The sequence below is a fragment of the Melozone crissalis genome, unplaced genomic scaffold (genome assembly GCF_028551555.1).
Source record: "Melozone crissalis strain CALT ecotype California unplaced genomic scaffold, PUWL_Pcris_2 ptg000029l_1, whole genome shotgun sequence".
Classification (NCBI taxonomy): Eukaryota; Metazoa; Chordata; class Aves; order Passeriformes; family Passerellidae; genus Melozone; species Melozone crissalis.
Genome location: NW_026535807.1, coordinates 21,470,088 through 21,614,266, shown reverse-complemented (window position 1 = coordinate 21,614,266; position 144,179 = coordinate 21,470,088). Strand labels below are relative to the sequence as shown.

General features: G+C 47.8%; 2 protein-coding genes across 2 annotated transcripts; one reads left to right on the top strand and one right to left on the bottom strand.

Moving 5' to 3' along the window:
• The first annotated feature begins 26,866 nt into the window (after nucleotides 1-26,866).
• On the top strand, nucleotides 26,867-27,520 carry LOC128939637 (histone H1-like). Its single transcript, XM_054280732.1, has one exon. It carries the CDS (start codon nucleotides 26,867-26,869, stop codon nucleotides 27,518-27,520), a length of 654 nt encoding a protein of 217 aa, XP_054136707.1.
• An 11,086-nt stretch (nucleotides 27,521-38,606) lies between these two features.
• On the bottom strand, nucleotides 38,607-132,750 carry FBLN2 (fibulin 2). Its single transcript, XM_054280914.1, has 18 exons — nucleotides 132,637-132,750; nucleotides 107,559-109,013; nucleotides 73,166-73,277; nucleotides 70,511-70,640; nucleotides 65,716-65,902; nucleotides 64,763-64,969; nucleotides 62,719-62,835; nucleotides 60,186-60,287; nucleotides 58,711-58,851; nucleotides 53,328-53,462; nucleotides 52,138-52,275; nucleotides 51,715-51,858; nucleotides 47,587-47,715; nucleotides 46,069-46,194; nucleotides 44,964-45,080; nucleotides 43,868-43,996; nucleotides 41,582-41,705; nucleotides 38,607-39,517 (listed from the first exon to the last, which is right to left on the bottom strand). The coding sequence occupies exons 2-18, from the start codon at nucleotides 108,886-108,888 to the stop codon at nucleotides 39,160-39,162; spliced, it is 3,726 nt and encodes a 1,241-aa protein (XP_054136889.1). The 5' UTR covers nucleotides 108,889-109,013; nucleotides 132,637-132,750; the 3' UTR covers nucleotides 38,607-39,159.
• Between the last annotated feature and the right edge of the window lie 11,429 nt (nucleotides 132,751-144,179).

Here is a 144,179-nt window from a genome sequence, read left to right as displayed (position 1 = left end):
ATCACAGGGATGCAGAAAAGGGGAAGGAAAAAAGGGAATTAATAATTATATTACTAAAATTAAATATAACCATCTGTAAAATTATTCCCTTCACTTACCATAAATGGACATGAGAGGGAGATTGGAGGCATCTTGAATAAGTTTTAATAATTGATAATAATAATCATTATTGGGTTTTTTTATGGCAAACTTCCAAAAAGCTGTGCTGATCTTTAATACTAGTTCCTTCAGACAATTAGAACACTGAATTTTTGAACATAATTTAAAAAAACTAGAATCTGTGCAGTTTTCACAAAACATAAGCATTCTGCAAGTGCCAGGTCCTGCACTGATTACTTCTCCTAGCTCATTAGTGAATCTCCTCACCCATTCAATCAGAAATGTCTCTGGTCCATTTCCCATCACTTGGGATTACGAAAAACAGCTTGGCACTCAGTCAGACTGGGACAGCTCTACTGATAAAGGCAGCAGGGGAAGCAAATAATTTGTCAAATCTCATGAGTGCTAAACATGGAGAGCCCTGGGAATCAATCCCTGGAAGGGCTCAGGGAGGGAAGGGCAGGGCCTCCAGCAGATCTGGGTTAGGGCAGCTCCCAGCAGATCTGGAAGGGCAGATCCCAGCAGATCTGGGTTAGGGCAGCTCCCAGAGCTCCCCAGCAGATCTGGGGCAGGGCAGATCCCAGAGCCCCCCAGCAATTCTGCTGCCACACAGGGATCCTGCCAGATCCTGGCTCACACTGGGGCAAGAGGTGTATTGAGAAAAGACTCCATGAGCTGCACCTTTGTTAGGTGAGCGTGGCCCCATCCCTTCTTCGTGCCACAGAGACAAGTGCCTGTCACCTGGTGGGTGAAGGAGAATCCAACAGGTTCTTCTCAGCAGTGAATCTCAGGGAATTTGAATTTCATGGCAAAGTACTTATGAAGAGCCTAGGAAGTAGCCAGGGTGCCACCTTTAGCTGAATTTATCTGGTTCCATGTCACCTTTAGACATGACTGTTGTTTTGTGCCATCTGTAGTTTTGAAAACAAAAGCTCCAACCATGCATGCAATCCGTTTGCCAAATTAGGGTTCAAAACTCCACATTTTGGCTGATGGCACTCATCAAAAAGTACATTTCATTTTTGCGGGAAAATATTTGTACCTGTTAGTAAAAAGTCAGGCCCACCTGAGCTTGTCCACCCGTGTGCTGACAGGGCTGCCCACAGTGTTTGCCTTCACACTGGGCTGATCTCCTGGGTTGACTATATGATGCTTTTATCCCCAGTTGTCTGTTCTGTTAATGCTGAATAATAAGTTTTGCACCTTTAAGCCTTGTTCCAGGGAGTGAAGGGGGCAGAGAAGAATCAGCAGTTTGTTTTCAGACACTGCACTCACTCCTCCACATTCCTGCTCCTGACTGTGCTGTCTGCGGATGGACAGACAGCGGGACAGAGCTCTCCTTTGCTTTTAGTTAGTTTAGCTAGCTGAGGCAAAGAAGTTCCCTGGACTGTGATTTTTTTCTTTTTTTCCCTTTTCTTTGGACCTGTTTAAACCTGCTCTGGCCTGAACACCCAGGGCAGCACCAGCAGCTGCACCTGAGGCCCACCAGGCCGGGCCTGGCCTGCAACATTTCCAGCACTGAGGGACTGATCAGAGACTGAGTGAGCTGAGCTGCAACCCAGGGAGGGATTTTCTCAGTTTGTCACCTCTTTTGGAGCTGCAAGGGGTTTTATTGTTTAATATTGTTTAGGTTTTATTGTCTAATAAACAGTCTTTTTCACTTTTCTCCCAGAGCGGTTGGGGAGAGGGGCCGATTGAATCTGCTTTCCCAGAGGAGCCCCTTTGGGGATTCTCTCCCAAATTTGCACTGAACCAGGACAGCTGGTCAATTCAAACACACCCAAAGCCTGTGCCTGTCCCTCCCTCATCTTCCTGCAAGGACACTGCGGGAGCTGAGCTCTTTGCAGAACACTCAGCACTGTCACAACATTGCCAAGGCAGGAGTTACCCCCAAGAGCTGAGTTTAATGTTTCCCAGAATACCCATTGCAATGTTATGACCATTGTAGCCACATTTCTTTTCATCTAAAACTATGCAGGGAAGAAATGTGAACAAGAAATTTCATGTGCTTTTGCCTCCCCTCAATGTCTCAGGGCTGACATTTGCTATCAGAAAGAAAGGTAAATTCTTGAGTGTGATGATGGCCTACAGAGAAAAACAGCCTCTGTTTAGCTCAACCCCATGGTATCTCTGATATGGATTTTACGCTTCCCAGGCCAGTGCAGATCCTGTGCTCAGGGCAGGGCCTCTGTCTGGCTGAATATTTAAGATGCTCCTGTCTCCTCTTGGTGACCAGTTCACCTTTATCCACAGACTCATTTCTCAGCTGCTCCAGATACTTTGCCTCCCTGCCCTCGAGCTACTCCCTTGTCCCTCCTGTTTCTTTTCATCTGGGGCTGGCTCCTGAGTTTTAGGGAGCAGCAGCCAGCCCTAAGGCAGCCCCTGGGCAGGCAGAGGCCACCCTGCATTCCCAGCAGAGCACAGGGGTTCACATCCCCAGATAGCTCTGCAGGACAGAGGTGGGGCCGGGTGTGTTCCTGTTCCTCTGGCACTGCTTGTGGAGCTGCTTATGGGAATGAGCTGCCCAAACCAGACACTGCTTATCCACCAGAGGCAGGACCCACACAGCCTTGCAGCACTGGGAACAAGCCAAAACACTCCAGCCCTCTCACCTGTGTTTGTGGAGTCTCCTTCAGCAGTAACTGCTCCTCCTGCACTGTGCAGTGCACACTGCAAACATTCACTGCAGCAGAGAGCAGCTGCCTGTACAGAACCATGGCCCTGCTGCAGATGTTGCAATTGCTGCACAAAGCACAGCTCCTGTGCCCCAAACCCTTTGTTGGAGCAGTGTGCAATATCAGAACTTACTGCCTTTCCCATGACAAAGAATCTCCTCTGCCAGCATCCTCAGCTCACAACCACACAATTCATTCTCATTCCTGCACCAGGGCAAGAACTCCAGAGTTAATAACACACTAGGGAACATGTTTTAGGGAAATTCTTCCTTTCTGGGATGCTAAGTCAGGTATTCTGAGAGGGGAGAAAACCTGAATGCCTTTTTCTCTAAAAGAAAGCACATGAAATTAGAAGAATCAGAAGAATAATTAGAAGAATCACAGACAGACAGTTTTGTTCTTTTAAAGTGAGCACTGGGGATGTGAATTACAGCAATTCTTTAGGGACCTTGCTTCTTTGGAGCTGGCTGGATGTGAGCTTCTGTCTGGAGGGTATTTAAGTGTATTAGTATGGCATGATGACTGAGTACACCCAAGACAGCTGATCTTCAGGGTGTTTGGAGAACAGAAAAAGAGCTCTCTGCCGTTTCTTAGACATATTGTGAAAATTAAATGCCCAATCAGGTGTGAAATTGTTTTTTACAATCCCCTATGAGAACAAGAGACTGCAGAGGAGTCTCTCTGAGGAATAACTTAGCTGGGTGTAGAACAGCAGCTGTGCTTTATTTCTGAGCAGACAGGGCCCACAGCACCACGGGGGATGGGAGATCCCAAAAGTATTGAGGAAATTTTCACCCCGACAAAGGAGACTCCATCTGATCAGAAGGCTAATTAATGACTTTATTATACTATGTTATTCTATGTTATATAACACTATGTTACAGTACATCTAAACTCAGTCTGCCAAGCACTCAGCTCTGCTCACACTGCCCAGAATCTCGTGACTGTCCTCACACACACACACACACACACCTGGCCCTGACAGGCCAAGGAAACAAAACACCATCACTGTGGGTAAACAATCTCCATGTTGCATTCTGCTTTGGCACAACACAGGCACAGCAAATGAGATAAAAAATATTTTTCTTTTCTCTGAGGTTCAGAGAATGTGAATCTCTGAAATATTCTTGGGAAGAATCGTGCCTTGCTTTTCTCTGTGAAGAGAAATGTGCCGACACCAAAAGGATGCAGAAGTGCAGAAAGTTAGATCCTGCAGTGAGAACTAAAACCCTGAGCTGGGGTCACAGATTCCTCTTCTGGTACCGGAGCTTAAAAACTCCCTGCCCAAACTCAGCCAGCAACTGATTGAAACAACATGTACACTACAGAATGGCATCAAGACACATACTTGAAAAAATGGCTCTTTTTGAAGCCAGATTATAACACAGGATCCCAAGCAGAGACTCTGTAAAGAAAAATTACAGCCATTTACCCCATGTCAGTAGCATTATTAGCTATGTTATATTTAGCTAACAGAGAGAAACGTCACAGGGCGTGAGCAGAGTTCTGCAGGAACATCCTTTGGCAGCTGAATCTCGGAGAGACATTGACTGTGGCCTTGGGAGGAGAAGCTGAGGGGAGATTAGCATTTTCCTGAGGCTGGGAGGCACCCAGGGCCTGCCTGGCTGCTACAGAGGCTGTCCAGAGGCTGGGGCTGTTAACAGATGCCAGGGGTATCGCTCACATTCACCAGCTGAGGATGGGCCAGGGCCACGGCTGGTGTCTCCTCAGAACCAGAATCTCCTCTTTGCTCTGCCCTTGCCCCAGCCCCTGTGCCCTGTGTCCAGGGTGGGAGGGCACACTCAAAGCTGCTCCTTGCCTTGAGCTGGGGCACTGCAGGCTGGGCCAGCCCTCAGGGATTGTCACCATCACCTGTGGAGAGGGGATATGGGAGACAGAAACAAATGGCAGTGGGTGCAGCAGTCCCAATTTCACAACTGAAAGGTGCAATGCTTTCCTATTCTGTTGGAATCAAAGAGAAGCCATTCTTGGGGGTGGGAAGGAACTAGTTCTGGGCTTCTCCTTCTTACTTTTTTTTTTTTAATAAGGAATTTAAAGGTGTTCCTTATGCTTTCAAATATTTGGTTATTTCTGGCTGAGCATTATCACAGTAACTGCATTTTTGTCTCACAGAGGGAGGTGCTGTGTTCACACCTGCAGGCACTGTGTCCCTCCCAGAGCCTTGGTGTGACCTGAGGGACCCTGGGGACACTCAGAGCTCCTGAGGGACAGCAGGTGAGCCGGCTGTGCAGTCAGGAGAGGGCACAGCCCAGCCCCAGCTCCTGCCACAGCCCTTCATGGGACAGGGCTGGGTCCCTCCCTGGCCCCTGCGAGTGACTGCAGTGACACCAGCGTGCATGGGCACACACCCTGAGCGAGGGCAACAGAGCTGCTGCTGCTGCTGGAATGAAGAGAAGCAGCCTGGGTCAGAGTCCCACTTCTGCAAGAAAACTCCCTTCCTGCCCTCTGCCACCAACTGAGGGCTGTGCTGCCATCCCAGCTCCTGAGAGCCACTCATAGGGCACAGACAGCCCAGGGCCTTCTAAGGGAATGTTTTAGCAGAAGGAAATGTGTGCCTTGGGCTTTGGCAAAAGGAGAAACTGCTCTCAGCTGAGATCTGCCCCTGCACACAGAGGGGATCTGCCCTGGCTGCCAGGTCCAATGTTGCACTGCAGAGCCCTCTGAGGAACCAGCTCCTGTGTCCCCAGCAGGTCTCTGAGCCTGGAAATGGCTCGGGGTTAAGTGAAGGGTTGGGCAATATCCCAGTAACAACACCCAGCTTCCCCAGCAGCAGCTGCCTCCATTGTTTCCAGTGGCATTTTCCACTCTCTGCCCAAGTGTTTACACTCTGGTACCCCCGGGCTCCTCAGGATGGCCCAGCCATAGGGAAGGCTCCCCAGGAAGCCCCAGAGCTGCAGGGTGACACAAGACAATGGCTCTGGAGCCAAGATATAAGGGCCTGCCTGCAATTAAGATAATTCCTAAGCAAATAAACACATCCAGTCTGGAGGGCTTGGGCTGTGCCTGCCTGGGAGGAGCTGATGAGGCAAGGAACCTCAAAGAAAGGTTTGGGGAACCTCAAAGAAAGGTTTGGGGTGCAGCTGGTGCAGATGGACAGATGGAAGAGGCTCCTTTGGCTCCCTGGGTTCATGAACACTTTATTCCCTGGCAGAAATGTACATCCCAGTGCCACCCCTGCCATGGCAGGGACACCTCCCACTGTCCCAGGCTGCTCCCAGCCCTGTCCAGCCTGGCCTTGGGCACCGCCAGGGATCCAGGGGCAGCCACAGCTGCTCTGGGCACCCTGTGCCAGGGCCTGCCCATCCTGCCAGAGAATTTCATCCTAATATCCAACCTAAACCTACCTCCTGTCCGTTTGAAGTTGTTCCACCTCATCCTGTCACTTTGGCCCCTGGAAAAAGTGTCTGTCCTTTCCTGCAGACTCCCTTCAGGTACTGGGAGATCACAATTGGGTCACCCCAAAGACTTGTCCTCTCCAGGCATCCACTCAGCCAGAAGAATCCTCCAGGAGCTTCTGACTCCTCATTAACCAGCTCTGAATGTGGAGCACACACACAGTTATCACAGCTGGGTGCAGGGTGTGTGGAGGCAGGGCTGAATTGTCAGTAACTGGAAGGCTCTGAAGCACTTTAACACTGCCATAGGACCCCAAACCCCACTGTCATTGCTGCTCTGGGCTGCTCTAAGTCGTTTTAAGCTACAGGATTGACTGCTCTGTTCTCATCTCTCAGCCTCACACAAAGGCTTTGGAAACTCTGACAGTCTGTTTTCATTTTACCTCTTGGGCACTGAATCTTTTCCCTGCATGAGGAGTTGTCTTTGCTGCTCTTACTGCATGATGGATTTTGTAAACTGTTTAAAGCCTTCTTGAGCTTTTCTAGGTGACAGCACAGCCACCGGAGGTTGATTCCCCCCCAGAATGAGTGGCTTTAATTCTCTAACTGAGCATCACCTTGGGAAACATGACAAAAGCAAAGTGACCTGGATGGTGCACATCCCTCACCTTCCCTTTTTCACAGACAGCTGGATAGACACACTCACTCTGTCCTCCAGGCTCCAAGCTCTGCCTTTCTCCTGCACACACAAATTCAATGATGGTGTTATATACCACCGGATATGTATGGTATCTATATGATAGGGTAGCTATGGTTTCTACATATCTCATATATATATTTGATTCCATATTTCTCTAGAATTTTGTTCCTTGCGTACTCAGCTTGCATTTATCCATTGAGATAACCATTTCCCTTATGTAATAGGTCCTGGAACTTTCACTGTGGTCCAAGACAAGAGGACAATAACATTTTCACAAAGTTGGATTTTCCAACTGCAGGAGTGAGCTGCTGGGAACAGGTGAGCCAGAGCTCCCCTCTGGTTTTCCACACACAGCAAGGCACTGGTGGCCAGTCCAACATGACACAGCTCAGCACTGACCCATCTGAGTTACTGCTTTTCCCCTCATGGCTTCTTGCCAGAGTTGCTGAACCCTCTGATTACAAAAAGGGCAAGAAATGGGTGTTCTTTGGGTGGACCCCACAATGCTGGAAGTGGTTCTTTATCTTGGCCCATACAACTGAAATTATTGCCCTGCTGGGCATACTGAGGATAAAAAGGTTTGAAGCAGGTCCAGTTCTGCTTCCCCTAAGGCCCAGAGCAGAAAGGGCTGAGGAGCCTTTGGGCTGTGCTCATTGCTCAGTGCAGCCAGGCTGGGCAATGCCCCTGGGCGAGGGGAGGAGGGCAGGGAGGCCCTGCCGGGGGGGCACTGGCACAGGACAGAGCCCAGCCCCTCTGCAGGGTAGTTTGCTGCTCCCAAGCCTGAGATAGCAATAAATCAGCACCAGCAGGAGCCTGTTTGGTTTTGGTTTTGGTTTTGGTTTTGGTTTTGTTTGTTTTGTTTGCAGCCTGGAAGAGCTCTGATTGTGAGCTCACTTGCATGGAGCTGGGCCAGTCACTCTTGCACAAATGCTGTAGGACTGGGGTGCATCCACAGCATGTGGGGCTCAGCCTGGCTCTGAGGGACTCTGCAGCCTCTGCCATGCCCAGATGTAATCTGGCCTGTCCTGGAGTGCTGCTCACAGGTCACATCTTGTGCGTAACACGAGGTGACAGCTCAAAGGAAGCAGGACATATCACTTATCCCAAATCAGCGGATTTGGGTTTTAAAGTTTATACTGAAAGTTTCCTTTAGAAATATCTCCTTTTTCCCCTCACTATTTTCATTTGTTAGTGAAAAATTTATGTGCTAGGGTCAGCAGTGTACTTGGCACATGCCTGTCCCAAGGAAAAGGATGAAGCAATTACACACGTGGCCTCTCAGCATGGAAAATACCAGATTACAGCCCAATTCTGACAAGACCTCTGTGGCCATGTGGTCATGTTCCTTTGAGTATTCCACCTCTATGGCAGACTCGTTTATGCTGAATTTACACTGCCTAGAGTCAGCACTAAAGCACTTGGAACACGGCTAAGATTGAGGAGCACTCCAGGGGCACCAAACGCCTCAGTGTAAGGCAGGGTGTTGTGGCAGCCCTGGGGACACCCCACACTGAGGGGGAACGTGTCCCCTCCACTGAGGAGGGGGACACTGCCCTGCAAAGAGGGGACACCCTGCACTGAGGGGGCACCCAACACTCCACACTGAGGGGGCACACAGTGCCCTCCACTGCAGGGGACACCCCAGGTTTAAGGGGGCACTCCATGCTGAGGAGGGGACCCTGCCCCACGCTGAGGGGGACACAGTGCCCCGCACTGCAGGCCCACTCATGCAGGGAAGGGGACCCAGCATCGCCCCCTCCACACCCGACAAACACCCGATATTCTCTGTGCCTTCCCTTTAAAAACCCACAGGGGGTGGCGGTGGGGGCGGCAGAGGGGTCCCGCGGCCATCCCCGTGCGGGAATTCCTGGGAAATCCCAGAATTGGGGAATTGCCGGGAGATGCGGGACGGCTGCAATAACCCGAGCGGCCACGAGGTGCCGCTGTTGACGCAAAAAAGACGCGTCCGGCCCCGATTTCCCATTGCCCGGGATTTCCTGTCCCTCAGCCCCGATTCCCCATTTCCCAGGAATTTCCTGTCCCTCAGCCCCGATTTCCCATTGCCCGGGATTTCCTGTCCCTCAGCCCCGATTCCCCATTTCCCAGGAATTTCCTGTCCCTCAGCCCCGATTTCCCATTGCCCGGGATTTCCTGTCCCTCAGCCCCGATTCCCCATTTCCCAGGAATTTCCTGTCCCTCAGCCCCGATTTCCCATTGCCCGGGAATTTCCTGTCCCTCAGCCCCGATTTCCCCTTTCCCAGGAATTTCCTGTCCTGCAGCCTCCATTTCCCATGAATTTCCTATCCCTTGGCCCCGATTTCCCTGTTTCCCATGAATTTCCTGTCCCTCAGCCCCGATTTCACCTTTTCCCCAGGAATTTTCCTGCTCCACACACAAAGCATTTATTCCATTTGTTTAAATGAGGTTAAGCAGGTTTTCCCCCATGGATGTACTTTACATCAGGAATGCTGATGAAATTCTTTTTGATTTCTTCTTTTCTGGAGTACAGCTAAGGAAGGGGATGTGCAGAAATAGGCCCACAGAAAGATGCCAAGAATAAATGACACATCTATGCCCTGAAAAGCAAAGGAGAATCAGAGGGAAAAGGAGGAGGAAAAGAGCTTCAGGGCAAAAATAAAGATAGATACTGCTAAGCAGAGGAGGCAGGGGAAGGAGTGAAAGCAAAGTAATACATCGTAACAAATCCTGGGATGTTTTGAGGTTGGAAACAAGGATAAGGTGGCACTTGATGTACCTCATGACAGTAAATTGACTCAAGTCATAAAGGCAGAGATTTTTTGAGTGGTTACAGCAATGTTCACCTAATAAGAACTAAAAGCAAAATATCCCTAGTAATTGCAGAAAATACATTAAAATTCATGCTGCAGAAAGGGAGCAAAGACCTTTTCTATATTTGTTTGCACCAATAATTTACATAAGTAGAGCTATGCTGATATAAAACTTTTAAAGAGAGCACTGGCCTTGCATTTGGCAGCTTTTTTTAAGTTAGATTTTTATGGCTTGGCTAATTGTTCTCCTTCCTTTAGTCCCTAAAGAATCCTGATTGGCTTCAAGTTAATTTGCTGAAAGCCAGAAATCTAGTAAAAATGTAATTTTACCCTTGCTAACAGCTGGAGAAGCAAAATCAATTTCAGCAGCTTGCTGAGTAATGAAATTAGAGGGCTCCGAGCTGACAGGAGCCTCCCTGCCCGAGTTGAAGGGCAGTGCCATGGCTCTGCTCTGACCCTGCTGCAAACACCCTGCGCACAGCCCTCAGCAGAACCCCAGCCTGGCCTCCTGAGCTCACAGGATGCCTCTGGGAAAGGCAGATCACAGAAAGCTGCTCTGAGTCAGATCCTGAGCTAACACACAGGGAAGGTGCTCTGAGCTCTGATCCCTGTCCCTGCACATCAGCCCTGCACAGCTCACGCCTCTCCAGGAGCTGGCAGTGGGAAAGGTCCACAGCAGAGTTTGTTGCGCTCCCCAGTGCTCCCCTGGGAAGCTGCCAGAGCTGAGCTGGCTGTTTTACAGCTAAATTCTGCGTTTCATTATCACCCAAATGACTGTAGAAGGTGTTGGACAAGCTGCACCATCGTTACTCAGAGTTCAGTTCTGCTCTTCCCAGAGGAGGAGATCTGAAGGGATGCTGCAAGCGAGCTGACTCGAGTGGAACAGCCCTCCCAGTCCCCTTCCAGCTGTTCCTGAGCCTGCCCAGGCTGCTGGCCTCTCACCCTGCACAAAGCCCATGAGGAAAAGGGGCTGAACTCATTCCCAGCAGCCAGCACAGGCTGAGCTTGGGGTTTGCCTGCAGCAAGGCGAGGTTTGCATCAGGCAGAGGTGAGAATGACAGAGCTGCCTCCCTCACTGCTCAGGTTTTAAAACACACCCAGGTTCCTGATGTTCTTGCTACCAGAGACACATAACTCCTCTGAGAATGGGCAAGGTGGAGATTTAAAACTGAAATCTCCATTTTGCAAAGCTGTGAGCTGAGCCAAGGGCCTGGAGAGTGAACAAATGTCCTTGGGCTGTCATTGCTGCTGCTGCACTGCTTATCTGACACCCCCACCTCAATGCAGAGGATCCTGAAGCCCTCGGAGGGGTGAGCTGAATAAACTCTCAGCTGTGTGTGGTGGGCAGATGGGTGGCAGACCGGGAGAGACCTGCAGGGCTGAAGAGGCAATGGGAAAAGGTGCACAGGACACAGCTCTGCCAGTGCTCCTCTGGGACCGTGTTCACAGGGATCCAAGGATGAGGGAAGAGATGAGGATCTGACTCCATGTTTCAGTAGGCTTGATTTATTATTTTGTGATATATATTACTTTAAAACTATACTAAAGGAATACAAGAAAGATTTAATCAGAAGGCTGGCTAAGAATAGAATAGAAAGGAATGATAACAAAGGCAGCTGTCTCGGACAGAGTCTGGGCCAGCTCGCTGTGATTGGCCATTAATTAGAAACAACCACATGAGCCCAATCCCAGATGCACCTGTTGCATTCCACAGCAGCAGATAACCATTGTTTACATTTTGTTCCTGAGGCTTCTCAGCTTCTCAGGAGGAAAAATCCTAAGGAAAAGATTTTTCATAAAAGATGTCTGTGACATTCCTCCTCTGCTGGGTGCTTCTGGTCACTGGGAAAGGCAGGAGGATGCAGAAGATTGTGGCCATAATGAAACCCCCAGAGTTCCTCTCCTGCTGCCCAGCTCCTCCTGCTCTCTTGGCACAAGCTGCAGGACTGTCCAGGGCACACAGTGCCAGAACAAGGGGGAATGGTTTTAAAATAAAACATGACAGGTTCAGATTAAATAGTAGGGAGAAATTCCTCCCTGTGAGGGTGGGCAGGCCCTGGCACAGGGTGCCCAGAGCAGCTGTGGCTGCCCCTGGATCCCTGGCGGTGCCCAAGGCCAGGCTGGACACTGGGGCTGGGAGCAGCCTGGGACAGTGGGAGGTGTCCCTGCCATGGCAGGGGTGGCACTGGAGGGGCTTTGAGGTCCCTTCCCACCCAAACCAGTCTGGGACTCTGTGATTCCCCTTCAGGATCACCACAGCTCAGGCAGATGACAAAACACATCACTCTGCCATCAGTAACAGCATTGCCAGTGCAGGGCTTGGGTTTCTTTTATTCCCTCTGGACATGATCTATCACAAACTTGGTAGTATTGTTTTTACAGATGATTTATTTTGCACTTATGAAAACTGACTGCAGCCTCTTGAGAAATAAGGAGGGAGAAACTGATGCTTTGCAAAAAAAACTTTTAAATGAAGTGATTTAAAGGCAGAAAGGAAGACAAGAAGACGATTCTTTGGGCAATCACAGGAACAATAAAATCAATTAGAGCAAAAGGTTCAAGGGCTGGCTTAGGGATTAGAAAATCTGATATTGGAAAGTGGCTGATGAACTTATTTATTCTTTTGCAAGCAGGTTCTGAGTTTGAAGCAGACTGCTTTATATGGCAGTTGATCTGTTTATCACCAACACAGAGGAACCTCCTTTCACATCACCAATTAGTGATGATGGCAAAGTGTGAACCAGGGAAAGGTCCTTCAGGGGGAGGAGATTTGTGGGTTGGACTCTCTGAACCGATGGCAGCAGCAGCTGATGTGTGTGGGATGGAAGTGCTCATTAAAATCCATGATGTTCATTTGCAGTATGCAGCTGGCAGGGGTTCCCTGGCACCCAGCTCTGCCAGCAGGTGGATCTGCTGGGTGAGAGCTGCAGCAGCAGGATAAGCCAGGTGTTCTCCCATGCAGCTGAAAGACAGGTGAGCAATGTCTCTACAGGGAGAAAACAAACCCCTGAAATCAATGTATGCAGCCGTGTACAGCACCTTTTCCTCAGTATTTAATCAAAAGCAGAGCTGGGTTAGAAGCAAACTCCTGGCTGGGTGTGCAGACTTCAATTTAAGGTGAGCTGGAAGCCCTCAGAACATTCATTGCATCTCCAGCACGAGTACCCAAAGGAATTTCTAGCAAAAAAATAAAAAACTAATTCTTTTTACATGCTGGCCACACCAGTTCCCTTCTGCTTTTACTCCTCAGACATAAGAAATAGAGACAAAGGCAACACCTAGAGAGAGGGAAATTTCCTTAATTCCATCTCTCTATTTCAATTCCATTCAGGTCCTTACTCAACTGTACATTACCTTCCTCCCACCTGTATTATTTAAACTAATTTCTTTTTCTGAAGAAAAAATAAGAGTGAAACATAATAAAACACAAAATAAGCTACAAAACCCCCTCCATAACAATAAAACAAAGAGAAAAATTTCCACTCACAAAAAAAAACAAACCCCAAAACAAAACAAACAAAAACCCAAAATAAACCCCAATGCGCGCGCACACACACACACACAAAGCCAAAAAAACCAAACAAAACACAACCCATCCTCACCCCCCCAAAAACCTCAAAACAAAATACACCCCCAAAATAAAACCAACCCACAGCTATTACAGCAGTGGTGGGATTTATTGCATAGATGAGCCATTGAGGCCAAGGGTAAAACCAAGAGGAAAGGAGCAGAAGTAACAAATCAAATCACAGAAACTTGGAGGTGTTTGTCATTTTTAAAGGGTATCATGCATTCACATATCTCTGTAAGACAAACCACCATACCTTTTTTTATATAACATTTTCATTCTTTGCAGGCAAGAACATTCTGAGAAAACTTAGGACATTTTCCCAGGCTAATACAAGACACCTCAGCATTTATGTTTTGGGTTTTTTTAGCACTGATGCAGGTATATTTATTTATTTTTAACACTAAAGAATAATTAAGGTAGAAGCTTGACATCCTGGCTCACAGCCTAGAGGTCTTAAATTTTTTAAAAACAAGAAGCCCTTGAGACTGTTATAAGAATGTACAAATAAGAAGTTTACAAGTAAAATGGAAATCTAAGAGGCCATTCTTCAGAAAATTTTCTTCATTTTTTTTCTCTTGGGCAGGGTCTCCATCCTGTGCAGATTCTCTTGGAGGAGTCCTTTCAGCAAAACATCCTGCAGAGAAGTATGAAGTAGCTACTGGCATACAACAAATCCTCCTCCTTTTGATTTACTGTGGAGGTGGGACTGTGTAGGATTTACATGCCTTGTAAACTCTGGATTTACAGGGAACAGGGTTGTAAATGGGCACTGTGTTTTGGTGAACATTTACTTTTTATATTCATTGTGATTCAAGCATGATTTAATATGCATATTTGCGAAGTTTCCAAGAGGAAGCTGGATTAATTTTGCTCCATTTATTATTCTCTGCATCACTCACTCCAGCAGCCTAGCGTTTGCCAAATTTTAATCTGCCTGGGATTTTTAGAAATAAGTGTTGAATAAATAAGTAACTCGCTGATCAGATGGGTTGGCCAGCATCCCAGGGCACAGCCAACCTGCCTCAAGGAGAGCAGGGAGTGCTGAGCTGTGCTCTGCACTGCTCAGGATGAAGAAAACCAAACTCCCCTCAGTCACATCTTTCAGCAAGGAGATTATTTAGGTGGCTCCAGTTTAATATAAATTCCTCCTGATCTGTGCAGAAAAAGCATGGATCTAAACCCATCCTTGCTCTTTGCAATGCGTGTTCAGTTTGACTTTTCTTTTGTTCAGGGATGTGTGTCTGCAGTTAACCCACCCCAATCCAAACCTCTGGGAGGTCACTGTGATGCCTCAGGTTTTGGCTTTTCTATTTTCACATTCTGTGCTGCTTTAGTGTGTGGGTCTGGGGTTTGTATCAGGGGGTGGCGAGCTCTCTTCACAGAGCAGGGAGACAAAACAATTCCTGCTCCAGCTGGGCACCAAGGACAAATGATCCAAATCTCAGCCCAAGAGCACAAACACCATGGGCTGGAGAGAGAAAAACAAGGATGGGACTGCATGGGCTAAAGCTGGAATGGGAAAGTGAACTGCAAGGTGCAAATGGAGCAGAGCTGATCAAAGGGAGAGACCCTGTCACCAGTTGTACATTTTGGGACCATTTTGGTTCATCTTGGGTGCAGCCCTGGCTGGGCTCTTGTGCTGCCCAAGGTGGATCCATTGAGGCCTTTGAATAAATCCCTGCTTTATTCTGTAGCTCCGTACATCCCTGTTCTAGGGCAGCCTGCACAAGGCACCAGCTGAGCCCTCTGGAGCACCCCACTGCACCTGGGGGACAGCAGCAGCTCTGGGCCACGGCACAAGGGAGACATGGAGCTGGGTGAATCCAGGAGAGGTCACTGAGCCTATCCCAGAGCTGGATCCCTCTGCTCTGAGCCAGGCTGGCAGAGCTGGGGGTGCTCACCTGGACAGGAGCAGCTCCAGGGAGAGCCCAGAGCCCTTTGCAGGGCCTGAAGGGGCTCCAGGAGAGCTGGAGAGGGACTGGGGACAAGGGATGGAGGGACAGGACACAGGGAATGGCTCCCAGTGCCAGAGGGCAGGGATGGATGGGAGATTGGGAATTGGGAATTCCTGTCTGGGAAGGTGGGGAGGGGCTGGGATGGAATTCCCGAGGTGGGAATTTTGCAAAGCCCCCGGTAAAGCGCCCAGCTGAGGCTCCGTGCCTGCAGCAGCGGAGCAGAGCTGTGCACTAGGGGGTGGTCACGGACCAGCAGAGAGCAGAGCTCAGCCTGGGCAGCCTGAGCTCCGGAGGAAGGAACAGAAATGAAAAGCATTTAAAGCAACAGCGCCCGGCTGGTCCTGCAGAGCGGATCTCAGCCGTCACTGGGGAGCGCATCCTGCCCAGGGCTCTGCAAGCACCACACTCACACCCCTCTGTGCAGGAGGGACACACAGGAGCTCAGCCAGCAGGGTCTGCAGGCACAGCCTGTGGCCACTGTCTGCAGGAGGGGCAGAAATCTGCTCAGAGCATCTTGGAGCCCCCCTCTGACCATCACAGCAGCGCTGAGGGTGGGGGCTGAGGGGGGAAGGCAGGGCCCCCCAGGGCCTCTGTGTCTGTGCCTGCTGGACACGATGGTGGAAGAGCTGCTGGCACCCAAACAAGGTTGTTCAGAGTGGAAACGCCCCCAGCCAACCTTACACAAACTGCAGGTTAACCTTTTCCTAGAGACTCTACTTTAGGAGGCAACAGACTCAGATTTTCACAGCCTCCTTCAGGGTTTTGTTCAGAGTGGAGAACTGTGCTGCTTTGTCAGGTAGAAAATTATTTTTCCACCATTAGTTTTTTCTCACTGCAACTGGGGTTTTTTAAGACTTATATTCTTCAAAGCAAACAATTCTAGGCCACACATATGAGCAAGCCCTGAAAAGAGCCCTGTGTTGCTTTCCTGTTCCTAGAAGCAGTGTGTTTTTAAAACAATGCATCTCCCTAACTCCTTTGGGCAGTCAGTCCAAGATGAGAAAGGTGAGGGTAGGGGTGGGAGCAGTGCAGTGAGGCTGCAGCATGGAGGTAAATGACAAAAGCAATCTGTTTGGCTTGATTTAAACTTCAGTCCTCACATTAGAGGCTGCAATAGAGCTGAAGTTCAGGAGCTGATCAGCTCTGCTGAAGGACAGCCCGAGCCCTGTCTGACACTCCAGCAGGGCTCCAGCAGCAGAGTGGTGCTGCAGCTGTGCCACTCATCCCATCCTGGGTCCTTGGGAAATTCCAGTGACAGACACAGGAACAGCACCAGACTGAGAGATTCACCCACAATGCTGTATTTCAGCTTCTCTTCTCTTCTCTTCTCTTCTCTTCTCTTCTCTTCTCTTCTCTTCTCTTCTCTTCTCTTCTCTTCTCTTCTCTTCTCTTCTCTTCTCTCCCCTCTCCCCTCTCCCCTCTCCCCTCTCCCCTCTCCCCTCTCCTCTCCGCCCTGCCCTGCCCTGCCCTGCCCTGCCCTCTGAAGGCAGCTGAGGGGGCAGCAGACCACAGACCCCAGGGTGTCTCAGAGCTCCACAGGCCTTTCCAGCACTGAGAGTTTTCCCCACTCCTAGTGCGGGAATTGTGAGGCAGAGCTGGAGAAGCAGCAGGAGCAGTGATGGGAGTAATGGGTAGTGCAGAGCTAACTGAGGTGCTGAGGGACTGTGACACTGCCTGACACGGATTGATTAAGAGGCTGAAGCTCTGACTGTGGCACTTGGCTGTGGAGAATAAAAGGAACTTTCACTTCTCCCTCGCACACATCCATCACGGGCAGACAGGCGCTGGCTGCTCCGCGATGACTGCGGCGCCTTTTGTGAGAGGGAGGCACGAGATGGAAATTCAGCTCCTTCTGTGATCTGAAAAGCATTTCAATTCATCAGCTTTTCTGAAAGGATCTTCAAAGAAGAAATAACACTCTTTGGTAGCACAGCTGGGTTTCAGCGTGTTCAGCATCGCAGCTATCAAAGGCTCTCCTGGCCTGCCTGAGAACCTGGCTGGGGTTTTGGACACAATGGCTGGGGGTTGTTCGCAGGAGGATGCAGTGGTGCCCAGGGCAGGGCAGCCACCAGCACCCAACAAAATGCAGCATCTGGAACGTGTCTGCCAAGTCAAGAATATTCCAAAGCCCTGCCTTGAATAGAGAACGGGTATGGATGCTAGGAAGGGCATCTCTATGGTTCCAGCTTGTGCATTACAGGGTGCTCTCCCATTTCTGCACTGACCTGTGTGTACAGCTCCAAGTATTTGGCTTTGGGATTGACCCTGATGGCAGTTGTGTGATCCAGGACCTGAGAAAGGCCCGTGATCACAGAATGCCAGACTGGTTTGGACTGGAAGTGTCTTTAAACCTCCTCCTGTTCCACCCCTGCCCTGGGCAGGGATGCCTTCCACCAGCCCAGGGGGCTCCAAGCCCTGTCCAACCTGGCCTTGGACACTTCTTAAAAAAGATTAAAGCATCTTAAAAAAGATTAAAGTCAGCTCCCTTTGCTTTTGTCTTCTGCCTTCAGCCTTAGGGCACCCTCATGGCAGCAGCTCTTCCTGGGACACTCCTGTGGCCATGGGCTGTTGTGGGAAGATACCTGAAAATTCCATCAAGATGCCCAGTCCCAACACTGAATCAATAGGAACAGGTCCATCCAAGGTGCTAGAAAATAAGGATTATCTTTAGGAATAATGTCAAACCCACAAATCTCTGAAGAGGTAATTGTCCTTAGGAAGACAATATTACAAAGTCATTCAAACTGCAATTTGAAAGTGTCGCTAAATAGAGACGGCAAGTGTGAAAGCACAAAGACCAACTCAGCTCCACATTTAAAGCAGCAAATTATCAGATGAACCATTTACTGCCTGGACTGGCTCATGTGCAAGTGATTTGCTGAACCATTCCTCTCAGTGCTCTTGGCTTTGCCATGTAGGAGCCCTGTTACAGTTTCCAGCACTGATCTCTCTTGTTCAGATCATAAAGCGACTTGGGGTTTTGTAAATTAGTTTCACATTTCCCTCAGCTGCATTTAGCTCCAGTTTACTTTGATCTCTCTTGCTCAATCCCAACTTTGGCCTACCTTCAAAAAAAAAAAAAGAGAAGAATTTACATTATGGTCCAATTAAGGCCCATTCAAACATTTGCCATTTTGAGAAGTTTATTTGCCTTTCCAGAAATAACAAAATCTTCAACACAAATTTCAGGAGGATCTCATCCATCCAGGATTCTTCCAAACTCCATCAGCCTCCTCAGAGTGCTGCCACAGCATCCCAGTAGGATGATGGCTACAGAAGAAAGCTAATTAAGACTACAATCACTGCAATGGCACTTGCTGGGTTCCCTGCTTCATCCTCCTCAGCTCTGCTTTCTCCTCCACTTCGTGTCCCTTGTCCTGAGGTGTGCCCAGCTCTGTCCCAAGGGTTCAGCCACTGTCACCGCTGCTCTCAGCGCTCTAAAATGCCCTGGCTGCACCAGGGAGCACAGAATCTGCTCTGCAAGTGGAGATGGAAGCTCCCCAAAGTTAATCATTGCTTCATTCAGACCTTTGTAAGCCTCAGATAAAACACTGTACAAATGTCGACATCGACTATCAACATTTGAACAATTCTTTGCCAGGGTTTTTTTTGTACTATGACCCACCCGAACATGTGCCAGCAGCTTTGATTATTCCCCAGACACATAAGGGGCTCTAGTTCTCTGACAAGATGAGCATAACTTTTTTATATTCTTGAGCAAAACAGACTTCAAAAGCAAAATTAAGAGCCACCATTTGCTGTGTCCAAGTTAAAATGCAATAAATTTAACTTCCAAGTTAAAATGCAATAAACCCTCAGTGCCTGTCTGTCTGTACTCAGGGAAACACCGAGGGCTGTGAGCCTGGCCACAGCTAATCCATTCAGAAAGTTGCACAGCTCTCTGCAGAAAGCTTTTCTGGAGTAGTCAGTCAGTGCAGGCAGCTCGGATGCTTTCCTCTTCAAAGCACACCAGCCTGTCATGTAGGCTGGCTTTGTGCACAAGGAGAGTATTTTTAGCAATGCACTGAATGGTTTGACATTGAGAGAACTGAGGGACATTGTCGTGCTGCGAAAACTTGGATTGGTAATTCTTGTACTGAGGACTTCCTGGGCCCAGAGAACAGCCTGGAAACATTCACAGACACTATAATTATTCCCATTTCTACATCATGCACTCAAAAGAAACTCCTGTTCTCTCATATCATTGTCCAGTCTTCCCAGGGACTGCTGAAATTTTCTTGTGGAGACATCCCTCCTCCCATTTCAGACTCAGGATTTAGGTAGACACAAGGTCAAGGACATTGGGATGGATGCTAAGGAGTCTGCCCTGGGACTGGTGCTTTGGTAGACACAAAACACAAATAGAAGCAAATTTATTTGCAAATGTAACCCAGTTTCCCAGGGAATGCAGAGCCAGGACAGCAGCTGCATCCTTATGGCCCTTACAGTCTCAGGATGATTTCATGATTAAAGGGGGTTTGCACAGAAAATCCCTCCCTTGGTCATTCCTATTGCAGGAAACAAACCTGTGCTGCCGTAGCATCCAACTTGATCTGATTTGGGCAAGAACCTGCCTGAGATGTGGAGCGCAGGAAGGTGTGGGTGGATGGTACCACTGTCCCTGTGAGTGCCACTTCCTTCCCTGTGCCACCATGTCCCTGTGCCACCACTGTCCCTGTGAGCACCACGTCCCTGTGCCACAGGCCCCCTCACAGCACGGAAAGGACCAAGCAGTGCCCCAGGAAAAAGCTGCAAACTGATGTTAGTACAGACTAGGAAGAGAGACCAGGTAGATACAAACACCTACAACCATAAAACTGTATTTTCACATTCACTACAAAAGTTCTTAGTCCTCACATTGACAGTCTGCCCTTGCCAGTGCTGAATTCTGTACTCAGTTGATTAGGAGACAAGAATTATCTATATCATATAAAACAGATCAGTGCCATTGCTTGCTATTACATGATGAAAACCTGCAGTCCTTAAACTATTCAAAGCACAACATTCTTTATATCTAACTGAAAAGTAGGATAATTAGTCAATATGCACAGCCTTTCATCAACCAGAAGTCTTAAATTATGACTGGTATTAATTGCATATAATTGAAATTATAAATTCCCCAAGATAAATCATTTCTCACTTGTAAATCCTACAAATATTTTTCCCCACAATTATAAATAATTTCTCATTCATAAGCATTTACAGATTAATGCAGAGCTATGGATGTAATTTCTTTGCAAATGAAGCTATGTCAATGTCACTGCTATTCATAAATCTCCACGCTCCATATTTTTTAATGAAGTCTAAGAGGTTATGAATCAAGGCAAATTTTTATTGTTTGGTGTATAAGCCTTAAGAATCAGAAACAGGTTTTATAATCTAATTTCCCCAGAGATTATGTAACAAAAGTGATAAATTTACAGTTAGTACAGCAATGGTTTTGACAGCTATGACTTTTTCCCCAGAAGAAAGTAATTTGAATTTAGATTAAGACACATCACTGTATCTTTCCTTATAAACTGTTGGATTAAGTTTCCTGATCACTCTGTGTGCACATTTGACTGAGTGAACCAAAATGTGGAAATTAAAAATGTAGGAAGGGAGCAGCTTCTGCATTCCATTGACCTTTATATTAGTTAAGCATTTGAATTTTAATAAACGTATGATACATACTTTAATTAAAGTGTAAATCAGAACTCTTGACTCGCTCAGATTTATGAGCCGTGTATCAGCAAAGCTCCATTCAACCTTTCCAGCAGCACTGCTGCTGCATGGCACACCAGAGCTGATAGCAAAAGCACCCACAGGCTAAAGGTGAGAACTTCTAGCCAGTTATCTTTGGGCTCTAATTTAAATTTGAATATGAAGGCAATCAGAGGAAAATATTAGAGAGAGAGAAGAATTCAAGCTGGCTGCTCAAATTAGTCGAGACAGAGGAGTATGAAAGTCTCTTTCTACTTGTACCTAATAATTTTATAGGACAGCCTGTCTGAATCATCCCCCAGACAAACACAGAATCACAGAATCAGCAAGGTCAGAAAGGACATTTGGGATCATTAAATGCAACCATCAGCCCAGCACCACCGCCCTGCCCACCCCTGAACTGTGTCCCCAGGTGCCACATCCACACCTTGGGGACACTTCCAAGGCTGGGGACTCCCCCCCTGTCCTGGCAGCCTGGTCCCATGCCTGCCCATGTTCTCCATGAGGAAATTTGGACAAGCACATCCCTGTAAGGAGTTTACACAGCTCTCAGTGCTGTGAGTGAGTGTACTGGGGAAACAGGGGCTCTGCTGACTTCCCTCCTGCCATGGAAGGGAACTCCTGCTTTCAATACCATTCCAGTTTCCTTTTTTAAAATTCCATTTTCTTCAGTACCATTCCATTTCCCTGTTCAGAAAAAAAGGAACAAAAACTCTAAAAATAACCCACACCCTACTCCTCCTTTCCCAAACCAAAAACCACTCCCTCAGCACAAATTCCTGTGTTGGAGTTGGAGGATGTGATGCTCAGAAACCTGCCCTATGTACATGTTTTATGGAAGTGGAACACAACAAGCACATCTTTCACAAATAATCACTCTGGAGGATGTTAAAAAAATAATAGTTCCTCAGACTGGCTGTTTATTTTTTTTACAGTGAGTTGTATATTTAAGGTAGCTGAAATACATTCATTTACTCAGTCCAGCATGTTCCCTTTCTCTCCTACCTCTTGTCATACTGCACAGCTCCCAAAGATGCTAAAACCAGTCCCTCTGGTGGAAGAACTCTTTTCTGAATTTCCTTTGACTTTCATTAGATCACTCAGAGAAATAAGTGAGTTCTACAACACCAGTTTGGATGGAAGACTTCCAGCACGTTGTTTTCTTGTTTGGATCACACTTCTCAAGGGGGCACTGAGTGTTCCACAGGAGGGATCACCCTGTGACCCTGCTGCTCCCACAGGGGTGCAGGGCCCAGCCCCAGTGTGACAGCCCCAGGAGTGGCTGTGTGGTGTCTGGAAAGCAAGAGAACAACAACAGAAATGAATCCCTGGCTGGAAAATTGCTGGAAGTTTGCTTAGCTCCAAAAGAAACCCTGAAGCTGTGAGGTCTGATGCTGGCTGTACTTTTTTTCCTGTGTGAGCCAGTGGTACCCAGCATCTTTCTGACTCTTTGTGCTGATGAATGCAGTGTAGTGCTGTGAATTTTATCTGGGTTTAGATCAGCTGGTGGTCCTCTTTAAAAAGAGACCTTCATCCTCTGAAGCTGAGGAACACTTCCTGCAAGGATTCATCACGAATGACAAAGGCTTTAACAGTGCTGTTGTCATTCTGGCCTATCTGTAACTCTTAGATGTTGTTTCCCCTGGCCATGATGTTATCTGAGAGGAGCAGGATGGTTTGGCTGCAGGCTGAGCCTCCCAGCCCCTCTGCTCCTGCCTCCTACCCTGGCATGGCTGCAGGGAAAGGGCAAAAGTCCAGAGGGCAGAACCGTGGGAATGAAGGGAACGCAAGGAAATGAGAGGCTACCAGTAACTCTAGAGTTAAATAAATCACAGAATCCCAGAATGGTTTACTTGGAAGGACCCCAAGCCCATCCAGTCCCACCCCCATGGGCAGGGACACCTCCCACTGTCCCAGGGTGCTCCAAGTGTCCAGCCTGGCCTTGGGCACTGCCAGGGATCCAGGGGCAGCCACAGCTGCTCTGGGCACCCTGTGCCAGGGCCTCCCACTCTCAGGGTAGTTCTTCCCACAGGGAAAAATGTCTTCCTCAAATCTAATCTAAATCTACTCTCCTTCAGGTTGAGCCATTCCCTGTGTCCTGTCCCTCCATCCCTTGTCCCCAGTCCCTCTCCAGCTCTCCTGGAGCCCCTTCAGGCCCTGCCAGGGGCTCTGGGCTCTCCCTGGAGCTGCTCCTGTCCAGGTGAGCACCCCCAGCTCTGCCAGCCTGGCTCCAGAGGGGCTCAGCCTGGTGGCTCTGGGGAAAACTGGTGCCCTGCACTGCCCATTGTGTTGGAAAGGTGTTTGATGCCCCTTGTGCATGCTGCAGTTTTTGCCTGCCTGTTTCACAGAGCAGCAGGGGCTCAACACAGTGTTCACCTCACACCTCTTTGGCAGCCAGGCTACATCAGCTACATTGACTCATAACTGGAGGCAGTGGCCATCAGCTTCTCCTCTATTTTGTCTTGGAAAACTCAAAACATTTGCAGAGCCAGAGGGAGGACTAAAACCAAGTGGGGAAGAGGTGCTGTGATGCCCTTCTTGTCCCACTGCACAGCACATGAGGTGGGGATAGCTCTGCAAAGGCAGTGGATGGCAGCAGGCAGGGCCTGGGCTCAGGGCAGGCAGTGCTGGCACTCCCAGGCCTGGCTGAGAGTCTGGCTGGGGCTGCAGGTGTGGGATGGAGTTCCTGTGAAAGCGCTGTGGTAAGAGAACTGCTAATTAATTCAATACCAAAATACTTGCTTAGGTAGAAGGCTGCTTCTGAAACTCATGCAGATTGAAACAGCAAAGCTGCAGCTTCAACACCACTCTGAGGTTTGCAGTCCTCTCCTGAAAGACTCCAAAGATGTGGATCTTAGCAAGGCACTGAGGCAACTGCAAACCAGTTCCCTCCCAGCCATATGAGGTGGGACCCCCATTCAGCCCTTGCAGCAGAGCTCCCACTCCTGTCCTCACAGCAAACTTATCTCTAAAATTGTCCTGAGGCCCATTCCTCTCCTCTGCCTCAGTCAGAGCCCTCCAGATCCCCCCTGCAGGCAGCAGAAATTCGTTTCCCGTCACACATCTGAGGGGTAGAGAGCACATGTGTCACTGCCCCAGGGGAATGTAAAATAAACTGAGGAGCACTGGCATGCCCAAAGCCCTGGAACAGCTGCCATCAGTTTTATAGAGCAGGTTGTGGTTTCCTCTGACAGCCTGACCTTGACTGTCATCTTTGCCCTGAAGACTCCTTCCCTTGGGCAGGTTGGTCCCTCCCCTGCTCCTTCCTTCCCTCTCATCCTGCCCCAGGTCCCTCCCAGCTGTGGCTGCTGTCTGTTCCTTCCCAGTTATCAAATCCAGGTTTTTCCTGGAAGAGCCTGAGAACGCCCTGCTGCACCATCACCCCTCCAAGGGCTCACACAAGGCAGGAATGTGGTGGCTTCCCAAGTGAGCTCTTCTTTCCCTGTGCTGCTGCAGGAGCCCAGGCAGTGTTTTAATGGGTTGTTATTCCTGCCATTTCCAACAGGGAGGGAGGAAACTCCGGGGCAGGGATGGTGCTGTGGGGTCCTGGTGATCCAGGGAAGCTCCTCCGAGCTGCACAGCACAACAGGCCGGGCCCAGAGGTGCCACAGGACCAACTCAAAGCGCTGAAACCCAGGAAACACTGAAGGCTTTCGTCAGTTTTCCACTTTTCTCCCTATTAATGCTTCACCCAAAGATGAGCTCTTCAGAAATTAATGGAAAACTTAAGTTTTCCAGCCAGCACTAAATTCTTCCTGCCAGTTTTTGATTGAGAAAATCCCTAAAGTTGTAATTTCAATCAATCTGTTAGGATACACATTTTTAGTCCTTATTGTTATTACTTCTGCTTATATAGGAGACAAATAATGTAAGATTCAACTCCCTGACACTCAAGTTTTGCAGAAACTCACTCAGGATCATGCCAATGTACAGCTTAAGTTAGGGCTTGAATATTTCTCAGTACTTCTGCAAATAAATCATTAGATCTGTACCCATCATTTACCAGCCCATCTCTGCCTGTCCTAATGAGCAACACATTGCATTTATCACCCCCTCTGTCATCATTTATCATGGTGCAGTCCATTAAAATCCTTGAGCAAACCTCTCCCCTGCACCGAGGAGCTGCAGGATTTGACCCACTTAAATTTAATAAGAGACAGATTCTTTCTGAGGTCTCTCTGATGTTAGGAATTCACATGGGTTTCTTTTTTTAGATTAGGTATTATTGCCTGGCATTTAAGGCTCAGATAATTAAGTAGATTTATATTTATATTGTCTTATTATTTACTCATGTCTGTTACTTAAAACTTAATAACAAACAATGACATTATTACTCAAGTACTTAAGATATCCATAATTGAAATTAGGATCCAGTGCAAATGACTCCTTATTCTGACTTGATGGGTAAATAAACATTCATCAGTAAAAGCAATGAAGACAGCAAATAAAAAATAAACCCTTGCTCTCTTTATCCTGTGTCACATGGCCAGGACATGCAGCATTGCCTTGAAGGTGGGAAGATGCAGACATCAATATCAAGGGTGGGAAAGCAAGTTGGAAAGTCAAATCTGATATAATTTTGGACATGAATATCTTGGGACACAAGCAAGACAACATTTGAAGGAGGAGATAACATCTTTATTGCACATAGGGATAGAATGATAAAAAGAAATAAGCATTCAGGCTCAAAATGCTTTTTCAGTTTGCATGCTGTAAAGCTTGTCTGCTCTTCCAAGTATATCATTATGTCTCAGGAACGATATTATCTCTCCCTGCAGACTCGATGGTGCTTAAAATGTCAGCTCTTCTTGAAGAGGTCTGCTCTGCACCTTCCATCTGTTCCCAAGGATGAAAGTGCTGTCCATCTCTGCTTCCCACCTCTCCCACAGCAACGTGGGAAAAGGCTGAGGAGGGTTTCCAAATAAAATATGTCTTTTAGATTAATATTAACCTCATTTCCATACCTCAAACTGTTGGCAGAGACCACAGAGCATGGGTATTATGTGCCTGCCATGTGAAATACTATTTATAGGTGCCAGCTCTCTGAGTAGGCACAAGAAAAAGTTACCAGTTGTTTCAGTGCAATATGTGTACAGTAAAATTAGTCTGTAATCCTTAAGAAAAATCTTTTACTTGGAAGAAAAAAGAGTTAAGGAAAAAAGAGTTGGTGGGTGTAGCAAAATTAGTTTGAGTTCTTTCTAAAAAGAAATAAGAAAAAAATAAAGCAAACAGGAAATACCCTAAACTCATATTGTAGATTCTTAGGTAGCATTTATTTTTATTAGAAGCGTACAGAAAAACAATCAGGCTTTTGTGTTCCTGTAGTGTGGATAAGGGATGGCATAATCCCCATTTTTAAGAGGGAAGGATGTTGCTATAGGACACGAAATAAAATGACATGGACACGCAGCTCTCCAAGGTAAAAAAGAGGGAAGTCAAGGTAAAAAAGAGGGAAGTTTAATTTCTGACTCCACCATTTATAGATTTCCAAAAGTGACAGTGGATTGGAGGATGACAGTGCCACCTCTCCAATGACACTGAACAAACCAACAGTCCATCAAATTTCTCCTCCTCCATAAAAGAATGCAAAACAATAAGTTATTTACATAAAGTGTGTGAGAAAGTTCGTTACAAGAATGGAAACATCAGAAGGCTTAGAAAAACTTAAAAAACCAAGGCGACAGAAGAAAGGTAGAGTTTAGCTGATTTGCCCAGTCACAACACATCCCCACCAGCTCATGGAATTAAGCCTTGCTCCTTTCCCAAGGAGGTGCCCATCCCACTGTCCTTTGGACAAAGCAGGGCCAGGCAGGGCCAAAGCCAAACCAGCCCTGCCAGGGAATTTCCAACACGTTTTTCCTGCGGGCAGAAGGGAGGGAGGGCTGGAGGCCTTTTGGGCAGCTGTGACAGCGCAGAGCTGCACTGTACACGTCATAGAAGGAGGAAGGTTTGGCCACAGGAGGCAGTGCCTGAGGAGAGCAGGGGCAGCAGCTGCAGTGTTGTGTCCCTGGGTCACGGATGAAGGCCAGCACCATGCTGGACACGGCGCTCACTGCCCCCCGCGCCAGGGCCGCCCCCAGGAAGCCGAAGATGGCGGCGAGCAGCTCCAAGGCCCGCAAGGCCGCAGGGCCCAGCATCACCAAGCTGTTCACCAGGGCTGTGTCTGCCCCCAAGGAGCGCAAGGAGCTCTCCCTGGCCACGCTCAGGAAGGCACTGCCTGCTGGTGGCCGTGATGAGGAGAAGAACAAGAGCCACATCAAGCTGGGGCCCAAGAGCCTCACCAGCAATGGTGCCCGGGTGCAGACCAAGGGCATCGGAGCCTCTGGCTCTTTCAAGCTGAACAAGAAGCCGGGTGAGACAAAAGAAAAGGCAACAAAGAAAAAGACAGCTGCCAAGCGCAAGAAGCCAGCAGCCAAGAAGCCCACCGGCCCTGCCAAGAAGCCCAAGAAAGTGGTGATAGTCAAGAAGAGAACCAAGAAGGCAAAGAAGCCAGCAGCCACAGGAGCCAAGAAAGCAGCCAAGAGTCTCAAGGGAGGCACACAGGCAGGCCACGCCAAGGAGGCAGCGAAGAGCCCAGCTAAGGCGAAGGTGGTGAAGGCCAAAGCAGCCAAGCCTAAGGCAGTCAAACCCAAAGTGGCCAAGGCAAAGAAGACAGTGCCAAAAAAGAAGTAAGACAACTGAGAGAAATTGAGAGTCTGCTCATTTAAATAAACCCTATCATCTTAAATAATTTTTTGTCATTCCAGTACTCTAGTGATGCCCAGTTACCTAAACTGAAGGTACTGGTATGGGACCTTGTCACTTGGGGCAGGGTGTGTGTGTATTCCCACAGACGCTGGTATCCAATGGTAACAACCCTCTGCACCAGCTGGATGGAAACCCCAGACCTTTGGAATGACAACTCGCCTGTGACTTCACCTGGACCTCAAGAGTCAGACGCTTTAAGAACATTACCAGCAAAAAGAAATGCTCCCTCTGACAGTTTTAAATGTTACCTCTGATAGTTTTTAAGTTGGTTTGTTTGTTTGTAACATTCAAGTTGTAAGTTTTAAGTAATTAGCCTGCAGCATGCCAGCCAGCAACATTGCACCTTTGATAGCTCCTGGACACGATAGTAAAAAATTGATGGGACACACCAAAAGCTAGAAAGATTAGGTTTGTCAGTTTAGTGAAGAATTTATTCTCCTTGTACTGTGTTTGTTGTCCTTTCTGCAAAGGGGCTCCGCAGAGAGATAATAAACACGGCTTTTATATTTAAAAACAGAAAAGGGGGAGCTGTGAGAGCGTACAGCTGGACTGTGTGTGCCATAAGAGGAGGAGGGGTTTGCAGAGCCAGCCCCTGATGAGAATGCAGGCAGGCAGCTGTTGGTCAGTGAGCTGGGGGGTAACCAGTCATAGCCAACCAGGTTTGAACGTGGAGCATTTTGAATAGGGTGTGTGAGAGCTGTGCAAACCAACAAAGTCTCTGCTGCACAAACCATGAGTGCTGTGCTGTCTCTCTGTCTCCCCCATTGCGACAGCCAACAAGGCACCTTTTATCCCCAAACCATTTTGCAGCTTTCTCCCAGGACAAGGTGGCCTTACAGTGAGCACAGGTACAATTTACACCCCCAGAAATCCATTTACACACTGCTCAGGCGGTGCCTGGAGACCTCAGCATCCATGGAAAGGAGGAACAGGGATCAGTTTCCAGTTCTGGGCTGGCCTCTGTGCCAGCATGGCCACCACCCAAACACAGGGGACAGGTCCCAGACAAACACTGCATTCCCAGGGGTGACCCCAGGCCCCCTGCCAGGCACAGGTGGGGCAGCCCAGCTTTGTCTCCTTGTCCCTGTGTGCTCACAGCCATGTGCCAGCCAGGCTCACACACGTAGCACCAGCACCATCCACCCACTCTGCTGGCTCCTTCCTCAGCATCATGCCAGCCTGTTCCACAGCACCGGAGCCAGCCTGCTCCCCCGGCAGAGCCCTGCACCCAGAAACACAAAAATATCCCTCCCTCTCTTCTGTTCCTGCCAGCCTCCAGCCAGGGTGAGTTCTGCTTGGCTCCATCTTTGAGCTGCTCTCATGCCACATTGCCAGGACTTCACCTGAGTCCAGGACTCATCCCACCAAGAGCCCGAACCTGAGCTGCACCCCCTGGTCCATGGCACTTACAGACAGTGGGATGTGATTCCAGGCAGGGAGCTCCTAAAATGGAGCTTTTCAACCCTTCCTGGGGAGGCCTCTGAGGCCTCGTCTGTCACAGTGTCCCATTTGGGGCTCTGCGTGTGTGAGGGACGGCTCAGCCTTGCTGTGGGTGTGCATTGCTGTGGGTGTGCATTGTCCCTGCTGTGGGTGTGCATTGCTGTGGGTGTGCATTGCTGTGGGTGTGCACTGCTGTGGGTGTGCATTGCTGTGGGTGTGCACTGCCCCTGCTGTGGGTGTGCATTGCTGTGGGTGTGCATTGCTGTGGGTGTGCACTGCTGTGGGTGTGCATTGCTGTGGGTACGCATTGCCCCTGCTGTGGGTGTGCATTGCTGTGGGTGTGCATTGCTGTGGGTGTGCACTGCTGTGGGTGTGCATTGCTGTGGGTGTGCACTGCTGTGGGTGTGCGTTGCTGTGGGTGTGCATTGCTGTGGGTGTGCATTGCTGTGGGTGTGCACTGCTGTGGGTGTGCATTGCTGTGGGTGTGCATTGCCCCTGCTGTGGGTGTGCATTGCTGTGGGTGTGCACTGCCCCTGCTGTGGGTGTGCATTGCTGTGGGTGTGCATTGCTGTGGGTGTGCACTGCTGTGGGTGTGCACTGCTGTGGGTGTGCGTTGCTGTGGGTGTGCACTGCCCCTGCTGTGGGTGTGCATTGCTGTGGGTGTGCATTGCTGTGGGTGTGCACTGCCCCTGCTGTGCGTGTGCATTGCTGTGGGTGTGCACTGCTGTGGGTGTGCATTGCTGTGGGTGTGCATTGCCCCTGCTGTGCGTGTGCATTGCTGTGGGTGTGCACTGCCCCTGCTGTGGGTGTGCATTGCTGTGGGTGTGCATTGCTGTGGGTGTGCATTGCCCCTGCTGTGGGTGTGCATTGCTGTGGGTGTGCATTGCTGTGGGTGTGCATTGCTGTGGGTGTGCACTGCCCCTGCTGTGGGTGTGCATTGCTGTGGGTGTGCACTGCCCCTGCTGTGCGTGTGCATTGCTCCTGGCTGTGTCTGGATAACGTGCCCATGGCCAGTTTTAAACATTTATTATGCCTGCCAGCATTAGCTGACAGCAGGGCTGGGATCACTGAAGCCCATTCAGTTGCTGCTTTTACCAATTGCATTTAAAAGCATGTCTTAATTTTTCCATCTGTGACCCTCCCCTCCATTTTCCCCTTCCCCCCACTTTGTTTCCCTTTGTGTGTGGTTCCAATATTTATGGTGGTCCTCTCTGGCAAACTAACAATGATCAGGTGAACAATCCCAGGGAGCAATTTGTCTGCCCCTGCCATCCTTCCACACACCAAGGAAATCCAAGATCATCTAACCTTTTCCCAGGTGTTTCTGCTTTTCCCCTTTCTGAAGTAGAAATACTGCATTACTTTCATCCCTGTTATGAGTTTGTTGATGTCAGAAGTAACATCAGATGTGATTTTGCCCTGTGCTTTCCCAGGATATCCATGGGGAATATTGTTCATACATGCAAAAGCAGCTCACAGACATACTGAACCCAACTGAAATTGAGTCAGGTCTTCAAAACAAACTTCCTCTGTACTCAAAGTAAAACACTGAGCTATCTTGAATCATTAAGACTACTAAATGCCTCCTTCTCTTCCAATAAACACATACTGACAATTTTAGACACTTTTCTCCTTTTGTTCCAAGTCAAGGAGTTGTTTGTTGTTTCCAAGATCATCCTTCATTACAAGAATGCAGGACAGTAGCAATTTCCCCAGGAAGCTCATAAAAATGCTCATTGAGTATATTCCAGTAAATTATTCTGAGGAATAAAAAGCAAATTAGAGCACCCACCTTCCATATTTCTCAGAGTATTTATGTGTATTATGGATCTTGAGATGATTAAATGCCACTGAGTAAGCCAGGAGAGTTTTACTGCAAGAAAACCCAAGTTTTGTTTAAAATAAGTTATCTTTGACCTCAGCATCCAGTTATAAAGGGAGGATTACCAAAGACACCAGTGTTTCTGTGAAGATGGTGTTCATGAGACACATCCAGCCTATCCAACACCTTCCCTCCCGTGGCAGTGACCATGCCAACCCCACTTTTCCTGGGAATTCCAGCCCTCTGAGTGATTGCAGCAAGCTCCTGGCCCCTTGCCACTCAGCCTGGGATATTCTTGGCAGCACTGATAAGGGCACTGGTTCCAAATAAGGAGAAGTCTAGAAACTGGTTTGTCTCCAAGCAAATCCACCAAAGCTCACGAGGCCGGACACAGGCGGGGGGAAAAACACCCACAAAAAACTCAAATGAAGCAAAAGTGAACTTCTGACTGTCTGTCTCACCAGAACCAGCCAAACCTCATTAAAGAGCCACAATGATGAAATACATTGACAGTAAGTGCAACAGACTTGATGAAAGACCTTAAAATGTTTATGCTAATCCAAAGTTTCATTTTCACGTTCCACACAAGCTTTCCACACAAGAACAGTGCCAGAAAGCATGGAAGAACAATCTTAACTTTTACCTTTCTAAAAAAATTCCAAACAAAATATCAAGCAAAAAACTCAAGCACCAAATCCCCAGTTTTCCAATTTTTTTTCTCACCACCTGCATATTTTGCTGGACAGGTGAAAAACAAAAGGCTTTCCTCAGCTTGCTCAGTTTGCTTGTGAGAAAAACCTGTGTTGGAGCTATGAGCTCCTTCAGAGTCTGGAGGAACAACGTGGAGCAGCTGGTGCCTGATTTACACCATGGAGGAACTACCCCAGTAACTCCATAGTTACTCCCCATATACCAGGGAGGCACCCCTGTGCACAGACTGAATAACTCTGCACTTTGAAAACAATAAAAACCCCAAGAAAGCTCCAGTCCCAGTTCTACTCCAAATCCATTATTTAGTCTGACTGTCCCCGCTCTATTTCCTCCACTTTGATCAACTAATGACCAAGGAAAGCAATTACCAGCATAAGGAAAATATATTCTTGGTATCTTTGAACTGCTGTGGCAAGTGTAAATGCATTCCTTTTGTGAGAACAGAGGAAATATTTCTTCAGTGGCTAAGATGAGAAACGAGGGGGAAACAAGGAGGAGGAGGTAGGGGAGAAACTATTATTTTATTAACTAATTAGATTAGCATTGAAAGAAAACGAGCCTGCAAATCTCTGCATTATTGATTGCGCAGATATGGCTGCAACGTACAGCAGAGATGATGAAACACTGGGATGTGCATTTGGAAATGGCTCATCCTGCCTGGACAGGGGAGTACAACAACCTACAAAATAACTGAGCTATTGTCATGGGGGAGGGATAAATACATCACTGACAGGTTTGGGGAAATGGTGTGTGCAGGGAAAAACTGCTCTTGAAGCCTGTTCTTCAAAGTCTTCCAGGGCCAGCACATGAGAGAGAACAAATCCTTCTGCCATTTCTCTGGTTTTTGGGTATTTCTATGAACATCTCCACTGCCACTGTTCCAGTCAGCTACAGCACCACCAAACACACCAGAACAAACCCAAGCAGCTCTGCAATAACTGAAAACTGAGCCACTCCAGCACCAGCTGTGGCTGGGCCAGCACCACCAGAGCAGTGCCCCTGCCCCAGACTGTTCCCTGGGGGGAGATGATGCTGAAGGACATAAACTGAAAATCCCAACACCCTCTCAAAAATGAACACGTGGGAGAAAATATTTAACATTAAACTCTACATTTCTACAAAAACTCTCCAAGAAAGAACAGAACATAATGCCTTAAAAAATAAAAACAAAGAGTGGAATTTGTGGAAATACAAATCATCCTTTATTAATGATTTCCCAGGGCACTCATTCAACAACACACCCTGGAATCCCAAAGGTACAGAGCAGCTGCCTTCCAAACCTGCAAGGCTGCAGTTTGAAGCCATGGTGTAGTTTACAATAGTATCATTGCTCAGGATCTGGCCTGGCAGCTCAGAGGCTCAGCAGGCAGTGAACTCCTCATGCTGGTGCAGGCTCTCAGGCATCAAGAAGGGTGGATGTTTCTCTTTCTGAGCTGTGCTCTTTTAAAGGAGAGAGAAGTGATGAAACAAAGATCTGGCAGTGAGGTAAAAGCGGGAGAACCCAGAGGAAGCAGCTGCAGAAAGGGCGGGCTGCAAATGGAATTCCTGAGAGAAAGAGGTGGAGATTGTTGGGGGTTAAAGGTACCAAAGTTACCAAATAAACTGAGAGCTCCTGGATTTCCAGGGGTGGGGAGGCTGGGAAGTGAGGATGGTGAGAGCTTTCAGAGTCCTGAGAAGGTCACACTTCATGGAAAACCAGCTCTGCACCACCTGCCAAGGGACTTGGACTACCCAGGTGAGGTGCAGATGATATGGTCAGCACACCCATGGCAGAGCTGCGAACACCCACAGCCTCCCTCTCCACCCAAAGCTGTAAAAACAAGGAAAACCTCCTCACGTCCAACCACCATCACCCAAACTGCTCCAGCACCCCCTCCACGCAGGGGTCAAGGCTGGCTGAAGGCTGGGGAGCCTCACATTGCGTTCTGGCAGCTCTGACTCTGTCTCTTGGCTTTGGTGTCCTCCCACACTGCAGGCCTGGCCTTCACCCTCCTCTGAGCACTTCATTCACTAGTGCAAACATATGTTTTTGAGAGAAAATTCAGGTACTTACATGGAGTAATCACGTTTTTAAATGGCCTTCATCATTATTTATGTCAGCATCTTCCAGATGTGATTCAGGCAACGATAGCAGCACATGTCATTTGTGTGCCTGTTCCTGTCCCCAGGGGAAAATTAAGTTATGATTAAAGCTGTGCCTTCACCCAGCCCATCCACTTCAATGGAGCTCTGCATCAACAGCTGCTTGGAACCTGTGGAAAACTCTTTCTCGAGAATATTAAGTCTTTTCCTCAGCAAGCATTATTTTCAAGGTGATTGAGGTTGGGGTTCTTGTTCGTTTGCAGAGCTCCTGCAGTTAGCAGGAGGTGCTGGTGCCACCCAGCCCAGCCCAGCACAGCTGCAGGTTTGTGGCACCTGAGAACAAACTGAGCCTCAGCCACCAGCACCACCTCTGCTGTGGGAAATCCTTGGGAGAAGGGAACCAACCCCAGAGGGATTTGTTCAGCCTCCATGTTCCATGGTTCACTCAGCCTCCAGCAATGGCAGTGTTCCACCTCAGGGGTCCTTCATCAAAGATTATCAGCTTTTTTCCCATTCTGGAAGTATTCCACATACATGTTCCTCCTGGCTGTCAGTGCTGGGGAGGATCTGTCCCCTTCTATGGTGCATCTGTAACCAGTAACTCTGCAATCAGAGTCAGCCAAAATCCCTCCCTGGAGCGGAGCCCAGTGCAGTCTGTGCTGCTGTCAGGGGCCCTCATTGACAGGGAGAAAGGCATCTCCTCCCTCCCATTCCCTCAGGGCATTCATGTCTCCTTTTTGGATGCATTTTCCTTACATTGGATCAACTGGTGCTGCTAATATGTTTCACAACTCCTTTCCAGGAATGGCACAGAGGAGAGTTTAGTGCTCTGCACACTGGACTATTATTCCTGAATAAAATTAGATTTTACATCTGTCCCCCCCACCCTTCCCCAGAAAGGACAGCATTCCACACTTGTTCTGTTGGGAGAAGCTCTGACTCCTTCAGATAGCCCTTTCCATAGTCAGTGTTTCTCTTCAGAAACTCAGCATTTCCTCGGGAGGTTGAGTGCTTGAGTTACAGACTGTTAGCAATGAACCAAATCTCATGAACCTTGCACAGAACTCATTTCATTTCCCTTCCCACACATTCTGGGCTCACTAACCGGACCCTGGGTCACCTGTAAGCACAGGGCATCTCACCTGAGACCAATTCTTCACCCAGAGTGAGCCTGGGCTTTGTGTCCCACGGGGCAGTGAGACCAGAGACCCTTCTGCTGCAGCCCAGCCCCAGCATCACCAGCTCGGCCCCTCCATCCCACCACACTGCACCATCCCACGTTCCACACATCCTGCTGTGCACTGATGCACTGAACACAATCCTTGGCTGCCACACAAGAACTCACTGATGTACAAAGGCTCTGCTCCCACCCCTCCGGTCACAATGGCATCCTCTTCCTCTCCAGCCCCTGCTAAAAAGGGAAAATTCACTGCAGATGTTGTCATTTTTAACCCCAAACTAACAGGAGCCTCAGCTTATGGGAAGAGAACGTGCAAGAGAAAGAACTGTGCTTTAGAAGACAAAAGGCTCGAGTTTGTGACTTCAGCTTCACATCATTGAAACCAGATATAATTAAATCCTGCTCTTCAGTAGCCACTTCAAAATGAATGTCTCTGTAATGCAGAGAACACTGGAAGTGTGAAGACACTTTTTATTTGACCTCAAAATCTATTTTTATTCCACAATCCTAATTCTCCACAGCTGAAACTTTCTCTTCCCCCTGGCATGGGTGGGAGCGATGGAAAGACAAGGGCAGAAAAAGGCAAATGAATGGGAAAACTATCTCCCTAGGTGTGAGGCAGGTCTGCAGAAGGACACAGAGGAACACAAAGGACAATGTGTGTGTTTCTCCATGGCCAGATGTGTGCCAGGGGCTGCCCAAGGGAACAGGGCTGGAGAGGGCTCAGCCCTGCCCTCACTCTCCACGATGCCCTCAGCTGACAGAGGCACTGGGACAAGAGGCTCTCATGCTCTGATGTTGAGGAGATTTTGCAGAATGGCCCTTATTACAACTTTCTGCTATAAAATCTTCTGAAATTTATTCCTCTCCTGAATCTGATTTAATTGATATAACTGACTGAATAACTGGTACAGAGAAATAACAGAGAATTAAAGTCTGTTTGGGATATCTTGGAAGAAATATAAAACTTTGGGCCCATTAAGAGCTCCCTGCCCTGCTCTGGTCCCCCAGAGTGAGGAGAAGGAGCGAGGCCCAGGCTGAGCCATCCAAGGCCTGTCCCTGCCCCAGGCTCACACAGGAATGCTGGCACAGGCTGCCAGCACCTGCAGTGACCCACAGACTTGTATTTACACACAAAGACATTGTAAACCACTTCCTCCCTGCTCCACAAAGGGAGCAATTTAAAATACGAGGTAAAAACATCCTTCTCACCCGTGTTCTGCTATTTCAACTCTGTTACATACATTCCAGTCCAAGTAAAACCTGATGCTTCTTTCTGGAATAGACCCACTCAAATTTCCAGCAAACACACAGAGGAACATTTCTTCTTCTTTCCAACAGCTCATTTGACCTTGCTCAGTCTCTGGGATCACTGGATCTCCCAAGGAATACAACAGCAGAGTGCAGAGAGGTCAGATTTTATCGAGGCAGGGGCAAGTAAAGCTGAGCAGAGCAGAGCAGGCCTTGCTCCGGCAGGTCACAGCAAGGCCATCTCCATCCTGGGGAACACACCAATAATCTGAGTTTTCACACATACAGAACAGATGCCCCAAGTCAGCTGTAACTCTTTATGAGGTTTGCAGCTGTTGTCTTCCTCATGAGTTTATCAGCTTGCACAGCTCTCGTGTAGCTGCTCTTAATTCACCTCAACCAGGCAAGGGGTGGGGGAGCCACAAAAGAGCAAAGGGAGTAAATGAAACCTACTCAAAAGAAAAGAAAAAGAAATAGAGCCCAAGCCTGAACTCTTTCCACTGAGACCTCCTGTGCACAGACACACAAACAGGTTACCCAGCCAAATAAAGGGAAAGAGCATTCCTGGAGATGGGGACTGGGCCTTTGGGAGCTGGACCAGGTGAAGGAGACCAAAATTCCGGTTGAAGGCCCCTGACACCAGTGAAAGCACATGCCCCTGCATGTGGGGCTGAGGCTGCTCAAGCCCAGGCACAGGCACTGCCCCAGGGCAGAGCTGAGGGCGCAGTGCTGGCTGCTCCTGCTCCCCCCTGAGCTGACAGCGAGAACTCTGTGGGCTGGGAAAACGTTAAACCCTCCTCTGCTTCATCTGGAAGCAGAAGAATGTGAAGTTATCTCCTGAAATCCTTGCCCATGTTTTGACCAGCTGCACTGAGCAACCCTTTCTGACCTTTCCCAACTACAGATGAAGATACCCTTCTTCCTAGCAGAGCATTTTCCTTTAATAGTATGCAAAGCCTTCTCTAAAACTTTCTTCATCAATTACCTGTCCAGAAAATGAAGAGCTGGTGCTAAGAGCTGCCAGATCCTTAATATGATTGACTGTGGCTGGTTTTAGTCAGCAAAAGGTCTCCCAGTAACAAATGACTTGTCCATTTGTTCTCTGACAAGAAGCACAGTCGAGGCCTGGGTATCATTTGTGTTCAATCAAATCCTAATGCTGATGGAAAACTCTGGGTTTTGGTGACTCCTGACGTGCCCCTGTGGGGCCTGGAGAAACGTGTCACCCCTGAACGTGTGCAGGATGGATCTGGAAGGCCTGGAGCTGTAAGACAGGAATTAACTGGAATGACAAATTGCACAAGGCTGCGTTTCTCAGCTGGCACTTCCCTGTTACACGGTTACAAAACTGTTAACTATGGAAAACAAAAGATGGATGGAAGATCTTTTACTAAATGGTTTTTACAGGAAAAAAACAAAGAGAAGTTTGATGTAGACAAGCTCACAGATAGGCCTTATTTTACAGCTGGGGAGCGTAAATAAATTTTCCCTGCTAATGGGGTTTTATGGTCTCAGATACAGAAAGATTTGCCCTTCATTTTAAGGACGTCCAAATTAAAGGAGTGACTTGAAGTGGTAGAGACTGGCCTGGGGATACAGTGAATACCTCTCACCATATAGGTGATGCTTACAAGATTTTTTGATACAATTTTTACAACATAATAAAATTGTTGAATCTGGCATAAAAACATGTTAGATTTAATATCTCCATTTCTTTTTGTGTACACATCCATCAAAATAAGATCAACTGTAGAAAAGAACAGGATTTTGTTTTGTCAAGAAAGGTTGGACCCTTGAGGTCCCATCCAACCTGGGATTCTAGGATTATTAAACTGAAGAGAAATAAACATCCATATCTTGTAGCTATGTTTTTCCTTCAAAACATTTTGCAGAATAATTACAGCTGAAACAAAGCAAGCTCAGAAAATTGCAACACTGGAGCTTTTTGGAGACAGAAAAAAAAAAAACAGCCAAAAAGAAGTTCTGATATTCATTGCTAAGTTCTAATAAATAATTCAATTATATTATGCTTTGCCAGATCAGGCCTCTAACTTTGGACTTCATCCAGTTCCCTGAAGAACCAGAGGAAATCGAGCTCTTTGGTTGTGCTCTTTTCTAAATGGCAAAATACAACCCACCAATTTCACTGGCATTTTTCATTTGGCAACACCACTGGAGGCATTTTCCTGAAGCAGAGAAGCAAATCCCTTTTTTGTCTATTTAAAACTGCAAGTTATTGCTCAGGGACATGCCCAAGCTTTTAAACAAGGAGCAGTAATTATTATTTCATTATTTCCATTTGGACATTCCTTTAAGAATTACAAAGCTTCAAATCTGCACTTACATATCATAGAGTGAGGACCAAATGAACACCAACATTTTCAAAGACAACTACTAAAAATGGCAACGTGAGCTTCTACCTTAAAGTGTAACATTCTGGCAAGGCCATGGTCTTGCAAATATTCAGCACATGAGCATTCCTACTAAAGCAAGATTCATCCATAGGCTTTTTCACTGGTGGAGTTTCCTTTTATTTATATATATTTTAAGGCAACATATTATGAAAGTTGGAAGGAGGAAAATAACCTGGGAGCAGGAGGTGGGGTCCCCATCAATGTCCGTGGATGGCCTTGGACTCAGCACCTCAGCAGAGACACCCCAGTGAGGCTGCTGGCCCAGCCAAACCAGAACTTTGTGTCAGAAAGAGAAATCATTCCATGTTTTTTTTCCCAGTACTCCCACATGAACACCTTCCCTCTCTAGTGCAATACCCTGCAGAAGTGACTACACCTAAAAATAATTGCTAAGAAAAGGTTCCAGCATTTATCACAAGGTCTGTACTGCCTTTCTAACCCTTCCTTTGTTCGCTGGCAGATGATAATGTACAGAATTGCATAGGAAAACAGAACATAAAAAGATAAAAATTAACTTAATTTACACAACCAATAAGAAAGTTTAAAGCAATGAAAGACAAATAATATAAAGGCTAGATACATGAAATGCCAGTTCAATGGTATTAAGCTTTGGTAGAACAGTTAAAGAGCATAGCACCAATAAAATCCAACGTCAGCAAAGGCTTCAGTAGGCATGAGCTGTGATGAAAATGTAGATTTTGGCAAGAAAAGTGGTGTAGGTTCCCTGGCGCCAGAGTTTCATTTCCACGTCCAGCAGGAAGTCCTTGGGCTCCTTGACCTGGCGCTGCAGGTAGACGATGCCGGTGTAGGCGTTGAGGCGGCGCGTGCTGAAGAATCCCTCCTCGTTGCCCCGGGTGATGGTGAGCGCGATGCTGTCCCCGGCGTAGGCGGGCGAGGGCCCGATGCGGAAGATGTGCGCGGGCACCACGATGTTGGTCTGGAAGTTGAGCTGGTAGTAGGTGATGCGCACCGGCGTGTTCTGGCACTCCAGGTAGTTGAAGCAGTTGATGCGCTCACACCTCCTGGGGAAAGAGCAGAGAGGCACCTTCAGGGGCCAGGGAACAGCAGGGAAAAACATAAAATCCTGGGGGCACTGCCAAGGATTGGACTGATTGGTGCCTTGATGTTGCAGTGTGATGTAATGGCCTATCTCAGTCATCCCGGTTGGTTCCCCAGGTGTGCCAACAACCTCTCCCTTCTCCTCCTTTGCTCTCTGCTGAGTGCTGTCTGTCAACCTTGGCATTCCAGAAAGGGCGTCGTGTGATTGGCAGAGTTCAAAAGATGCCTCTCAGCCCTGGGGACATTGGGCCACCAGGTGTCATTTGTCCCTTGAGACTTCCCCCCCTTACCTGGTTGGTGGGATCCCTACCCCTTCCCTCCCCTCTCTCTGGGCTTAAAAGACACAGCAACCACACGGTTCGTCATTCTGTTGGAGCTGTTGCTGCATTCAGAGGCCTGTGGGCCAGGAATAAAGCTCTGGATGGAAACCCTCCAGCAGAACCGACTCCTTTTCCTTCACCATCACCTAAAGCCTTTCCACCAGAGGTAAACCTGAGCTCCTGCATGCCTGGACTTCTCCCAAGCACCCAGCTGCAGCATCCAGCCAGCCAAAGGTGTCTCTGAGGTGAAACCACCACACATCCCCCTAGCCAAAGGTGTCTCTGGGGTGAAACCACCAAAGCTGCCACCCTTGGTCAAGCAGCAAGGGTCAGATGAGCCCAGGCATGTTCCATCCAGCTATATTGGTATTTAATTCCAATACCTTAGGATTTCAGCTTTTATATTTTCCATACATTTGTAATCCTGCAATTCTTTAGAGTCTAACTCTAAACTCCATACAGATTGTCAGCTGCAGCTTTCCCATTTTGGGCAGACACAACAATTCCTCTCTGGGCCTGGCAGTCAAGGACACCTCACTGCCTCAGGCCCCCAGAGATGGAAACAAAAGTGAGTTTTGGGGGAGCAAACTTGGGGTAAATGACTTCATTACCTAAAGCTGTAATTGGAAGATTAACCCCCAATATGCAAATGGACCAAACTTATAAAAGTATAAAAACCTGTGACTACATATTTTGGGTGTAGCCCCTGGGAGGTTTTTTTCTGCCCTAAATGTACCTGAAGGCCCTTCAATAAAGATAACAGCTTTTTATTCTCTTAATTTTGTCTGGCCTCTGTTGTAGGTAGTCCCACCAGGACAAACGGCATTCCCAAACCTCAGTGTGTGATCACAGCTGCTTGTTCTGCCCTGCCAGTGCCCAGGACACCTCTGGGTGTGCAGCTGAGAGCAGCACAGATCACAGCCTGGGGAGAGCGAGGGGAAGCTCCACAGGAACAGCCAAGCCAGGCTGAATGGCACAGAGCTGGGCTGGGGAGCCAGGGACTCATCACCAGCAGGGCTGGGGCACTGCTCCAAGAAAATAACAATGAGACCCCTTGAAAAGGTACCTAAAACACCTTGGGAAACAAACTCCTCAACTGCCAAAGCTGCTCAGTTCTGTAAGGCAGGAAAAGTATGTTTTAAGCCATAAGCAAGTAAATACTGGTTCCCAAAGCACTGGCAGCCACCGAGACAGAAAATGGGCAGGGAGGTTTTGGGGCTCCTGAGCCCCAGCTGCTGAGGGGCTGGGGATGTGCCATTCCCAGAATCCTGTGGCTCGGCAAGCTCAGTTTCCTGCTCCCTTTCAACACTCCCTGAGGAACTGCAATGTGAGTATTAAGCAGGGAGCCCCAAACCCCCTGTCAAAGTGGAGCACTGAGCAGCCTGGCTGCTCCCGCTCTGATACAAACAGCACAGAAGATTGTGCTTTAAAAATTAATTATAAACAGAGCCATTTTAGAGCTGCAAGGAGAGCTGCAGGCTCTGGTCTCTGCTGTTCCAGCAGCAGCTCAGGGCAAACAGGGGCTCCAGGGCTTGAGAGAATGAAGGATAACCAGACACAAACTCTGCATGGGGAAGGTTTATGAGCTCCAGGTATACCAAAGCAGCTTCTCAGAGCTCTGAGCACCCACAGCCACCCACAAAGGAAGCACCACAGAACAGCAGAGGCACTGGGCTGGCTCTGGTGCTGCCCCAGGGCCATACTCACATGTCAGACACCTTCCTGTAGTTGGAAGGGCACTCGAAGGACAGGCAGCGGAAGCTGCCCTGGATGTTGTAGCAAGTCTCTGCAGATGAACAGTTGTGGCTTCCTATTGCACACTCATCGATATCTAAGAAGAAACGCAAGAAAAAGATGTTCTAAGTTCAAAAGTAAGAATTAGTTCCTAGTATTTTTCAGGAATAAACAAACCCCACCAGGATATAATTGAGCCATGCTAAAAGACAACAGGACCTTCTCACTGACTTTTTGAGACTGGAGAAAGCTGGGCTGTGCCAGAGGAATGCATCTGGGCATGAAGGTAGCTCTGGATTAAAGCAGAGCAACTAAAATAAATCTGGAGTTAAAGCAAGCAAAGGCAAAGTGGTCACTGCTGTCCTACAGGATCCAGGAGATGTGGAACATGGGAACTCAGAACAACCCTTCAGAACAAGGCACAGAGTTCAGAAAACCTAAATAAAAGTATCTCCCCATAATGAGATGTAATTACAGAAAACATAATAAAGAGCACTTAAAAGCTCCAAAGAATAATGTGGCTACCTAAATAACACACAGCCACAAGCCCAAGCAATGGGCCTGAAAATGCTGGAAGCCAGATGCAGAGACAAGGATCCAGCCTGAGCAGGAAGCATTGGCAGAGCCCTGGCAGTCACACTGTGTACTCCCAAACGTCTAGACAATGCACAGAGGCTTTAAAATGAAATAAATTCCAACAGACAAGGCATGTGGACTGTGTAGGGCCCTGCAGCTCTGCCAATTCTCACAGAGCAGAGACTCTTAGAGGGAAATCACAGCCTTCCACTCCCTCCATTCCCCTGGGATGAGAACTGATCTCACACACTGAACCGGCTGGTTTAAAAGTCTTGCAAAGAAAAGTATACAATAGGAAATAGGAGGGAATCAAAGTCAAGTAAATCCCTTGCTGGTTCTCAGCAGTGCCCGTAGGTGAAAAGAAAATTTCTTCCATATTGCAATCATTGTCATGAAAGCACTCTCTGTACCACTCTGGCTGCGCTGCAAAACACCACAGGCAGTTTCTGCAAAAAAGATCCATATGTTGGGCCATGAGATACAACTCATCTTTTGAAAATAGGGTACAAGGAACATTCCACCAGTAACTCTTCAGAACTGGTCAGATGATGAGCAACTGGAGCCAGATCTTTAGCTGGGGGGGAACCAACATCATCTCCCTGCACGAGGAGCCAACAACAGAGCCAACATCACCCCAGCCTTCCTTTGACCACGTATTCAGACACACCTCAGTATCTGCCCAAACCTGTGCCTACAGACCTGCAGAGCTCCAAAATGAGGTATATCCAGGGGAGCTGCAGTTTTCTAAAGGTGAACTTTATGTAAGAATTTAAGTGCACGTGGATATTACTGCAATCATACTTAAAAACACATTTGAAAATATTTTAAAATGTTTCTAAAGGATTTTAATTGCCATTTCATCTGCTTCACTGCTCCACAGTCGGGATTAAGTATGCTCATGCTGCTCAGGATTTACACAGAGAAAATTCACTGCCGTTAGCAGTCAGAATTCAAGCACAGGAGATACATAACCAAATTCTTCATTACATGAAGGGTTCCTGAAAGAGCCAGGGCAGGAAATGCCTGGCAGTTGGTGTAAGGGCTGTAGGAATGTGCAGAGGACTAAAGGTAATCAGATCCTCCATCAGGTTACACAGGCAGTGCATCGTTTGCAAAGGGGGGCTCAGCTCAGAACCACACAGCTGCACACCAGATGAAAACCACCCGACTCCCAGGAGACATCTCCACAATTCTGAGGAAAGGGGTGTGTGAGGGGAGGGTACTTGTCATTTCACTAACATTTATTAATGCCAGCACGATTAAGCTTAGGTGACACTGTTGGATGGCCAAGTTTCAATTACAGCACCAACATTTAATCTCCCAGTTTTCTGGAGGAGAAAACTGTAACTCATAAAGCAGCCACAGATTTCTCCATCTGGCACCTCTAATACCCCTGATCATTGAGTGCTGTTCCAAGGTGCACACACAGCTCACGTGAGCCATCAAGTGCCTCAGTTTGGGGGATGAAGTGGGCTCATGGGGAATTCACTGAAGCAATTAGCTCACGCTGACAGCTCAGTTGCCACAGCACTTTCCTCTAGCACAGGAAAACTGACTTTGCAGATACCAATATTTGGCAACTTTGTCGAAGACTGACTTTGGAACAGCGACTGATCCAAAACATGGGGGTTTGACTGAGCAGCTGTAAGGGCTGAGCTCACTGCAGGCTGTGAGTGCTGTTACCTCTGCAGGTCCTGCCGTTGGCTGCCATGGTGTAGCCCTGCTCAGGACAGGCGCACTGGTAGCTGCCGGGCACGTTGACGCAGCGGAAGGTGCAGAGGATGCCGGCGCTCTGCGCGCACTCGTCAATGTCTGTGCAAAGAACACAGTCACAGCCCCAGCACACAAAACAGACAGAACACACCAAAAAACAAAACAAAACACACATCTGCAAAGGCAGGCTGCAAGACACCAGGAAACTCTCACCTGACACATTTACAATATATTGCTAAATCTGAGCATAACCATGGAGGTCTGGCATTGCTTTGGTGCTTTCTGAAACGCTGAACACCAGCCTGCTTCCAGAAATACTGGCTGCAAGCAGTACCCACTCACGGGAAGGAATAATGAGGGGGGGCAAGTCTGAGTTTGAAGCACTGTCTCTCTCTGGTGCCTCTGTAATTGAGAGAATCATGGAATCACAGACTGGTTTAGGCTGGAAGGGAGCTCAAAGCTCATTCCCCTCCTTGCCATGGGCAGGGACACCTTCCACAAGACCAGGCTGAACCTGGCTTTGAACACTCCAGGGATGGGAAATCTCTCTGGTCAACTTGTGCCAGGGCCTCACTCCCCTTTCAGCAATGCATTTTTCACCAGGCTTCCCTGTGCTAGGAAGGGTGTTGGCTTCTTCACCATTCCTTAAACAGAGACCCTCCAGTGTGTCAGTGCTGGTAACTTCAGCTGAAGAGGTAAAACCCTTCCTCTCCATTCTGACACTCTGCTCCTCATTCACTACGAGCAGCAGCCAGAGCAAGCCTTCACTCAGCAGTGAGGTGTTCATTGATGCAATACAGGAGTATCTTCCCACCTGATTTCTTAAATCAGCTCTGGCCCCATGAAACCCTTACAACAACCTCCCAGGCTGTGCCGTCCCACAGGTGTGCTCCACCCACTGAACTGCCCTGTGCAGCAGCTGAGGGACCTTCTGCAGCCTCTGTGGCAGCTGTAGCTCACAACCATCCTCAGGCACCACCTGCAGCATCAGGGGCTGCTGAGGGTCAGAGAGTTCCTGCTACAGAGAATAAACACACGCCCCTGACCTGGTGAGGCAGCACCTTACCTTTGCAGGAATGCCCATCCTCTGCCAGCTGGAAGCCTTGCCTGCAGTAGCACTGGTAGGAGCCATACACATTGGCACACTCCTGGCTGCAGGGACTGTTATCACATTCATTCACATCTGCATCCAAAAACAAACACACAGAGATGGTCACAGTGCTTCAGAACAGCGTCTTCCACCCTTTCCTGCCCCTGAAAACCTTTACCTTGCAGTCACAGTGACTAAGGAAGGACTAATTTGTCCCTATTTTTTCTGCTCCCTAGGCAGAATGCCAAGAAGCTGGAGCATATCTGTTGCACCTGAATTTCATTTCTCCATATGCCAATGGAAACACACACACATGCAGACATTTGTTTCAGACTTCACAGGTTTCAGTTCACTAAAATATGTAACTGTTGCCCTAAAAAAAATCATGGAGAACTCACAAATTTTCCATTCAATCCAAAGTCGTTTTATGTAAGTTTTGTCACTACCAAGTTTCATCTTGATCAAAATTTGAATGGTTTCCTGTTTTAACTTTGTTCTGCTCTCCTGTCATCTGAAAGGAAAGCAAAGAGTACATGGGGAAAGAAAGAAAAAGGAGAAACTTGCTGACACTCATCTGACAACTCCAGTGTTTGAGGAACGTTTGAAGGAGCTGAGACTGTTTAGCCTGGAGAAGAGGAGGCTTAGAGGTGACCTTATTGCTCTCTACAACTTCCTGAAGGGAGGCTGTAGACAGGTGGGGCTGGTCTCTTCCACAGGGCAGCACTGACAGAACCAGAGGACACAGGCTCCAGCTACATCAGGGAAGGTACAGCTTGGATATTAGGAAGAAAATTTTCACCAAAAGAATAAAGCACTGGAATGCTCTTCCCAAGGAGGTGGTGGAATCACCATCTCTGGATGTGTTTAAATAAACACTGGACATGGCCCTTGGTGCTATAGCTGAGGTGTTAGGGCACAGGTTGGAACGCGATGATCTGAGAGGTGTCTTCCAACCTCATTATTCTGTGATTCTGTGACTGTCTGCAAATCTGAGCACACAAAGGTCACTGCCTTTGCATTTCACCTCAAGGCCTCCTCCCAGTCCCCCAGCAGCTCATTCCCCATGGAGGAGCAGCGGTACCTTCACAGTGCTTGCCGTCGTAGGAGAGGCGGAAGCCAGAGGAGCAGGAGCAGTGGTAGGAGCCGGGCGTGTTCTCACACGTGTGCTGGCACAGCCGCCCGGGGTAGTTCCAGCACTCGTTGATGTCTGCAGCAACAAGAGCAAACCCACAATCAGCTGAGGGACACGAGCAAACGAGGTGCAGGAGGGGATTTTTTAAAGTGTCAGAGATGGGTTTGCAGAGCGTGAAGTGCCGCAAGCTCGGGTTGGAGGCTGTGAGACTCCGAGCTCTGATTGCTGCACAGGGGGGACTAAAGACAAAGTGCTGTGTCATGGCTCTTGGGAGGACAGTCTGGAACCTTCAGACAGACAAACTGCCACAGCAGCAGAAGCACAACCCACAGGGAAGGACTCTGCAGATGGTTCAAGTGGCAACCTGCAGTTAAGGCAAGCCAAGGGCACCTGGTCCCAAATCCCAGCTGGGAGCGACAGAGCCCTGCATGTGCTGCACAGCCCAGCCCTGGAGGAGATGGCACCCTCTTCTGAGGCACTGCACGGCACAACCCGGGCTGCAGTGCTGCTCAGCACTGCACAACATGGACTGCAGTGGTGCTGAGCACTGCATACCTCAGACTGCAATGGTGCTGAGCACTGCACATCTCAGGCTGCAGTGGTGCTGAGCAGGGCAGAACTCAGACTGCAGTGGTGCTGAGCACTGCACTAGTCAGACTGCAGGGGTGCTGAGCACTGCACAGCTCATGCTGCAGGGGTGCTGAGCACTGCACAACTCAGGCTGCAGGGGTGCTGAGCACTGCACAACTTGGACTGCAGAGGTGCTGAGCATGGCACAACTCAGACTGCAATGATGCTGAGCACTGCACAGCTCATGCTGCAGGGGTGCTGAGCACTGCATAGCTCAGCTGCAGTGGTGCTGAGCAATGCACAGCTCATACTGCAATGGTGCTGAGCACGGCACAACTTGGACTGCAGTGGTGCTGAGCACTGCACAGCTCATGCTGCAGGGGTGCTGAGCACTGCAAAGCTCAGCTGCAGTGGTGCTGAGCAATGCACAGCTCATGCTGCAGTGGTGCTGAGCACTGCAAAGCTCATGCTGCAGAGGTGCTGAGCACTGCACAGCTCATGCTGCAGGGGTGCTGAGCACTGCACAGCTCATGCTGCAGAGGTGCTGAGCAATGCACAGCTCATGCTGCAGAGGTGCTGATCACTACACAGCTCATGCTGCAGGGGTGCTGAGCACTGCACAGCTCATGCTGCAGAGGTGCTGAGCAATGCACAGCTCATGCTGCAGAGGTGCTGAGCACTGCACAGCTCATGCTGCAATGGTTGCTGATCACGGCACAACTCAGGCTGCAGTGGTGCTGAGCACTGCACAGCTCATGCTGCAGAGGTGCTGATCACTACACAGCTCATGCTGCAATGGTGCTGAGCACTGCACAGCTCATGCTGCAGGGGTGCTGATCAGTGCCTCGGGCCCAGGCCCAGGCAGGGGCCTCTGCCTGCCCTCCATGCCCCACATACCGATGCAGCTGCGGCTGAAGGCGTCGTACTGATAGCCCGTCCTGCAGTCACAGCGATAGCCCCCAGGCAGGTTGTGGCACAGCTGCCCCTCTCCACACCGGTGCACCCCAGTCTGGCACTCGTCCACATCTGCAGAGCCAGAGAGGGCATCAGCATCAGTACAGTTTGCTTAAAACCAGTGTTTGTAAAGAGACACAAAAAGGTCCATCAATGGCAGGGTTAGAAACTGGACAGCAGAAATACCACCAGCTTCTCCTTCCATGCTCTTCTCAGGGGCAGTTGAGTCAAACCTGGGAAAAGCAGAGCCTTACCTTCAAAGTGAAAATGGTAACTGGACTTGCAATGGGGTTCTCCCAGTATATTCTGCATTTCAGTGTAAGCACACTTTGATTCTGATCAAACCATGACATTTAAACCCCCCATTCTGATGTTCTGCTATTCCATGAGTCACACCAAGCCATTTAAAGCAAAACAAGAACCAGCCAGAAATTCTGCTCATCCCTTCAATTAAAGCAATTGCTATTTTCATCTCCACCTGCCCTCTCAGTCTGCTCCTGCTGTCTACCTTTTGCTCTTTCCCAATGTTGATTTTTTTCTTTTCTCAATCAGCTCCCATTTTCATATTCCCCACGGCCTCTCATCCAGAATCCAATACCAACAAATTAGTTGCTTCTCCCCTCACACACATCATTTCCAATCTCATTCAAACATCCTTGGAGGAAGATGAGAGTTTTCAATACAGGCTGATTTACAAGACTTGCAACATAACTAAATAGCTCATCAGCATCTAACAAATCCCTCTCACCATCTGTGACAAGAAGCATCAAAAAGTCTGATTAACCCTCAGAACTGTGTTTTTCTTCAAATATTCCAAGCTCCGCCACTTTCTCAGCCAACATATCCCGGTTTTTTCCTATTGTTCACATCTTCAATTACTTTTACAACCCAAATCCCTGTTCATGTAATTGTGGAACCTCGTCCAACTGGGACTTCTGCTTCAGATGCATTTGCAGGGGGCTTTGGCCACAAGCCATGGCAGGCAGGGCACTGAGGGGAAGGGCACCTGCCCAGGCCACGGTGGGAGGAGTGGGGTCATGGGGATTAGCAGTATGCTAACAGGACTATCCTGTATTTGGTCAAGTTTCCAGTTCTTGTTTCCAGCTGGCTCCATGCCTAGTTCATGTAAGGTCAGGTTCTGAGCTCACCTTTGTGATTGCACATGTATCTCTATACCTGTCTGCATTTGCCCTGCCCAGGGATCTTTGGAATCCAGCCTCTGTAACCCGCACCACGTTTTGTTATTTTGGTTATTACAGTTTGTATCTTCTGGGCTATTCCACTGTTCCCATTTCTCATTTATTAGCAGCTCCTCCCAGCCGAGCTCACAGTGAGCTTCTGAGCCCATCTGTAATAATCATCAGGATGCATCTCTAGGCTGGAAATTCACCACACTGCCCTATTTAAATTCATAAATTTGAGCACAGAATCATTCCAGAGGGCTCCTGGGCAGCTCTCCATCAAACAAGAGCCTTGGAGAGGCTGCACCCACACAGTCCCTGCTGGCACCGGGGTCAGGGATGGCAGGGAGGGCCCCTCACCATGCAGAACTCCTGACAGCAACTGAGATTTCTGCTGGAACACTGAGTTACCAGCTTTCTTTTAATCAGAGGTAGCAGCAAAACCAGGGAAGTCTCTAATGCAGATAATTTGTAAAGTAGCAGCTTTATTTGTAACGAACTGATGTGTGCACCCAGTTTGCTAGTTTGTCCAAAATTCTGCAATCCATTACATTCAGATTTTAATTAGTTCTAGGGCATTACACCACCAGAACTGTGCCTTATTTCACACTTACAGCAGTTTTCAGTTAAATCTAAGAGGCAGGTTTTAATAACTCATTTGCTAAATCAGAAAATCTGAGCATTTTAAAGACAGATGAATTCTCTAAACAGAGGAGATGACCCTACAAGTGTCGTTCTGCTGAAGAAACACGTGCAGATGATGTTTTTACTACTGTGAAATGAATAAATCTGATTCAGGGATCTAATTAGCTATTGTAATGCCTCACAGACACTAGTCTTTATCACAGAGAGAAGAAATTAGGACCATATGCTTTTCTTCTTTCTTCTCTGTGCTCTCTGCCTACTTAAAAAAAAAGCCATTCAAAAAAATACCAAACAACACAGACCAGCAGTAGGGACAGAGAAATCACTAATTAACATCAGTTATGTTTTCCCAAAATCATGCTAGAGAAGCCTCCTTATGGCTGCTCCTGAAGAGCCTGGAGAGTGCTGTAAAGCAGAGACTGAAGGCCATCAGGAATCACAATGCATTGTGTTATCTCACTGTGCTCTAGAGCAGAGATGCTGGAGGATTAGTGGCAATTTCCTCCTCTCTCCTGGATTTACACACATTAACTTTTTTTTAGGAACAGCTGGGGAGAAAAGCTGGATTCTTTCTGTCCCATCAATTTGAAATTTAGGAACATAACTTGCCCCAGCTATTAGAGAACCACAGAATCATTAAGGATGGAAAGGGCCTCCAAGATCACCAAGCCCAGCTGTTGAACCAGCAGCACCATGTCCACCACTAAGCCATGTCCCCAAGTGCCACATCCACGTGGTTTTTGGCCACATCCAGGGATGGGGACTGCACCCTTGCCCTCATGTGCAGAGCATGCAGGGCAAAGGCTGCTGGCACTGCAGTGAGGGCAGCTGTGCTGTTCAGGGCTGCCTTGGGGAGAAATGGCATTCAGGGAGCCTCTGGCATGGTGGTCACCCTAAAAACAATCTCGAGGTAACCACGCTCCAGGTGGTGCAGCCATCCCCAGCCCAGGTGGGCTGGCTGAGCAAGGACTGATCAAAAGCAGCTGCAGAACTGTGTCTCCACAGAACTGAGGGGGGCAGCACTTTTGGAGCTTCTTTTTGTAAGAACTGAAATATCCCAGGCTGTAACAGGACAGCAAAGAACACTGCACTGCTTCACCCTGAACTTACAAACACAGTATTTGGAAGCTTTCAATTTCCTCAGTTGCACACATAACCTGTTCCTTCCAAATCTGCTACCTCCAAATCTTCTCCACCTTTCCACTGGCCATGCATGGTCTGGATAATCCAGGGGGCAAATGAGGGGAGGCAGAGGATAATGAAGAGCAAAAAGGGGAATGCAGAAATATCTGTGGAAATGGGGTCTGGCTGTACCACCGGTGGGCACTACAAGCTGCTCACCATGGCCAAATTAATGGCTCTCAACACAGTTCCTACCCACCTGCAGCACTACAAAGCACATTTTGTTAATATGCCTTCCTTTATTCCAGGGGAAGGTAGGTAATAATCACTGGGATATCACCACTAAGCAAACTGCTGCTTTGTCTTTCTTTTTTTCTTTTTCCCCACTGTCATTTCAGGATTTCCTGTTTTATGTAACCTGGAACTCGGGGAATCAGAGAACACCCAGCCAGCCCTGCCTTGGGCACCAGGGACTGAGCTTCCCAGCCCTTGGTGCCTCGTGCTCATTTACAAACAAATGCTAACAAGCACTGAAATCTGCTATTCTGAGTCAGTAACTCCCTAAATACACTGGAACAAACACAAATCAGGATCAAGCTGCATGCCAGCCTATATGAATATTTCATATACTCATTCTCCTCAGAACTTTTTTCACACAGTGAGAATTTATCCTAAACACCCTCACAAGTGGATGTAATGGGGAACACCACGCACAGAACATCCCTACAAAGAAAATCCACTTGGTGCTAGTCTTGTGAGCCCCCAAAACCAGCATGCCCTGTTTACTGCAGATCACTTCACTTCCAGGGAGGTACTACAAAAACCACCTAGGCATTGTGGTCTTGACTGACAGGATGAGTTTAAAAAGTGTTAAAACACACTCTCTCCAGAGTGGAAGTCAGTGAAATCTGCAGCCAAAACCAGCTGCTGAGCATACCAAGAGAAACTCCATGGAGCAACGAGACATCAGGATCCTGCAGCACAAACAAATCCCAGAGCTGTAGGGACAGCAAACTCCCACTCCTCAAACACATTCAGGAATCTGGAAGTAACCCCAAATATCTCTTTGGGAATGAAACAGAAGTTTCCCCTGGGAGAGCCCCCCAGCCCCAGGCTGCCTCACCGACGCAGCGCGTGCCCTCCTCGTTGGAGTGGTACCCTCTGCTGCAGCTCAGCGTGTTCCTCTGGCACGTGTAGGAGCCCACCGTGTTGATGCAGTTGAATCCTGGCTTACAGGGCTCAGGGAGGGACGTGCACTCATTGATATCTGGTGAAGAACATGAACAGAGCAGTGAGAGGTGCTGTGTGACCCTTCTGGTCTGCTTTCTCCCAGCTGTCACTTCTTTTTCTTCACTTCAGTTTTCTCGTGCTACAAAGACAAGGCTGATGAAGGTCTGCTGTGGGGACAGCTCCAAATTGAACATGCAACTATGGGCAGCAGCATGAAGCTTCCAGCAGGGTTTACAGAAAACTCCATCTCCATGGGGTCAGTGCACAGCTGCCAGGAGCTGCAGCACAGGGCACAGACCCTGCTGCCCACACTCACCCACACAGTTGCCCTCGGGGTCCTGCAGGAAGCCATCCATGCAGCGCTGCTTGGACTCACAGTAGAAGGAGCCCTCTGTGTTCTGACAAACAAAGTTCACCTTGCAGCTGTGAGTTCCTCTCTGGCACTCATCGATATCTGTTCAGCACACAAAACACCACACTGGGGTGAGCTCAGCTCTACCTTTCAGTGGCCCTCATGGCCAGCTAACCCCCAGAAAGGAAATTAGGAGGCATTATTTTAACAGACACGTGTTGCCAATGGGAAAACTGAGGGTTAGGTGTGTGTGCTGCTGGACATCAGGATTTGTCAGGTCCTACAGCAAATCTGATTCAGGTCCCCACTGCCTCATTCACAGTATCTCTTGCAACCCACAAATACCAAAATATCTGCAGTTTTTTACAGGCTACTGTAAAACAGTTTGCAAACACAATAATCATCTATAATCTAATTTCAAGACTAGAAAGTAAATTAGATTAGTAATAAATGTTAGAAATGCTCTAGAATCAGCCAACAGAACAAGGCATTCACAAAACAGCCTCTTCAAGTAAACCAAGCTTTATTTATGACAGCTGCTTATAAAGGGAGATTTCTGGTAATTTCTATTTTATGGCTTTATGTTCTACATCAAAAGCTAAGCTCTTTCCTTAGGCATCTCTTACTGCAGCTGTCAGGAAACTGTAAAACGTGTAAGTGTAAATAACAGTGAGTTTTGCCCTGAAGGCAGGGCACGTGTGTCCCTTGCACACTCCTGTGCTGCTGTGAGCACTGATGTTCCCTTCTTTGTTAGACACCTACAGGGACAGGGGGGATGAAGAACAACTCCTTAACCCATTCCAAATGGTTACATGTAAATGTAAATTAATGCTGACAAGGATTCTGAACACAGGGAGGACGGGGCTGTCAGCCCCATGTTCCATTCAGGCTGGGAATTTTTGCTGGAATCGTCAGCAAACAGCATCAGCTGAGCCAGGTAGAGGAGCTAAGGAGGATTCCTCCATCAGGGACATGTCAAATCCTAATTCAGAAGGTTTTATCCATGTTCTAAGTAATTTACAGTTATCCCTGGAAACCATTTCGAACAAGTGAATGTGCAGGAAGAGCCTGTAAAGTCCAACACCTCCATGATGAGCAGCCTTTTCTGGCTGCAGCAAGACCAGAGCGCTGTGCAATCCTTTCCCTTCCCTTACCCACACACTCTCCGTCCTTCAGCTCGTGGCCGGGCTGGCAGCTCAGCTCCTGCAGGCAGCGGAAGGAGCCCATGGTGTTGACACAGTGCTCTCTCCTCTGGCAGGTGTGTCTCTCTGTCACACACTCGTTGATGTCTGTGAGGAAGAGGGAACAAATCAGTGCCACAGGGTGCCGAGGGATCTCCCTCTTCCTGCTCTGCTGGAAGGAGCAGAAAGCTCACATGAAGGACACTCAATACAGGCTTTGTTACAGGGCTCTGATGATGGAAGATGCTTTTAGTCCGGGCTCTTTAGTTAGCACAGAGTGACTGAAGAGACACAAATCACAGGGGGATTTATTTCCTCCTCCTCCCCTCTCCCCAAACGCCATGGGGATGGTGCAGGCACTGGGGACGGGGATGGACAGAACTGAGGAAAGGCAGGGTGGGCAGAGGATTGATGGCCAGCTGGTGGTGAAGGGATGGGAACTCCTGGACAAGGGAATGAGAAAGGGATCAATGCTCCTTGCTTCTCTCCAGGCTTCCACAGCCAGGGCACTGAGCAGCCCTGCTGCCTCAGGCCAGGCTGGCACTGCCCAAGGATGGGAGCTGAGACTGCCCGTGAGCTGGGCCATGCTGACACCTATTCCCTAAGGAATACACCCTGGGACTGGATAGGCAGGAACTCATGGAGAGGAACACTGATAGCTCAGTCAAGCCTGTAAATTTGTATTTAGAGCTTTAAAGAGATCTGATTTCAGCAAGTGGAGTGAAAAAGTTCTTTTTAAGAAATCAAGTCACTTGAACACACGATTGCAGAGCATGGGACAGGGAAGGAATATGAAACACCTTTAAAATGATATGTTTTGATAGGCTTGGATGAAATAATCTAAAATTCAGGTTTTGCTTATGTTAATAATGAAAGCTAGAATAGCATGATGAGCAAATGCTTTGAAGCAACAAAAAGGGGCAGAGACTGGGAAGGAATTTTCTTGCCAATCTCCACAAAACCTCACACATTCCCAGTTCTATATAAAGCTAAGAATTGCTAGAGCTAACAAAAGCCAAATGTGACCAGCACCATTACCAGTCCTCTGGCTGCTCTGTGCATGAAGCTGTTTTCATACTACACAATAAAGCAACTATTGTTTGAATCAGATTTTCATTTTGGCTGTAGAACCTCATTCTCAGATAAGTACATCAATATATGACTTCTCCTGTGGGGCACAAAACCAGGAAAAGCCATTCGAAAAGATTTTTGTATTTAAAAATGTGTCAGCTGGTTTTCTAGCAAAGAAATGGGGAGAAGCACCAAAACCCTTCAGTTCCTGGTGGGTTTGGATAACTGCTGATGTGCAAGACCTGCATTAGCTCAGTTACATTCCACTTCTCACTTATTCCTATTTTCCTTTTTTTTTCCTCTCACTGTTTGCCATTGCCACTCACCACATGCTCTGGGCTTGCTTTCCAATGCTCCTGGTTAATCCACAGCAAGGTCCTGCCCATCACCTGGATCTTTCTACCTGTCCCACATGAAGTCTGAGCTCCTCCACTGAGGGGCAGCTCCCTGCCTGCCCCAAAGCTCCTGCAGGGTTATGTCCTCCAATGCCTGTGCAGTTTCCCACTTTCTATTAACTGGTATTATCACAATGGAGTAGAGTAAGAGTAATTTCACAAGTGATCTTGTGGGGGTAGCAAAACCCCCACACAGGCTGGGAGAATATGAGGTGCTGTGGTAGATCCCTCTCACCTACTTACATTTAGTTCTTTAAAAATTTTTATTTTTTTAGAATTTATTTTAGAGGAAACCAGCAATGGATAGCCACTTAATAGCACCCAAAGCACTGCAAGACCTTCTGCTGGCTGTACCACAGATCTGAGATTATCTGCTCTTGCAAACCACAGAAAGGCTCTCACATAAACAAACTGACAGCATCACACTGCAGCTCATGAGCTTGAGTCAGTGCAGCACACGTCAAAAGAGAAATTATGTTTGTGACACATGAACCAAAGAGGGTAGGAGGCATTCCATGTGATCAGCAGGTGGATATTGAGTAACAGGCATTAAAATGTTGTGATTTAACAGGGAGAAAAAAATCTAATAGGATTTCATGTTTTGTCTGTATTTTTGATTCAGTTTTCAAAACTCTGAGTGCTTGAAAAACTATGCAGAACTAGCTGGAACATATCTGAGGAAATTAAAATCATTTAAGGCAGATTACAATGCACTATTCTCATTTTCAATGGAAGTTTTGTGCACATGAGACGCTGACAAGTCCTTCAGCCTGACTGTGAGCTGGGCTGAGCTGCAAGGCCTGAACCCTGAGCCATGGCCAAGCAAAGTTCAGCTCTGCCTGTCCAGAGTCAGGGCAGGAGCCTCTGGATGTGCCACCAGGCCAGCTGCCAGCCCACCACAGCCCCCTGGCCAGTTTAGCATGCAAACATGCCTGGTTTTGTTAATTTTTCTAAACAAATTCCCAAATTTGCCATAGAATCCAGAGTGACCTGTCTCCCTCCAGTCCTGGAGCCAACTCCACCAGTCAGTAAGAGATGCCTGACAGAGCACTAGGAATAACAGGAGTTATGTTTGCAATCCCAAACACAGCTAATTCCAACACTGGACCAGCTGTGGTATTCATCCAACCCAATTAAGGCTGTGATGGAGGGTAAGATGGTGTTTTCTTTAAAAAACAGGGAAAGGAGGAAAAATAACTCAGTACTATACTGAAAACAAGTCACACGGTTAATTTTTGAGGAATCTACTCAGTCTCTGTGTGTGGCAGCAACATTCCTCACTCTATGTCAGCAAAACCCAGAATGAAATGCAATCATGTAATAACTCTTTTTTTTCCCTACAGAACTGTTGCTGAAAACAGCAACACACACACGATCCCTGAGCACATCTGCTGCACCCAAGAGCTGGCATTCCTGCCATTAACATTTTACCTACTGCTATTTATTCCAATATGCACTTTGACATCAAAACCTCACTTTGATGCACCTTCTATTAAAAAAGCGAAATGCAGACTGTTCTTGTGCTGCATCTGCGGTTTCTCATTATTTTTTCCTCTCCAAATGGCCCCAGCTCTGTTGGCTTTATGGGACACATCTGTGCAAGGCAGGCACTTTGTTATTTTGCAGCAGCCACCCTGTGGGTGCAGGAATAAAGAGACCATTTCGTGCTCCCTGTCAGGAGGGAACTGAGGTGGGAGTAGCAGAGACAGGAGCGAGCTGTCAGTGTGCAGTGGGTGGTGGGAATGACTTTGCCTCAAAGTCACCAGAAAAGCAACAGCCAGCCTGGCTCTTATCTCTGGAGAACACAGAGCTTCTAGCCCAAAGGCATTTCAGTGCCAAAGACACACAGGGGCTGTGTGAGAGCTGTTTGAACAGCTCTGGGGGGACTCCTCTCTGTGCATGGCTGGCTTTTGGGGAATGCTGGCTGTGTGCTCCTGAATGCACCCGGAGTTACAATTCTCCACCTCTGGCTACAGGGAACTCCACAGATCACAGATTATCAGCTGCTTTGTGGCTGTGCAAAGATTGCTCCTCCCATCCCTAAAACATGCAAAGAGTAACATCCTTAAACCAACAAGAATTTGCAAGCTAATTATCAAAGGTTTTCTGCTGGAGTTTGGGACAGTTCAAGGTGGAGAGCAAGCTGTTGGGCTGGAAAGGATACCCCAGGAGAACAAGGCAGTGAGCAAAACACAAACCACAGTGTATGCCTGTGGCTTTCCCATTCGACTACAAAAGGAGGAAAAAACGTTAAACATGGCAAATGTTCTGGTGGCACCACACACGGAGCAGAGCTGGATGGGAGCAGGCAGCCCACACAACAAAGGGAAGTTTTTTAGGTTATTTAAAAGGATACCTGTAAAAACTGCCCTGCATTAGAGGAACACAGAAGTTTGGTGTTCAGTAAGGGAGAAGAGCTTCACAAATGAGAGTTGTGGTTTTGCTTTCATGAGCAGTGCCCGAGGTTTATCGGGTATCAGCCATAATCAAACTGTTCCAATGCCAAGGGGCAGAGGGAGAACTGAGGCAAAGGAAGCACCTGGCACCTGCCCCAGCAGCTCCTGCAAGGCTGCAGACACAGGCACTGCTTTAGCTTCAGAGCACTCCTGGGAGAGGTGAAAAAGGACAGAGCCATCCTTCCTGCACCATCCAGGGAAAACATCAGGGGGTCAGTGGCAGCAGTCGGGAGCAGAGCTCGAGCAGGGGCCGTTCCTGGAGCTGCAGGCTCCTGAGCAGGAGTGTGGTGCCTGCAGCAGGCTCTGGGCACCTTCGGCACCAGCTTCAGCTCAGGCTGGGCTCTCTCATAAAGGCCTCTTTCCTTCCAGTGCTGCTCTCTCAGCCATTTCATTGGAATCAAATAATTTCATTCATTTCCCATTCTTACCAGTACCTCTGATTTCAAAATAAATAATAATAACAACTAAAAAATAAAAATTCAGTGTCAACAATTTAAGGAACACCCAAAAGGTGGTAAATCACAGTTCTTCTCTGGATTCTGACACTGCAGAAGTTTTCCTGCTGATGCCCAAATGCCACACGGCGCTTGTTAACCAGATGGGATCACAGAGCTTTAAAGAGAGGAGTAAAACCAAAGCTGTGGTGGTCAGAAAAACAGTGTTATACATGTAGGGAGGAGGACAGGGGTGGAAGAGAGCTCTGCATTCACACAGGACATTACAGCCATGACTACTGATGATTTCATGGATGACTGGAGGTCTCAGGTGCTCCATTTTTCCAGGCAATGCTCCTGCTGCCTCCTAACCCAGCCTCTACAGAAATACTCAAAAAAAGAAACTATTTCACATAAGCTGAGGTCCTGGCTGCTGGGAGCAGACTAAATCCTCATAAATACCCTTGTAAAAATTGATTGGTTTCTTCCATGAAGCCAAACAGCAGGGATGATCCAACAGAATTATGATGCACCTTTGACTTTTACACAAAGAAACTTATGCCAGAATCAACAAAGGACTCATATGAATTTTAAAATGCCCACTCTTTGGAATGGATCTTTTTCTAGTGCCTGGACTCACACGGATTGTTGAGCTGTATTTCTGAAGTTCTGTGGTTTGGTGGTGTCTAGAACTTGGCAGTGCTGGACTGTGCAGAGGGATCAGCTGCTGTGACCCCTGAGCTCAGCCTGCAGTAGCAGAGCTGCTGTGCTCCCCACCCTGTGGGCCTGGGGCTCCCTCTCAATGTTACCTGCACCTGACATGGCTGGGGAAACACCAAACAGCACAGGACTCATGAGGTGAAGGGCTGAGCAAATGGGGGCATGTGTGATGTGTGTTTGTGCTGGGTGGCTCTGAGATGCCAGATGCAGGGATGGTGGGAGGTGCTGCGGAGCATGAAGAGCTGTGATGCTGAGGGAGGCCGTGTGCCTCTCGTCTTACCAACGCATTTCCTATGCCTGTTGAGAATAAAGCCCTCTGCACACATCCCACTGGGGCTGACACAGGAGAATGATCCCAGTGTGTTCTCACAAAACTGTCCGCTGGAACAAGCCTGAGCACCTGTCAGGCACTCATCCAAATCTACAGCAGCAGGGGCAGCCAAAAGGGAAAAACAGAACTCCATTAGAACAGTCCTGAAATGGAACAACATTTCTGTCACGCTGGGGATGCCGAGATGGAGTGTGCTGGAGCTCCCACATCAGCAGCAGGCTGCAATACATGCAGTGTTACACTGAAAATAGGGCTGGAATAAAACCTCAGAGATCATTCAGTCCCTGATCACACTCCTGTGCTTTTGCCATTCCAGAAGAAATATCCTTAAAAACAGGCAGGCATTCACATAGAGACAGCGCACAGTCCCTGAAAGAAACCTGTCACAGTGCACCACCACCCTCACCATCAGATCCTGACTTCAACAGCGATTATAAATGTCCCTTGCCAATGTTTAAACTCACTGCCACCACTGACAAATACAAATTTTTTCATTTCCTGTAGGAAAACGATTGCCTTGAAATGCCCCTTTTGATGCTGACATTAATTAATCAAATTAACTTCCACCATGCTTGGGTAAGCAGCGCACTGTGAATATTTCATCTGGCGATATTAAAATCCCATTTTCTTCATAGACTGTCTGGAATTTTATGAAAATGATTTGTTATTCAATAAGATCTAAGATTAAGAGTGATGTGGATCATTTGTGAGCAATTCTGAGCATCGGGAGCTCCTGCTTGTATTTCACTGTTATTGCTCCTTACTTAGAGATTTATAATTAAGGTTTGTCACAGGACATGGCTTCTGACCCCCGAGCCCTCCCTGGGCAAACACATCCCTTGTGACTACTCCACAACATCCATTTAAAATGTCTGCAATGTGAATGGTGAGGATGCAGCTTTGGAATTCACTGCTCATCTCCCCAGCAGCAAATGAACACCTGGAGCTGGCCCAGCTCCCATGGCATGTCCTGTGAAGCTGTGAAGCCCCCCTGAGTTCAGGTTTCCAAGTCAAGAGGAGCTAAAAGCAAACAGAGCAGATGCCAGGGCAGAGCTGTGCCTTGAGGGTGCCCAGGACAGCAAAGGTGACCTGCTCGCTGCTCCTGCTCCCAGCCAGAGCGCTGAGTGTCCACAGCTGTGCACACAGGGCCTGGGGAGGAACCTCAGTGGGAAGAGAAACAGAAGGGCTGTAAAAAAGCCTGCAATGTCAGAGGAAAGAAGCATCAGCCAAGGCATGCCTCCACCTCGCCAGGTAACAGCCACGCTGTGCTTCAGGAGGTACCTGTGAGGCACAACTGGGATTCCTTCTGCCAAATGGTCCCTCTGATGGCACTGCAATTCCCAGCTCTGAAAATGAGGAACAGCCGGGGGTGTGAGGTACACAAGCATTTAACCATGGCTCTGTGGGGAGCCCAAAGCACTCACCTTCACAGGAAACCCCATCAGCCATGAGCGTGTAGCCAGCCATGCAGGAGCACACAGCATCTCCGTCCACGATGTTGCACAGGTGCTTGCAGGGGCCGTTATCTGCACAACACAAAATTGCACAGTGCATTGTCAGAACTCAGTGCATCCCTCCGGGTGTCCAGAGTTGCCAGGGACCCTGTAGGGGGGCTTGCACACCCTGACATGCTGCCCAGAGCACCTGGGGATCTGATTTTGACCCTTGGAGCAAGTTGCCAACTTTGTATGAGGACATGAAAGTCACACAGGTTTGAATGGTGTAATAACAAAATGATCACAGGGTAAAAATGTAGATTTTAGGATTTTTGGTATGGGGGTTATGGGAACAAGATGGAGGAGTCAGGGCGTGTCCAGCCTTTCTCCTTCTTCTTCTTGTTTTCCATTTTCTGCCGTGATGTTGGCACTTTGGGATTGGTTTAGAGTAGAAGTGCACTGTCTAACATAGGTGATGGGTATTGGGAGTTAAGTGTAAATATGTTATAGGTAGTTTGTAGTATAAAAGGACAACATCACCTCGGGGGTGGTCAGAGTGCCTGTGGCTGCCCTGCTGAGCTGACCTCAGCTGGGCAGAAAGAAAATTTTATAAATAAGAATTAATAAACAACTTCAAGACCAAAAAGTGAAGAGTCCAGACTCATTCTTCAGTTGCACGGGCCGAAGCAGAGACACCCTGCATATCTCGGAGCAGCAAATATCAACAGCAACCCAAGAGTACATCAGGACCCCCAGCATGGATCAGCTGCAGTTCCACGCTGCCAGGCCAGCCAGGCACAATCCCAGCTCAGGCCAGGGGAATCAGCCAGGAACCAACCTGTCCAGGCAGCCCTGAGCACTGCTCACATCCTGCTGCTGCACACAGACACAGCTGGACTGCCGTGCTCCCCCTGCCTGCCCTGCTCACACCCCCTGCATGCACTGCTCACACCCCCCTGCATGCACTGCTCACACCCTGCCCTGCTCACACCCCCCTGCATGCACTGCTCACACCCTGCCCTGCTGACACCCTGCACTGCTCACAGCCTGCACTGCTCACACCCTGCACGGCTCACAGCCTGCACTGCTCACAGCCTGCACTGCTCACACCCTGCACGGCTCACAGCCTGCACTGCTCACAGCCTGCACGGCTCACACCCTGCACGGCTCACAGCCTGCACTGCTCACAGCCTGCACTGCTCACACCCCCTGCACTGCTCACACCCTGCACGGCTCACACCCTGCCCTGCTGACACCCTGCGCTGCTCACAGCCTGCACTGCTCACAGCCTGCACTGCTCACACCCTGCACGGCTCACACCCTGCCCTGCTGACACCCTGCGCTGCTCACACCCTGCACGGCTCACAGCCTGCACTGCTCACAGCCTGCACGGCTCACACCCTGCACGGCTCACAGCCTGCACTGCTCACAGCCTGCACTGCTCACACCCTGCACTGCTCACACACCCTGCACAGCTCACACCCTGCACTGCTCACACACCCTGCACTGCTCACACCCCCTGCACTGCTCACACCCTGCACTGCTCACACCCTGCCCTGCTCACACCCTGCACTGCTCACACACCCTGCACAGCTCACACCCTGCACTGCTCACACACCCTGCACTGCTCACACCCTGCACTGCTCACACACCCTGCACACCTCACACCCTGCACTGCTCACACCCCCTGCCCTGCTCACACACCCTGCACTGCTCACACCCTGCACTGCTCACACACCCTGCACTGCTCACACCCCCTGCACTGCTGACACCCTGCACTGCTGACACCCTGCACAGCTCACACCTGCACTGCTCACACACCCTGCACTGCTCACACCCTGCACTGCTCACACCCCCTGCCCTGCTCACACACCCTGCACTGCTCACACTCTGCACTGCTCACACCCTGCACTGCTCACACCCCCTGCCCTGCTCACACCCCCTGCACTGCTGACACCCTGCACTGCTGACACCCTGCACAGCTCACACCTGCACTGCTCACACCCCCTGCACTGCTCACACCCTGCACTGCTCACACCCCCTGCCCTGCTCACACACCCTGCACTGCTCACACTCTGCACTGCTCACACCCTGCACTGCTCACACCCCCTGCACAGCTCACACCCCCTGCACTGCTGACACCCTGCACTGCTGACACCCTGCACTGCTCACACCCCCTGCACTGCTGACACCCTGCACTGCTGACACCCTGCACTGCTCACACCCCCTGCACTGCTGACACCCTGCACTGCTGACACCCTGCACTGCTCACACCTGCACTGCTCACACCTGCACTGCTGCACTGCCCCCCCCCCCCCCCCCCAGCATGAGGAGCAGTGGGGAACAGCCCTGGAAGCAGAGAGCAGCCTCACATTTCTCCCTCATGTTTTGCCTGACAATTTCTCAGCCTTGTGCCACAGCAACAGGTTAAAGCTGTGCACTGAAATCTGACTGGAGGAGGGATGAGAGGAGTTTTATTCTGTCTCTAAACATTCCTCTGCAACTGACACCTCCAACGTACCTTTGCACTTGTCCTGCTCTTCCTGCAAGGACACCACGAGGATGGGCTGGGAGGGAGAAGCTACTGGAGGGATGGTGGCTTCAGCTTCCAGCCTGGTCATCTGTCCTCTGTCAGGATCTGCAAGGCAAGGCAGGATCAGGGACAGCACCATCCCCACCAGACACCCCAGAGCAAGGGGTGATCCCACTCATCCCACTCCATCATGGCTTGGAGAAGGAAACAAATATCATGGACACAGATCAGAGAGCCTGGCTGACAGTAACTTCTGTAAGTACTGCAATATCTGAATAAACTACAAAGTGCTGTTTTCATTTTTAAAACATTTGCTGTATTTTAAATACACTGCCTGTCTTTCATTCAGTATTTTATGGGAAAAAAATCAAGCTTTGACCTTATCCTGTCCATCCTATTTCAACACAGACAAACAACAAACATCTTTACAAGCACAGGGTACTTTGGAATGACTTTTGTACAGCCAAGTGGAAAACATGACAGCTGCTGCCTGCCACTAATATTTTCAACAGACAGTAATGTAAAAGGTATCAGGAAAAAAAAAGAGCTCTGTTACATCAATAAGAGTATCAGTATCATCAAAACAGAAGCCTAAATCCATGGGGCCTAAATCCTTAAGAGGGATGTGTCCTGTCCCCACTGAGTTCAAGGGTCACCTGGAGCAAAGTGGGATCCCCAAAACAGTGACAACCTTAAGTGACTAAGGGTGACTGCAGTGCAGGTTTGGGGTGTGGGAACAGTGATTTCCTTAAACAAATGGAGTCAGCACAGACACATGACAGGCTGTGGAACAGAGACAAACAAAATTCACCTGCTTGGCACACAGCCTGAGTGATTTCCCCAGGAATGCCCAAGATGGGCACCGCCACACACGGAGAACTGAAAGGCCACTGTGCCACGTGTGGTTCAGCCAAGCAAAGCCCCTGAGGTTCCCAATCCCCTCCCTGAGCCTCCCTCAGCCTGGCACAGCACGGGCAGCACCAGCCCTCCCTGCCCTGCCCCTCTGAGCTCCCACGGGTGTCCCCTGCCCCTGTGACAGCCCCATGCCCCAGGTGAGCTCTGCAAACCCCTGGGCACCCCTGGGCACAGCCCTGAGCAGCGCAGCCCTGCAGGTCTGCAGGAGCACGACTTCCCTGATCACAAGATCTTCCACCCAGAACCTCAGCACAGAGAGGCACTGCTGGGAGAAGAACAGCAAAGCAAAACCATAAATACACTCCAGGTGAGCAATGAGGCCAAATCCTGCAGTGCTAAAATAAGAACTTATCTTTGCCTCTTTTGGATTAGGTTCCTTTCCCAGAATTTTAATATAAGCAGAGCAGACAGCTGCCACAGGAACATTCAAATGCATTCTTGAGGTAAATGCTGTAACACCACATTGAGAAGGATGACATACAGACTGCTCATTGTTTGGCTTGGGCAGAGGATTAGAAGCCTAAGGAGTTCTGTCATTGGATGGAAACACTGCTTTTGCTTGTTAAATAACAGAAAGCACTTGTAACTAATATGAGGTTTCAACTTTCTGGGTTATCTGACTTGAAATTGTGCCATTAGAGAACTCCACATCAAAATAATTACAACACAACTGACTTTCTTTTCCAGACTTCCACCACGCCAGACAAATTTGGAGTTTGTTATCACTGAAGGATGTTAATGATTTTAGATAAAAATCAAATGTTGTCTGAACTAAGTTTATATAAACTTATCTAAAGAAAACCTAACTGTGAAATACAAAATCACTCTGAGAAGAACAGGTATTTCTTAAAAAAATCTTTAGAAATCCCCTTCTGAAAAGTGCAAACACTCTTGATTTGAACATATGAAACACCACCCTTATCCCATACCACCAAACACAAAAATAAGGTGTAACCGAGTGTCCTAAATTACCATTTTTCTTTATATTTTACAATTTCTACAGAACACATCCATGCATTAACACCCATTAAAAAAGAGAAACTGCATAGAAACTAAGGAAAAGCTTGGCTGGTGAGGGCAGGTATAAAGACACTGCCCTTCATGTGCCTTTTGTCACCTGGAGAGCAGCTGGTGCCATCCTCCTGCAGGGTGAACTCAGGGAAGCAGGAGCACTTGTAGGAGCCCACGGTGTTGATGCACAGGTGCTGGCACAGCTCTCCCCCGTAGAGCAGGCACTCATCCAGGTCATCCCCGGGCAGGTTATTGGAGAGCTCGGCCTCACTGCTGATGGACAGCGCTTCGTGGTGATCCTCCCTCTCTGAAACTACAGCAGAGCGTGTCTGACAGCTGTTCTGGCCTTGGCACAAAATGCCAAGGAAAGCCAGATCTACCCAGAACAGCTACTGCAAGGATAGTACAAAGGAACCCATCCTGGAGATAACACTGTGATGCTGGAGGGCCACCTCCTCCTCCCCTAGGGCTGCAGGGACAGATTTTACAGAGCCACTGAGAAACAGTCACAGGGGAGGTCACAAGCTGACCTTCCACATCACTGCCAACCCCATTCCCACTGACATCTGAACTGTGCTGAGCCCCAGATGAAATTGGCCCCACAGTGAATTCCAAATTTCAGGAGGAGTTATCCAATTGGTTTGGAAACTCCCCAACATCACAATTTGTTGGCTTCTCCTATATTAGCATCAGCAGCAGCCTGGGAGCCACTGAGCAGTGACAGGGCTGTCCTTCCTGCTGCCTTTAAACACCAGCCAGAGCTGGAGCACCACCTGCTTCCGCTCCTGAGCAAGGCTTTCTGTGACATTAAAATTAATCCTTAAGTGAGTTTCTCAGTCAGTTTTTCCTGAACACACAACACCAAAGCTCCTCTCTCAGTGAGGTCTCAGGTATATTTAGGGATGAGATTCTTTGCTTTCTCCAACCTGCCTTAGGAACAAGGCAATCTGTGCTAGATCTAAGAGGAAAGCACTGTGCCCCCGATGCCCTGCTGCCTCCAGCAGCTCGCTGAAGGCCCTCAGGGTGAGGCAGAGCCCCCAGTGACAGAAGGACACTCACCCTTCTCGGGGGTCACCGTGGGCACGGGCTCCGGGTGCCGTCTGATCTCGGGGTGCACGAAGTGATCCCCCCCTTCACAGCAGGACAGCATCACGTGGCTGCAGGGGTAGCCCAGGTTGATGTTGGACTCGCAGCTCTTCCCCTCACTCCTCAGGCGCAGGCCCAGGCTGCAGCAGTCACAGCATTGCTGCAAGACAGGGCAACATCAGCCACCAGCATTGGGAATGTGAACCACCAGCACTGGGAATGTCTGTCAGCCACCAGCATTGGGAATGTCAGCCACCAGCATTGGGAATGTCTGTCAGCCACCAGCATTGGGAATGTCAACCACCAGCATTGGGAATGTCTGTCAGCCACCAGCATTGGGAATGTCAGCCACCAGCATTGGGAATGTCTGTCAGCCACCAGCATTGGGAATGTCAGCCACCAGCATTGGGAATGTCAACCACCAGCATTGGGAATGTCTGTCAGCCATCAGCATTGGGAATGTCAGCCACCAGTACTGGGAATGTCAGCCACCAGCATCAGGAATGTCTGTCAGCCACCAGCACTGGGAATGTCTGTCAGCCACCAGCATTTAGAAGCCCTGAGCAAACTGCTAGGGCAGTGGTGGAGTCCCCACAGCTGGTTCAAAAAAATGTGTGGATGTGACACTCAAGGACATGGTTAAGTACTGAACAGGGCAATGGTGCTGAGTTTACAATTGCACTTGATGGTCTTAGGGGTCTTTTTCCACCTTAACAATTCTATTCTGTGATTTAACACAGCTTCATGGATGAGCCCACACACACCTGGAACTGATTTGCAGTTTCCTAAGCAGTGGAGCATCTGGAAAAACATTTGGAGTGTGGACAGTTGTAAATATCAAAGCCTTACTTGTGCTTGTTTTTTGCCATTCTGCACCAATGGGTCAACTGCAGCCACAACAAACACAAAGTCTGGCTGTGCCAGTGATTTCAGCAGCTCCACACGCCAGGAAGGCGGGGTGCTGCACATCCTGCTCCCCCCAGGCCTTGCCTGTGTGTAGTATGAACAGAAATTATAAACAAAATAATAGAAATCCGCACCTCTTTGCATTAGAGCTCAAACCATGGTCAGTTGAAGCTGTGTGAACTGGAAACAACGTGCACAGATGTGAGGGCCAGCAGCATCCCAGCCTGTCAGTGCCAGCACAGACTCTCCTCTCTGCACTCCAGCCCCGCTCTCACCTTTAATGACCTGGCTGTGCTGCACAGCATCCTGCTGGGACTGCCAGGAGGGACCCCAGGGTGTCTTTGATGAGCTCTGTGCCTCTTTCTTTCACACCTGAACAGCAGCTTCACTGACATGCTCATCTCCCACCTCTTGCAGTTTGCTCTGCTGCAGGTGGCAGGCAAAAACTGTGTGCTGCTTTACTCAGTCCCAGACAAATCTACTGCACAGCCAGGCCACAAAAGGGCATCACATAAATGATACCAAACTCCAGAAGTCCACAATGTGGATGCACAGTGGATACCTAACCAAGCTGAGTCTGCTGCAGAGACAACAGGGGTCACACCTGAGCTGGAGATGCCTTTGTGGATTTGAATTTGTGTCCTCTCACCCCTAATTTATTTATTTGTTTGTTCATGTATTTTAGCTATAAATACCATGTTTCACTGCCAGAAAAGCAGAGTTTCCTTCCCTCTGCAGCTCCTTTGACATCACCCACTAACTCAGAGCTTGCAGCCACACTGGAGGAGCCTCCCTGAGCCCAGAGAGGAGACTCCAGCCTGTTCAAACATTTGGGTACCCTGTGGGAAGGGTCAGACACAGGAAATGAGGGACAGGAACCTCCCTGAGCCCAGAGAGGAGATTCCAGCCTGCTCAAACATTTGGGTACCCTGCGGAAAGGGTCAGACACAGGATTGGAGCTGGCAGCAGGAGCTCCAGGGACAGAGCAGGAGGGAGATCCCTGAGCTGGGAAGGCACTAAGAGAAGCAGTGTTCTGAGGGGCATGGGAATGAGGAGGGATCACTTTCCACCATTAGAAATCCTAGGTGGGCATTCCCATTAATCCAGAGCCCTAGGTGGGCATTCCCATTAATCCAGAGCCTGTCTCCTGCAGGGAGATGCACCCGCTGCCAGCTCAATGCCCAGGAACTCTTGTGCTGAGCCCCTTTTTTCAGGGCAGCACTGGGGTTCTGTGAGCACTTCACACTCAGAGCACAGCCTGGCATGTGCATGAGGGCTGCAGCTCTCATTTTATGGCCCTGCTTCCTAATCTGAGAAATCCCCAAACACCATAAACAGCAGACATTACTCACATCTGCAAATATGCACAGCCATAAGGAGCTCCCTTCACGTGCCCAAATACATTTGTGAAAAATTATTTACACTATGGGCCTTGAAGAGGATGAATTATTTTGCACACTAAATAGGCTTAAATTATCTTTTTGAATGAATATTAAAAAAAAAAACAAAACCAAAAACCAAAACCCCTAGCAATAATGAATTGTAGTCATGCTAGAAAAGGGAAAATTCCTCTTGCCATCCTCCCCAAATCCAGAACCCTCAAATTCGAAATTTAGGAAAACAAATACTCTTTTTTTTGTCTTTTGTTTTAGCTCAGTTTTGTCACCTTCAATATGCAAAATAGAAGTTCAAGATAATACATGTTTTTACTGAAGTACTGTAAAATGTGCAATATTTGCCTTGAAGAACCCAGCTTCTTTCAGTCATAATTTGATTAACAATTTATCCCATGTGCAGGCATGACAGAGAGTATTCAATCAGTCATACATCTTTGGGCACACATATTTTCCAGGTGAACAAAACTGTCTCATTTTCCAGTGGAAAAACTTGTTCTCTGAAAAGTTCCATCTAAAATGAAAGAATTGGAATGCCTTGACTTTCTGTAAGCTGCTTTTTGAACTTCCCAGGAATTCTACAACTGATTTAATAGCAAATATGACTATTTTTACCTGGCAGTTGAGAAACCCACCTTGAGAACCATTCTATGGTTCACAGCTTTCTGCATTCCCCTCAAAACTATCTTAGCTGGAATTCTGCATAATCGGATTTACCATGTTGGAGTCCACTAGGAAAAATCCCTAAGCCTGTGCTTCTGGTGTTAAGAGTAAATAACAATGAAAGCACCCCAAGATCAGGTTGATTTAGCACAGGTTGAACTCCTGGATCTGAAAAACCAGCACTGCCACATTGATCTTGAAGCAAAAGGTGAAAACATCTAAAATGCCTGAATACCCACAAATGTTTGTAACGTGGAGATAAAACCCTGGCTTTTGGCAAGACAGTGTAAATATCTTGCTGTGTTTTGAGGCAATTAATGAACCTTTCCACATTCCAGACAAACATTTTGATTTATGATTTATGCCACAGGATTTACTAAGAGCAGACAGATCAGGGGAAACACCACTTTGGACTGTCAGCATCTTCTGCCAGATCCCTTCTGAAACAATGTTTAACCACAATAAAATTAGAAAACCCTTCTTGTAATACAAAGCATTAAAAAGCAGTAGAAAGTTGGATTATTTTGTATTACAGCAGTATATACTGTAATGTTAAAGTAATACCAAGTCTCAACAGTCTCAATATTTATTGATTTTTTTTCAAGCAGTAACTGCAATGACTCAAGAGCTAAACGAGCTAAATAGGTGAGCAAAGCTGCTCAGTAATTTTACTGTCTCAGATGGTTTATCTTAAAGGAAAAATCCCAGTGGAACTGGCATGAGGAACCATTCCACGGGAGTCTTTAGTCACTGGTTTGAGCTCAGCCAGGAATGATGGAGCTCTCCCTCCCCAGCCCTGCCTGAGGAATGGCATGTGTAATCAGGTTGACTCCACAGCCTGGCTCTGCCTGGCATGCAAACAACCCCTGGTGAAAACCTAGGAATAACAATACTGTCACATTTCAGACATATTAATGTCTTCTCCTGAATGCACAAATTCTCCTTTTACTCTAATGACAGACTTCAGACCCAAATCAGCAATGGTTCTGAGGATGACAAATCAGCACAGCTAATTAACCCTTAAACTCTGCAGTGGATGTCCACATTCCCTGCTTTTCCAGTGAACAATTATCTGGGAGAGTCTGCGATGTAAAAGAACAGATAGAACTAATCGGGCTCCTGCTGAGCCCAGGAAGCTGCACTTCAGCTGAGCTATAGCTATGTAAATGATGATCAGAGGGAAATGAATTCTGAAAGGCACTGTTCTGGTGAAAACAGGACAAGCGAGCTGCTGAATCTTCAAACTGGTTTAAATTGGTTTGGCTCCACTGGTTCTCATAAAGCAAATCTCATTTATCTAAGCAGAGGCTGTGGCTCAGGATTTGTGATTTGTGCTGTCCATTAAGGGTTTGCCTTTATTTATGAACAAAAGCTTCCATCATCATCTAAATGCTTGTTCATCTAGTCCAGCATTGTGCAGAACTGGGAAGGGGGCTACAATTCAACACTGGAGCCAAGCAAAGCGCCCAGTAATGGCTTTCACATTATATCTTCAATTAAGTTTTGCCCCATCATTTTCTAAATTCTTCTACACTATAGATATAAAAACTAAAATGCACTTTTCAGCTACTTCCAACGCGAGGAAGCAAAAGCAATACAGCCAGTTAGGTCTGCAAAACGGAGACAGAAATTAATTCAAAACGACATTACAGCAAAGTTTTAAAAGGGGCTGCACACTGAAATGCAAACAGCACCATTTCACTGCCACATTCCTGCAAGTTCATCATTCCTGTGCCCCACAGGAATGCAGGAGCAGATCCCTGCTGAGGCAGGAGGACACCTGGCACACCCACAGGGGAGCTCACCTTGTAGGAGGAGCCCGCGCAGGGGTCGCTGTCCTCGGGGCCACACGTGTCCCCCTCCTTGGCGGCCACCATCCCGGCCAGGCAGCTGTTCTCCCTCACCGTAGACACGCAGCACTGCTTCTGGGCAATCCTGCAAGGGACAGGCACTGTCACACAGCCCAGGGCACTGTCACACACCCCGGGGGCACAGTCACACACACACAGCCCAGGGACAGGGCACTGTCACACAGCCCAGGGCACTATCACACACACACACAGCTCAGGGACAGCACTGTCACACAGCCCGGGGCACTGTCACACAGCCCAGGGCACTGTCACACAGCCCGGGGCACTGTCACACACACAGCTCAGGGACAGCACTGTCACACAGCCCGGGGCACTGTCACACAGCCCAGGGCACTGTCACACAGCCCGGGGCACTGTCACACACACAGCCCAGGGACAGGGCACTGTCACACAGCCCGGGGCACTGTCACACACACAGCTCAGGGACAGCACTGTCACACAGCCCGGGGCACTGTCACACAGCCCAGGGCACTGTCACACAGCCCGGGGGCACAGTCACACACACACAGTCCAGGGACAGGGCACTGTCACACAGCCCGGGGCACTGTCACACACACACAGCCCAGGGACAGGGCACTGTCACACAGCCCGGGGGCACTGTCACACACACACAGCCCAGGGACAGGGCACTGTCACACAGCCCGGGGCACTGTCACACAGCCCAGGGCACTGTCACACACACACACAGCTCAGGGACAGCACTGTCACACAGCCCGGGGCACTGTCACACAGCCCAGGGACAGGGCTCTCTGACACCCCTGCAAACGTCCCAGTGCCACCTCAAGTACCCCACTCGGAACACCTGAAGACGTGCAGAGAACTATGCTGGCAGAACAGGAATACTCATTTTTTTAAAGACTATCTCCTTTGTACCTATCCCCTGCATCCCTGGCAGTGCCCAAGGCCAGGCTGGGCAGGGCTCCAAGCAGCCTGGGACAGTGGAAGGTGTCCTTGCCCATGGCAGGGGGGGAACGGGATTGGGTTCCAGTCCTTCCAACCCAAACCAGACCGGGATTTTACAATCTTTGGGCAGTGAGTTGAGCTGGAGCAGAGTCCTGGGGGCTGCAGGAATTGCAGGGTGCCAGCACAGGGAGTGCCCTGGGGCTGGAGAGGGGCAGGGTCACCAGCCCTGCTCACTGGCACAGCTCCCAGTGGCAGCAGCAAGGTTTTGTCCTCACTTTCCAGGCTCTGAGGCCACATACTTGAATGCTTTTTTACATAAAACATTTTGTTTAGACCTAATATTTACGGGCAGGCTTAAATCTTTAAAACAGGGACACAACTGAAATTTTACAAGTAAGACAACTGAAGCCCTGATCTCTTATTCCTTTTAATCTCAGTAGGTTCACAGGGACTGAAACATTTAGGATCTGGCTTTTTCATCTACAACCAGCCTCAGATGTGCAGGTGCAACTCATTCATGTACTGGATTTGCACCTACTTAGGCCGAGGCTGGGATTTTTAATCTGCCTTCACTTCACAGTTGGTAGATCTGTGAGATCTACCAACTCAGATCCCAACAGGAGGGATTTCAGTCTCCCAGTAACTTCAGAAAGGTGCAGTGATACTGAATTTGATAAAAGGGATCATGCCAAAGCTTTTCAATGCTCTAAATGATGGGATCAGTCTTTGAAAATGTGAGTCTGGAGTGGGTTTGTCTCCATCCTCCCCAAGGGCTGCTCCTGGCTCGTGGGCAGGGAAAGGGATGAACTGCAGCTGGTCCAGGTTACCCTGCACCCATCCCTGCCGTGCAGAGGGAACCTGGCTCCCTCTCAGGGCCCCAGGATCAGGGCACGGTCCCACTCCAGCAGAACCAGGGCCACTCACAGAGCAATGAACACATCCCTTAGCACACGGATGGATAATCACTGCACTCAGCACTTGCCAGCTCTGCCCTCCCACTGAACTGCACCTCCACAGATGGGTGGAATGTCACAGACATCTTTTCATGAAAAATCCCTTCCTTAGGATTTTTCCTCCTGAGAAGCTGGGAGGCCTCAGGAACAAAATGTGAAAAATAATTATCTGCTGCTGTGGAATGCAACAGGTGCATCTGTGATTGGCCCATGTTAATTTGTTTGTAATTAATGGCCAATCACAGTCAGCTGGCTTGGACCCTCTGTCTGAGACAGAAGCCTTTGTTATCATTCTTTCTGATTCTATTCTTAGCTTAGCCAGCCTTCTGATGAAACCTTTTCTTCTATTCTTTTAGTATAGTTTTAATGTAATATATATAATAAAATAATAAATCAAGCCTTCTGAAACATGGAGTCAGATCCTCGTGTCTTCCTTCATCCAAGAGCCCCTGTGAGCACCGTCACAGGTGGAAAACGGGAAATAAAAATCTGTGCTCTGCTCATGGGACAGACAAAAAGAAACCTTGAAAAGCTTTTGTCCAGATTAGATTTTAGGCAAATGGAGGGGAAAATCCTGGCTTCCAATTAGGCATGAATATTGCCAGCCCACAAATAATTCAGACAATGAATGATACGGTTTCCAGTCTCCTGGACATCCCATGAAGTACATTTGATTTCTTTTCAAGGGCTACTCTTTATGCTTACCAAAAATGTTCAGTTTTACCTTACGTACCTGCAAATATCACCATCCATGCCACTTACAGGGATTTCTGTGCACTCCCCGTTGTCTATAGCCCACTGCTGGCCAGCTCCACAGCAGCTCTCAATCAACTCCTTTGTGGAACCTGTACAAAGCATACACACAGATTTTTTAAGATTATTTTGTATGGAATGGATTTGGTTTAACTCTGCTTCTTAATTGAGAAAATCTTAAAAGTAACGATTGTTCAGGGTGAGGTTTTTCCCTTTATTTCCACATTTTGTTTGGTTATAAGGAAAAAAAAATAAAGAGACAACTGATACCTAAAACATCTAATCAACTGGTGATGTCCTTCATGCGGGAACAGCAGAAGGAAATTAAAGCTTTTAAATGTTATAAATTACATAAATGGTTTGAAGGACATTCTATATTTGACATCTCAGAGCAAAATCCTTGAAAAATCATGCTTGGCCATTTGGTGCAAATTGATTTAGTCATCATGCTGCTGTAAAAGTGCTCTCACTACAGAGGCTGGGTTAGCACAGAGTGCCCCAGCCTTGCATGGTTCAGCTGGCTTAAAAATACAGTGAAAAGGGTCTGGGAGCCATAACTGACTGTGGAACACTGGCACTAAGATGCAGTAAGAGAGATGGACATGGAGAATGCTGCTCTGGCTCCCACATTTGATTCTGTGGGTTTGCACCCAAGATGTAAATGTGCAGTTGCAGTGAAATGGGATTTGCTGGATCCTCTGCACCCACTGCACAGACTTGGGGCACTTTGTTCTCTTCAAGCCTTGGGGCAGGAACAGCCCAAACCTGCAGGTGCAGAGGTTGATGACCAAAGCCATTTGTGTCCCCCCACCCTGCCCTGCTCCTGCTCACACACGGGGCAGTGGCACCACAACAATCTGCACATGGCCCCCAGGCCATGCAATGCTCTCATTTCACACAACACATTAACTGCCTTAAAATATACTTGAGTCCTGAGAGCTCTATTAGGTGTAAGAGCTGCTCTGTGACATTGGAGGGTTGATCCATGCAGTTAAACTGGCAGGAAATATATCCAGTACCAGATAATTACAACACATTGCTATAAAACAGTGAAATTTTAACGTAGTTCTAATTCACTCCCTCGGTGGAAACTCCATTCATTTTACCAAGTGCTGAAATACATTTGTTGCTCTTGCTGGAACATGAGAATAGAGCAGAATTTAACTATCTACACTGCAGTAATCTACATGATTTATAATTCAACTAAAAGCGAGTTACTCATTCCTCACTGAGGATTCAATATCAGCTTGCTCTACTGAAGTGCCATACTATTAAACAGTCATATTTGCAAAACAGATTGCCTTTGCTGTGATCTTATGAATAATTAAACCCAGAATGAAGTTATCATCAAATAAACAAACTACTGCTTTTTATCTTCATCAGGAATTTAAAAGAACCTGGAATAACTCATAATAGGACTCACAGACATTAGCATAGATTTATGATATTTTAATTCTCCATTAGGGAGAACAAATATATACAACTAAATGCATGCACAGGACTGGGGATCACAGAGCTTCTATGCTGGATAGAGATTTTCAGCTCTGTGTGTAACAGACTTTGAAATACAAAAACATTCAAACAGAGCTCCATGATATTAGCCGATTTAGAAGCAGATTTGCATCTGCTTATGGAAAAAAAAGTAATTTTGTTTGAGAACTCTGTGATCCCGGTTTGTTTTTCTATATATACTGTGTGAATGTTTAAAGATAAAGTCACTTCACAACCCACCTGCTAATAGATAATTTGCTATTTATGGATGTCTTCACTAAGGAAAAAAAAGTGAAGGCTGCACTAGAAAACAGCAGCAGTTTCCTCACTTGTTTGCAATTCAGACACTCACCTCCTGCAATTATCACTCTGCATCAGCCGAAAGAGGTGAACTACAGAACATTTTGGCCTAATCTCAAAAACTGGTGTATTGTCTTTTAAAGACACTTAGAAGTTAATTCAAGTATTTTAAATAACACTTTTCCTTCCGAGAGTTTTAACCCTTCCCTGCCTGTGCTTTAAGGTTGTCTCAGTGCCCGATCCAGCCCTGAGCAGCAGCCGGATGGCCTCAGGCTGACCCAGGGCCACATCCAGGTTTTCCATGGTCACGCAAAATCCACACAGCTTTTACAGGTTAAGAATTTCAGCTGCAAAAATCTGCCGTGGGTGGGTGTATTTTAAGAAGTTTAGTTGAAGTTCAAACTGAGAAAAACACACAGTTAAAGGCTACTAAATTATTTCCTGACACTGTCACAGTGAACCATAAGTTTGTTAAAGCAGCAAAGGAGATAAAGTGGATTTTCATAAACTTTCCTCCCTTTTTTTCCTTCCCAGTGTTCACAAATTATGTTTCCAGAGCGATAAATCATCAGCCAGCTCTAGAAGGTCAAGAAGGGATGGAGTATCTCAGTTTCTTGCCAGAGCTTTCTGGATGCTGAAGTTTTCCTGATTTCAGCTTCACCTGAATTTCCACTCAGACCATTTCACACCTTTAACACCTCCAATTTGCTTCCTCCCATTCTCACTTCGGGTCTGCAGCTCCGCAGAGCATTTGCATCGATTGAATAACTCCTGTTATGCAAATGCCCGTTCTCGGAGGCAGCACTCCTGACTGAGCTGTCAGCAGCTTTATCCATCATTCCCTTCTAAGCGGTTCTTTTGTCTCAGTACAAACACAGACAAACCTTAGGACATCAGGGGTTCCTCACTGAGCCCGATAAAGCGCTGGCACAGGGTGCCCAGAGCAGCTGTGGCTGCCCCTGGATCCCTGGCGGTGCCCAAGGCCAGGCTGGACAGGGCTGGGAGCACCAGGGACGGTGGGAGGTGTCCCTGCCATGGCAGGGGCGGCGCTGGAGGGGCTTTAAATCCCTTTGCACACAAAGTGTTCTGTGAGTCTGCGACCCCTCACACGATGGGAGCAGCAAGGGCTGACCCACCACACCAACCAACCCACCCAGGCCTCCCACGCACGAGTGGACAATTATTTCCCTTTCCACTAAACTTACTCCAGGAGCTGTGACATTGAGGAGTCTCAGACAGCAACTTCAACTACAGAGAGACCCAAGTGAGGCAGACACAGTGCAGGGGCCTGGACAGAATCACTTGACTTCAGGCAGAGGTGAAGCTGAAAACTGCTATTAACACCAACACCAACTATCTATAAGCCAGGGAAGGGCAGAGCACTGCAAGAACCACCAGGAGGATCAGGGTGTTGGGCAGGGCACTGCCAGCCCCAGGCACCCACATCTCTTCCCTGCTGGCTTTAATCCAGCTGTTAATTGCTGGATCAGCACCCACATGGGAGAGAGGCAAAGGGAACACTACCAAAACTGAGCTGAGCTCTTTCTGTTATGATGGAACTTCCTATTCCATTCCTACACCTGAAGAAAGTAGTTTATCTTCCCCAAACCTATAGTATTTACACTTGCACCCAGCACATACACTTAACAAGAACTGGAGAAAAATAAGTTGTACTTCCTTATCAAATACCTGCCTGAAAACATAAAGCAATGTATTATGAAAAATAATGACAAAAACCTCGCAGGACAACTTGGGGGAGTTCTTAAAATACTGAAAAATAACTGTTTCCAGTGGGTCTTTTTTTCTGCTCCAATCTCTTCACCATTTAAAGCTCTAATAAATAAATAATAAAGTACTGTAGCTTTACCCCTTAACAGGTTGTCATTTCCTATCTTATCAACAGCCTGAGAGGCTTTATTAAACTCCCTCCTTGAATTTCACAATCTAGGTGTGCACTGCAACATGTTCTCAACTTGGTTTATCTGGGATGGCTGGGAAGATGTTTTAATGAGTAAGGTAAAGAGGAGAGGAACATTTATCTTGGCAAAGGCAGGGCAGGGGAGAATGACAGCAGAGCCCCAAAGCCAGCTGCTTTCACTCCAAACTGAGCTATCACTTACGTCACTGGGGCTGGTTAAGCTCTCCCAGGAGCTGCTCCCAGATAAATGAGCAGAGGGCTTTGCTCTGTGCATGTTCCTGCAGGCTCCTCCAAGAGCCACAGTGCTCAGGATGTGTCTGACTCTAAATCTCCCTGAAATGAGGGCAGTGCTGGAGCGTTTCCATGACCAAACCACAGTCAGCTCACTGCTCAGGATGGGGCACTAACCCACGGGCTCTCCTCAGCCTTTGAGGCTTCTCTCCTTGGAAATGATGGAAGAGCAGATTGCAGGAGAAACACAGGCTGAGCCGAGCACTCAGCACACACCCCTTGGATTCAGTTCCGTGCCTGATCCTTTTCCACCATGCTCTTCCACTCCTGCCTGCCGTGCCATCACCACAGCAGGGCAAGGGAGGTCCATCACACTTGGAGCAACCTGCCTTCATTTCAAACCTCATGGAGCAAAGCGTTTTTCTGTGCTCTCCTCCATCCTCTGAAGGTACCCACGTCTCTTGGAGAACCCATCCCACCACTCATCCAGGACAAGTTCCTGTTATATTGCCTTCACTCTTTGAGAAGCATCTGCTTTCCATTTCAACATGAAAACATTCTGTTTCCTACATTATTCTTTTTTTCATAAATTCCTTATGCTGGCTTGCTTGGCAAAACATAGAGAGCTGTGTCTGCCCCAAGGCACAATGAAAACTGGATAACCCAAGCTGAACATTCATTTTACTGTGCACCATACAGTGGAGACATACATCAACATAGCCTCAGCCAGGCTTGTTTGGCAGATTTTGTTCAAAGTGTCAATGAATAGCAACCTAATACTCCCTCAGGCTTTAGTTCTGGATAATCCTTGTAAGTCAAAACTTGTATTACCTGTGGCAGAGGCCAGATAATTTAGACAATGTTTGGTCTTTAAGGTTTCCATGACAGCATCCTTTATTGGATCCAGGTTGAAAGAAGGGGGGGGGGGGGGGCAACTAAATAAATTCTTTAACCCTTTTCACCAGCTACAAAGCCAAGCAATTGCTCTGCCTGCCTTGCAGAATGTGTCTCATTTTGCTGTATCCTTCTGCCTCGGAGTTTGAGGCAGAACAGTTCATGCACAATCATCCTTCCATCAGTTCAATGATAACTCAGAGCAGGCAGAATGTTTCTTGCCCTTCAGCCCTTCAGTCTTGGCTGTATTTCCCCCCTCAACCCTCCTTCCCCAGATATTGCACAGAGCATATTTATGCTGGCTATTAACTTTCAAAAGAGCTGAGGCTTTGGAAAGCCTGGTTCCGATTATCCCTGTAATTCCTGTCTGAAGAATTTTATCTTGGGGAGAGCAAGCTCCTTGCATGATCTGTTTTGTGGCTAGGTAGGCTCCATTCTCCAAAGCACTTCCACCAGCCCTGTTTAATTTTAAAGTTAAAATTTGGAGGAGTAGTGGTTATCAGGGAATGTAGTCAGGGACTGCCTGTCAAAGCAATCTTAGGAAAATTAGGCAGGATCACTAAATCTGCTGCAACTCCAACACTGAGTAAGCCAAGCACTTCCAGGATGTTCTTAACCAATTACAAACTGAGCTGAGGTTGTAATGGTAACTAAATTACAAAAAACAACATTCCTTTGTCTTAAAAATATAAAGGCAAACAAACATAAAGAAGCAAATAGATGTGTGTGTAAGGCCTTCATTCAGAATATATGTTTCCCTTATTTACAGAAAAAAATACATTAATTCACCATTACCCATTCACACCTCCACACTGCAGTGTTAGGGACAGCCATCCATTAAGACACATTTCTGCTTTAAATTTTAAACGTTTAGCAGTGAAAAAGGTCTTTGTTCTGGACTGGGAGTGTTGATCAAGGACAAGCCAAGTTACTGTGACGTTTTAAAGCCCAATTGCCTAAAACCACTACACATACTTTAATCATGCAATCCATATAAATACATTATTCATTCTCACACCAAGCACATGGAAATTGTATTTTTGTTGGAAGCCTGAAGGAGGATTGTACATTTATATCTGAACCACATCTGACTTGCTGTGGCACAGACTGCACTGTGCACCCCCTGGCAGGGCTAACAGGGGATGGGGAATTGCTCACAGATGCTCCATGAAGCCAACCCCAAAGGTCAAACATCCTAAAGGCTGCTGTTGTGAGCCTTTAGGGTTCTGAGTTTAGTAACTCTGGCAACTGAAAAGAAAATGCCCAGCACCTGCCCAGTGCTGAGTCTGCTTCCACCAGTTCAGCACACACAGAACAGGCTAAAAAATACACAGCCTCATTGTCCCCCAGGAGAACCCACTCAGAAACTGTTCACAGAGAAAGTCTCAAATCCACTCAGGAGGGGGAAACCAAGATTTTCATTTTCCTCATGACCAATTCCCCCAAAGTAGAAAAAGTGTAAAATTCATCAGAATGAGCTGAGTGTTGATCTCTGTTCAGAACATCACTGAAAACGGGGCAGATTCACCCCCGGCTCAGCTCAGCTGCTGCCAGCTTGTTTGCTCTGCCACATTGCTCAGCACAGCTCTCACTGCAGCACCAACCTGGAGAAGGCAAGCACAGAGAGGAGAGGACATGGCAGCAGCAGCCAGTGACCTGAACAGCCCCAGGAGTGCTCCTGACCAAGTATGTGCCCTCCAGCTCCACTGGGCTGAGGGCTGTTGACAAAAGGATTCCGAACAGCAGAGGAAGGAAACCTCTGAGTTTCACTGAGCTTCTAATTAGTGAGCAGGGATGCTTAAACTGAACAGAAGAGCTGTTGTAGAGCTCCATCTCCTTATTTGGGAACCCTCCAGGATTCCTTGCTGGTCCTTTTCAGGTTTATGATCATAAATTACATTGTTCCTTATTTTACGATGATGTTCTGAAGAGATCTCTCATTTCCTCAGGCTCTTCTTTATGAAGTTTTGTAATCAGGGTTTGGGCAAGAATTCCATCAGTATTGATTGTGGCCCAGGGCATTTCCTGGATTAATGACAGGCTGGAAGAGCTGATGGCTCCCAGTTCTGCCTTGATCCAGTAACCCCAAGGAGGTTTAAACTCTCAAGGATGCACCCAGTGCCAGAGCAGTTATTGTGAAGGAATTTCAGTGGGACACTTAAATCAACAGCAAGGAAACAAACCTCCTTTTATCCCTTACAGAAGTAGGAGGAAATACTAATTTGAATGGGCTGATAATGATGTTTAGATTGTTCCAGGGGAATTTAGCAGCCCTAGCAGGAAGCACAGCAGGAAATCTCTCCTTTGCAACGCAGCATGGCCTCAGCCACAGATGTCTGGAAAGAAGGGGGTTTAGTTCCCTAAGAAAGTAATGGTTTGGGGTAGAAATTAGGCAAATGGAGTTTTTAACTTCTAAATGAAGCACCTTGTTTGATGCTGTTAGTGTGGTTTCACACAGCAGGGACTGGGTGAACCATTTTGCTCATTCCCACTTCAGACTTTGCCTCCAGCTCAGTGTAACCCCACAGCACACCAAGAGAAACACATTCACATGAACTGCTCAATTCCCAAAGTCCTTTCTCCCGCTGAAAAACCTACACCACTCAGATCACACACAAAATTCCTACTTTTGTTTCAATTCTATCTTCCTAATTAAAAGTAGTGAGTCCCTCACGTATGTGTTCATCAAGATAAATGACACTCCTGGAATACCTGCCAGCACTGCTACTGAAGTCACTTTCAAACAAGGCAACACTTGAAAATAATTGTAAACTATGGCAGAAGTGGCTGTTTCCATCTAAAGCTGGGGTTTGACCCCATGCCCATGGAAGCCTACAGGCATCAGCTGCTCCTTTACCAAAAATTCAAGCACAAAGCCCTTGAATGCATAATCACAGAATCCTTAAGGTTTCTGTGGAAAAGACCTGAGATCACATCCAGCCATCAGGCCAACACCACCACCACTAAGCCCCACGTGCTGCATCCACACCTGTTCTGGAGCACTTCCATGGGCAGGGACTCCACCACTGCCCTGGGCAGCCTTTCCGATGCTTGACAACCCTCTTCACGAAGAAATTTTTCCCTTATATCCAATCCAAACCTCCCTGGCACAGCTTGAGGCCATTTCCCCTTGTTCCCTGGGAGCAGAGCCCAAGCCCTCCTGCCATGGAATTGTGGAGAAACAGAAGGTTCTTCGTGAGCCTCCTTTTCTCCAGGCTGAGCAGCTCCAGTGCAGCCTGGGGTTGTTTATACATGGAGTAAATATATTTATATTAACATTTAGGCCAGTCCTTAGTGCAGCAGCACTGGTGGAGCTGCTGATGGCCACGGCTGACCCCAGTCCTGCCGAAGCACAGCAGGAACGGGTGGGACAGCGATTCCTGCAGGGAGCAGACAACAGGCAACAGCTGCATGTGCAAAGCATGAAACAATCAGCAGGATGCTGTGGGCAGATCAGCCTGTTCTGGATCAGTATTTCAGCCTGTATCTGTCTCTGCAGAAGCTGTTCCAGCTGCAGGGACAGCCCCAGTCCCTCTCCCTCCCCATGTACCCACCACTGCAGCATCAGGCTGGCATCAGGCTCTGCTCACACTCCTCCTGCTGCTCCTGAGCAGCCAGAGACAGATGAATCTGCTCTGGGGCAGGCTCCACACCCCACATGCACAACCTAAAAGAGGCACAAGCTAAACCCCAGCTGCAGCTCCATCTCCTGCAGTGCACTCTGGCTCACATTTCCTACTTGGACAACACAGGCTGCAGCCACTTGTAAAGGAATTTACATTCCCAATCACATTCCAGTTTGGAATCAGAGATGAAGAGAGAGAAAAGGCACTGACTTGTGAAAAGCTCCAACTATGTGATTTAAATGTGTTTTGGAGCATTTGGGATAAGGCAGCAAATTCTAATGAAGGGTGGAGGAGTCTTCATCTCTCCCACAAAACTCATTACTGTTACTTTCTGCAAGAGACACCTAAAACAGAGTAAAGGAAAATATTAAAAGAGGCAGAACTTCACATACCACTTCATCAATGCTTTTCCAAAAAACCCCAGTCTTTATTACTTGTGTGTAAATAAGTAGAGTGCACTTCTCAGTTTCTCTCTTTTTCAGTATTTAACCACACGCCGGGAACGTCCATTCCCACACAGCACTTGGGCAAATTATAAGTGAATGATCAAAATATCAGGATGGTTGAATTTTGAAGGTTTTTACCCAGGTTAGAAACAATTCGTGATGAGAGTAAAGCCTTAGTGCTGCCCAGGAGCTGTTGAAAATAAGATCCATATGAGGCCTTTGTGGTGACGCAGCAACAAGAAAGGAACAAAGTGTCTGGACACTTAAAGGCAGACAAGTCTGGACATGTGGAAAAAGACAATAACTTGCTGAGTCATCAGCCAGGAGGAGGGATAGAAGTGGTTGGAACGCTGGGCTCTGGGTGCCTGAGAGGGCTTGGAGCACCACCAACTTCTGCACACCCACACACACAAGCACAACACTGAGGAAGGCCAGAATACCTCACATTTTTCTCAGAATTTAATTCAACAACACAAAATAGGTCTTTCCTAAACTACTCCACAGAAACAAGTCTGTTATAAACTACTCCATAGAAGCAGGACCTTGCACACTATTTGCTCTCTCCAGCCATTGTTACAATTTTGACTTCTTGCTGCCGAGATCCATTTTGTTTTTGCTTGGGTTCAGCAGCTACACCTTTCTCTGCTGTGTCTGCAACCACAAATGGATGTGAAATGGATCTTTAAAAGCAAGATACAACACTAGGGAGCACTGACAAGCAAACCCATAGATCTCAGTGAAGCGCCAGTGGCATCCCCTCATTTTCCTCATCAGATGCAATTTCTTCCTATTAACCTCCCAAAAGTCCTCTTGTCCTGAGAAGGGGCTCTGACAAAGCCAGCAACACATCCTGCAGGTGACTCCTTATAACAATTTGAAGTAAAATCTCAACATTTTCAACACTCTGGAAGGCCACTGACCCAACCAGCACAAGCTGCAGGTATCTCAGATACATTTTGATTTGAAGGGTTTTCCACTCCTTCCCATAGATAAGATAAAGCTTTCTGAGGTCTAGCTGTCCCTGTGGCTCTGATGCTCAGCACAAGGTCATGGGAGAAGGTTTTCCTGTAACAGCAGCACAGTTAAAGGTTGAAGTTGCCAGGCAGGGGCAGCTCCAGAGCTGTGGACAAGAGCTGGGAGCTGCACTCCCTTCAGCAAGGGTTAGGACCACCAACAGAGTGTATTGGCAAGGCTGCTTTTAGGGAGGAGTTGTTTGTTTATAAACTCAAGTAAAATGTGCTGTAACCACATTATAGTGAAAGATTGGCTATCTGACAAAAGCCAGTACAAACCCCATTGGGATCACAAGCTTTCTAGGCAATTTGTTACAAAAGCTCTCATAAAAAATATTAATATTCTGTTTTCAATAACAGAAAAGTGCCATCCACATCTTCCAGGTTAGGACCCCTCTCTTCAATCTTCCTGTGTGAGGCATATTGCAGGGGCAGAGGCAGGGGCTGTCACACAGGGATGGCCTCACAGTGACAGAAGCAGCAGTGACCCAGCTGCTGGGACAGACTGGAGTAACTACAGCAGCCTTATAGCACTAACAGTCTCATCTGTGTCCAGCTGGAGTCCTGCAGTCTCACCCTTGAAGGTTTTCCTGTTTCAGTACTGCTTTTCCTTCTAGAGTCACTTAGTCTTCTCCTTTTCCTACCTGCACACATTATCCCTATTATTCTTGACCCTTTTTCCTTATCTCCCCCTCAAACCCTATCTCTTTTCCCACATCTCTTCAGAAAATCTCCAACAAGAAAAACCTCAAAAGCCAAAAATCCAAATCCATTTCCCTCCAAGTTAGGACACAAAACAACAATCCAGCAAGGCCACCACTACTGATGCTACATTTCTCACCCAGTCTGCCTTTTTCATCCCCAAACCTCTGTGCACATCCACTTGCTGACTCAGCAGAGGTTCTGCTTTCAGTCAGGACCAGACCTCAGAGTGCTCTCCAAGTGCCATTAACCCTGAGCTTGTGTTCCACAGGGACTGGGGAAGAGCAGATCCCCTATCCTGTGTCAGAGCAGATCCCTTATCCTGCTCGAGAGCACATCCCTTATCCTGTGTCAGAGCAGATTCCTGTCCTGTGTCAGAGCAGATCCCTATCCTGTGTCAGAGCAGATCCCTCTCCTGCTTCAGAGCAGATCCCTATCCTGTGTCAGAGCACATCCCTTATCCTGTGTCAGAGCAGATCCCTATCCTGTGTCAGAGTAGATCCCTGTCCCGTCTCAGAGCAGATCCCTGTCCTGTCTCAGAGCAGATCCCTTATCCTGTCTCAGAGCAGATCCCTATCCCGTTTCAGAGCACATCCTTTGTCCTGTCTCAGAGCAGATCTCTATCCTGTCTCAGAGCAGATCCCTGTCCTGCTGGCAGCACCTGCCCGTGCTGTGTCTGTGCTGCAGCATCTCACTGCACCATTGCTGTGTGCAGCCCCTGGAGCCAGGGATGGAATCAGGGTAATGTGACGTTTGCACTGAATCCATGCAATTGGAGCAATGTCATTCCTGTGCAGTGGCTCAGTGACTTCTCAATGGCTCCTAATTCCCATTGTCAGCACAGGAACCGACTGGCACCACAACCCAAGAGTTAACATTTCAGGAACCTGAGAGAACATGGAAATCTGAGTTCAGAGCTTCATGAATTCCCAGCAATGTTAAAATGACTTACATTTACAGTGCACGCAGTGCAAAGCACCGCTGCCTCACACAGTGTAACCATTTCTGACTGAAGGCTAATTACTTTTCCTCACCATCATCTGTTAAAGTTATGACCAGCACAACTCCATGGGCTTGATTTGTGGAGGAAAGTTAATTCTTTAGGAAGTAGACAGAGTGAAAAGAAGCCTCCTAAATACAGTTGTGCTTTCCACATCCTTTTATCTCTACCAAAGTTCCCATGTTATGGTTCCCTAATTACCTGTGAGTGGAAAAACTGCTTAGCCACTTCCAGCTTTCCAAGGCTTCATGTCAATTTACAATGACACAAACAGGCTCAATGACATCGACTGTCACTGAGAATTAGTCATAAAAAGGGTTTTGGTTTTTTTTGCAAACCTCTGTACAGTAGACTTGGTACATAAAAACCAACTGCAAATGAGGAAAACACACTGGCATTTAAACACAGAAGGTTACATCAGTTCCCAAGAATCAGCAACTGCCTTCAAACAAAATCACCCCAAAAGCCCAAACTGTCCTGTTCTCTGCCAGCACCATGCAGATCCAACTGAAACACCATGGACAGGTAAAACTTTCCAAATGCTATTTCCACAGAATAGCTCCAAAACACTTGATGTGTTTAAAAAGTCAATTAAATTTGATATGTTTGCCTGACACCCAGTGATGTTTGGTAAAAGGAAAGGCTCAACCTTTCTAACTCTTGATGTAGCATTTCCCCAATCCAGTTTGGTGCACAGAAACAAGGTGCAAACTGAATTTAGGAACTGTGTACCCAGCACCATCCAGCACCAGCCCTGCTGGAGGAATGCAAGGGATCAGACATTCTACTGAGCTATAATCACTGATAATTGTTTTAATTGCTGATTGCAGGTACAACTCCAGCCACACCTCCACAAATGCCCAGGCTATCCTGATTCCTCCACACTGCAATGCATCCACTTTTCTAACAACAATTTTATGACTTTAAATTCTGAGGACAGAGTGACCTGACATCAATTAAAGTGGCTTCAAGCTGAGGATGCTTTCCCTTCAACATGGCCATAATTTAATTCCCAGCAGTCTAACTCACAATAATCTCTCTCTATGCACATCTTGAAAATCTCCTCAATACCTTAGGAAATGTTGTGCCTGTTAGCAAGAGGTATCATTCCCATCTCTAAAGATATGTGCAGCACAGCTCAGGTCATCTTCACATCAGACAGATCTCAGGTGACTTTTTCCTTCCTTTTTCACCTCAGATAAACAAATGGGTCCATCACACATCACAGAACACTTTTTTTCTTTTTCAAAGCAGGACCCAAGCCAACATGCATTTTTGATATGTTTTTAACTGTTTTATCTCTTAATAGTGGTAATCTTCACTTACCAGAGCTGGTACAACATAAATTCCCCCTTCCAAACCTTCTTCCCCCATCTATGAAAAAGTTGATTTTTCATGTTTTACAGAATCACAGAATCATTTTGGTTGGAGGAGACCTTCAAGATCATCAAGTCCAGCCACTACCCCAAAACCCACCTTCCTTTTCTCTTTGTAGCTGGCAGGATTTGAGGCATGCAAGGTGCAGGGATGATGGCAGAAGACAAAAGTGTGGCAGGGCTGGTGTGCCCTGGGCTGTGGCAGCAGCAGGGAGGGCCTGCTCCTGCAGCCAGCCAGGCCAAAGGTCCTGCTGGAGCTCTGCTCCACGTCGCTCCTGCTGCCAGCCCTTGTGCCAAAAGCCTCATGCCAGAAGTCTGGCTGGTGCCAGGCCACAGGGAGGGGAGGCTGCAGCCACGGCTCTGCACAGCAGTGCCAAAATTCCCTGGAGCAGCGTGGCCGGACACACCCAGGGCCTGGGATGGCCCTCCAGCCTGGAATGGCGCCCAGTGCTAGGCCCAGAGCAGAGCCCAGCCCCTGCCAGGCCCGGGGACACTGCAGGGCCCCCGAGCAGCCCACACTGCTCCTGCAGCAGATCAGCCCCTCCACGCTGGAGCCTCTCAGCCATCCCAGCTGAGCAGCAGGGGCGCAGACTGTGTGCATCCATCGTTTGCCTGATTTGGCAGAGTCCATCAGCATCCCCACATCCCTGAGACCTGGCTCAGCCACCTCCAGCTCACAGCTATGAGCATCTGAGGGAGCATTTACCCACCCACACACAGGTATGAGCACCCTGAGCATTTACCCCCATACAGGTATGAGCATTTGAGTAAGGATTTACCCTCACACAGGTATGAGCACTCTCAGTTAGGGTTTACCCCCACACAGGTATGAGCGCTGTCAGTCAGGATTTCCCCTCACACAGATATGAGCATCTGAGTGAGGATTTACCCCCACACAGGTATGAGCACTCTGAGCATTTACCCCCACACAGGTATGAGTGCTCTCAGTCAGGATTTACCCTCACACAGGTATGAGCACTCTCAGTCAGGATTTACCCCCACACAGGTATGAGCACTCTCAGTTAGGATTTACCTCCACACATCTATGAATTTATTTCAGCAGAGGAGGAAAAAACCAAAGAAAGAGGCCAGCCATGTGTCCTGTTTGATCCACTTTCTACACCTTAACCTGACTGGGTGAAAAATAAAAATCTGGCTTGTCTCATTGCACATGGCTTTTGAATGACATTCCCGAGGAACACATTTGTAAATAAATTATAACTGGAGTAAACTGAAGGACTAAAAGGCTTTATAAAAAGGACCATTGCCCTGGCAAGAAGCCAACAAAAAAGTAAGAACTACATCTACTACTACACTTCTTTTTGACTTCCTTAAAAAATGGATATTGACCAAAAAATCTCCCACACTTTACACACTATTCTGTATTTCTTTGAAAATATCTGAGAACTTGCACTGCCAAATATGCCTGTGTTTGTAAAACAGAGATGAAGCTGCAATTACTTGCCCATTTCTATCTCCTTAACCCAATACTCATTTTTTCCCTATTTCCCATAGGATTTCACAAACTGCAAATGCGAGAAGTGAGTTTTTTACCTGTAGGGATGGATGCTGTTCATCACAACCCAGGACCCAGAGGTAAGTAATTTTGTGTACAGCAATTGTTTGTAGGAAGAGCAGCCTTAAAACTGAATGACAGCTGAATTAGGGGTCCATCACCCCACTCTCTGTTCCATAAGCCTCATGGCAGCTTTCAGCCCTGTGTGATGAAATGCTGGTGAATTTCCCAGACTGGAAGAAGAGAGAATTAGCTTTTCCTTTTCCTTCCTGGCTGAAGAGGAATGACCTTTCATTTGAGGATGCCAAAGTGCAGGCAATTCCCACAGCCCTGTGCAGGATTCCCTGCTACTCACTGCTCCCTCAGCCCACGTGTCATCTACAGGCTTTGCAGCAGGGACTCTTAATTGTAAATTCTGATTAGAAAAAGAAAAAAAAAAAACCAACAACAAAACAAAACTAAAAGCTGTTGGGAGACCCCACTGGCTCAGCACAAAGATTCTCCTCTGCTCTTCTGGCTTTTCCCCTTCCACATGGTGTGTGAAAGAGAAATGCCCCACAGAGCTGCACGTCTCTAAAACAACCTCCAGGCTCACACACTGTGTTCTATTCAGAGCCTGGAGGAGGAACACCAGCTTTGCCTGGCTTTGAAATCCCATCTCACTGAGAAGCTCCCAGGCTCTGGCAAAATGAACCACAGAATCATTAAGGTTGGAGAAGTCCAGCCATAAGCCTGCACCACCCTACTCCTCACAAAGCCATTCCCAAGTGCCACCTCCACACGTGTTTTGGAACATGTTCAGGTGACTCCCCCACTGCCCTGGGCAGCCTGCTCCCAGGCCTGACAACTATTTCCATGAAGAAATTTTTCCTAATATCAAACCTAAACCTCCCCTGGTGCACCTTGTGGCTGTTTCCCCCAGAATGGAGGAATTTCCTCCTCCCTAAGCTGCACCAAGGGAAATATAGGCTGGATATCAGGAAAAAGTTTTTTACAGAAAGGTGATAAAGCTCTGGAATGGCTGCCCAGGGAGGTGGTGGGGTCACCATCTCTGGATGTGTTTAACAAAGCACTGGGTGCCAGGGTTTAGTTGAGATGTTGGGGCTGGGTTGGACTCGATGATCTTGAAGGTCTCTTCCAACCCAGTGATTCTGTGAATTCTGTGATACTCTCTGATCTGCTGTGGAACCTGTAGCACACAGCAGAGAGGGACTGAGAGCCCAGGTGCTGAATTCACCTCTCACAACTCTGCTCTGTTCCCTTCCTTCTGTTCAGACAACCTCAGCTGCACATGTGCAGTGTTTCAGCAGCACTGAGTTAAATCCCAGCTAGTCCATCAGTTCATAAACCACTTTTATTTCCCACACAGAAACATCATGTTGCTCATCCTCTGTTTTGGTCACATAAATCCTTGTCACACAGTAATACCTCTGTTTGCCTTGGCCCTTCCAAAACCAGTTATTACAGTGTCATAGACATCCCCTAACAGGGAACAATTTCTTCCTAATATCAAATCCAAATCTGCTCTTTTTCAGTTTAAAACAATCCCCCCTTGTCCTATCACATTCTACCCAAGTAAAAAGTCACTATTCACAGAACTCAAAATCATTTAGTTCTGGCTGTGTAAATTCCATCAAGCACAAAATACACAGTAAAAGAAATATCTCTAAAGAGAAAGGTTCTTGTCCTTTTAGCTGGGGTATTTAAACTCAAGCTGCATTAAAACCAGTGGAAACTACCACAGCAGGCTGATACCTATCCAAGAGATAACAACTTCCATTTGTAAAAACAAAGCCCTGAAGTGACAACCCACAGTTTCAGAGTGATAGAGAAACCTGCTTATCTGCTCATTAAAAGACAATTCAGAAATAAATTCCTCATTCTGATGAACCAAATTGCTAGCAAACAGAGAGCTGTTAAATGCTACCTAATAAATCTCTGCAAGCCTCAGACTCTTATTTTCTTGATTGCATATGTAATAAATACCAAGAGCTCGAGGTAATACAATATACAAGAGGACTGAATCATTTTTTGGCCCTGGGAAAGGAGATAATTTAAAAATGTTATGTAATCCTAACAGACTGACAGCTGAGGTAACCACCTCATGACAATCTAAGGAACTATATGAAGCATGGCACTGTCCCAAAACTCCCCTCTCTGTCATCATTCATTCAGTGAAAACTCTCATCCATGTGCAGCTTTTAATACTAGAAACTGCTTTCAGGATGGAAAGGAAAACTTTACCCAAATATGACCTAAGAAGCTTGAAGTACTGCCAGAAAAAAAGTGGAGAAGTCAATTAAAAGTGAAGAGGTTGTGGTGCAGCGAGTCCCAGCTGCATCCTGTGGTACAGGAGACAGGAGGGCAGCTCCATGGCAGTGCCAATTCCACAGGCTTCACCTGAGTAATGAAAGCCCCAACAAGCACAACCAGTCATATATTCACTGCAGGGCACCCTTTACTGAACATTTTGCTCACAGGAGGGTGAGGTTGACTTCAGAAAGGAAAAGAAAGTTCACCAACATTACCCAGGAGCTGGAGAGTGAACCTCCAGCCCAAACCTCACCTAGAGCAGCACAGAGGGAGCACTGGGAGGAGAAACAAAGGCTCATCTGTGCAAGATTCCTCCTTGCACACATCCCACCAGCCTCCTGGCAGGAAATTTTAGTGTTTCTTCAGGATCAACAAATTCTTGTAGCCTTTAACAAGAAGCAGAGGGAAGTCTTAGCAGCCTATTTACAGCCAGGTAATTCCTATGGGAGTTACAGCTGGGAACACCTCCTCTCCTTTAGCCCAAATGGCAGAGAGAGGCAGAAAAGGCCCTGCTGTAACCCCAGAGCTCACAAACATCTCCCCTGGCACCACAAGTGTCACGCCAGCCCTGCCCACAGCCCTGAATTCACACAGGTGGAACATTCTGCATGGACCTCATGGCCCCTCAGAGCACTGCAGCCCTCCAAGCTCCAGCAAAAATTTCTTTGAATCCTGTGGTTTTGTTGCTTAGCTCACCACCCACCCATCAGCCTTCTTAAAACTGTGTATTTACCTATAAAATTCAGTAGCAGCAGCTCAGGCCCTGTTACAGAAGTGACAGCTGAGGGGTACAGTCTCCATTTAGACCCTTGCACCCCATCACTTTTAGCCCCTTGAAGTTTAATTAAAGCTGTAGGAGGCACACATCACATTTGGGAATGTTTTATACAGGCAACCGCTCATTGAAAACCCGAAAGGAAGAAAGATTGGTTCCTCTCACAGATACACACAATTACAGACACACGCATTCTGCAATGTGGGCTTCTCAGCTCCAGATCCAAGACTTGAGACAACCTGAAATTTTGACATGTGAATTTTTAACCAAAAACCTGTTAAAAATGGGAGTTAAATTTAAAAGCACAGCCAGGAGCAGCAGCCATCCTTAGGCTGAAGGGCTCTGCAGGCAAACACTCCCAGAGCTGCACAGCAAGGGGAGGAGATGCTGATACACAGGAGCTGAGTCAGATGGGGAACAGGCAGCTTGAGAGCATCTGCAGAGCAGAATGGATGAGAGCTCTGCTGTGATGAGTCACCAGAGAGACGCAGGAAATGAGGATTACTCAAAACAGGAACCATTATCAGAGCAACATTATGTTTTATAATGGGAAATTAATGTTTTATTCAAGTGATATTTGCTAGATATAATTCCTTGTATCTAAGTGAGTCTAGAACTCCAGCTCCACCTTGGATCTGATTTTCTGCCCAGTTCTGAACTCCCCGATTTGCACAAGGCTCTTGATTGAGCCTTTTCACAGGCTGGGAAGCTGAATGGCATGAATGGGATTTATCATATATAATGGGATGTAGACGTGAATGAACGGGGGTTCTTAATAGATACAAGCTCTTTGGGAACAAACATTTGTTCCAGTACATGGTACAAAAGCAAAATAAGCACTATGAAATCTCCCATAGATTTTAGGAAGGACTGAACCTCAAAGAATATCCAGCTCCAGCCTTATCTAGAAATGTAAACAGTTTAACGGGGTGGTTGTTGTCCACAGCCTGCAAGTAATTAAGCACTGATTCTCTACCACCTACAGAGCAAGAAACGGGAGAGGAAACATGGCACATTGCTAAGTGTGCACTTTTCAGTCAGATTCCTGCATCTCCATCCTCCTCACCGAGCCCTGCAGATCTGCCCTCCCCATCCAAACCCAGAGGAGACACCAGAGATCCCCAAAGGCAGAGGGACAGATTGTTATCTCAAAATGAGGCATTTCCAGAGTCAGCTGCAATTGTCCCAAAACATCCATCCAACCCGAGGCTAGGGAGAAACGTTCCCAATTCCCCCAAGTGGGGCTCTCATCTGTGATAACTAAATCCTTGAAAAGACCTTCATTCATTTCACCACAACATTTTCCACATTATTTGCAGAGTTTTTTTCACCCAAAGAAGATGAAAGGCTTAGTTGCCTTATCTGTAATTAGACGCGCATTTGCTACACATTCCTGGGACAAATAAACCAAATTTACCTTAATAGGGTGCTTTTATCCAGCTGAACTACTTTAAATTTGCTGCTGCTTTGTTGCACAGTAACATTTCACAAATAAAAGCCAAAGCCAGTGCCACGAAAGCAGCATTCCATGGCGTTTTTTCCAGCTCTGCAGACCTCCCGGGACAAAAAAGGAGGAAAGTGTTTGAAGCATGAGGGATTTTTCCCTTCCCAGTCTCCAGGCCCAAGCAGAGCCTTGCTGGAGCCACCTGGAGACATCAAACACATCCAGACATCCCCATCCTGGGCTGAATCCCCACAGTTTTGTGGGGCTCCTCTAGCCCACACCAAGGCTGGCTTTGGAGGACACACTCCAAGCTTGTGCCAGACCTCTATTTTTCATTTTAGACCAGTATCTATGGCAACTGTGGGGCTATTTTAAACCATTCCCATTCAGCCACCTCCAGGTTGAATGTTAAACAGACACAAAACCCCAGGCCACCCCATCAGGAGCTCCTCTAACAGCTCAGGGCTTGTGACAGAGCAGGACACTCCTGTCTGCTCCTCTCCCTTCTCCTGCAGAACATTCCAGCAAGCCTTCCTTTGCCCTCTTAGTGACTTCTGGGGGTGTCAGCAAAAGAAATGCCTTGGTTTGGCTCTCATCCCTTCAAGCTGTCTGGTTGCTCTTTGGTTCTTCCTTGTTGCAGTGACCTCAGGTGCTGAAGGTGCACCCAAACCCTGCTGGGAGAGGTGTTCCCAAACCTGCTGGGAGAGGTGTTCCTAAACCCTGCAGGGAAAGGTGTTCCCAAACCCTGATGGGAGAGGTGTTCCCAAACCCTGATGGGAAAGGTGTTCCCAAACCTGTTGAGAGAAGTGTTCCCAAACCCTGATGGGAAAGGTGTTCCCAAACCTGCTGGAAGGGTGTTCCCAAACCTGCTGGAAAGGTGATCCCAGGCTCCCAGCCACCCCACCCCACCCTGCCTGAGGGCCTTGGTGGCTGGGGAAGGACTGCAGCAGCAGGAACATGAACCACAGAACCCCAGACTGGGCTGGGTTGGAAGGGACCTCAAAGCCCCTCCAGTGCCACCCCTGCCATGGCAGGGACACCTCCCACTGTCCCAGGCTGCTCCCAGCCCCAGTGTCCAGCCTGGCCTTGGGCACCGCCAGGGATCCAGGGACAGCCACAGCTGCTCTGGGCACCCTGTGCCAGGGCCTGCCCACCCTCACAGGGAGGAATTCCTTCCAAACATCTCATCTCAACAGTAAAGTCTAATAAATAGCTTTTAATTTGCTCTCTCTTTAGAGGGTTGGTGTGTTTTATTTGGTTTTAAACATTTGAGATTTAGTTTTTCTCTCTGAGGAAAACTGTGAGTCTACTATTTTTCTAAAAAAAAAAACGTGTTTTAAATGAAAGTTGATGGCTTAGGACAGCCACAGGACTCCAGGGAACGGACCCTAACAAATAACCTCATATATCCAGTTATTTGAAACATGTTGTAGAATTTGGCACTCCTTTAATTTCGTAGGTGATGTCCAAGGCATACATTTCCATGCTGCGAAGAGTTTATTCATCTTCTTTACAAGCACAACAACTGACAAGCAACTTTAACCTCATTCCAGATTAACACTCTTCCTTGTTCTGAACATGACTTGCTACAAAAGGCAGAAATCTGTCAAATTAATCCGTTTGCATAAGTGGCAGTTATGGAAGAAAAATACAGCTAAACAGGAAGCCAGGTGCAGTCTGTTTACACATCCCTGTTATCAAGCTACAGTCACAAATGCATTTGCTGTGCTGTGTTTGCTTTGCAAACCAGGCCCTACTTTTCATCCCTTTGAGGATTTTCTGAGCCCTGGGGCTCAGCTCAGCTCCCCAAGCAAAGGTTCCCTGTTTCACCTGCCCTGGCCTAACCTGCAGGGACCAAATCCCTGGGGCTCTGCAGCACTTCACTTCAGGGATGTGCCACAATTTCCATCTGTCCATATTCCAGGTGTTTACACTGAGCTAGCCAGCATTCCCACAGCACCACACACACCTCTGGAACAATTCTGCCGCTTCTAAACTCCTGCTTACAAAGGTTTTGTTTTCAATTACATAAATTGTGGCAACAGTCATCACTGCTGCAGAACTGAACTCTCCCCTGCTTGACAGACTAATTCAGGGAAGGTGTAAGGAGCTATTTTAGCATCTGATAAAGTTGCACTTTTAGTCCACACAAGTAGTTAAAAGCTGCTCAGCAGTTTGAAGGTTAACAACCAAGTCTTACTACCAGGGAATAAGAGGGCAAACAAGATAAAGGCATCTTCCAGCCTCAGCAGGCAGCTCCCCAGCACACAGCTGAAGTTCCTCTGCCCCTTTTTTAAGGCATTTGATACCCAACAGGCACACACACATGCCCAGCAGTGTTGGCTGCACTGACACACTTACCCTGCACGCTGTGGGCAGTGTCTGTGCAGAACACCAGCTTTAACTCCTGCTGCAGGGCCCAGCCTGCACATCCACACATGAGGTACAGCTCTGTGCACACACAGCCAGGCCTCTGAGCTGGGCTGAGGGAGCCCACATGGAGCCACCTTCTCTTAATTACACCAAGATACTGAATTAATAAAGGTTAAACTTTACCTTCTCCGCCCCACGAGAGGCAGGGCCCAACAAACCTGCACTGTACACTAAAACTGATGGAGCAGCAGAGACGGGACAGGTTATGAGAGCAGATAATTTGCTTTTCATCCTTGGGAGAATGCACAGATAAGGCAAGGCATAGCCCATGCTGAGAGTGGGCTACTACACCAAAAACATCCTCAACACCCATTGCCAGCCTGGCTTCTCCTTGCACTGCACCAACACTTGCTCCCTCTCACTTGCCATGAGCTTTGGCAGCTTTCAGGTTCTGAATCTGGAGCAGATTCAAGCTGCAAAAGGAAAATCTCAGCAAGGTGGCAGCAAACAACCAGCCAAAACAAATGAGAAGAGGTTGGGAAACCTCAAGGGGAGGTTCATCTTAGGGAACAGAATCAATCACCATGGCATCAGCAGTGTGGTCCCCTGGCCCTCCAGGAATGAACTCTTTCCTGAACCTTAGGAGAATGAGAGAGAGAGATAGAGAGAAGAGAAAGCTTGGACTTGATGATCTCTGAGGTCTTAGTTTCTAACCTTATTGATTCTTTGATTCTATTATATATATACATTTTTATATATATATATATATATATATATATATATATACACACATATATATACATATATATATACATATATATATGTATGTATGTATGTATGTATATGTTTCTTGCCATTAAAATATAAAATAGGAAACTGCTGTGAAGATTTCTTCACTAATACCAGGACTACAGCAAACTAAGCCAAGACTTGCTCAAGACAAGCAGCATTCTGCCCTAGTATGAATGCAGCACACAAGGACAATTCTCATGCTACATACTTAGAAAACTGTGCAATTGCTCTGGGTCTAAAACTGACCAACTTACCATGTGGCACAAAACCAATCATAGTCCAGATATTTATGTTCAAGGGCAGGATTAACTTTCTGTGGGAGTCTGAAGCTGTCTGTGCCACATTTGAAACAGAGCAGTGGGAATCTCAGTTCTGTGACCCTGGCAAGGGTGGGGGAAGCATATTAATCAATCAACACCAGCTCTTCTTTCCCAAAGGAATGTGTTTGGTGATGCTGGATGAGCAGGCATCATGTCCTTTCCTGCCTGTCATGGGAAGAGGAACTCACTTGTGACCCTCAGCACCGTGTGGTGCCAGGGGCCCTGTGCTATCAACTGCACGGCCATAAATGTCCATTACGCAGACATTCAGTTTGGGGAATTTACAAACAAAAGAGACAAATGGCTAAAATAATGTATTTATATAGCAATCGGATGGTTTATGAGGTTTACTATAGATTAACTCTAAGTTCTGGGAGAGGAATTTGAGTCTGACCAAAAAATATAACAAACAACTAAGTGCTTTGTTACTGCAAAGGAAGCCTTATGTGAAGTGAGAGCAACTGCTGTATGTCTATGTGAGACGTAAGGAGCTCTTTCTTAAAGACAGCATTTCATTTTTAAAATTTCAGAGGCTTAACAGTTGCTCTTCACCATTTTAAAGTAATATCAGAGGAGCAATACAGCTAAAATGAATGTATACCTCACTGAAACTGATGGGGTTAACATGGCATTGACAAGACAGGGTCCGACCTTCAGAGTCTCTTTTCAAGGAACATGTTTGACTCCATTTAAAAGCTGACTAACAAGCAAGCACTCTCCCTGAAATAGCAGGGTCAGATTTCAAAGCTGTGTAAATCTGTTCACCATACCAAGAGGAGACTTCAGTATTACCTAATGAAGGTCAGGTCCCGTGGTTGAAGGGTTTGTGCAGACAAACAGCAGTGCTGATGGTGCACTGGCTCTCTGCGTGGTCCACAGTGAGAATGGGGACTTGGGGCTGGAGGCTCAAGGAGGCTCAGGCTCAGCCCTGCAGTGCTGACCTGCTCATCCTCCCACGGGAGGTACCAGTGCTCAGCCTGCACTGCCCTCTCAGCCACAATTTCTCTGCATACCAAATTATTCACACGGGAAAGCAAATGTAACAACAGGCTGACTCCAAAAGCTCCTGATCATTTTAACTGGCTGGTTAAGTTCCTTCAGAATAAGAAAACCAGCAGGGTAATTCTTTTTTTCATCTCAGTTGGTTAGCTTCACATGGTACCAGGGTGTGACGGTGTTCACAGGAGTTTTCAGATTGGGGAAGAGACAAGGATCTGACTCCATGTTTCAGAAGGCGTGATTTATTATTTTATGATATATATTACATTAAAACTATACTTAAATAAGAGAAGAAAAGGTTTCATCAGAAGACTAGCTAATAATAGAATAGGAAAGAATCATCACAAAGGTTTGTGGCTCGGGCTCTGTGTCCGAGCCAGCTGACTGTGATTGGCCATTAATTAGAAACAACCACATGAGACCAATCCCAGATGCACCTGTTGCATTCCACAGCAGCAGATAACCATTGTTACATTTTGTTCCTGAGGCCTCTCAGCACCTCAGGAGGAAAAATCCTAAGGAAAGGATTTTTCATAAAACATGTCTGTGACACCAGGGCAGTGAGAGTCCCTGCCGGTCCCACAACTTGTTCTTGGCCACGCCACAGCACAAACCTGCTCCTCGGGGCCCTGGTGGCTAAGGGTGAAGGAGAAAGAGCAGAGACACCACCAGGAAAATTTTCCCAGGGCCATAGGCTGAGCAAGCCAAAAGTCTGTACTTCAAGAACATATGCAAAGCACATTCATCACTTTAAAGCTTCGCCCAAAACTTCTGACACCACAGCACAAGATTTTGGAAAGTTTCTGTATTTATCTTCCACCAGCAAAACCACCCTAGTCAATCCAACTGAAATTCAACATTTATAGAAGCTTCTAATGTAAAGCCAGCCATCACTGATGGTCACTATGCTTTTGATTTCAATGCCATGAGTTCAGACAACACTTATCAACTTTGATCCAGAACCAGGAAAAGTACAAATTTTATCATTATTACATGAGACATTACTTAAGTGTATGTTATCTTCAATGAAAACAGTTCGCTGGAGTGAATCTCTTACAAAATCATTCAGCTACAACACTGTAGGTTTGAATCTGGAAATGAAAACTATATGTAATACCATGCAAGGCAATTCCAACACCAGGAAAATTAATGAACACTGCAGAGAAAGGATTCTTGGATAAGAGGGAGAACTATATTAATCTTCAGCTGCTTATGGGCCATAAACAAGATGTTTTATAGACAGAGCTGCAGAATTACAGTCGGGTGTAAGGAGGTTTTAAAGGCATCAGCTGGAAGTTTGGTAGCCAAACCCTGACAGCACTTGGCAGGAATGTGGGATGGGTGTAGGGCTCTCCGTGCCACCAAGTACACAGTACATTGCCTTCACACTCTTATCCAGAAGCCTGCTCACAATCATTATTAAAAGTAGAAGAGAGAAAAATAAAAGACTCCTTAAACACCATTAAACTCACTCAGAGCTTCTTGTTCTGCTTGTTCAACACAGAAGAACTCTTTAACCTTACGGAAAGAACTGTAACAAACCACCACTATAGAAGCTCCATTTTCATGACAAAGGTATGCTTTCACATATTTTCATTTTGCAGTCACGAAGTTCACTTTTGGAATGACAGAGCAGACAAGTTTGGGCAGGAGTCCCCTCCAGACAAGCTCTGCTCTCGCAGCTCGGCCGGCCGGAGCGCAGGGTGTGCTTTGCTGTTCAGGGTTTGCTTTCCAGGGAATTCTCCTCCCCACCACGGACACGTCTGTGTGCCTGGAATGTCTTTTCCGTGTGCCATCGGCATGCAGGAGGTTTGCTATTGAGTAAAACAAATGCTGTGCTACAAACCACTGACAAAATGTAATGGGCTCCTAAGTCCCTGCAGGATGTCTACCTTAGAACATGAATACAAGAAGCACTTTAGCTGATTCACTTCGCACAAGATGTAGAACTCCCTAATATCAATCAATTTAACTTGTGCTCACAAAATTATTCCAGCAAGTTGCACATACAATGTCTTTGAAGACCCAGACTGAAATTAACATGAAATAGTGAGAGGTCAGAAGAGAAGGAAACTGAGGTACAGCCAGATGTTCTTGTTGCAAGAGCTCATTCATCTTCTCAGTTCTTTTTCCCTTCCTAGGAGCCAGCTCCAGTCAAACCCCAGCTCCCCTGCTCCAAACACAGCTGATGCTGCTGCTCTCAGAGACTGTAACAAGGAGTGAGTGTTATTACAGAGCAGTGCCAGACTGGAGCCCTCACACGGTGCTAGGGGGATTATTACACAAAAAGCATCACAGTGCCATTCCAAGACCAGAATATATTGCATCAAATTGGCTGAAAATTTTCTGGACCATGTAGGACATCCATGGAAAATTCCTTTTTTAACATCCCGTACTCTCTTCCTTTTCAACAGCGCTCACTGATGATCCTGACTGAGCACACACTTGCTTTTCCAGTGGTTTGGATTTTGGTAACGTGTTGACTTGCCTTACACCACTGGAGGCATGTCTGCCCGCACTTCTTTCCTGCAGCTCTCACAGAAGAGTTCCTGTACTGGTGCCCAGTGTCGGGGGCCAGCCCCAGGCTGCAGGGTCCCCATGCTGGGCAGCAGCTCCCCCACAGCCTCTAGAAACAACATTCCTGCAGAGTGACCTCATGCAAAATAAAGCTCATCCTAAGAATTCCGCATCCTTACCCCTGAGGCATCCTCACTGCTCAATCAGGTAGCCTTGGTGGAAGGGTGTTCAGGACTAACACACACTTGTTTATTCCTTGGGCAGTACAGGTCACTGCAGCTGCAAGGAGTCACCTGCCCTGCGCATGGCAGCAGAAAGGCCATGAGATCTCATCTGATGAGTTTCATTATTTTTAAGATGTATAGTTTACACACAGGAACAGCTCACAAAAGCATCAACTTTTACACCTTTTAAAAGTTACTGATGCAAATCCTCCCCTTTCAGGCAACTCTTAGAACTGTTAAAAGCTTTTAAACCCAGAGCTGTTGAAGCCATAAACATTTATTTTAGTACTTGGTAATTCAGAACTATGGCCAAACAACTCTGAGCCCTTCTGAACACAATCGGCCTCCCTGGGATTCACAACAGCTCCACAAAAGCAAGCAGCACTCAGACACCAAGGGGGAGGAATTACTGCTCGGGGGTTTGTGTGAATGGCCCCAATTCTGGTGAAGGAAGGGCCGGAGAAACTGCAGCCAGAAGGGCAGAAGCATGGCCAGGCTGGAGGGGACAGGGTTGGAGAGGGACAGGCAGGGCTGGAGAGGGCACACAGGGCTGGAGGGGACAGGCAAGGCAGCCCCAGCATGAGCCCCCTGCCCACCCTGGCAGCCCAGACTCCTTTCCCAGCCCACTGCACCCACCCGAGCCACTGCCACCATCTCACAGCCGCCCCATCAGCACCAGAGTACCCCAGGATGGAGGGAAAGCAGCAATTCCAGTAGGCAGTGACCTGCTGCAGGCAGGTGACTCTGGAATGCTGCTGCAGGATGCCTGGTGTGTCCCAGACATCCACACTGGTGCTGGAGCAAGGCAGGTGGCTCTGGGGGGCTCTGCAGGCCCCTGGCAAAGGCAGGGGAGGGGAAATGTGCAGAGGAGGTTTGCTGGCCCTAATTACAGCACAAATCCTTCTTTCTCCTACCCCTCTCCCTGCCTTTGGCTGAGCATAAACATCCCCAGTGCTCTGGGATGGTTATTTAGGACTTTCTGGTGGCTTTGGAAAGGAATTGGTCATCTCAAGCAGGGCACAGACAGACTGGGAACAGTCAGGAAAACATAAAACCTGCTCACACATAAGGGGATCTTTATAAAATTCCAATTACTTGCTGGCGTGTTACCTAAGAATCCCTGAGAGGTAAGAGATATTGCTCGCTGTGAGGCCCGGGATAATGAAATTACAAATCCTTTCATGAGTAAGCATATGCTGGAAAGCTGCATTTATTTGGCCTACATATTTGAAACTGTTCAAAAGGTTATTGTCTCACAAAATCTGGATCAGGAATTACTACTTATACTTTCCTTTCTCTAACAAGGAGCTACATTCAGAGTCAAGGTTTTAATTCCTTGGTGATCGATTAGAATAACAGACACATTACTGCAAAGAAGTCTCATTTAAATTCTGTTTTCTGAAGGAGTATCAATTGTGCATACCAAAAAAATATACTCTCAGATACTTTTATAAATAGCCAGCAAATGGAGTTCCCTCGAGAAACCTGGTGAGCCCAACAGCCTCATCTGTTCAAGTGGGTAATTAATTTATACAAAAAACTCCCATCTTATGTTCATACTTTGTCTGCAGCATGTTTGAATTTCAGAACTGAGATTCAATGTTCTTGTTGCAAACCATGGGTGGAGCTGACTTTGCATAAATAATGATTTTTACCTCAACAGAGCAGGTACATGAGATGAGTTTTCAAAGGCATTTTGGTGCCATCCTAGGTTGGGTGCCCAACTCCAACAATTTGAGATTTAAACTATCTTAGTACCCAAGCCCCTGAAGGCAAGGCTATGTGAAACCCCCCTGTGTTGAGTGTCCCTGTGGGAAGCCTGTCCATGCAGGCACTGCCCTGGGTTTGTGCTGCAGGGAGGATGGGTCTGCCCTGCACGCCCCAGCCAGGTGTCAATGCTCCATCCTGTTCCACTTTCAGTCACCCTCTGCACATTCCCTTGGTGCCAGGCTGGGCACAATGGATTTCCTCATCCAGAACACTCCCAGCCAGCTGTGAGTAACTCCCTGTGCTGCAGCACCGACAGCCTGGAGTACAATGCACTGTCAGCAGAGGAAGTCTGACTGCCCCTCAGCAGCACACGGAGCTGTGTGTGGGACAAGAAGTGTGCTCTCCAGAGGGCACTTAATGGAGGCAGGGCTGGCAGGAGCTGCAGGAACACACGTTTCTCCCACCTTGTAGATTGTACCTGCCTGTCGTGGTCCCCAGGGATTCACACTGCAGGCAGCAGCTGTTACCTTAATTTTATGAGTGACACAGGAAGATGGAGAGCCACCTTCTTACACATCTCTGTTTATGAGATTGGCAGGTACTGGGGTTTGAAAAGAAAAGAACTCAAGATCTGAGCATTTCTTAAATTATTTAGGTTCTTAGAAGTCGGCAGACGCCTGACTGTGACAGGCTACACAGCTTTTAGCAAAGCATGGCACCCAATGTTGGCATTCTGCATACCAGGCTTGTGCCTGCATCAGTGCCCAGATATTTGCAGCTTTAAAAACGATCATCTAAATGATATTTTCTAACTAAAGACCACTATTCAATATACAGCTATGGCTTAAAATACTCTTTAAGATAAGGAGCAAAACAGCCCCATAAAAGCCTGTCACAAAAGTACTGGTAGCCAGGAGCTCATGACCTGTGGTTAATATCTCTGTTTTAGAAGGAAGATGCACATGAGGAATGGGAGAAGGACGGTGCTGAGGAGGGTTTGGGCTCTGCAGGGGAATTCCTGCAAACAATAACATTCCCAATGCAGAGCCTGCAGCCCTGAGAGGCGCCCTGAAGCCCAGCCAGCTGGAAAAGCAACAGCAGAGTCTGACCCAGAGCAGCTCCCAAAACACAGCAGGTGAGCAGCAGCCATGCAGCAACATGCCCAGAGCCATCACCCAGACACAAACCCCAAAGCACCGGCCCTGACTCCAAAAGCATCCCCTAGGATAGGTTTGGACACCGGGAATTCGGCTGCTGCCTGCGTGCCTGGGGCCCCCAGCCCTGCTCCCATCCCTCACATGGGACTGCTCCAGTCCCTCATACAGGACTGCTCCCATCCCTCACAAGGGATATGGAACTGCTCCCATCCCTCACGTGGGATGGAACTGCTCCTATGCCTCACACAGGACTGCTCCCATTCCTCACATGCGATATGGAACTGCTCCCATCCCTCACACGGGACTGCTCCCATTCCTCACATGGGATATGGAACTGCTCCCATCCCTCACACAGGACTGCTCCCATCCCTCACATGGGATGGAAGTGCTCCCATCCCTCACATGGAACTGCTCCTATCCCTCACACGGGACTGCTCCCATCCCTCACACGGAACTGCTCCATCCCTCACATGGAACTGCTCCATCCCTCACACGGGACTGCTCCCATTCCCCACATGGGACTGCTCCCATCCCTCACACAGGACTGCTCCCATCCCTCACATGGGATATGGAACTGCTCCCATCCCTCACACGGGATATGGAACTGCTCCCATCCCTCACACAGGATGGAACTGCTCCCATCCCTCACACGGGATGGAACTGCTCCTATCCCTCACATGGGATAGAAGTGCTCCCATCCCTCGCATGGAACTGCTCCCATCCCTCACACGGGATATGGAACTGCTCCCATCCCTCACACAGGACATGGAACTGCTCCTATCCCTCACATGGGATATGGAACTGCCCCCATCCCTCACACAGGACTGTTCTCAGCACTGGGTACAGACCCAATGGAAAGCACGGGCGGAGGGAGCAGAGAGCCAGGTCACATCTGGGCTGCAGATTGGATACTCTGGCCACTGTTTATTGCAGAATCTGCAAACATCTACTCTGAGTGCACTCTCCTGTGTCATTTGGGTACGACTGGGTTTTCCTTGCTCCCTCTGCTCACAAATCCATGCCTGAGGTGACAAGGGAAGGGTGCAGGGAAGGCTGTGCACCAGCAGCTGTGAGGGCATCAGCCCCCCACATATCATACATGGGATGTTTTCATTAATGGAAATGGTTGAATAATTTCCATTTTTCCTTCTAAACTAGCATCTGGCTGCCTAATAAAGTACAAAGACCACTTTTTGCAGAACAGATAGATATTTTTTAATTTTATAGTATTTTAGTCTTCCTCTTTCTGCAAGTATCTCGAACTGCCTTATTCCCATTCATGCTACCTCAGAACTCCAACTACCAAAGGAACCACTGAACACTACCACCCAGGGCTGTAATTCATGCTGATTCACACTTGCTGGCCCAGAGACTTTCTCTCCTCATACACCAGTCTTCTGAGGTTTATTTTTATTCCTCAGATATCCTATTTTGAGGCCTCAAAGTTCATTTCTTCCTGTTACAGAAAGGACTGGGATAAAGTAGAGAACACAGGATTAAGCCTGAGGTAATTCAAGTAAAAATGAGACAATACTTCACCTGATAGCAAAAAACCCAAATTAATTGCAAACAGAGTTTGTTTCTGAAGGACCCTGCAAGCATTCTCCCACCTCCAGTGCTTTTTATGGTGGCAGTAAGAAGAACAAAGGGTGGGTGAGCTCAGGGAATGCTTCCAAACCCTCACTGCAGGTCTGCTTTCACAGAGTCATAGAATATCCAGGAAGAGACCAAAAGGACCGTCAAGTCCAGCTCCTGGACCTGCACATGGATCTGTCTGCCCTCATTTCAGAAATTCAAGGTCATCTTTCTCCAAGAGTTTCAGAATCAGCAAACATGCAGCAGATGGGTGGGTTGGAATCTTAGCTACATCTTCAGAAGTTTCACAGGAGCCCCCCAGAAGCTCCTGCCTGGGCGGGATTCACCTGCAATAAATGCCACTCTCACATCCACTGATCTCAGCTCCCAAATTGGTGCAATTTACTCCAGCTCGAGAACAATTATCTTTATCTCTAAAAGCCACCACGGGAAAAAAAATTCACCAGTCATGGAGGAGGTTAAGTGGAAAAACACCTCCACTCTGAAACATGACAGGTCCAGCTAGATCCAAACTGCTGCTGAGCCTGCCAAAACCAGAATGCAAATCACAAAACATTCACAGTGAGGCTGCTTGCTACCTGAGTTACATTCATCCAAGGAATAGCACTCTACTGCCAGAGCATGGGGAAATGGAAGAAAGTGGGAAAATCTTAACAGAATTTGACACTAAGTTCTTGAAATATATTTTAGTCAGCCCTACCCTGATCAGGGTATTTTTAGGGTGAGGAAGTAGGCAATACAGAAATTAAAATTCCCTGCGTTTGCTGCTCTTGCAGTAAGTGACAGGGTAAGATCAATGTTTGGAGAGAGACTGTATAAAGAGAACAGTCTCCATTAATCTCATCCTTTCCCATGTGAAAGCACTTAATTTGCACTTTCTCAGCTGAGTAATTACCTCTGCTGTACACTTACAGCTCCTTTAGGAATGGAGCAGCTGATGTGAACACAGGGCAATACGACAGATGAAAAACAATGCCAAAAAGAAGAAATAAAACCAAACCACTAAAATTAACCTTTCCTGAGCACCAAAGTGTTCCATGTTGTTTCCACCATTAGATTATGTATGAACCAGCAAAGATCTGGGAGATGAAAACTCAGCTACATGTAAAACCAAAGTGAGATATGTAAAATGCAAGTAACAAAGCCATGTTTTTAACCAAAGGCATTAGGACCCAGCACAGAATTCTGGGGCCAGGATACAGCTAAACAGTAGGAACAAATGCAACAGCCACCTAACTTGGGCTGAAAGCCTCTCTGGAAGCTCACAAACTTTCCTAAACTCTGGGGGAAAAGAAACACTAAACAAAACATAAAAACAAATCTAGAATGGCCATAGAGTCACAGAAATGTACCCCAGAGCCCTCTGCTGAGAGCTGGTCGAACAGAACCCTGCACACTGCCAGAGTGGCTGCAGCCTCATTAGGGAACAGCACAACAGCCCCACAGGCTCTGAAAATCAGGGACTGATGTAGTTTACACCACGCTGACAACTCCTGAAAGGAGAAAATAAGTTATTTGGCAATTCTGGTAGATTTTTGCCATTTTATAGTTGGAAATACATGCACAAAATTTATGTTTTTGTTCTGTATGTGTAGGCGAGATTAATTTTTCTTTCAAGCCTGACTAGTATCTTCACTCCCCCTCCACCACTGGCTCAGGAGTCAACGAAGACACAAGATGTATGTGTTTTATTACTTGAAACATATGGAGCTACTCCCATGAATCACAACCACGTCCATTACAGCAGCATAACGAGTGGAAGCGCTGCTGTCCCTAGGCACGAGCGCCGGTCATGGCAAAAGAGAGCCCTCACTTTTGAGAGGGTGCGGTGCTGCAGTTCCATACAGATCTTCCACCAATATTCCTGATGGGAATGGTGGGGCAGGTCAGGGGCTGCCTGTCCAGGTCCCAGCTGTCAGTGACTGTGGGTGGTGGACATGGTTTGCTGGCTCCCAAAACATGCAGCAGCTCCGTGGGGCAGGGAAGCAGCAGCCTTGGAGTCGCAGCATCTACAGCCAGTCAGAGAGTTCCGTGCTTCCACGGGACATTTATTTCCCATTTCTACCTCTGCAATATTTGAAGGAAATCACAGGTATTTCAGCTAAGGGGAAAATGGCACCCGGTGATTCCCAAGCCTGCTTCTGCCAGCTGAACAATTCATGCCTGACATGCCATCCATCACATCTTGCTCCAGGCACCTCAACTTAATCCATCCCCCAAGGAGACCTGTCTCAGCCAAGCAGTTCCTGGGAATCACAGACTGCAAATCACCCAAGCAGACTCTAAAATTCAGTATTTAGTTCTGGTGCTGAACACTTTCACCCCAACAGACTTTCTTAAACCCTCTCATTGAAAGTTTCAGGGTGCTCCACCCATTTTTCCTTTTTTGAAAGAAGAAGAAAAGGCAATTTTATTTTAAAAAAAAATCTTCTTTAAAGTTACATCAGTAAACAGGTTATTGTGTGTCAGTCTTAATTCAGGCCCATGTATCATACACAGCCTTGGTGCACAGCTCATATTTTGAGGGAGGCTGAAGCAAATAAAAGGGAAGTCAAAGGAAAAGGAAAAAGCTGCCATCTCCATCCATGGACCTGGCACACTTTCTGTTTGAACAGCCACAAGGTGCTGTTTGTGTTGGGACTTAGAGTCTGAGCTCCAAATCTGCTCTCCTCCCGTCTGCCTTAAGCTTTTCCAGGAGATGGACTGGACAGCTCAAGATTTAAGGGCTACTGACGCAGCCCAGGAGAAATGGCACTGCCCAGGGACTCATCAGCATTCTCTGCAAGCATCCTCCAGCTGAGTCTTGGGAGAACATTTTGTGCCACATCTTGAAAGAGGAGGTACTGCTCTTGATTTGATGAAAAATGAATTGGAAATATGAGCTGTATATGTGCTAATTTACAGCGATGAAGTTTGCATTCATTACAGTAATGAGCATTGCATAAAGTGTATAATCAACATTCCCTGCAGATGTCAAGAGGAATCCAGAGGCAGGGAGGAAATACATACACTTGCCACAGCTGATCATAAACATCATAAACTTCCAGCCCCATGAAAATATAAAGAAAGAGAGAGCCCTTTTTCTCCCTACTAGTCCTCAGGGGTATTTGAGTGTATCTCTCGAGTTCTTGAACTAATGAGCTCAGACAGCCTTTCAACCATGGGATAAATATTACAAGTGCTCTAAATATTTTTATTTAGAAAGTGAAAGCACAACTGTTTCACTTCCTTTCCAGAAGAAAACAAAAGATACAAATGTGATTACACTGAGTTGGTAACTGGAGATAAATAATTAAATCCTTCTATGCAGAGGAAGAGGTTTCTTTCACATCACAACAGAAGTTAAGAGTAATTGAAGAAAAATGCCAGAGTTTAATAAATCATCATCTGAAATAAAGTTAAAATACCAGAAAACCCAATCCACTGTCTGTGAAATCAAAGCAAGGTGGGCAACACTGAGATGGTACCTGTTCTGTGAAATGAAACACAAACCACCTCCTGAGGAGATGGAAGAAAGGTTGGTGGTGGTTTGGTTGATTTCAAGGCCATGTGCAACAGTAAGAACAGCACAGCAGAGGATGAGCACCAATGTTACCACGAGTAAGAGTTCTCTAGACACCCACACCGGCGTCGTTCTTACCTTCTGGCAGCCTGGGGTTGGCGTGGATGGAGTTGGGGTCCCCGTCCTCCTCGGGATGGTACCGGTACAGCGTCTGCGACTGCTTTGGGGAGGACGGGCTGCGGTCTTCCTTCAGAGCAACAGGAGGAGAGGTTGTTGCACTGAACTTCACCTTGGGGAAATCATTCCCCTCGAGGTCTTCATGGGATGATCTTGCTGAGCTCGGCTCTGTGAAGTTCACCTCTTTCAAGCCCTGATACGTGCTATTCTCTGGCTCTTCCTTCCTGGCATGCTTTTTCATTTTAGAGCTGGGGGCTCTTTCTTGCTCGTGCCTGGCTTTGTTCCCCTTTGGCCTCCTCTCCAACTCCTCTGGGTGCTGGGGCGCCTCGGTGGTGGCCGTGGTGTGCTGGGGAGGAGTGTCGGTGGTGGCTGGTGCCTCCCTGCGTGTGCCCTGCTGGAGGGAGGGTGTGGTGGCGCGGGGCAGCCTGCGGCGCTCGCCGCGCTCCGTGGCACTGCGGGCCTCGGCGGGGCCCCGGGGCACCGGGGTGGTGCTGGGCGCCGCCGTGCCCTCGGTGTGCGGGTCAGCCAGGGCCGGCGCTGAGGGAGCCACGCTGGCCGCCAGGTAGTCATAGTCCTCACCCTGCTCCTGGCTGAGGCTCTCGTGCTCCAGGTGGGACGAGTAACTCCTGTACTTCTTTGGAGACTCCACCTGGGTGTTGTCTCCCTCGGAGGCCTCCTGGTCGTAGCTGTAGGGATCGTCGTAGTGCCGCTCGGGCTCGCCGTCCTCGGCGTCCCCCGGGCTGGCCGTGTTCAAGGGGAACGTGTCGCAGTCCGGCAGCTGGTAGCACATCAGCTCCCCGCCGGCGTTGGGGCAGTGGCAAACCTTGCAGGGGGGCATGTGGAAGGTGTGCCCCGCCACGTACTTCTGTCCCTCGTGCAGGCAGCCGATGCGGCCGCACTGGGGGCAGCCGTCCGCCGGCACCACCGCGTCGATGCAGTTCGGGGGCAGCTCTGGGCACAGCATGAACTGGCAGCTGATCTTGCCACCTCCCTTGGGGCACGAGCACTCGGTGCTGCCGAAGTCCACGAAGTAGGACTGTCCCTCGGGCACCTTGCCGTTGACGAAGCCCACGTTGACGCAGTCGTAGTACTGGTAGCCCTCGCAGGTGCAGCCGTGCTGCAGGCACGTGGCGCAGCACTCGCCGGGCTCCAGCACGTCCTCGATGCAGTTCTCCAGGGCCTGGCACTCGGCGCCCGTGCAGTCCCTCTGCGCCTGGCAGCCGCCCCAGCACAGCAGCACCAGGAGCAGGGCGTTCCAAGGGCTCTGCTGCCAGCTCCGGGCCCTGGCCATCGTCTTCCCGAAGGAACGCGGCGCCGCTCCAACCTCGCACGTTCAGCCTTGGCTGCTCTCCTGGAAGGCCGGGGCTTCAGCTCCGAATCTGCAGCGGCCTCCTAAGTTAGCTTTTCTCATAGATCCTGGAGTTATGAAAGAAAACTCTGTTAAAGACTACACTCAGCACATATCCTGTTAAACATTAGAGGTCTTTAAAAGTTGGGACGAAGTCCAACATCTGGAAACCTAAGGACAAAAATTAATCATAATGTCTTCCAAGCATTAGAGGCACTAAGTTTGGAGCTGGATGCTTCCCCCACCCCTGTTCTGAAAAGGAAAGGAAGAAAAAAATGGTTGTGACTGCTCTGTTTTGAATCTGTTGACAAAACATATATATTTCAATAAAAGGAAGGCCCTTCTTTATACTTCAGTGCCTTTTTGTTAATCTTTCCAGCTAAAAAGATTTTTTGGCAGGGCATAAGTAAATACACTGTTCTTCCTCTGCAGATATCAGCTTAAGATAATTATTCTTTATGTTTTAATTACAAAGACTCAAATCTTAAGGAATTTTTATAGACAAAACTTAGCCTTGGGACGTGAGAATTTGTCTGTACACATGTTAACTCAAAATCTGGATTTTTTCTGCCTCCTTCTCCCACTGAGCAATCTCTTGCACTTCGGTCTTCAGCATTAACAGTTATTTCTTTGCTCCAGCAGGGCTAAAATAGAACTTCTTTGTGTGTTGTGGTTACTTTGTGGTTACACATCACACTAACTATCCTGTAATACATATTAAGGGCAGGATTCTCTGCTCACAGAGGTTGGCACAGCTCCACAGTGGGACTGTGGTGCACAGAGGGATTGACTCCAACTTCACTGGAGGACATTTACAACAACTGAGGGTGTGCCACCACTGGCAACCACTTCTTTTAGTTTTGACAACACCAGCAGTAATTTTTAGTGAATACTAAATACTATACTATACTATGAACACACAATATACACCTATACATACATGAACTGCCATAACATCACTGTTAAAACACCTTGAAGAAGAGAAAATGGTTTGCTTTCTAATTACTAAGCCCTTTGAGCACAAAAAGTTCAAGGGTTAATCAGCTGTTGTCCTTTATATCAAAATTCTGCTCACAAAGCTACACAATTAACATGGAAAACCACTTACAACAAAAAAAAATTGCCTATAGAAATTTTATAGAACCAGCAATCTGATTATTTTCCCAGGACCCCTCCCATCATCAAAAAAAAAAAAAAACAAAACCACCAACCTAAAACATTTATCTAGGGGGTAAAATACAGCCACATCACCCAGAACAATGAGCCACACACGCAACAGGAGTTGTGCCAGAAAATCCATTCAGAAAGATTACTTCTCCCATTCAAAGGGGGCTTCCAATAAGTCTGCTCAGTCCCTCTGGCAAGAGGCCAGGCTGTGGGAAATGCCTGCCTGTTCTGATAAGATACGGGCAAACCGTGCTAAGAATTTCCACAGTTCTGCCCTGGAATCCCAATTACTTCGGTACCTTATACAGAAACAGAATTCTTACAAATATAGGTTTCCTACTACTAATTTGAGTATATTAGCTGAGTATGCTAAAGGAGAGTGACTGAAAAATAAATTTGTCAGAAAATACAATAATGGCTTGGAACAATTTCACTTTTTCAAAATCTCACTGCTCTCAAAACCAGGCTATTTCTCATGAAGGAGAATTTTCAATATGTGGTGCTGAAATTAATTCCTCAGAAGGTAGCCTGGGAATTAATAATTTATCCTGCTTTCAGCAGCTTTTCCAGGTAATCCAAATTCGTAATTGTTACATTGCTTTAGATAGGAAATAATGAATGGGAGAACAACTCCAGGTGACTTCTGAAAGGGGCTCACAGTAGGATTTTGTCACATCCCCACCTGTGGCACCTCCTGGCTGTGACACCTCAGTGCAAACCCCATGGGGAGGCAGCTGAGCCCAGCTCTGCCCTGGCCACATTCCCTATTTTACATCAGGCTTCCAGATAGCCCCAGCACCCAGAATGGGCCGTGTGGGTGTCAGAGACACAGGTGTGGCACCTCAGTGTGCACCAGGGCAGGGCCAGACATCACCTGTGGGACAGGTAAGGGGGGAGCTGGCGTGAGCACCCTGGCCCAGCCAGGCCCAGGTAAATGGTGCCCCAAAACGCCTCAGGCACACGCTCCCAAAGAAACCCCTGTGCTGAAGCAAGAGGCAGACAGCAGCCATCCCTCACAGGGACAGTGCTCAAGGACAGCTGAGGGTTCACCACAGGACAATCCTGCTTTGGAGAAAGGAGCTGCTCCCCTGTGCTGTCACCCCCGGCCCCCTCACCCCCACCCGTTTCCATCCGAGGGTTTGTTTGCTTGCCTGGGTCACCGCCAGTCCTTCCTCTGTTCCCATCCTTGTCCCTTGCCTCTCACACTCTGCTCCATGCCCTGCTCAGTCCCCCGTGCCTTCCTCTTCCCACCATTTCCACATCCCTCAGCATTTGGGTTTTCAGGCTTAACTGATAAGGCTGAAATCCTTATAAGCCCTTCCTCCATGAATGAAACCACAACCCTCCCTTTCCTCACCTCAGGCTCGCTTTCCTTCCTCAGAGGCTGCTTGGTTTTGGTGCAATGACTGCAACAAAAAGTATCTTTTCGTTCCTTTAAACCACTGCGTTTCCCTGTGCTTTCTCCATCTGTTCCCCACACCCATCACTCCCCTCAAACCATAAACTCACTTATCAAAGAAACAGCCTCTACTTGAGGCGCAGGGCAAACCCTCTTTGGGGAAGCACAGACAGGGCTGCTGAGCCCCACTGAGCCCCCATCCCTGCACACAGAGCCGTGCTCCTGCCAGCCCCCACAGCTGGTGTGCTCCACCTGGGAGCCCTGCCCTGCCCCAGCACTGCAGCGATGCTCTGGAGACAGCAGCTCATTGCTGGGGAGAGGCACCAGAAGCTGGAGCTGTAAATAAAGGTCTCTGAGCCAAGAGGGTAGAAACAATACACTAGCTCTGCAGGACAGGGGAGTTTAATACCAGCAGATGTTATTGCAGTAATTTGTTTCCATTAGCTATTTTAATGCTTTCCTTGATGTCCTTTTAAACAACTGGGGCAATACACAAGGGCTCCACTAAAATGAGAATTAGTTCTTTGTGTTCTCATCAATGTCCTTCACCCACTCTTACCAATGTCACTGACCTCTGCTGTTCCATTGAGTGACAAATTACGCCCTGCACACCTAAAATAACAGCCTCTCAAAGGCTCTGTTGAAAGCTTTACAGAGCTCTACAGCAAGGGAACCATGTGCCACCCATATACCAGCCCTCATGCACTGCTTCATGTCCCAGGAGAATTCCATCCATGTCCACTGTGGAACCCCCTAATCTGTATATCCTGCTCTGCTTTGGTTCAAGGGCTGACCCTGTTGGCTTTACTGGTTTTTACTGGGCCATTATTAAGGAAATTGTTGCCATTCCTGTGCTCATATCTCCTGAGCAAGCAGGAGTGCCCGTGCAAGAGAGGGGCAATGCTCTGGACTGAGAGTGAGTCCCTCAAATTCTACCCACATAAACATGTGAGGTAAACCAGCAGTAAATGGAGGATGGTCACCCTGCTGCAGTTCCTTATGCCTCGATTCCCTCTTTAAAAAGTACTCCTAGAAAAAGCAGAGTAAAGACACTTTATGGAAAACCAGCTTTACAAACAGTCCAAATAAGCATGAACTGCAGGCACACATTTTCATGGGAAAGGAAAGCAGATGAACCCAGTATTTGTGTGATGGGACATCCAGGGCTAACAGCAGCAGCCATCAAAACTGTAACTAGTCCTGGCTGAAAAACACCATATTCCTGTCTCCTGGCAGGGGAATAAAACAAGATTTCAAGACGCTTATTTCAATTCGGTTTAGGGCCAAAAAGTTATAAATTTTGACATTTTTTTCAAAACAATATACTCCAAGTGATTTACTTCTTTCAAAGCCATAACATAAAACCAAAAGGAAGAATGTTGACTTGATTAAAATTGTTCAGTCGTATTACTCTAAAATGTTGATGAAACCAGTGTGTTCCCACAGAAGATCTAGACATTTTAAATGTGCAAGTTCTTTAAATTAAGAGGAGCATTTTATTGGGAGATTCTTTTTCCAGATGGTTTCATTTCAGTGCTGAACCAGAAAGCTTATCTTAGGTAAGCAGAGGTGACAGGAGGCACTCTCCTTCAAAGATTTCACCCAAAGACAATGTCTCTGTGTGAAGGGTGCCCCAGAGACATACAGAAGGTGGGCACATGTGGAAAGGAGGAACACAGGAGCATTCTGTCAAATGTTCACTGAACAAAAGGCAGCAGCCATTTATAAACAAAAAGCAGTAAAGAGAATAAATCCAGTGCACTGTAGGAGAACCCACTGATTTCCATCTTTAAGATGTACCTGCAATTTCACCAGCTGCAGATCCCTGTGAAGAGGTTTTGACAGAACAATCCTTTTCTCTGTCCCACCCCTCAGTCCCTCACTAAACTGCCACGTTCGAGGACGACAGTAACAGAAATGCTGGTTTGATCTGTATCTCCTGCTTCTGAGAGTGAGCAGGGCCAGATGCCAGGCTGATGTCAGAGCAGAAGGCGGCAGCCATCTGTGCAGTCCCTGCCGTGCTGGGTACTGGGAGCACACTGGTGTAACGGGGCTGCCCAGGAATCCACACCTAAGGCTCAGACACACAAAGAAAAACCCTGTGGGACAGCCAGCACAGGGCTGGCACTCACTGCCCGTGCACAAAGCGAGTTCATCAGCCCACAGAGCTGCCATGAGCATTCTCCTGCTTCCCCAGTGCCAGCCAGCTGAAACTGGCCCTGCAGGTTCAGGCTGTACATGAGCAGGGACCAAACACAGCCTTGCTCTGTGCTGGTGAATCTCTTGGTGATGCTGAATCTCTCTCGCGGCGGGGAAAGCTCTGCAGAAAGCAGGGCAGCAGCAGAAGCACATGTGCACACCCGTCCTGAGGAGCAAGGGGAATGAATTTCCCCAGTCCAAGCATTTTCACACCTCTCCCCAGCCAGAGCTCCGGGCTGCTGCAGCTGCCAACAGCTCTCCCTGCCTGCGGTCACAGTTTAGACTGAGGGAGGAAGAAGGGAGGGGACGGAAGGAAACAACAATTTTAAAACAATCCCTTTTAAATGCAAGAGAAAATGGAAATTTGTGAGAGCATTTCAATCTTGTATGAAAACAGAAAAAAAACCCTTAAACCCAGTAAGCCCTGACTGGGCTGTGCCAGCCCATGGATTAGATCTTCCTTTCACACCCTCTCAGTCCGGAAACTTGTGATCTCAGCAGGCGCTGGAAGGGATGGCTGCTGGAAGGGATGGCTGCTGGAAGGGAAGGGATGGCTGCTGGAAGGGATGGACTGCTGCTCTCCTCGCAGAGGGAACTGCAGGCTATTCACCGGGAGCATGAATGAAAAGGGAGGACTGTTTCCATCACTGCTCTTATGCAACATTCAGGCCCAGGGCTCATCATCTGTGCCTGCAAATTGTGGAATCTGAGCTGAGCTGAGCCCCTGTGTTGGGCAGAAGGAGCAGAGGGGTAGGATGAACCTCAGGGTAAATCCCAGACCAACAAGCTGCTTTTTGTTATTGAGAGTAAAGCACTCTGGAGTTGTCAACACTCTGGTTCTTGGCTAAACATGCCTCTCTTCAGGAGTCATAGCTTTTGCAGGCAGTTTTTCTCAGCTTTGTTTTCAATAGGAAATCAGTTATCATTAACCCTCTTTTCATGGAAAAGCTTTTAAAAATGGACATTTGGGAGTCTGGAGGATTTTTACTCAATTCAACAGCGAACTCAAGAGGAGACAAACAAGAAGAAAGCAGGATGGGATCAAAACTCACGCAGCCTCCCAAAAGAACTCCAATGAGAACTCCCATCCCAGCAGAAGCAACCTTGGGCAGAGATGCTCCAGAAGCTTCCCAGGACATTCCCAAAGCTCAAATCCAAACAGGAACCTGACATGCTGCACTAATGGAAAAGCATCACCCGAGGTATTTCAGCTGAAGTAGCCAGCTATTAACAGAAGTGACCAGGCAGCTCAGGGACTTATTCTTCCACAATGAGCAGGGTTTGAAGGCTTTCTGAAGTCCCAGAGTGCAAAGGCAGCCTTTTTCCAAGGGAATGACAGAGCCAGGGAGGGGCGAATCATGTCTTGGGGCTATTGTGTCAGCGCTCCCCTTCAGCCCAGCCCAGCACAGCAGGGCAGGTACTTGGATTCCAGAGGAGTGAAATTCTGTGTCATTGGGAGTCGCCGGTGCAGCAGATCCAAAGTGACACAGTGGGAGCACAGCAGCTGCCCAGGAGCCAGAGAGGAAGGGCTCACATGGGACATGGGGACATGGGGAGCTCAGCACAGGGACCAGAGCAACAGGGACAGGCCCAGGACTCTGCCATGGGGACCCTGACAAACCCACCATGGCATCCCTGACAAACCCACCACGGGAGCCCTGACACACCCACCATGGTATCCTTCACAAACCCACCATGGCATCCCTGACAAACCCACCATGGCATCCCTGACACACCCACCATGGTATCCTTCACAAACCCACCATGGCATCCCTGACAAACCCACCATGGCATCCCTGACAAACCCACCATAGGATCCCTGACAAACCCACCACGGGATCCCTGACAAACACCATGGAATCTCTGACAAACCCACCATGGCATCCCTGACAAACACCATGGCATCCCTGACAAACCCACCATGGGATTCCTGACAAACCCACCACGGGATCCCTGACACACCCACCACAGGATCCCGGACAAACCCACCACGGGATCCCTGACACACCCACCACAGGATCCCTGACAAACTCACAATGGGATCCTTGACAAACCCACCACGGGATCCCTGACAAACACCATGAGATCTGTGACAAACCCACCATGGCATTCGTGACAAACCCACCATGGCATCCCTGACAAACCCACCACGGCATCCCTGACAAACACCATGGGATCCCTGACAAACACCATGGGATCCTTGACAAACCCACCATGGCATCCCTGACAAAGCCACCATGGCCAGGTTCCTCTCTGGACAATGCACAGGAGGCTCAGCAAGTCCTGACAGTGGGGCCAGGGTCACAGCTCTGCTGCAGAAGGAGCCAAACTCTTACACTGGAGTGAAAATGTGTTTGCTATTGGTACACTTTTTTTCTCTTCTTTTTACATCACCAAGTTTCAGGTGACTACATATACTCCTCAAAAACACAGTTAAATAATCCAGCTATTTCCACACCAGCCAAAGAAATGTGGGAAAAGATTAAAGCAAACTCAGCAACAGCCACTCAAAAATGTTTCCCAAGGCACAGCCAACAAAAACTTGTCAAAGCTCATAAGTTATGAACTAATTTGCACAGGGAGAGCTCTTTTGGCAGCAGGCAGGTCCCTGAGCTCCACAGCACCTTGAGCAGCCGCACACATGTGGAGACAACCTCGTGATGGGGCAGCACAGCTCCCAGGAACCAGCACCAGCTCTGGGCTCTGGGCTTGGGTCAGCACTGTCAATGCTGGAGGCTGCTCTGATAAGTGAAATAAAGGATTTTTTCCCATTTATTTAAAGAGCTGCACTCCCCTCTTCCCTCTCAGGATGGAACAAACCCCTAGTTTCCAAGATGTTCCCCACTATTTAGATATTTACCATCTCCCAAAACTAACCCAAGCACAACCCCTGCACAATCTCACAACCGTGCCCCTCAAGCATATCCTTTCAAGATCCGGGATTAGATTTCTCTCTCTCTTCCTTCCTCTAACCTCCCTGCAGGATGCTCCAGCCCCCTGCCCCTTCCCAGAGTTTTACAGAGCTCCCATTTGCAGGGCTGCAGTGCCTCTCACCAAGGAAAGAGCCTGCTGCAGGGACATGGCATGCAAAACCTGAGATGTCACTCCCGTTCCCATCTGTGATTCCCTCTCCCGTTCCCCTCTGTGATTCCCTATCCCCCTTTCTCCTTTCCTCCATGAAAGTACTTAGAACTCTCTGTAAGCAGCACATTTAAGTTTTGCATTTGTTTCCTTTCTGTAATCCAGTCTCCTGTTATGCACTTTGAACCCCACTGCCCCCTAAGCAGTGACAGTAACACAGACCTTTTGTCGGGAAATGCGTTGGTTGGAACATCTGAGCACTCCCTACCTATTTCAGGCAGCTCTTTCCAAACAGTTCAAACAGAAAATTCCCCCACCCCCATCTAAAATCCAAATTAGGCCAAAGAAAGCCTACTATTTAACTGACAGCTTAGCAAGTGGCCTTTCCTGCCCTGTGCACTGCCATGTGGCAATTTGGAAATAATTAACAATGGTTTTCATCCCGGGAAGGCTGAAGGGAGCTGCCAGGCAGCTTTGCACAGCGTACCTGCGAGCCAGACCTGCCTCTGAACTCCAGCTTCAGAACGGAGGAATGCATCTGAGACCCTCCAGAGGAACTCAGAGGGGCTTGCTTCAGTCTGCCAATTAATTCCAGATCAGTGTCAAAACAAAATGTCAATACAGCAAGTTTGCAGCAAATAGTTTTTTCGTAACTGCGTCCTGACTTAGTCACTATCATGATTAATGGTGAAAGTCTAGCTGTTGGGCACTGAAAAATACCCAATTACTGAATCTGGTTGAGCATCTGACAAAATACACGATTTTTTGGTCTGAAGAAAAGGAGCTCAGACTTGTTTCAGCATTCCTGCACATGCCTTCTCAACCTCCATGGACTGCAGACAAGAACATATCTGGAGTATGGACTGGACGTACCATGAGGCATATTGCCAATTATAAATTAATAAAATCCAGAAAAAGCAACAGTGATCATTCCCTGGGAACAGTTGCCTCTCACATGGTGACAAAAAAAAGTCCATATCAAAGTTGTTATATATTGCAATTAAATTCTTCAGCTAAAACAAAACTTGGTTAAAATGTTTTCATTGAAATGTTGGTTACCACAGGCATTAAACAAATGGAAATCAAAACCTACCCATCTGTTGAGCACTTTGAAAAGTTTTAATGCAAAAAAAAAAGTGCTGGAAAGAAACCTTCAATTCTTCCTCATGAATGAAAGTAAATCCCTGTAAATGAAGCTGCATCTATCATGCTGCTAATCAGTCAGCAGCCACAAATGCAATCCATCAATCCCAACTGTTCCTGCACACACTCTCCATAAAAGATAATGGAATTAATTTGTTTTGGTGGGTACCAAGCTGAAAAGGAAAGAAGCCTGCTCTGCTATTCCATCTCGGAGCCCATCATGCAGAGACAACAACAATTCCAGGCGGAGCTTACAGAAGTCACACGAGCATGGCCCCATCTTCCACCTCAGGCTTATCCTGCACTTTTGCCTGCAGCACACATGGAATCCTGTATCCTGACTCCCCTCCTTTCATAGGGAACAGATCCAAACTGTCCAGGGGGTAACCTTAATCTGCAGAATAATTTCCTGGAGATAGGAGCACGGGTTTTTCCTGTTTCTGCACAGAACCCCAAGCTGGCACACTCAGTGATAGTTTGCCAAGCGCCCAAATGCACTGGGACAGATTCTGCCATCAGATGCACACATGCACTTCTTGTGTTCAGAACAACTTGTGGTTCTGTACCATATTCAGTCTACAAACCAGAATGAGATTAGGAAAGCAACTCTTACTTATTTTGTAAATTACACGTAAGATTTTCTAATACACCACAGGAAGTTACAGTGATCTGCTGGGTAAGCTTGCAACCCAGACTCTTGAATACTTTAATTTACTGATCATCACCCAATACAAGTAAACCCATGATCACTTGCAACCACAGGTGGAATATTCAAAACAGAAATCCCAGCAAACCAGATTATACAGCATTAACAAAAAATGCTGACTGAATAAGTGTATATGTTACCTTATAGACACACACATAATTTAAACAAGAATACTTTTTTTCCTTTATCATCATCTTGGTTTTGTTGAACACACTGACAAAACAGTAAATTCAATCTGATTCTCATCACAGCAAACAATACTCCAGCTAAAGTGGTATTGAGTACTACAAACAATTTGTTTGGTCTTGGCACATTAAAATACATATTTATGTTTTGGTCAATGATCTTTTGGAAGGGAAGGAAACTATTTTATTTTCCAGCTGAGGAAATCCTCTAACTGTAAAGATAATTAATACAAGGGGAAGTAAATAATTAGTACAAAAGAAGAGGAAGAATGAGTTTGTAGTCCCCCCTTCCACATTAGTTATGTACAGTCCAGCACATGACTGAGAAGGAAAATTAGGATGGAAAAGTTACTAACATGAGAGATGAAATGAAATTTCCCAAGAGTAGAGAATATTCAGTATTTTAAACAACGAAAGGAGGACAAAAGCCCCACCGAGGAAAGCAGAGGGGGTGCAGTGGGAGGAATTTCAGCTGTGCAGAGTCCCCTGCCAGTGCTCCCCGAGCTCTCTGAGGCGAGAGGCACCTGCAGGCCCCTTCCTGGGGCACGGCCCTGCCTTACCCGCCTGATGGAAACGCTCTGGCAGCCCAGCCAGACGTGCACACCCAGCTGGCTGAGCTGGAGCCGCCACGGGGGAGATTCCCACCGGGTTTCAGTAATAAACCGTACACCGAATTGGAAAGCTCAGTTCTGAAAGCAAGGGGCCGATACCACGGTCCTGGGTATCCCAAGTAAAAAGAACAAGAACAGAACAAAGAGGTCTGTGAGTTTAAGTTCTCAGAAGATCACTGGTGCTGTTTAACATCAGTTTGCTAGAAGTCACCTCGCCAATGAGGTTCTCTACAATCAGTGGAGGGCTGGGTAATTCTCCAGAGGGCAATTAATAAACTGCTTGGGATGGATGCATTGCCCCTTTGCTCTGAGCTTTACCACAAAATTCCAGGCTGGTTTGGGCTGGAAAGGACCTTAAAGATAACCCAGTTCCACCTTCCACTACCCCAGGTTGCTCCAAGCCCTGTCCAGCCTGGCCTTGACACTTCCAGGGATGGGAAGCCCACAGCTGTGCACCATACAGTGACTATACAAGATTTACATGATATATACCTTATTAATTTTGGGTGGATAAAGCTGCAGAGCCTGTGATTTTTCACTTTGCAAAGCAGGACTCTATGGGCAATATGAACAAAGCTTACAGAATTGTAAGGAACAGAAATAAACTGAAGGGGATATTCCTTCACCAAATGTGGACCACAACACTGCAGAGGCCAGGGAGGAGAAAGCAATCATTCCCCTGGAGGTCAACCGGGATAATCCCAGCAGAGCTCTGAAAAAAATGATGGACTCCATCACTCCAGCAGTTCCTGGTCATCCAGAGGAATGAAGAAGGAAAATGGTGCAACACCCCACAACTCTGCCAATCCTCTGTTTCACCTACAAGACAAACTTCTATGAGGGGTGCGAGGTGTGCATCCAGATGGAGGTGCTCCTCTCAGTAATGTGGGGGTGGCCACATTACACATGGGCACGATAAGGACTGTCAGGATCTGGATTTTCATTGTTTCCATGCTCGTCTCAGAGAGCCAAACCTCTATAAATCAAACAATATATAAAAATAATGTGCTCTTGTTATACACAGTACACGCTGACCGCTCACACCCTGACCACTGCCTCCCAGGGCCTGATAAAGGAGATTTCCTGTTTGGGATGTTTCACCAAGAACAGTGTTCACCTTTAAAATAATATTAAGCAGTACCTTTCCACATTACCTTCCAATCTGTACCACCATCTCAGCCCACAGGCACTGTTCTTCCTTCAGCAGGAGATTTCGAGTTGTTTGACTTTATCTTGTTTACTTTACACAAATGCTATTCCTTTCTTACAGATGGGTATGATCTGGTGAAGACCTGGAACATTTTATCCCATAGCAAAACTCATTCAAAAGTACCATCTGTTCTTCCTGCAGGGGCACAGTAATGCCAGAAATTGTTTAACATTCCATAAATTCAGACCATAGAATGGATAGCTCATAGTTAAAGTGAAGCAAGGCATCATTTGAAACCCGATGACAGACATTTTGCTGGGGTTTTGCCTCAAAAATAGTATCCAATGTACTATTTTTGGTTTGCTTTTAAAACTTCACATTGGACATTAAGCAGCAAAGGTGGGTCACAACGTGACCTTAGCGTCTAGCTGAATCCCCACTTCCAGCATGGTCCTGGCTAATAACTTCAGGGAGAAAGAGACTTGGGAGTGGGCCACTGGGTTATAACAAATTCGCTGCAACACCAAATTCTGCTCTCCTTGCCCCTGGCGTGTGTCTGCTGTAGCTGCAGGAGACACTTCCTAAGAGAACAGAATTCAATCTTCAAGTTTAAGAGCCATTAAAATATGTTCTATTTTACAGATACTGCACTTACTGCCCTCACACACAGCTCTACACTCTGCCTTTCACTGACTGGTAAGAAACCCCATGTTCATAATGGTATGAATTGCTGCTTGCCATTCCTTTCCACACCCCAATGCTACAATACTTAATCAATAAAAAGGCTGGACATGAAGTCCTGCTATGAGTATGCACCATCTGAGTCAACAGTGAAACAGCCTCCATTTGCCATTCATACAAGAAAACCACAGACTAAAGAAGGGGGAAAAGGAGAATTACAGCAAAAAAAACCCAAAAAAACAAACCCAAAACACACACACAAAAGGAATCAGCAGTGTTTAACTGGAAACAAAGGGCTCTGCAGAATGCTGTCCCCAGAGTGGGACACCGTGGCCCCGTGCCCGGCTCCTGGGGTTTGCTGTCCCCTGTCCCCTGTCCCCCTCAGCTGTGGGAGCCGGGCTCCAGCACACAGCTCACCCTGCTTGGAGCAGGAACCAGCACGGACCGTCCCAGGGACACAAACCAGCCCACAGCCCTTGCACGCTCCCAGGGACAGCAATGGTCCTCTCAAAACTCTGTTATTGCAGCCCAGAAAGTTGTCATTTCAAACCCTTTATGTAAGTGTATACAACCATTGCCGTGTCTCTAGGAAGCTCTCACACCGCTATAATAAAATCCACAGAAGCAAAAAGCACAATTTTAGCCCAGCCATTCCTAATCCTAGAGACAATGCCTATATTTTTCCATCACATCAGATCCTGGATGGTGGGGGAAGGGCAGGAGTGTGAGGAGACGGGGGAAATGCAACTTGAGAAGTGGTAAGTGTGTCAAAATCTAAATTACTGGGAGATATTTTGCAGCACAATTCTCCTTTATGCCTGTGCAGCTCGGTTCATATGGCTCACATTCAGCCTGTCACAGTGAATCACTGCTACTCCTTCACTAACATTAACAAAAACAAACCTAACTTTTCGCTCCAGCCTGTGAGGTAAAACTTTGAATTCCCAGTCAAAAGGCCAGAAGTGGCATTAAAAATAATTGTTTTTGTAAGAAGCTCGTTTTGAGGAGAAAACAGAAAAAAAGCCCATGAAGATCTGACTAATAGCACAAACACATGTGTTGCTTATGGAGAATTTTGCAAAAGAGCAAAAAGCTTTGTCCACGAGCAGCAAAGACCCAGCTTTAGCAGCCTTAACTAACAAAGCAAACCCGCCCCTCTGTACTTAAGTCTTTAAACTGCATCAAACTGGAGATATTTAGCAACAGCTTTAGAGCCTACAGAACAGTTAAAAAGTAAATCTGGAAAACAAAGTACAAAAACCAAAGTGAAACTCAGCCAGACACAAGCTCTGCAACTAGCAGGACGCAAGGCACAAAGCAAAGCCAGCACTCAAACAAAGTTATTCTACACTTCTCCCAGCAAATTTGCAACAAATGTCCAGTTAGGAAAGACTTCTGCTGACCTGTGTGTATGAGCAGCAGTGCAGATGTGGCGAGTTCTCCTGTCACCTTTTGTTCCCAGCCATGTCAGCTGTGCTCTGCTCCAAGTGCTGCTCACACTCCCAAATCCCCTTTTCCAGCTCTATCTTAGGAACTGCCCAGATTTTGTAGTGTAATCTGAGCAGGGAAGTACCATGTGCCTATGATATGGTTAATTCACTTTTTACCCCCTGCAATGCTTAAGGAAGCTGCCTCACATTTCAAAGCTGAGCCTAGGGCTGCCTGACCCAGGTGAAGCCAGGGCAGCACTGGGGCTGCCTCCTCCACCCCAACGGGGCCCTAAAATAGCTAATTTCCCCCTGCCAGAGCCCAGGGGGGACTGAGGGGCTGCTGAGGCCCTTGTCTCCCTTCCCCTGGGTGCCTGGTGCAGCAGAGACTGCAGTCCCAGCACAGAGGGCACTCCTTGCTGAGGGCCAGCACCATCCCCAAGGCCAAGGCTGGACACTGAGGCAGCTCTGGTGAGGCCCCTCGAGACCCAGCAAAGCCCTGGGCATCTGGTCTGGGATCTTTGGCAATGAAGATGTTGCACATGTTGGGATGGAAGAGTCCCATCTGATCCTCTCCAGGGTTGCCATCAGCTAAGCAATTAACAGCGTCCAAAAACCACTACTTTATCAATTAACTCTTCTGTTAATATTCTTCTATTGTTATTGATCTACTTCTGGTTTGAATTTGCAATTGCCATCATGCTTGACAAGAACACTACTCTGAGAGGAGGAGGAAATGCCTCTTCTTCCCAAATTGTGCACAGGGGAGAGTTACCCCCGCTGTGGAGCTGCCAAGCATGAATGCACCAGAGAAGGTGCAGAGGGAGAATAGTCCCCAAGTCCTGTCCCTGCTGCTGCTCCAGCCCCAGCCCCACACTGAGGTCCAACCCCAGGGATAACAACCAGCACCAGCCTGGTGCAGGCATTTCCTGCGTGTTTGCTCAGAGAAGGGTGAAGTGCAAACTGACACGGGCTGTGCTCTTGCCCAGCTTTTGTGCAAGCAGATTCCATGTAATCCCAAAGTCAACATGGTCAATGGCCCAACCACTGCTAAATCAGGTCAGGGAGGCCGAGGCAGTCCCACTTGGCAAGGGGAAGCAAGGTCTCTGTTCCTCTCTCCACCAGCCCTGGGCAAATGGGGGAGCAGACAGAGCTGCTTTTCAACAGCCAAGAGAGGGCCCCTAAAAGAGATTAAAGGGAAGAAACAGTCAGGGATCCTGGAAGAGGAAAGATGTAAGACAAAAAGATGGCAGAAAACAGAAAACCTTTAGGGGATCTTTTAACTCTTGGCCAGAAGGCAGGAAAGCAATTTCATGTAAAGAACCTGCTTTTTAAATCCTTGCCCTGATATTTAACATCTGCAAATACCTTGTGTGGGATTTCTAACAACTGCATTCTTCATCTTCGAGCTTTCCTGTCTTCAAGCTCTTGACCTGTGCTCTAAAGCAAAGGTGAGAGCTCCATCTTCCCTATTGCATAATTTACTAAACCCAGTTATGTTTGAAATTAGCATGTTGGTAAGGTAAAACTTGGAATAATGTAATGGACTATTTCACAGAAAAATATTTATTCTTCAAGGATGAATTCAACATCTGAGCTTAGAAGTTTGATCTCGACTGGGGTGACAATTGCTTACAAAACAAAAGCAACAAAAAGGAAGTGAAGTGACCTCAAAGGTTAGGAATGGAGCCAACAGTTGTCTCTGTCGATGGCTGTGTTTATAGCACAGTGTCATGGAATGGTTTGAGTTGGAAGAGACCTTAAAGCTCATCTTTTTCCACCCCCTGCCCTGGCAGGGACACCTCCCACTGTCCCAGGGCGCTCCAAGTGTCCAGCCTGGCCTTGGGCACTGCCAGGGTGTAGGGGCAGCCACAGCTGCTCTGGGCACCTGTGCCAGGGCCTGGCTGTGAGGAACCCCGAGCCCCAGGCAGCCCCTGCCCTGTGCCCAGCAGCACTCCCTGCTCCTCACCACCACCCTGGGGTGCCCCAGCCCTGACTGGTGAGGGTGGCCCCGGTTTCTGTGCCCCCCAGCCCTCCGGGTGAGGCCACGCAGGGCCGCAGGGCCAGGGCAGGGCACAGCTCCAGCCAGCTCTTCACTGCCTAATTCCATTAGCCTGCAGAACAGGCTGTAATTTGCTGAAATGATGATTAATCAAACCTTATTTTTCTCTAAAGCAGCTAATGAACAGCCAATTAAGTATCTCAGTAACTCTCAAATAACAAAGGAATACTGATGGAGTGACAACTACCAGCTATTTAACAGCACGGGCCCAGCAGTGAAAGCCAGCCTGGCTGGAAGGGCAGGAGGTGTGGGACCACCACAAGGCCCCAAAGCCACCTTTCCCTCCCACTTCAATCACCACCATCCCCCCGACCCCACTGCGTGCTCCCAGGCCTTGTGCCCACTGCTGGGGAGGGACAGGGAGCCCTTGGGGTGCCACAGAGCAAGGGGGCTGGGGATGGGGTGCCAGGGGACAGGGTGGCCAGGGGACAGACAGGGTGCCAGGGGACCCCAGAGCACCCCCACATCGAGCTGGAGGCGCTGGGCACCCAGGGCCTGCCAGCTCCGCCCGTCTCGTGGTTCAGTTCACATCCTTTGCAGACTCCAAACAAATCCATGAGTGCTTTGTTTTGATCATATCAATCAGGGTAAGATTAAGATACATAAACACAGCGCGGTTACCCGAAAAGCAAGGAATGACACTTTAAAAAGAATACATAATCTTTGTTTTTTGAAGTATTTCTTCAGTGGGAATTGTGTTGGAGCAAAGAATGCAAAACCTAGAAGCTTCCAAGAAGGGGGTCATGTGAAATTACTCTATTTCAAAATTTTTCCAAATCACTAACATTTTGACTCTGAATGTATTTGTAAGAATCTGCCAAAAAAACATCAAACCAGTCAATTTTTTCTGCAGTTCGTAACTGTGTCCTTTTTTCCCAGGTCTTAAAAAATGTTTTTGTAGAGAACTTATGTCATTTCTGTAGAAATTTCTGCAATCCACAATGACATTGCATATTTTTTTCAAGTAAAAACAAGCCTCCCAATAAAGAACAAAGAACATCCTTTGTTTCAGACGAAGAATTTCAGGAGAAACCACAAAATGTTCAAGCAAAACATTAAACATTTGATTTTCCACCCATTTTGCCAACAGTCTAAGTTTTCCCATACTTCTAATATCAGTGTCACTGAGGAGGGGAGGGGATGGGAGGCAGGTCAGATGGACGACAGTCACTCTGCAACTTAAGACCTGGTAATTAAACAAAGATGAAAATAGGATGTTTTGCAGAAAGCATTTATCTTCTTTCACTTAGCTTTTCTTTTTAATGAGGAAACAAGACCTGCTTGATTTACCCATCAGGAAAAAACAGCATTGAGGGAAGACTGGAAGTTGTTACTCGAGTTGCTAGAGAAATCCTCAGCTCTGCTCCTGAGAACACCCAACTGCAGCCGCCTTAGTCACCAATGTGAGAGTCCTGCCCTTTGTTAAGGCCCAAACATTACTCATGGCAGATGTTATTTAGGCTCTTTAAACGAGTTTTTGAAAAGCAGGCTTAAAATCAAATGGAAACATTTAATTTTGAACCCATTGGAGATTATGTGAAACACACACACGCTTGCCTGACACACTCCGCTGCCTGTTTTCACAGAATGGTTTGGGTTGGAAGGGACCTGAAGATCACCCAGATCCAACACAATTATTGAGTTCCAATTCCCAGTTAGTGGGGGTTTTTCCCAGTGCAAAGCCATCCCCCAGCTGTGACACCAACATGGAACTTTGTGCGGCTGCATGTCGGAGCGCCACAGTGCCCAGCACTGCACAAAGACACAATTTACACAATTTAAGTGCTATTTACACCCTCAGAGACAAGCAACCCCCAACCACAGAAACATAACCAAGAATTACATACATGAGCTGTCTGGGGTAGGCATATGCTTCATCTTCATGGCAAACATCATAACATGCTGATTTATTTTTTAAATTGTTACAGAAAGAGAGATTTTAGTAAATTTAAGTAAACCCCAGTGAGTTTCTTTCACTTTACTCTATTTAAATGCAGGAATAGAAGTGATGCACTCAAGTTAACCTGTTTGCCCAGACTGGAGAGACATTATTAAATGTTCTTTTACACATCCTAAATATTCAGACACTTGCAGCACCCCAGGGCATAGTGTGCTATGTCAACACGTTGAGAAGAATACAAACATCTTAATAAAAGCGAGGAGAGATTGCTTATCGTGCACTCTTGCTGTTAACATCTGCATTTTACAAAAGCTCACAAATTATTACACACACTTTCCACAGGACATATCCTCCTGGATATGCAGGCAGCCATGCCAGGAACCAAACAGCATGTCAGAAAGCAGACTGCATTTTTGGTTTTGCTCTAAAGGCAAATGAGTGTTTCTGAGCATTCTGCAGCTCTCCTGAGCAGAGCCATTTACTCTGCTTCACCAGCTCAGAAGTGAGCGGTAAATCCCCCAAACCAATCTGCTCTGTATCACATTATATCCTTCCCAAACAGCCATCCAAGTGTTATACATTAATCATGCCCAAGATCCTACATTCAGGATCATCAGACTGGATGTTGTATGGACTGCAGGACAGAGCTCCACGCGTGAGCAGATGAGATCGGAACAGGACGTGCCGTGCCACCAGACGTGAGTGTCCTGCTTATGGAAACTGAATAAATAAAAAGTTGGCCTCCAAAGAGCTGGCAGAGCCTCTGGGCAGGCTCAGCAGCTCAGCTCCTTCAGGTGGATGGAGGAACAGCCTCTCTCAGTCCTCGCTGATTCACGTCAGGAAAAAAAGAGACAGCACCAAAAGGCAGCAGGATTATCTTCAATAGTCTAATTAGTGGCTCGAGATAATCCACTTGGCTTTGTCCAAAGCAAATTAGGGAGTGCTGGAGGGAACTGTGCAGAGGCAGAGGCCAGCAGGGCGGGCTGGCAGTGGTCAGTGGGCGCAGGGCTCTGCACCAGCTGCCCACCCTGACCCTGGGCCAGCAGAGCTGCTGCCATCTTCTCTGCCAACTCCACTCTGAGCCGCTTAGCAAAGCAAAACTAGATCAAAAATAAAACAAAATTGGGCTTTGCTATCAAAACTAAAATCTGGCAGCCTGTTCCCATGCAAAATCCCTCACAAGCGATACATTTGTGGAGGACAGCTGGAATAAATCCATGACATTTAATGACATACTAAAAGCAAACCTTGAACAAACAACTTTAAATCATTTGAAATACTACTGTGAGTAGATGAAACTCTGCAGCACTCACATGTTACAATAATTAATCATTTCTAAACAGTAGAGTTTAATTATTTTTTAAAAAATCTTTTGCAGAAGTGGGTGTTTTTCCCCATTCCAGACATATATTTAAGTAACACTCTCGTGTGAAAAGGTTTCACTTCAGAGTTTTAAATGCATTCTCTCATTCTGATGTGATTCATGACACCAGCAAAAGAATTTTTCCAGCTTTCACCTTAATTTTTTTTATAAGTAACCTCACCTCCAAAGCGAGAACATAACATGGAAAAGCAGCAATCCTAGAAGTTTTTTCTATAAAACACTTCAAATATGATTGCCACAGAAACTGAGACAACACATTGCCTTATAAACTTAAATGGGAATTCAGATCCCATAGGCATCCCCTAACCCCCATGCATATGCAGCATCATCCTAAAAGGTTCACAAATGCTCGGGCAGAAGAACAGGTCTGCCATTACCTGGGTTAAAGAGCTGTTCGCTGATGCCCTGAAGGACTTCAGCTGGCCCACCCCGAGCACCAGGGACCTGTGGAATTTCCCATGAGATGGGGGCAGGCACCAAGCTGAGATGATTTAGGACAGCACAAACAGTGCAAGGGGCACATCTCAAGCAGCTGCTGGCCAGAGAGCCCAGCCCTCATTCAGTGAAGCCGGGGACACACAGACGGTGTCTCTGGCCCTGGCCACAGCAGGAGCTGGCTGAGGACCAGCAGCTGGCTGGTAGTCCCCCACCATACGTCTGGCAGGAGGGACAGAGGGAACATTCACTGTGCTAGTGCAGACTCAGCTACTTCAAGTCAAAAACAAAGGTGGTTTGAGCTAACCTGGCTGGATTTGCAGTGAGGTGGATTAAGAACACCCATAAGACCCCTTCTGCAAGCCCCGGTGGGGATATAATCTTTGCTGGTTGTATTTTCTGTTTCCAAAATGTCATGTATGCCTGCCCCAGGATTTGCTTTTTCTCTCTCCCTCTCTCCATCAGCAGTCTAGACAAAACTGCATTAAGATCCTTTCTTGACTTATGTGTACAGGTGTAAGGGGTTAGCAGTTACTAAAAGGTTTTCTGGATACAGGAAAAAATGAGCTCCTTGTCTCTGAGGTATTCTCAGTGAATAGAGTCAGGAGCAAAAACTAGAACTGAACTAAAAGAAGTTTCCTGCCAAGGATCACAAAAAAAAAAAAAAAAAATTCCTACCAAAATAGGCAGAAATTCTGCGAAGTGTGGAGGGGCACTTCCTCAGCCTTCATGTCACAGAAAGAGCAGGAGGGACCTGCTGGGGTGCCTGAGCCCAGCCCATGGCAGCTGGCTGTCCATCTGTCTGTCCGTGCAGCTGTGCCAGGGACCCACAGAGCGCTCCTGGCACCGGGCTGGGCACGCCCTGCCTGCCTTCATTCATAAAAACCAGCCCAGGCTGGGAAAGCCCAGGCTCCAGTGCACCCAGCAGTAAATGCCAGCGACATCTCTGCTCACACACACTGCCCTGGCCTCTCTGCACGCTGCAGCCAGTGATCAGTGACAGGGCTGAAACCTCTCCCTGCCTCTGCTCCAACCCACAGAGCTTGTTAGCAAACAAGACAGACAGGAATGCATGCCTGCCGTAATGCAAAGCAAGGGATGCAATTAACACAGCTTCATTTTCATGAATAATGGGCTAGGTTTGTAATGCACTAGAAGGAAAACGTAGCCCAAATTGTCTGGTCTTGCTCTGGCCATGTTCAACAGGAGGAGGAGTGGCCAGGCCATAAGTGAGCTGCATTTCTTCGTACCTAAGCTTGTTTTGACTGTTTGATTTCCAACAGAAAGACCACAATAACATAAGCAGGGGAGAACAAAGCGCTTTTTGGAAAGCCCTTTTCCAAGTCTCTTCTGTTTAACTCCTGATCTCTATGAACATGGAATTGGAAAGGACTTCTTGGGATATTAAATACAGGCCCCTGTTATTAAAGGCAACATGTCACTTCCAGCAGAAAGAAAAGTTAATGTTATGCCAATGAGCTGGAAGGAAATCCAAATTTCTAATGCATGAGAATGGGGGGAAAAGCTAAACAAAAGTGAATGCATGAGCCCATATCACAAGATCAGAGCCTTATTCTAAACATATGGGCTGGTGGCACATCGAAGAGGAGATAAGAGGCACAATAATTAAGAGTCATGGTTCTTTCTGTCACTAGGGATCTGCATGCAACTAAGAAAAACACCTCAGCACACTCAGCCCTGGGACCGAGGAGGAAGGAGAGCTCCCAGGGCACTGTGAGGCCACCTGAGATCACAGTGGCCCCCAGGTCAAAGGCCCATGGCACAGGCAGGCAGGTCTGCTTTCCTCTGCTGAACAGCCAGAAGGCAGCTGGAGGAAAGTGTGTGCCCACTGCAAGTCTTTCAGCAGCCACCAGAATCTCTGCAGAATGTAAGAGACACTTCTGGTTTTGGCAGAAGCAGCTAAATCCCACCTTGCACCCACAAACTACGGGAAGAAACTCCCAGGCATGGAAGCGTTTCCAAAGAACAGCTTGAAAGGGAAGAGCAATCCTGCAAAGATTTCTCATCTCCCTGGATAAAGGAAAGAGAGCAGCGGAGAGAGGCGAGGTTGGCAGGAGGCTTGGTTTGGTTGACATGGGGACACAGGGACGATGGGGAGGGACAGCCAAGGTCCCTTCCTTCCCCACAGTCTCCCTGCAGCCTGAGAGCAACAGGAGCCCTCAGAGCTTCCAGTACACACAAAAAAGGCACAAAATCACAGTGTGGAAGCAGCCTGGAGAAGGCCTGCAGCCACTCTGCTCCTGCAAATCCAGAGGAAGGGATGTCCCGCAGTGCTGGAGAGGTTCTGGCAGCGTGGCAGCCCCAGCAGTGTCCCCTCCTGGAACTGAGGAACTGTCCAGCAAAGCAGTTTCCAAGCAGTCCAGCACCAGGCCTCCATCCCAGCCGGGGACAGATGCTCACATGCAGAAGGTGCCACTCCCTGACTGTGCTGCTGTTCCCCTGCCATCACCACCGAGCCCCAGGAGCAGCCTGGGGGGCTCCATCTCACACACCTGCAGCAGCGACTCAGCAGCACTCTGTGAGGCTCCCTGGCAGCTCATGAGCCTCTTCCAGTGCGATCCAGCTGATCCTCAGCCACACTGGCCCCCAGCCCCCAGAGTTGGGGGTTGCTGTTGCCCTCCCACTGCTCATGCCTGAGAGGGACAGAAAGAGCTTTGTTTGGAATGTCATCTTTAATGCCACCCAGCACTGCGGGGGACTCTCTGCCCAACATCACCTCTCAGAGGCCACCTACACTCAGTGCACAAAACTGCAGAGCACCATTTCTTCCACCTTCGAGCAGATCAGAGAAATTTAGAAGCGTATAATATCACATGATTATCTAATGCAACTGGGAAGGTATTAAAATGGATGGATGGAAAGCAAAGAGAGATCTCTTCAGTCACAAAAACTGACTTAAACTAGAAGAAAACCATTTTACCTGGTATTTATATACACTGCAAGGCTACTGTTTACTCATTATTTATTCCACTATCACTTGCAGAATGGCCTGATGCAGTGTGCTCAGACCAGCAGCCCCACAAAAGTGGGGTACCTGAGGAACTCTCAGAGCTCCGTGGCTTTGCCATCAGTTTCTTGTCTTTAATGGAAAAGTTAAAGCTCCAGGCTCCACACTGAACTCAATAAACCCTGCTCAGAGCACTGCCTTCATGACAGAATACATTGATGCAATTAAAATAACATTGCTCTTGAAGAGTAAGGCAGCACCGGGAAAGCTTTGCCAACAAAGCAATGCCAATTAAGAGTGTGATTTTTGGAAGATATTTTTAGGCCAACATCAGCCCTATTAATGCTGGTATAACTGTCTTCAAAGTGATTTTGAAGGTCCAGCTGACGCCACTCGGGAGAAGAACTAGTTAAAAGACTAGGGTTTGGCCTCTATAGGCTCCATTCTGTCATTAGGGGAAAATCTTTCATAATAAAACTAATTTCATCCATTCCACTAATAAGGGGGGTTTACGTCCAAAATCTTCTCAGACAATTTTACACCCATTAACTGTATAGCACGACCTGTAGTTTTTGTTGTTAAATGACGTAAGCTACAAGTAAAGACACATTTATGGGATGTATCCATAGCTTCCATTTGCATCTGAAAGGACCAGGATGCCTAAAGCAAGAATGTGTGATGAGGAGCAGGAGGAAAGGAGAGAACCGGGGTGCTGATGATCTGTTAGAAAACCACACAACCTCCAAACACCGCCCCTCTGCTCATCGCCTATAGGTGCAAAGAAACCAACTCGACGCTAATATAACTTGGCAATAACGGCGACTTTCCTTTCCAAAGAAAACCAAAGGCTGCGAGAGAAAATTCGATACCAGCGGGGCACACACCAGCTCCAAGGCCCTTCCTGCAGGTGTTACGGACCGTGTGCCCAAACCCTCCTGCTCTGACCTCATCCTGGGGCGGCTCGGCTCGGGAGGACCGCCGGGCTGCTGCTGCAGGCTGCGGGCGATAGGGGAGGAGATAAGGCGAGGGGAGGCTGGCTGGGGCTCAGCCCTGCACGCACACAGCGGTTCTGCGGCTCGGCTTCCCCTGACCCCACGAGCCTGGAGCCCCAGGCTTCCCCGGCACATCCCTGCCCTGTCCCGCACAGCCCCCGGCCCGTCTGAGCGCCGCTCACTGCACAAATCCGAGCGTACCAGCGAGAGCAGGCACAGAGCGCTTTTCTCAGCTCTGCCATCTACCTTCTCCTCTTCCTCTCGCACTCCCCATTGGTTTTCGCTGGGCTCAGGAGCCTGCCCGGCTCGGCGAACGCGTTTGAGGAGCCATGCGGGCAGCTCTCCCCCAGCGCCAAATGACATTTGCTGTGCAAACACTCCCCCCGCCCCGCGGGCCGCTCTCGCCTCCACCCAGCGAGTTGTTTTCAATAAACCGACAGCTCCGAAACATCCACAGCAACTTTTTTTTTCCTTTGAAAAACTGCCGCTTTCAAACCAACAGGGGAAAAAAAAAAAAAGAAAGAAAAGAAAAAAGAAAGAGGGGAACAGCACAAGGAAATATCCGCGCATTTGTCCCGGGAAGGGCTCTGGGTGAGGGGCTGCAGCGGGCTCGGGAGCGCCCGGGCTCCGCGCCCCGCACTTACCGGGCCGGGCCGGGCCGTGCCGCTCGCTCGCTCGGCGGGGAAGGGGCCGCGGGACCCCGGGGCCGGAGGGAGGGGCCGGAAAGCGGCGCCGGGGCCGAGCGGCGCCGGGGTTTGTCCAACCTGACAGCGGCCGGGCGGGACGGCAGCCCCGTGGAGCGCGGCCCCACACGCCGGGACAATGGCATGGAATGGAACGGGATGGGATGGGCTGTGCGGGGAGGCTCACGGGGACCGGAGCAGCCCCCAGACGGGCTCCGGGGCACCGCAGCTACCAAGGAAAAGAAAAAGCCGGGGGTGAGAGGTGAGCGCTGCGCCTGCCCCGGGGCTGAGGGGCCTCACCTGGCTCTGCCCAGGTTAACGCCGCTCTGTCGACCAAAGGTGGCTTCGAGGTTGTACTCTAAGGGCTTTTCAATTTCTTTTTGTCCCACAGCTGCTTACTGAGATGCAAGCAGCCCCAAACTCACCTGGCCGTAAGCCCTCAGGGAAGCGCTCGGTGCTCGGAGCCCGATCTGCTCATCGAGAGCGTCCCGTCGTTGTCGTGTGACAATAGCGACTGTTTATAGAAACCCATCCTGGGATAAATTAGAGACAAGTCCCTGGGACGAACCAAGTCCCTGCAACAAACACTATGTCATCGGGAAAGCATCCCTGCTCAGAGGGTCTCGGGAGTGAGGCCGGTGCTGCTCCCTGCCAGACACGGCCGTGCCTGTGAGCCCAGGGGGCTCAGCCAGAGGGAGCCGCCTGTCCTGGATCCGGAGCTCTGCCACCTCCTTGGGGCACCAGGCTTGGCTTCCCCCTGCCCCTCTGTCCCCTCAGTACCTGCTGGTTCCAGCCGGGCCCTCAGGCCAGCCCTGGAGCTCTGAGACTGCTGGGATGTTCCCACACCGAAGGGCTCCTCTGTCTTCCCCGGCATTTGGTTATGGGAAGGAGAGACCCTGTCTGGTGCCCGTCGGAGCTGCCCAAGGCATCAGGGCAGAGCAGCAGAGCATGGCAGTGTCCCACCGAGGCCACCTGCCCAGCCAGCAGCACCGGCCTGGCCTGGCCCGGGCCTGGGCACAGCTGCAAACAGCTGGTGGAGGCACCAGAGCATCCACGGCCCAGCTGCCAGCTTTGCATCCCCAGCAGCCAAGGCATGCAGCAGAATCCACTGCTGCAGTCAGGGCCGGGAGCTCCCTGCAGTGCTTGGTCACCTTCCTCCTCCTCCTCACAGCAAAATCAGCCTGGCCCGATCTGTGACACTGTAAATGCAACATTTGAGGAAACTTTGGAGCTGGTCCTGGCTCTCGACTCCCATTCACAGGCAAGACTGAAGTCTGCACAGACAAAATGTGCATACAATTAGGGAAAAGTAGCAGGGTAAGAGTTTCCATTTCTGAAATGTGGTATCCTGTCTCCATCACAGCCAGTGCTTGGGAAAGTGGGACTGTGTTATTGTGTGATGCTGCAGTGTATGTGGGAAGGGTCCTGCCGATTGCTGCTGGACACCCTGAGGGATGGACTAACTACAGAAAATCATTGTGTAACTTTAGCCAGAGAGAAAAATGCTATTTACTTTGTCAGCAAACAATCAGCCCTCCCAGAATGTTCCTTCACAGTCTTGAATTTCCTCTGGAAGAAAAATGAAAGCACAGAAGGAGCAGAAGACTCTGATTTCTCTCTCCACGAGTGGAGATGCAGTGTGAGCACTGCTGCTCTGAAAGCAGGGTCACAGTCCCCTTAAATTGTGTGAATTGTGTGGTGAGCCCGTGAGTGCCCCTTGCTGGCCCCACTGAGGCAGGAGCAGAGCTGAGGCAATGCTTTGTCTGGGGTTTGCACTGAGACTGGGACTGAGCTGACAGCAAGCCCACACCTGCCACCTGTGTGTTCCTTGTGTGTCTGGGGAACACCAGGAGAGACCAAAGGAGTCAGGACTCTGATAAAACTAAACCAGGAATTACAGGAGACTCCCAAAAATCAATGCAGCAGCAGCTTTTCCTGTTAAAGCCATGATGCCCTAAGCAAGGTGAAGTCTGTAGGTAGGTTTAAATTCTCTCATCAGACCAATTGATGCCCATGGGAGGTACTTTCAGGCTCCCAAATCTTTCCTCATATCAAAGAGGGGGTGCAAGCTGCACCTCACCAGAGCACCACACACCTGGATGAATTCAGGAAGTCCTAAACCTAACCCAAAAATTGGAGCCCTATGCTGGTGGCCTGTCCTCAGGCAGTGCTTTCACTTAATTTGTCCAAGAAAAAAAATTACTCTGTTTCTGAGCCATATTTTTAACAACGTAAGATCGCTTAAAATATTTTGCATTGACTTCAGGTGACACCGAAGAACTAATACATCCAGGATTTAATGAAGTGAGGCTAAATGGAAATATCCATCATTTCTGAATGAAAGAAAACCGACAACGTTGTCTGGGGACTGAAAGGATAAGGCAGGTCGTGTGAATCCACACAGCCATCCTCATGGGTGGGATAAGCACATACCCACTCAGGGACTAGCTTTGGAAAGCACAACTAACTCTTTGGAAATCTGATTTCAGGAGAAAAGTTTGGACTTGAATCCAGCCTTTTTTTTTTTTTTTTTTTGCATCTCCAGCTGTCCTGAAGCTCTGAGCTCTGCACTGTGCACCAAAGGAGAGAGGGTAGCACTGTCCCAAGGGACAGACAGGGGATCAGAGCACAGAGAAACCTCTGTCCATGGGGTGGTTAATCCTTGACCCACCTAGAAACAACTTATTTCCCAAACAAAAGCCCCACAGAAGTGGAACCAAACCAGAAGAGAGATGTGACATTTTAAAATTCCATAGCTAAGAGTTTATTAAAACAAAACAAAAAAAGAAAGGTCTCTAGTGATTCCTAAGCAACAATTTCCTACTTGCAGACCAGTGCAACAACACCACCAGTGTCCTCTGCCCCTTTCTTCTGCCCCTGTAAATTGTAGGACCCAAATTTGCCACATCTTTTCCTCCCTTCCACATGGCTCTGGCATTCCCACTTGAAAGTGGTGCTGCTCTGGTTGAACGGCCATGGAGCAGAGCAGGCTCAGACTGAAATATTTGTTTGCGTGTCCTCATCCAACCATGGTTTTTCAGAATTTGGGAAGATGTCACAAAGCCACAGAAAACAATGCCCCCTTGGCCAAAGTCAGGCCACTCCAGAGCGTGCCTTTCATTGCAGTGTATGGTTGAGAAACATAAGAAATGCACAGCTCACACAGGAAAAGCTTTCAGCAGATGTTGCTGCTTTAGAATACCAGAGAGTCACTATTCTAGCACATTTCATACAAGAGAAATGGACTAGCTCAATCCAAATAAATCCATTACAGTCTGTGCATACTCTGAGGCCGTGCAGAACAGCTCTCACCATTCTGGGGATTTCTCATCACCACAACCTGTAAAGGTTTGCTGCGACCTGCACAGTTGAACTTGTGACAGGGAAAAGGTAAAGAAGCTGCTCACAGGAGAAGATTCCTGCAGTGTGAAAAGTACCCACAGTAGTTACTCTGGTTCTGAGCCATATTTTTAACAACATAAGATCACTTAAAATATTTTGCTTTCACTTCAGGTGACACTGAAGAACTAATACAGCCAGGATTTAATGAAGTGAGCCTAACTAGAAATACCCAGCATTTCTGAATGAAAGAAAAATCACAGTTTAGTAGGGAAACTATCTCCCATTCCTTATCATCAGCCAATTTTTCTGCAGCTATTTGGTCACATTTACTCTCTGCTACACCCATTCAGTGCCCTGAGAGGAAATCAGGTCGTACATGTGAAACAGAGTAACATCTAATTCTTCAAGCCAGGAGCGAGCATGCTTGACAGTGACTTGCCATTAATTTATTGTACTGGCAAGGCAAGGGCACTTAAAAGCTGCATTTGATAAAGTATTCCTTCAGATTCTTACATTTTACTGCCAGTGTCTGAGAAATGTACCCAAATCTAACATCAAAAGGCTCTTCAGGGGAAATAGCACAAAAATTATCCCTATCTTGGAACCTGACTTGAAACTGCTCCTGGTTCTCAAACTTTTCCACCACTAGTAATTGATGGGAATCAGCATCTGACACCAGCAGATGCCACTTCAGTGAGGAGGTGGCAAAGGCTGCAAGGACAGCCAAGGCGAGCCCTCCTGCTGCCCCATGGCTGCAGAAAGAGCCCCTCTGCCAGGGCTGGTTACCTTCAGCTCTGTCACACCTGCCAAGGAACCCAAACCAAGCACGTCAGACACGCTTTAGCTTGGACTGATTTCCAAACACACAGCAGAGGCTCAAGTCTGACAGCCATGCAGGTGTGCAGAGAGCAGGCAGAGTGGGGTTTTTTCCCAGTCTATCTCCCATTTCCTCCTGGCCATCCCAGTTCCTCTCACTGGATCCTCTGTACCTGAACATTTTGAGAGTGAGGAAGTTGAAGATGTAACTGAAACAACACATTTCTTCTTATTGTTTTCTCTTTTGAGACTGTCAGTATTGACCTTGAAAGTTTTCAAAGAACAGGGGAAGCTCTGGTTCTTTCCATGGTGGATGAGCTGACTAATGCAGACTGTCAAAACCCACTTTAGATTTGCTGCAGCACATTACACACAGGTTGTAAACAAAACAAATATCCAAGATAAGAGTGGCCACCGGCAGGCTGCATCCCGTGGAGCCACCATGACTGCCCTTATGACTCTGAAACATGCTCCTAATTTAGAAAGGATAAAGCATTAAAAAACCATTTCAGCAGAACGTTACAAACATTTAAGGTTGCCAGCCAGGACCCAGAGCCCACGGGCTCTTTCTGTGTGGGCTGTTTTTATGTGGTTTTCTTGCACCCACGCCCAGCCCTGCTCCATCAGCAGGATCCTCTCTGGGTGCAGAGATGTGTCAGCTGGGTATGGCAGAGGGGAGGGCACAGGAGAGACTCCAGTGGGAAAGACAGAAGGGATGCAGAGAGGGGGGAGATAGGAAGCAGGAGGAAGTCTAGAAATTTGTAAAGGCATCATTCTGAGCCTGGGTATTCCCACCTGGATTCCAGCTGCGAGTTCACCTCCCCTGTAACACACTCCATTACCCACCCAAAATGGGTGGATTGTGTTTTCATCCCTGAGGTGGGGTGTGATTTCCATCTGCTGTTTCTGCATTTCACTGCACAGCAAGTCTCATCTCCAAGCTCTGCTTTGCTGTCTGGAGTTCCCTGCTGCCTTTGCCCACTCACTGAACTACCAGAAAATTGCCAGAAACATCAGCCCTTAAAAACCACTCAAATCATGAGCAGGACTACCTCTGTCGCATCCCAGTGCTCACAAACACAGAGGGAAATGCTGCTTAAGCCTGCCACAGCTCCCTGCTCTGCAGCAGGATCTCAAATCCCAGCAGCACTTCACAGCACCTCCTTCATGAGGCTGTGGCTTTGTCTCATCCCCTCCAGCCCAGGTGCTGCTCTGTCCTCACACAGGACTCACACACGAGTCTGTCCCAAGCAGCACCTGCATTTTGGAGAGGAGCCTGCTGTGAGCCCAGCCAGGTGGCACATAGCACATGGAGGGGCTGTCCCTGCTGAGGAGAGATTTCCAGCTGAGCCCACACAGGCAGAGACCTGCTGCCAGTGAGTGTGGGTCGTTGGCAAGCTGGAAGGTACAGCAAGGTCCCATTGACAAAGGAGTGCACAAACCCTTAAAATTACTCGTCACAGAAAATTGTTTTCCTCTGGTGAATGGCTTAAATGAAAATGTTTGCACTGAGGCCAAGAATGCAGGGTCTGAGGCCAGGCAACATCCTGCAATGGTAATAAATACCTACTACACAAATAAACTACCAGAATGGCTGCTTCCCCAGATGTCATGAAGTTATCCCATGCATAAGCTGCTCTTTGATGCTATCCCAGCCTCAGGCTTGCAGCACCTCTGCCACAGAAAACCGGTTTTCTGTTAAAATAAACCAACTGGGATAGAAACTAAAGTGGTGTTATTGAATATGCAGTTATTGTCACCGCTATTGCCTCACTTCTTTGAAAATGCAAATGATCCAAAGCAGAAAGCAAAGCCATGTTTTGAGTGCTGTGGGAAAAGGGGTGACAGTCACCGAGTGCTGGCAGACCAGCTCCCTCCTCCAGCCAGAAGGAAGGCCTCACATTAGAGGCTTTGCAAATTGGATAAGGTGTGGAGCTAATAAAAACTTGAACCGGCCTGGAAACCTGATGATTAAATCTTGGAAAGCTGAAGGCCATGTGAGGTGGTTAGTTCTGACTTGTGCTGTGATGGATCTCTAACAACATGTGAAAGTTATCATCTCATGAGGCAAACATCCCTGTTGTTGGGCAGCACAGACGCACAGACAGCCAAGTTCTGAACAAAACCAGCTCACAAGCCCCACAGGGACTATTTGGACATCTCATCCTGCACAAATATACCCAGTTCACACAAAATCATCTCCGTTCAAAGTTAAAAATGACTCCTAATGTTACCTGCTCTGGAAAACTCAACTGCAGTGTTTCATTTTCTGTTTTTCCACCGTAGCTGAAGCTGCAGCACTGGGGCTGGATCCATGCGAGAGGCATCCACATACAGCACTAAATTCCTTGCTGAATTTATGGATGCTGCTGTGCAGGAATACAACAGGGCTGGGATGCCGTGCAGCCCTGGTTAGCTCATGCTCCACGGCCAGCCCATGATTGCCTTGGACATGGCTCCCATTCCTGCTGAAGGGAATAGCTGACCCCATAAATCAGACTGCAGCAACACCCCTTTCACAGCTGTCTCCAGGCTCCCTCCTCAACTTTGGCTGGGTGTTTACTTTGAGATTCAGAGCACACATGTAAACTGTTTAGGGATATTCCTATATCCCTGTTTCTCATTAAAAGTGCCAGAGAGAATGAAAAATGTAGCCCATTACTGTTATAACCATCAGAAAGAAAAAATAAATAAATAGGAAAAAAAACCCCACTGTAGTGAGGGTTTGACCCGTAATAGCCCAGTCTGCTTCCCCAGCACGTTCCAGTTTCTGGGCCAGTGCTGCTCTGGAAAGGTTTTCAGGCAGCACTGGGCAGATCCCTGCTGCCCACAGGTCCCACTCCAGTGGTCTCCAGTGCAAGCCATGAACATCTCTGGGAAAAATAAAGGGTCATGGAGAAATCTGTGTTTGTTTATTGTTGTCCTTAAGGTGAGATCTGAAACAGCCCTGGGGCAGCTGCTCATCAGCACAGACCCCTCTGGGGCCACGCTGCTTTCTTGCTTTTTTCTTTGGAAACACCTTCAGAGCAGCGTGGCAGTTTCCATTTCTTATGGTTTCCACACACAAAAATGATCCCTTTCCCCTGTTTCCGAGGCTGAGGGAGCAGAGAAAAGTTAAAATGCCACGGGGCTGTGAGGAAAGAAGTGTCAGAAGCAGCCCACTGACACTCAGGGGAGAGGACGGGGCAGAAGGTGTTTTTTACGTTTTTGTTTCAGACCACCTCTATTTTAATCAGCAATAAATTAAACTGTTTTCCCCCCAAACTGCAATGCTAATGCTTCTGTGGCAAATTAGCACCACTCACAGAGAACCTGGAACAGGTAATGGATATTTCCCTCTTCAGTGCTATCTACACAAAGAGTAGCACAAAGTGTAGTCAGGAATTACAAGCCTGGTGACATTTGTGATGAGAGTGGCCACAGCTCCTCAGTCCAGACAAAGCCATTCGGGGCCAGCACCCTACATATCCCCCAGGGGATGCCCTCAAGGTATGGGGAATCCCTCCTCTAGCACAGAAGGGAGCTCAGGTGTTCAACCAGAGCTTGGGAGCAGCTGGGGGATCCTCTGGAGCCAAGGACACTCAATTCCCACCCCTGCATCCAGGAACTGTTTTGCCATAAGTGGTCCAGCAGAGGCTCAGAAGGGCTACATTTAACAGCTACCTTGCTGTTAAGTTAAGAATTCTTTTATTTTTTGTTTTAATGAGTCTTATCTGTGGGCAAAAAAGCTCTTTGCAGAAAGAGTGTGTGGGTTTGAAGAGTGGGAGAGAGCTGTGAATAGATTCAAGTCCTGCAGCAATAACCAACAGTCTGCTTGAGATGTAAATTCATCCTTTTAGCACTGAGATCTTTAGAATATGTGGAGACCTGAGCTGGTACTGGCTTTTTTTTAATTCTGTGTAGACCTTTATCTTCAAATAATAAACCAACACTTTGCCTTATGCAAGGCAATGAAGAAAGAGTGAAAATATCCTTTATCACCTACATTCTTGTTATGTGGCATCAACACAGCATTTAATAAAAAGCATCTTGATATAATAATAGTTTGAAGTTTATTTTCCAAACAGAACTGTTTGCCTGGAGTAATGTAAATTTGTGGTTCTTCTTTACACTTCACAGATGACAAGAGAAAAAGATCTTAGGATCTCCCCAAAGGAGAGATTTAATTGTAAAACAAAGCACTAAGTATGACATTTAGCTGAGGCTGTAAAGGCTACAGTAATTAAAAAATATTAAAGCATATGGTGCACTTCATGAGGCTGGTTAATATCAGCTCCCAAACGGAACCTTTTGGGTGCGTGAGAAGAAACTGGAAAATGCAAATATTCTCCTCTATCCTGAACCATAAAAAAAGCCTTTGCTGTAGTCCTCATGGAGCAGGAATAGCACTCCCATCTCAATTCCCTTAATCTGGAGGAGGGGGATTTCCTTTCCCCTGCTAAAAGCGAGATATGAGCAACTGTTGTGATCTAATAATGCATTTACCATGATATGATATAATATGATTGATATGCTATGATATGCTATGATATGATGAAATGATTGATATATGATATGATCGATATGATATGATATGATATATATGCTATGATATGCTGTGATATGATATGATATCATTGATATATTATATGATCAATATGATATACTATATGATTGATATGATTGATATGATTGATATGATATATGATATATGATATATGATATGTGATATATATGATATATGATATATGATATATGATATATGATATATTATATATGATATATGATATGATGGAAGGGGATGGCCCTCCATGGTGTGTACTGGCCTGGCAGCCCGTGCCAGCACGGGGCAGTGCCACACTTGGCGGGAGAAGGGTCTGATAAGCAGCACTCAGGTCACCCTTGGAGCACCCTCCCTAAGCCCACGTGCTGGGTCATATTTCAGTGATTAGAGGAGCACTGTGGACCACAAGGAGCCCTTTGCAGCAGGCACCAAGCTGGAGATGTTGCAATATGGTCAAATCCCAGAACAGCAGAGATGGAAACAAAACAAACTCAAACCACAACAACAGCTTGTGTAATCAGATCATGCAGAGGAGCTGGGAGCCAGGGCCCTAGCTGGTGCTAACCAGCATAGCTCTTTCTACACTGAATTTCTGCATTTCGGCTTCAGTTACTCTCATTTCATACCTTTAAAGCTCTACCTTCCCACTTCAACATGCAGGAAGTCTATCAACAGCAGGCTACCAGCCTGAAACTGTGTTTTTTTAGGATCTCTGCTCAGACGAAACCCACAAATGTCTTTTCCAAGCATTTCCATCCCTTGCTGCTGTGGGTGGAGAGTCTGTTTCTGTCAGTGTGTGCACACCTGCCCAGCACAACCCTCCAACTGAGGGGGCACTGGCAGTTGCACTCAATCTGATGAGCACTCACAGCTTGGTGCCCTTCAGGAACATAGTCCAATGGGAAGCCAATGAAAAGGGTGTCTTTTTTTTTTTTCTGTTCCCTGGAAGGGTGGTCAGAAAAATAAGAATATCAAAAAAAGGCAAAAATACATATATGTGAGAAGAAAAGCAGATTAAAAACCACATCTGACTGCCCTGGAGCTAAACATTATTTAGCACCCTCAGCTTGCTCCCATAACCCAGGCGTGTGGTATACTGTAGAATTACAGAATCACAGAAGGTTTAGGGTTGGAAGGGACCTTAAAGCCTATTGGCCCCAAATCCACAATTCAATTCTCAATCACAAGCAGCAGCACCCATGAGCCCTGATTTCACAGCAAGTACATCACCATGAGTAGCCCAAACCTTTCCCAAACGAGTGAAAATTCTCCCTGAGTTACACCTTTACTGAAAAATAATAGCAAGCTCATTAATGCTGGTGATTTGTTTCCCTTTTCTTTTTTTCTCTTCCGTGCAAGTAATATGGAAACAGAAGAAAGAGGATAATTTCTCTGGTACTGAAGTGCTTTCTGACTGCAATTATTTCTGGATTCCCCAAACCCGACATTTGCAGTTTGATCCCAGGAGAAAAAGATGTAGTTTGCATTTTTAGGAGAAAACCCCCTCCGATTAATTTGTGCAGATTTGCATATAAATGACTTTCAGGCTCAGCATCCATCGTGATGGCAAGTCTGGTTTGTGACTCCCAGCTGCCTGTGGTCTCCAGGAATCACGGCAGCCTCTAGGAGTTCTCTCCAGTTGGGTTTGCTTTGTTTGTGTCTGAGCTCAAAGGCAAAATGTGTTCTCTTCTACCAGATCTTATTCAGATGTGATTTACATATGGGAGAAAAGCCTGAGAAATATCAATATTTGCATTTTAAACATGATTTCAGGATGTCTGTCGTGGTTCATTCATCTGCTTTTTGGCTCTTGCATGCATTGAGTTCACTCTTCTTTGACTGCACAAGCATATGGGTCTCATTAGCTTAATGACACGCTTATTTATCCTTCATCCTTGCTGGCACTTCTTATCTGCAGGACTGGGGCTGTTAGGTAAGCTGTGTTGATATTCACAATTATCCTCATCATGGCTAACCTGATTAGCAGGCCCCTGATCCCAAGGAGATTTTAGGGGATGGTTTCTCCATTTTGCTCTTTCCAGGCCAGACGTGCCACCTTTGTGCCAGGCAGAGGCTTTGGACAGGGAAGGCATCGAGGACAGCTGAAGTGTTTGCTGAAGGACTCGTGGCCTCCAGGCTTTCACGTTCTGGGTGGGTTGTCTCGGGTCCAATGGGGCTCCCAGAAACAAACATCCCTCCTGCTGGATGAGAGCACGTCCTGCACTGGGCAAAGCCGGAGGGGAGGAAGGAGCAGCCTCTGCAGCTGCTGGGATCCCCAGCCTAGCACAGGCACCCCGTGTGCTGCTCTCTGTCCCAGGGGTGTCTCAGGTGCTTCCCTGGAGCCCAGGGCCACCCAGAGC

What these genes read in the sequence shown, in the direction of transcription:
- LOC128939637 (XM_054280732.1), top strand. Translation starts at nt 26,867, where the DNA reads ATGAAGGCCAGCACCATGCTGGACACGGCGCTCACTGCCCCCCGCGCC.
- FBLN2 (XM_054280914.1), bottom strand. Translation starts at nt 108,888, where the DNA reads ATGGCCAGGGCCCGGAGCTGGCAGCAGAGCCCTTGGAACGCCCTGCTC. An exon ending in CAACCCCAGGCTGCCAGAAG is followed by an intron (nt 73,278 to 107,558) that starts GTAAGAACGACG and finishes TGCTTTGTACAG; the next exon opens with GTTCCACAAAGGAGTTGATT. An exon ending in ATGGATGGTGATATTTGCAG is followed by an intron (nt 70,641 to 73,165) that starts GTACGTAAGGTA and finishes TGTCCCTTGCAG; the next exon opens with GATTGCCCAGAAGCAGTGCT.